At 42.5% G+C, this 144,179-nt stretch overlaps 1 protein-coding gene across 1 annotated transcript; it reads left to right on the top strand.

The window, feature by feature from the left end:
* Positions 1 to 41,758: 41,758 nt before the first annotated feature.
* lactb2 (lactamase, beta 2) lies at positions 41,759 to 142,443 on the top strand. Its single transcript, XM_084319814.1, has 7 exons — positions 41,759 to 41,970; positions 68,957 to 69,117; positions 75,836 to 75,959; positions 82,592 to 82,770; positions 121,030 to 121,181; positions 138,145 to 138,232; positions 140,229 to 142,443. Exons 1-7 carry the CDS (start codon positions 41,849 to 41,851, stop codon positions 140,270 to 140,272), a joined length of 870 nt encoding a protein of 289 aa, XP_084175940.1. The 5' UTR covers positions 41,759 to 41,848; the 3' UTR covers positions 140,273 to 142,443.
* The last annotated feature ends 1,736 nt before the right edge of the window (positions 142,444 to 144,179 follow it).

Here is a 144,179-nt window from a genome sequence, read left to right as displayed (position 1 = left end):
AAGAGAGGAAGGGAGAGAGGGTGTCTGGTAGGCAGTTAACTAGAATAGGGACAGTTGAGGCGTTAATACGACGGCTCATGTAGGATTCTACACTGTCTGGACGAGAAACCGTCAAATCAATTTGAAATTTGATGAGGTAGTGGTCTGAGAGAGCAGGAATATAGGGAGAAACTGTCAAATCTGACACAGTGAGACCGCGGGCTAGGACTAAGTCAAGGGTGTTCCCACCACTGTGAGTGGGTTGGTCAACGATTTGAATGAGACCGACAGAGTCAATGATGTCGGTAAAAGCCTTATTTAGGGGATCTAGAGTTTTGTTGGAATGAATGTTAAAATCACCAACAATTAAAATGTTATCTGAGCACGTAACAAGTTCAGAGATAAAAGTGGAAAACTCATCTAGGAAGAGGGTGTAAGGGCCTGGGGGCGGTAAAGGATAGCCATTACAAAGGATGCAGTGGAGGTAGGAATCAGACCGCCACACTTTCTGTTGGGGGGAGAGGGACGCAACAGGAGCACCTCAAACGAGGAAAACTTACAGTTTGCGTCGGATGTAAAGTTGTGCTTAGAGTCGTAAATTAGAGCAACTCCACCTCCTTTCTTGGAGGTGCGTGCGATATGGGAGCTACTAAAATTAGGGGGTGAAGCCTCGTTTAACACTGCAACACTGCAACACCCAAGTTTCAACACCGTTCATTTGTTTTTAGTCTAGCCTTATTAGTCATGCTATTCTTCTTCTTCTGGCGTGTGTCTTTAGACCTGCAGCTCCGTTGAGGCAAGCCAGGCCAACGTTTCATCGTCCAGTTCCATCAGACCGTGTTCTCCATATGGTGGCCGGTGTTTGGGGCAACTGGTGATTATATGTTCCACAGTCTGTGCAGGGGCTCCACACTTGCATGAGGCACTGTCCTTGAGGCCCCACCTCTTCATTGAGGCGCCGTAGCATCCAATGCAGGTCCTTAGGCGGCTGAGGGTTGTCCACTGCTTCCGGGGCAAGTCCTGACCAGGGACGTCCAGAGGGTCATTGATGTAGAGGTGCAGCCTGGATGGTTCTGCTGACCTCCACTGGTCCCTCCATCTCATCCTGACCCAGGAGGCCTTGGAAGTGTCAGATGGTGTTGTGTGGAGTAGCATGTAGGCTTGCACACGTTGTGGTGTCTCTGTGGTGGTATTGTGAAGGAGGTGGGATGCACTGATCTGTGCCTTGCGGGAAAGGGCCAGTGTGGCTGCTTCTCGTCTGATGGTAGCCGGGGCAATAACAGCGAGTACGGGCAGTTGGTTTACCGGTGTGGCTTGTAGGCAACCAGAGACTGTTCGCAGGACGCTGTTGAGAACAACATCCAGCTTCTTCACGTGGGTGCTACGGCACCAGACCGGGGCACAGTACTCGGTGGCAGAGAACACCAGGGCCAGTGAGGAGATGCGCAGTGTCTTTGTTGAGGCTCCCCATGTGGTGCCGGCTAGTCGTCGTATCAGCGCGGCACGGGCGGTTGTTTTTCCCCTGGCAGCTTCCAGGTGTTGTTTGAATGACAGTGTTCTGTCAAGCTTCACACCGAGGTATGTGGGGGTATGTTGGTACTGTAGCCGGACGTTATCCACCATGACGCTCATCTCACGGGTCGCTTCCCTGTTGTTGAGGTGGAACATTGTAGACATTGTCTTTCCCATGCTGAGCTTGAGACGCCAGTTCCTCAGGTATGAAGACAGGATGTTCATATCTTTTGGCTGCTTCCCAAGTTGGCTTGCTGAGTAGGATGGCCAGGTCATCTGCATAGCCATACTGCTTTGATTGAGTTGCAGGCAGGTCATATATGTAGATGTTAAACAGCATCTGTACCAGCACTGAGCCCTGTGGGACGCCATTCCTAAGTTTCCTCACTCTGCTGCATTGGCTGTTGCTGGTGTGTAGCCGGAAACTGCGGTTGCTCAGCATCTCCATGATGAAGCTCACCATGTGCTTGTCTGGGATGGTTTTCAGAAGCTTCATGTGGAGACCACGCAGCCATACAGTGTCGTATGCAGCTGTGATATCCAGGAATACAGCGCCAGCCTTCTCACCTGCCTGGAAGCTGTCCTCTATGTCTTGGCACAAGAGGGTCACCTGGTCTGCCATAGACCTACCACTTCGAAAGCCAGCTTGTTCTTTGGGCAGCTGGGGCTCGATCACTGGGTTGAGACGTGAGTGGAGGAGGCGTTCCAGGAGCTTTAAAGGGGACATGCACTGCTATTCCTAGCACTATTTGGGCAACTTTACACAATTCCTGTGAGTCTATGTAAGACATCTGTAAGGTTTATTTAAAAAATAATCATTGTTTTATATTTCTAATCAAGTACTCAAAACCAGCATTTTTCTGCCTCTGGATTTCAGGCTGTTATTGGCTTGGCTCCACCCATACTAGCAGAATGCTTTGAGTGACAGCCACCCACCCCGTCCTTCCAGGTGAATAGGAAACACTTTATACTATACAACATGGCTGTACCGGTACCGTATATTTGGGATCCAGAGAGCGACCCAGACTATGTTTCGGAAGAAGAAGTTGAGTAGCAACAGCGAGGCTTGCAAATCGTTTCCGAGTGGTAAGTTTATATTGTTTTTTTTTTTTTTTTGGTCTTTTTCCCCCTCCATTTTTCCGCCGATTTTCTCCCATCCCAATGTTAGTCGTATGCCAATTCCCAGTCCCTTCCTGGTCGCTGCGCACTTACCCCCCACAGTCAGATCATCTGGGAGAGTGGAGGCTACCACGTGCTTCCTCCGACACACGTCCAGCCAATCACCGCTTCTTTTCACCTGGCAGCGCGGATTCTCATTGAGAGGGCGTAGCGTGTGGGAGGACCACACTATCCCCCTCACGTCCAATCCGCGCTTAGCAGGCGCCCCGACCGAACTGTAGGAGTCGCTGTTTACAACGACCCGGACCCACCCCGCCAGCTTCTCCCACCCTCTGATACAGGTGACGAACGCAATCTCCGCTCGGCCACCTAACCGCCCTGGTAAGTTTATATTGTAACGTTAGTCTAATGGCTTGCCGAAAAGAGCCAGTAACGTTAGTACTTACTTCTGACCAGCTTGCTTCGATAGCTTGCTATAAGTAACGTTACCTTGTTTACCTCTGACTAGTTGTGTTTGTATTGAGCAGTTTTTACTTATGACTAGCTTGCTTCAATAGTTTGCTATAACGTTACTTTATAAAGAGCAGCATACCGTTATATGCAACAGTTCTGTATACGCGACCAGGTGTCCCATACTTTTGGTTGTACTGGACAGCCATTTGACCTAATGTCCCCCCGCAAATTTATATAGTAACGTTATTATAAAGGAAAGTTATTTGGGAACATGCATCCTAGGTCAATTGGCTGTGCAGTATAATCAAAAGTGGGACGTCATGTCACCCTAACTGTATGTCAATTGTAATAATGAATTGAAAATGGTGGACCCTGATGTAAACAAGATGAAAGTATTTTCCTGGGCCCCGTTCCCCGTACCTGGATAACTGAGTTAGCCGGATAATTTCCAGTCTAGTCTGACTTAAGCCGGACCTTTCCATTCCCCGACACTCGATTGTCCAAATCACCATGACAACAGATCAAAAAGTTTGAGCCTGGTCGAGAGCAGGGTTAACTTCAGTTAGCCGGATGAACCATGGCCACGCCCCCGCAAATAAATGACAGCTCGCTTCCTGAAACGATTCTCACAGTCTAGAGATCCCATTTATACCATTCTGAATTATGTTTCTGTGCTTCGTTTTCCTAGAGGGGGCTTTTGAAATGTGTAATAATAGAACTAAATGCTGATAATAAATCATATTGAGCCTATAGATTTACTTTGTCCTAAATAAAATAATGCACGTCATATACGGCGCTCGGAGTCGCGATACGCGCTGCATGTGGTTATTTTAATAACGGCGCATTGCAAATGTGAATCCCGCGGGGATATTTTTAATGAATGAAACGGCCGTTTGGCTCTGATTAGTTTCATATATTCTCCGCTGTAGATTTGCTTAACGGAGCGCCCGGATTGTGTTTCATTCAAGCATAAAATTGAAGTGTCTATGCGTGGATTGTGGTTTTTGTGTGATATTGTAACTGGGATTAAAATGTCTGATGAGATGCGCTGTTTGACGGATTTGAGAAATTGAATGAGCCGTTGACGTCACATTAATGCATTTGAGAATAAAGAGATAAAACTTCATTCAAAAGAAAAAATATTCTAAACACGGGTCTCTCGTCTATTAATGGATAAACAATGAGTATATCCCGTCTGGCACAGTGGCGCAGCGGTAGTGCTCAATCCTGGCAACCGGGCGACCGGTGTTCGAAACCCCCCGCGTTTCCAATATAATTTTTTGGAATATAATATTAATGATTATACGCAAAAGTAGCCTAGTTTTAAGTTAAAATATTATAAATCTACATGCATTGAGGATGTCATTCTTTATATAGCTCTCAACGTGCACCAAATTGAATTATTCCTACATTGCAAAAAGAAGGAAAAGACTAGGAGAAGTGGGATTCGAACCCGGGACGTCTGCGTGAAAGTCAAAACCACAAACCGTGACACCACAGTGCAGATAAGTAAAAGATCCACCATACATCAATCAATGGGTAAGAGAGCCGTATCCTTATTCTGTATAACAGTTTAACTAATTATTTTCGCTAGCAAGATCTCATTTGATTATTCAATCCATAAACCTACTGCCAGCAGGCAAGTTTAAAGAAATATAATCTGATTGATTGGGGTAATGAGGGACTTAAAATTTGCCTATAGATAACGCATTTAACTTGTCGGCGAGGCTATTGAGCCGTACTGCAATCTGTTAATAAAGTTTTAAATCAATTAATCAATCAATGCCGTTAGAAAATCAGGATCTCTGCTATCGATACGTGCTAGCTTTTCAACTGAAGCGGCCGCACGCACTTATCCTGGGTCTCAAGTCTGGTTCGAGTTAACGAGACTGAATCCACCTTCGAGGAACAGGAAAATCCCGGCTTCAAACATCAGGTTAATTGAATCTGGATAATGGGACTCTTGATCGACTTAGTTGAACCAGGTACGGGGAATAGGGCCCTGGTCTCCATCCTAGCATCCTCAAGCAGTTGTGTTCGTATTGAGCAGTACTTACTTGTTATGACTAGCTTCCTTCAATAGTTTGCTATAACGTTACTTTATAAAGAGCAGCATACCGTTATCGTTATATGCAACAGTTCTGTATACGCAACCAGGTGTCCCATACTTTTGGTTGTACTGGACAGCCATTTGACCGAATGTCCCCCCGCAGATTTATATAGTAACGTTATTATAAAGGAAAGTTATTTGGGAACATGCATCCTAGGTCAATTGGCTGTGCAGTATAATCAAAAGTGGGACGTCATGTCACCCTAACTGTATGTCAATTGTAATAATGAATTGAAAATGGGGGACCCTGATGTAAACAAGACGAAAGTATTTTCCTGGTCTCCATCCTAGCATCCTCAAGCAGTTGTGTTCGTATTGAGCAGTACTGTATTGTAGCCATTTTGATCATTGATAGATTGATTTCCTTCACCCTCAAATCAATCTACTAGGTGTACCTGTGGAAATTGTGGACGAATGCCGACAGAGGTGGAGAATGTGTGCTGCATTGAGGTTCCTCAGGTACAGTAGTAATGTCACACAACCTTGCATCTGGGTAGCACTGAAAACCATGCATATGGCTAACTATTTTATTTTCTATATATAGGTCAGGAGGAGAATAAATCAGGAGCCCGAGGGACTTCTGTGCATGGTTGTTCATCCTGGATTGCAACCAGTCTGCTTCAACCCATATACTATCCAAATGGCAACAAATATCTACAAGGCAGATTTTGGCCGGATACCAGCCCGCGGAATCAATAAGTAAATAATATTTATTACAGATTTATATTTTTTTTACAGGTGTTTCTCCATCTTGCATCTCTCAGACTATACTAATCTTTCTTGCAAACACGATCTAATCCTTATTGCACATCCCATATAATCAATGCTTGCTACTGTCCAATGACATGACATGACAAATAGTAATTTCACAGCGTTTTTTTTTATTTATTTTTGCATAAATATAATACTTCCTTCTTTTTCTTTAGCCGTTTCAGATATATCTCGTACCGGTGTTTTGTGGCCTGGTGTTGGGGGTTCTTAGGACGCAGAGTGAGGGTAGTAATCCCTTCCTGTGTAGTGCTAAGAATCCGCACTGAATTTCCGGATGCTGATGGTGTCTACACTGGCTTCAGGCCGGTACAAGATTGAAGCGTGACACATATGCAGCAACCGCTTCTTCCATGGAAGGCCTGTCAAACTGTGCGCACAGATGTTCTGGGATGGGAATCTGCTGCACCGCCTAGAGATATGGTTGGGGGTCACGAATGACGCAGTCAAACAGGAGCTGGTTCACATAGCCTGTAAATGACAAATTGTTATTTGTTTTGTCATGTTAAAAAAGTTATTATTTATTCAATTTATTGTTATTGTTGTTAATGCTGTTCCACTGTAAGTGGAAATATTTTTCTATTTATATAGGTCATGTGTGTGCAATAATAAATGTTGATATTTTCACTTACTGACTGTGGGAGCGGTTTTCCTTGGTTTTATACTGTGTCCACCCTTTTTGGCCTTGGGAAAGCTCATTCGGTAGGCAGGGGCTCCCGAAGCGTCCGAAGCTTGCTGGCGGTTGGCGTTTTCATTGAAATGCATTGCAGCTAGGTATAGTCTGAAAGGAACATTTCGATAAGCAATATATTTGTAGTTGATCTGAGGTTATCTAATGCAACATAATGAGTGATTCGACACATCAGGAGTCCATAATTAGTCATTTGTACACAATATAAAATACCTGCAAAGCATTCCAATGTATGAAAAGACAACGTTCTTCGGGGCAAAATGTAAAAGGACACTGTGATAGGACTCCAGTGAAGACGTTTGATGGTGTGGACTTAGTTTGGAGACATCTTTGATGATCCTCGTGTTTAGCAGCACCTTCTCGAGCTGGTGGGCCGGTTTTGAGTCTAAAGTAAAAAAGAAATTGCATTCAGATATTTCATTAGAGCAGGGGTTCCCAACCTTTTTTCCCCCAGGGACCCCCAAACATCTCTGATGAAATTCCTGGACCCCCCTCCTAATAAAATACCATAAAATACTTTTTTTTTGTCATTTTAATACTTTTTTTTGTCATTTTAATAACAAACTGCTTATACACAGGCATATGCATCATAATTAGACCCACTATGCTTCTTTGACTTGTGCCTTCAATCAACAAATCTCATCTTGCACCATATGTATTTCAAAATGTTGGCCAATATTCAAATCCTGTATTCATCCTCTCAAATCAGGCCCTAATGGTGAACGGTTTGCATTTATGTTGAATGAAGTAAGAATCCACTGCAGTAAAAATATCCTCACCTCGAGTGGTGGTAGTAAGGTTGACTGACATGTCCTGCTTCAGATCCTCATTTTCGATATACTGCACATAAACGATGAGCACAGCCTCGTCTGCGACAGTTGTAGTTTCATCAAGTTGTATGGCAAATGGACCCTTTCTAAGCTTTTCTGACAGCTGCTGCTCGCAATCACTTGACATCTTATCAATTCGGTCTTTCACTACATTGTTCGAGAGTGGTACTGATTTTAGTTTATCCGCCACCTGTGGGCCGCACAGTTTCTAAACCATTTTGATGCAGGCTGGTTTGATGAGCTGCTCGCCAATATTGTGCGGTTTCTTTGCTTTTGCAATTAAAAGCGAGCACTCAAAGGAGGCTTCGGTAGCCTTCTGTAAATCACTGCCACCCCTGCTCCACGCTACTCTAACATCAATGGGCTTGTTCGCCTTGAGAGACTGTTCTTTCCTCCGAAAAAAGTCCGGATCCTTCCCAACGGTTTCTGGGTGCTTAGACGCCTGATGTCTCTTCAGCTTGCTGGGCTTCAGGCTCGAGTTTGCCAACTTTTCTCCACAAATCACACACTCAGGTCGTTTGTCTGGTCCCTCAGTGAAGCCCATGGTGATGTAATTTTCGCGATTGCTGTAGGTCCTAACTTTTTTTGCAGATGAGCTGCTGTCATCTCCTTTTCGTTTGTCACACATTTTCGCCTCTGGCGGCTGACTGCAGACGAGCCGAGAAAGTTAACTAGCGTGCTAGGCTAGCTACGGAAAGTGATACAGTCAACTGATTCGCGTTTTAGCGGCTACCCGGTAGCCTACTGTTAACGTTCAAAAATCATGTCTAGATGTTTATTTATTTATCTTTATTTTTTATTGTAGTGGAGAGACTATTCATGCTTCTGATGATAAAAATATGCTAATTAAATATTTCTCTGAAAGAAAAAATTTATTTGAAAAAAAAAAAAAAAAAAAACTCAAATCATCTGTGGTCTGGCGGACCCCCTGCGCCCCCTGGCGGACCCTCAGGGGGTCCGCGGACCCCAGGTTGGGAATCACTGCATTAGAGTATATTACAGTAGATTAGAATTATTCAAGCAAGTATACATTTGTAAATCACACCAATCTAGAATGAGAACATAAATAAATATGTTGAGTATATAATCATGATGAAAGACGGACAGACATACCAGGTTTAACCCACTTGCTACTATCTCTCGACAAACGGTCATCATGAAGACAACGTGGATAGAGTGGTTCTTCGTCGTGTTCATGTACATTCATCAGGTGATTGAGGGATGACTTCCACTTGGCCACCCTCTCAGCCGGCGTCTTTGATGTGGCAGCAGTCCAGTAGAGGTGGTTCGATAAGTGTTGCCGCCATTTTTTTATCACCTTGCAGTCTTTATCTTGTGCCACCTTGTCCAGCTTCTTAGACAGGCCTTGAATTTGAATTAAGCAGAACATAACAGTCGTCAATCTAAACAGAACAGGATAACAACATCCTAAGAGATTGAATGTGTGTTGCCTTTCGACATAAGTGTCATACCTTTGGCCACGTGCCACACATCGTAGAAGTGTTTGATGCCCAGATCTCTCAGGTACTTTTGAATCTGCGGGTGACGATCTGTGACAATACAGTCCAAGGTCACATTTCTGTCCTTCAGAAGAGCGAGGCTTCTCTTCAATCCTTCCTTCTCCATATGGTAACTCCCGCCCACCTCATTGCTCTGTTGAGGTACAACAAGCAAGGCAAGAGAGACAGAGAAAAAAAAATTGCCTTTTCAAAATAGTCACCCGTGTTAAAAACACTACATCCCCCATCCCACAATTTCCATTTCCTAACCCCCGCCCACACACACAGCCAGACCACTTCACACCTACAGCGATTCAAGATTCAAGAGCGAGAGCTTTGTGAGATGTGTTTGAGCACAATGAAGGGTGCGGCGTCTTCAGACTTGTTAATTACCTGAATTAGTTGGACGTCTATGACATGATTGGTGGCGAGTTCCATCACAGAGTAACTACCGTACTTAGCACTGTGGCCTGTTGAAAATAATAACAATTTCAATCAATATAGTGCAATATTAAAAATGTATTCATAAAGTCGAAATCTGACATTGGGGAGCTGTTTTCTAACCTGGAGAGTCTGCGCGCATGTCACCTCCGATTATGACCTTCGTTTTCTGACTTAATCTGGCGAGGGTGACCTCTTGCTCCGTCTTCCACATACTTAGAACAGCCGGTTCCACGAACTTCTTGGCGTGTCCCCGAAACGCTCTGTACTTGATTGTCTTGACGCGTAACGCATTGAGAACCTAAAAGAATAAATTAATAACGCTTTGTTAATATGCATGTGTGAATCACAAACAAAAACATAATGTATATCTGACTTGTGCAATCAAATACCTTCTCCATTTGGGTGAAAGATGAGCCAGTGAAATAAACAGCAGCCGACAGCTGTATATTTCCGGCTGGTGTGCCCCTATCAGTGGCTGACTGGACCACTTTCTGCTATATTTACAACTCGGGCAGAGCTGGCTGACAGCCAAGAAGGTCCCTCGTGTAGTCTTCTTGATATGACATCCAGCATCGCACACCGGACACTGTTTGAATAAGTCTAGTAGACAGTCTTCGTAAACTATGTATTTCTGGACCTCATAGATTGGTTTTGACGGTTCCCTGCTCGCTCAAGGGAGAAAAACACAAATAAATAACACAGCACAGCACAACTGGCACATCTATACAGCTTTTCTATTTACCGGCCATGGAGATTTTTGTAACAACTTACGCTACAATCGAGGGCTCGCTCATCAATGAGTCAATGTTGAACGTGGAATCATGAGGCTCTGGAACGTCTATCGAGCTGTAGGTCACTTCATCCTCATCGGACTCCAGTCGTGGTCTTTTACTGGGTCTAAACGCCTTCACAGGTGTTGACGTGGAGGGTCCCTGTTGACTAGACCAGTAGCCAGTAGTTGTGGTCGCCACCCCGACAGATACAGACACGACTTTCGCCTGAACACCTATTTACAAAACATAGTTTAGTCAAACAAGGGAGACTATAGTTCAAACTGTACAGATTGCTATAGATACAAGATTGTTTATTGCCATGTGCAGTTAAACAGGCCGCAGTTAAAAATGTGCTTTAGTGGGCGGCTACGTGGCGTAGTGGGCAAGGCGCTCGCCACGAAATCTGGAGACGCTGGGCTCGCCTGTTCGAGCCCAGCGCTCCACATTTGCTTTCAGTTTAGCTGGTCGTCCACAGTAATACACATTGGCCGTATTACGGGGAGGGAAACTGAAGGGTGGGGATCGGGCGTTGTGGACAGCGACTCCTACAGGTCGGTTGGTGCGCCTGCGCAGTAGAATCAGGAAGTGTCGGGGGCAGCGTGAGCCTCCCACGCGTTACTCCTCGCCACTGAGAGATCGAGCTGCGCAGGTGAAAAGATGCGACTACTGTTACCTCAAGTACCGGAGGGGACTTGTGCTATGTATGACTTAGTCCACATTGCAGCCGGCTTGTGGGAGGCAAGAAACAGCGTTCGTGACAGGGGAGGGTTGAATTGGATGATACGAAATTGGGATGGGAGAAAATATAGAAAAGTAGGAGAAAAAGTGGATAAAAAAAAATTTGCTTTAGTGATTCAGAGTTGGGGGGGGGGTGTCAGATCAGAGAGCCTGGCAGGCACAAAACTGGGTGGGGGGGGGGGGGGGTATATGTAAAGGCTATTATATATAGCTGCCAAAACGACATGTGTGTTGGAATACATTAATTGCTAATTGATCAGAAATGTTACAAACCTCGACTCTTGACATGTGACCGTAGAGTGTTCTTAGACAGCTGTGTACCAACAGAACTCATATTTGGGGGGTCGGTCTGGCAACTGATGTCCCTGGAAGCTGGAGGCAGGCGAACATGGGCGCTGGAGCTTGTGGCCTAAGTAAGGCCAAATAGTAAAACAATTACATTATATAATCCAAGCCACAAATATAAATAAACAGAAATGATATACCCCACCATTGAACACACACACTAACGTTAGATTGTATTGATGATAACATACCTCACCCCACCCCCCACCCCCAAACAATGGTTCCCCCCCACACACACACACAGTGAACATAGCAACAGTTAGTTAGTTAGCTGACTAATTACGACATATCTACTTAGTACTTCTGTTGCGTCCCGAATAGTTGGTACAACTCCTTTCTTTAGAACAATCCAAGAAAACACCCCAGCATCAAAAAGAGATGGATTGGCAATGTCGTCGGTGCACAAATGTGCAGTACAGACCCGAGTATGACACATTGCGACAGCACTATTAATTATATACCCCACCGTCGAACACAGTAATGTTAGATTGTATTGATGATAACATACCTCACCCCACCCCCCCCCCCCCCCCCCAAACAATGGTTCCCCCCCACACACACACACAGTGAACGTAGCAACAGTTAGTTAGTTAGTTAGTTGACTAATTACGACATATCTACTTAGTACTTCTGTCGCGTCCCGAATAGTTGGTACAACTCCTTTCTTTAGAACAATCCAGGAAAACACCCCAGCATCAAAAAGAGATGGATTGGCAACGTCGTCGGTGCACAAATGTGCAGTACAGACCCGAGTATGACACGTTGCGACAGCACTATTAATTATATACACCACCGTCGAACACACACAGTAACGTTAGATTGTATTGATGATAACATACCTCACCCCCCCCCCCCCCCAAACAATGGTTCCCCCACACACACACACACAGTGAACATAGCAACAGTTAGTTAGTTAGCTGACTAATTACGACATATCTACTTACTACTTCTGTCGGGTCCCGAATAGTAGGTACAACTCCTTTGTTTAGAACAATCCAGGATGCCACCCCAGCATCAAAAAGACCTCGATTGGCAACGTCGTCGATGCAAAAATGTGCAGTACAGACCCGAGTATGAGACGTTGCGACAGAACTAGGAGGGTCTCCAAAAACGAACTTGGTCCATTGCTGGCGAAGTACGTCATCCACGGGAAAAACGTGCAAAGACGTATTAGTAGCTTTACAGCCAGGAACAGAACATGTCCTGCAGGGTTTGCTCATCGTGGAAGATAGGCAAGTTACTGCACTCCTGTTCTCCGGTATGTAGGAAGGTAGAGGTACTTCTCTAGTCTAGGTAGAATGGGGGCGGGCAATAGCTCCAACCACAGAGCCAATCGCATCACTGTGCGCTACCCAGAGCCCGAATGACGTGACTCAGGCCTTCAAATCAGGATGGCCTAATTTACTGGAGGAGGAAAGGGTCTGAGCTGAATCAGAGCAATCCGCCAATATGGTATTTAGACACTAAAACACATTGATACTAACTCCTATTACTATAATACAATGCTAGAGACTGAAAAATGACATTTATAATGCATGTCACCTTTAAAGGCACACATAGTAGTGAGATGGGCCGGTATCCCTTGGAGTCGTCGCTAGGCTTATTCGGCTTTGGCAGGGCGATCACCTTGGCTCGGCGACAGATCTTTGGCAGCCTCATGCAGCGTAAACACATGGAGAGGAAGGAGCACAGCCGGTTGCCTTCTTGCCTTGGTGTGTTAAGCTGTAGCCCTATTTTCAGAAATTTCGCCTAAAGGTACATGCCTAAGTAAATGGAAGATTGCTCCACTTCTACAAGGTCAATTTGCATGTTCTTGGTATCTAGGAACATCTAGGGACCTGGGGGTATGTATTCCCAGTGTCCGAAATATTGTGTCTGTTGCTAGCCTTGAGTAAATTGTAATGAAAAAAAGGAGAATATAAATGATGATATTTTTTTGCATCTGTGCCGGTGAATAACACTATGTTACAATTGTGAGCAAACCGAGCTTGCTCACTGAGCTCATTCACCACCTTATTGAGACCAAGTGTACAAAAAATCTAAGCAAATGAATAAAGGGAAGATGATTAAACAGAAGGATTTGTAGATACAGTAATAAATTATAATCGATTTGAATTATAAATTCATATTTGACCTTGAACTTGACCTTGACCTTATTATGGCCAAATCATACATCTATGGATAGGGAAAAGGCTCCTCTTTCCAATGGCAGGGTTAAATCTGGATTTAGTAATTTCCTCACGGTTTTACGATAAAAGAGATATAATTAGCATTTTTTCGATAAATTCGTATTTTCGGTAAATCTTATAAAACATTGTTAAAAATGAAAATATACACTTTGACTGATGTTTTGATAGGGTTATGGTCTTTACTCTTGGCAAAAAAAATTTTTAAATAAAAACATTACCTCACTTTGGATGCCACAGACGTGATAACACGTGTTATCAGCCCGACGCCTGAATGCCCAGCACGACAATTAGCGTTTTTTTTTTATTAGCGATCTGAATTCATATTTCATCATCCGAGTCTACCGTTGGGAAACCAGCCCCATCAGGAGCTCAGATTTGAAAAAAAACGCCCCCTATTGTCTCCCGGATGGTATTGCACCCATTGGAATAGAGTCAATGAAAATGCATGAGAAAAAAAAACTCCGGAATCCACATTTTACTTCTCACGCATGTAACCGGAGATTATCCCAGTCATTCTGGACCATCAGAACAACGTCTAATATGTGTTTACAGTATGTAGCGTTGGATCAATAAAAGGATTGATTTTTGGAATGGCGATCAGGAACTGGAATAATCTTTTTGGATACCATCTGATTTCAGGTAAGGAATCTATTTTACCAGTCTTAGGATAATCAGACCTGTTTTCACAGAGATATAAGCTTTTCCCCTATGTGTGATCTGGCTGTTTGGCTGTGCGAGCGATCAGGAACTAAGAGAATCAATTTTCAGCTTGCGGCCCCTGCGTGCACACGTACACATATACTATCGATAATCTAGCGTTTATTTGAAAACGATTCATAAATAGGCCGAAAAATTACAACGTTCTAGAATATTCCAGTACAGGGCGTTTATCACAGCATCTTTTTTATTTTCCTTGAAAACAAGGGCTTTTCAAAATGCTATAAAAGGGAAATGAACCGATAAAAAAACAATCCGCTTCGACAATGTTGACTGGAAAATGAGTCATTGATAAGCGACGGGCAGATTAGACACATAGCCATAATTTAAAACATAGATTAGGCGTTTTTAACGCTAACATTGAAGTGGGTGCTGGGTATTCAAGCACTGAAAGTGTTAACATCCAAGGGCCCACATGTGGGCCCTCATGAGGACGATTCGCGAGGCGCCACTTTGCTAACCTCTAGCGGCTCGGGTGTGCATAATAGATAGAATTATAGCCCTATTTGTTGCCTGTCAAATGGATAAAATCCGTTCAGCGGTTCTCGAGTTACATGCCGATATGTGAGGCATGCGCCAAAGTACACATTACTACTCCTTACCTCCGGGGGCTCTAGCTCCGTCAATCATTTGGCAATCTCGAAAGATTTTGGACAGGGTTGTAGCCAATGAGTGTGGCTTTCCAATGATACCCCATGATATGATAATTGGGGATCTATGCGTCACAATCCAGTAAAAATGGCGGAGCTATGGACATTACACAAAAGTAACTGTACTGAGGTATATTAAAAAATAACTGTTAAGCCTTAAGGTCCCCCTATAGGGGGACCCTGCTTTTCTTTATCATAAATCGATCAATAGATACCATATTAGATCCCCAATTATCATATCATGGGGTCATATCATTGGAAAGCCACACTCATTGGCTACAACCCTGTGCAAAGATTTTAGAGATTGCCAAATGATTGACGGAGCTAGAGCGCCGGGAGTCGGGGGTGGTAATGTGTACTTTTGCGTACTTTGGGGCACGCCTCACATATCGGCATGTAACTCGAGAACCGCTGAACGGATTTTGTCACCTGAAAGGGCAATCGACAGGCAAAGAAAAGAGGGCTTTAATTCTATCTATATATTGTATTAAAATAAATGCACACCCAAGCCACTAGAGGTCGGCAAAAGATTTTCCACATGTGGGCCCTTGGATGTTAAGAGGTCAATGTTTTTCAATATTTATTTTTTGTAGCCAAGAGTAAAGACCATAACCCTATCAAAAACAGTAGTCAAAGTGTATATTTTCATTTTTACCAATTTTTATCGGAAATACAAATTTATCGGAAAATGCTAATTATCGTAAAAACCACAAGAAATTACTAAATCCAGATTCAACCCTGCCATTGGAAAGAGGAGCATTTTCCGTATCCATAGATGTATGATTTGGCCATAATAAGGTCAAGGTCAAGTTCAAGGTCAAATATGAATTTATAATTAAAGTCGATTATCATTAATTACTGTATCTACAAATCTTTCTGTTTAATCATCTTCCCACGGTTCATTTGCTTAGATTTTTTGTACACATGATCTCAATAAGGTGGTGAATGAGCTCAGTGAGCATTTTCTCCTACCCGTATACATTTTTTATCAAAGATGCAAAAATCATAAATCATAATTTATATTCTCCTTTTCTTCATTACAATTTACTCAGCCTAGTAACAGACACAATATTTCTGACAGTGGAAATACATACCCCCAGGTCCCTAGATGTTCCTAGATACCAAGAACATGCAAATTGACCTTGCAGAAGTGGAGCAATCTTCCATTTACTTAGGCATGTACCTTTAGGCGAAAACGGTCTACAGATTGTAATATTAATAATATTAAAGGCTAGACGTTTAAGTGAAATTAGGTTAGTCTGTTTAACTAAGCTGAATTTTTTTAAGAAAACGAAGCTAACCTGTGAGGGTTCCCAGCCTGGACCCCTACGGAGTGTAAACAGTTGATTCTAAAGCCTTTCGTTAAGGCCCGTCGCATCACAGCAGCCTTTTATTACCAGAATTGAGCCAACATCTACAAATCCTGCTTCATTTAATAATAATAATAATAATAACTTTATTTGTATAGCACTTTTCATACAGAGGTTGCAGTTCAAAGTGCTTCACAACAGCAAAAAATACAGGCATAAGCGAGCATAAAAAGATAGACAGGTAGAATCACAGTGTTTCACATTAGGATCTAGCATCCCAATAGGTTCTCCGCTTACAGTTTTCAGTAACACAAATAGTAAAAATAGTTTAAAATGATTCAGTTTAAAAATAGTCAAAAAATTATAAAATAGAACGGACATAAAAAATACAGGCATGAGCGAGCATAGCAAGATATGGCAAATCACAGTGTTTCACATTAGGATCTAGCATCCTAATAGGCTCTCTATTCAGTAATACTCCTGTAATTCATGAACAAATAATCACAGTGTTTCACATTTGGATCTAGCAAATAATAAGAATAAAATGATTCAGTTTAAAAATAGTCATAAATAATCAGTGTTTCACATTTGGATCTAGCAAATAATAAGAATAGTTTAAAATGATTCAGTTTAAAAATAGTCATCAGTAAGAAGTAAAAAGTGCAATAACCGACACATGAATTTGATAGGCAGTGTAAAAGAGTAGGCAGGGTAAGAATAAATACAAGTTGTGTCAGGATATCCCTGATGTTTCCTCTTGCCACTAGGTGGTAGCAGATATCTATCAGTGAAATGCCTGAGCAAAGAGATAGGTTTTAAGCTGTCTTTTAAAGATGTCTAGCGAGTTGGCTTCCCTGATGTTTTGGGGTAGTTTGTTCCATAGTTTTGGGGCATAGTTGATAAAGGCTGCATTACCGATCCTCTTTTGACTGCTTCTGGGAGCCTCTAGTAGTCCAGCAGCTGATGATCGCAGTGTTCTTGCTGGTGTGTAATTTATTAGAGTGTTGGCGATGTAGCTAGGTCCCTGTCCATTTAGAGCTTTGTATGTAAGGAGAAGGACCTTAAAGTCAATTCTAAATGTTACAGGAAGCCAGTGTAAAGCGGCTAGAACTGGACTAATGTGCTCTCTCCTTTTGATTCTAGTTAGCAGTCGGGCTGCAGAGTTTTGGATTAGCTGAAGCCTCTCTGTGGTTTTCTTAGGGAGACCTGTGAAAAGTGCATTACAGTAGTCTAACCGGCTAGATATGAATGCATGAATTAGCTTCTCAGCATCGTTCTGATTAATAAATGGTCGTACTTTTGCTATATTTCTGAGATGGAAGAACGATGTTTTCGTCACTTTGCTAATATGAGAATTGAAGTTCAGTTCTGAATCTATGATAACCCCAAGACTAGTGACCTCAGATTTGATCCAAGGGGTTAGTCCCCCCAGGTTCTTTATTAATGTTTCTTTTTTAGTTTTGGAGCCGATAATTAGAATTTCAGTTTTGTTCTCGTTTAGTTTCAGGAAGTTCTTACTCATCCATTTATTTATTGCCAGTAAGCAGTCTGTAATGGAGCTAATCGCTGTATCATTTGGTTCAGCAGATATGTACAGTTGTGTATCATCCGCATAGCTATGGAAATCTACATTATGTTCTCTGATGATATCACCCAGCGGTAACATGTAAAGGGAGAAGAGTAAAGGACCTAAGCAACTCCCTTGTGCAACTCCATAGTTGTTGTCGTATATATCAGACATGTGATCTCCTAGTTTAACATAGAATTTCCTCCCTCTGATGTATGTTTTAAACCAGCCCAGCACATGGTCTGAGAAACCGACATGGTTTTCAAGACGATCGATTAGAATATCGTGATCGATTGTATCAAATGCTGCACTGAGATCTAACAGGATAAGGATGGAGATCTTATTCTCGTCAGAGTTTAGTCTGAGGTCACTGATTATTTTGGTGAGGGCAGTTTCAGTGCTATGATATTTTCTGAATCCTGACTGAAATTCTTCTAAGATGTTGTTTTCTTCAAGAAAGGAATTTATTTGAACTGAAACTATCTTTTCAAGTACTTTACTAATGAATGGTAGGTTGGATATTGGACGATAATTTGCCATTTCATTACTATCCAAGTTAGGTTTTTTTAGTAATGGCTTTACAACTGCTGTTTTAAAGGCATCCGGGAAAATACCAGTCCTAAGGGAAGTGTTTATGATATCTAGCACAGGGCTTGAAACACTATTAAATACCCGTTTGAAGAAAGCTGTAGGTATAGGGTCAATGTCTGAGGTGGAGGAGTTACATTCTGAGACAGTTTTGCAGAGTACATCTAATGTGATGCATGTGAAACTTCTCATGGTTACATTGCACGGTTTGCCGCAATCAACTTTATTTCCATCATGAGTAATGCTGGCCCTGATCAAGGTTATTTTGTTGTTAAAGAATAGTGCAAGTTCTTCACACTTAACCGTTGATGACTGAGGAGGTGTAGGGGCAGTGTTGAGTAGTACATTAATAGTGGAAAAGAGGATTCTGGAGTTTCCAGCATTTTCTGTAATGATTTTAGAGAAGTAATCTTTCCTTGCTAAGCGGATGGTTTTATTATAAGCAGTTAAAGCATCTTTGTATATATCACAGCATATGGTGGTTTTTGTTTTTCTCCATTTTCGCTCCGCTGCACGACATTTCCTTTTTTCTTCGTTGACCGTATTATAGTTTAACCAGGGCGAGGCTCTAGTTTTCTTCTTTTTCGTTTTTAATGGGGCGACAGAATTTAATATAGATGACATTGCATCATTGAGATTTTCTACCATTTCATTTAGAGAGCTGTCATGATTGTGTGGTTCATGTAGTCTGATAAGATCAATGAACTTTGATTCAGCTTTGTCGTTTAGGAGCCTCTTTTTAACTATGATTTCTTTTTTTGTTTTAGTAAGGGTTATTTGAGTATCAAAAAATATACAGTGATGGTCGGAGAGAGGTAATTCAGTTATTGAGATATTTGTTATGCTTAGCCCAGTTGTTGTTATAACTAAGTCTAGTGTATTCCCAAGCCGGTGAGTTGCATTTGTTATATGCTGTATTAGGTCAAAGCTATCCAGTAGATTTTTTAGTTCCATAGTTTTGGAGTCTGTTTTCTTATTAAAATGGATGTTCAGGTCTCCATTTAGGATCACCTTATCATATCCGGTAACACATAGTGAGATCAGTTCAGAGAGCTCCTGTATAAATATTGGTGAGTGTCTAGGCGGGCGGTATATTGTGACAATAATAGTTGATTCTGTTTTTAGTTCAATGGCAAGATATTCCATTGACATGAACTCGCCTAGTTCTGTGATTCTAAACAAGAGTTTTGAGGAGAAGATTGCTGCAACTCCTCCGCCCCTTTTATTTTTTCTGGGTATTTGAAAAAAGTTATAGTCTGGTGGACAAGCTTCTATCATTATTGATGTAGCTGTGTCATTATTTAGCCATGTCTCTACTAGGCAGATGCAATCTAAGTTATTTTCTTTAATCAGATAATTTACTAAGAATGTTTTATAATTCAGTGATCTGACATTTAGGAACGCTAATTTTATTTGTTGGACTTCTTTAGAGGAGGTCTGCTTTGGTTTGACCGTGATGGCCCTGAGGTTAATAGCAGGTAAACGCATTGGTGGCGTATATTTTTCACCATGCCATTGGCTAGTTATGATTACTTGTATGTTTTGAGAGATGGCATGGTAATTGTGCTATACTGTACCGTACTGACTGCACTGTGCTTTCGGGGACATTTGATCAGACGAGATGGCCTTGTGTGATACGGGGGGACGGGACGGGGACGGGACGGGGACGGGACGTCTTGTGCTGTACTTCGTGGTGAGATTGTGTCCTTCATGACTATCTCTCGTGCTGGTATGAGCTTAATATTCTTGGAGGCCATCAAGGCATGACGCATGTTTGCTGATAGGAGCTTTGAACCTAAGCGATTTGGGAAGAAGCCATTTCTTTGAAAACGTTCTGGGTTATTCCAGAAAACATTGAAGTTGTCAATGAATTTCAGGCCGTGTACGAGACATGCAGCCCCTAACCATGAATTAAAATTTAGGAGTCGACTGAATGCTTCCTGTCCTCTGCGAAAGCATGCAATTGGTCCACTGATGGACACATCAGTGTTTGTGTACACAGACTGATGTTTGTCTAGTGTGTTCATTAAACGTGTGAAATCGTCTTTCAAAGTCTCTGTGCCAGTCTTCTTTCGCAGGATGTCAAACGATCCAGAGTGAATGACAATTTTTGTTATTCCTGGTCTGATTAGTGTTGGAAGTTTTTCGGCTAGCTCTTTCACAGTTGTATTGTCTAGACAGATATTTTCTGTGTTTGCCATCTCCACATACCTTGTTATGGAATCTCCAATCAGTATGCAGTCTATTTTCTGTGTGAGGTTAGCATTTTTCTTTCCAACAGTTTTGGGGCCGTTTGTTTTTGGGCTAGGCCTAGTCTGCCGGTTCTTTCCACAGTCCTGTGGCCTTCGTGAAGCCTCGTTAGCCTTCTCAGTAGCCGGCATGTTAACGCTGGTCCCGTACCTTCGGCGTTGGCTACCGCGACGTTCTCGGCGCATGATAGTCTCTTCGCTGTTAGCCAGCCGTGTCGCTAGTGGCTCTGTTTTCCTCGTCGTCTCGTCGTTAGCGTGTGCTTCGCTAGCATTAGCGTGAGCTCCGGCATGCCAGCTGTTTGCTTCGCTAGTGTTAGCGTGAGCTCCGGTATTCTTGCTATTAGCGTCGTTAGCGTGAGCTCCGTTACGCTCGCTGTTTTCTTCGTTAGCGTTGTTAGCTACGCTTCTATGTCTCTTTGCCTTGGGTGTTGATATGCGTGTTTCCGAGAGTAGGTTGAAACTATTTCCTGGCGGTACCGGGGGTGAGGTCCTGGATCGTTTATTTCTCCTTTTATCCTTGACGGTGATCCACTGCTTTGGTCTAGCTCCTTGGTTGTGCCAAGGACCATCTTTTGGGTGGTGCTGTTCTGTAGTTACTAGCATAGGCCAGTTCTCAATCATGGTATTGTTGGCTATATTTGTAGTAGCTTCATAAATAGAGTCAATGAGTTGCTCATTTGGTACAGGGTAGAAACCCGAGCCTCCAGCTCTACAATCCTCTTTCTCATCTCCAAGCAATTAGTACATTCTGTGGGAGAGCCGAGTCCCGGCATCTTCCTTTATTTCTTTTCAGGTTAGGCTAAGCTGAAGCTAAGCTAGGTACTTAGCTGGTGGTGGTGGTGGTGATGATGATGATGATGGTGGTGGTGATGGTGGTGGTGGTGGTGGTGGTGATGGTGGTGATGGTGGTGGTGATGGTGGTGGTGGGTCACTCACTTCACAACCGGGGTCTTTATGAAATATCATACAAGAGAGCTGTCCGTCGCTCTCTCCTAAACGGGGCAGCTTCCGTCGCCCCGGATATGTCCGTTTCTCTCCCCTACACGGGGCAGTTCCGTTGCCCTGGAGCTGTGCTATTACTCACACTGTCGTCTTCCGTCTCGTTAAAACTCAAAATAACAAGGAAAACCTTGCTCGTCTTTCATAAATATCCTTGCCTTCCGACATAGTCCTTTGTGTGTAGCTGATAAGACGGCTCGCTATTCCTCCCACGGAGAATCTTGCTACTCGTCCTTTCGACTGTGGTAAAAAATCTGAATAGATAAGAAGATTCACAGTTCTGGAGAAGTACCATAGGAATTGGGAGTTAACGTACAGAGTAATTAAAGTTGAAAGGGCTGTAATAAATCATTATAATAGCGATAGGCAAAAGCAGCGGAGCGGAGCGACAGTAAAAGCAGCTTGCTTTGCTGAAGCAGGAAGTATGCATTTGGTGGTGAGTATGGTTTGTTTTGTCTGGCCGAGGCTGGATGTGGGGACCAGGGTGGTTCTAGGAAACTGGTCGTCATGACTGTAAACTTGATGAGGTGGTTTCTGAGGGCAAATGTGATTCTTCTTAGACTACCTTAAGGTAATGACTGGTTGGCTTCATGGCTGCAATGCTGTGGGCTGACTAGGTCATTGGCCATTGTAAGGGATGTAGGGGGAGTTGCAATTTGCCGGTTAAGTCTTCATTTTTTGTATCGAGGTCAGGTATTTGCCACAAGAATTTATAGTTTATTTTATGGTTGATTATGGTATTTAAAAAAATAGACAAACAATTGGAATGTCTGTGCCGATTAGCGGTAGTGAATCAAAGGGATAGGTAGTTAAGGATACACAGCTGTGGACACCAATCTACTTGAGGAGTTGTGTGTCCTGAACAAAAAAAGTCATGCTGTCAGTGCTAGTGGAAAATAGAAGCTAACAAACAAAACAGGACCAAATAAGGTTATCGTGTGGTGACTCACTTATCACGCACAATGGTACAGACATTGACTGGACTTTAGGAGCGGAGTGAGGGCTCCTTTAACTCTTTGGACGCCACGCAGTTGAGCATCGTTTGTACTTACCACGCTGAAGCTCTAAAATATAGGAATACGTGGCTGTGTTTGCAAGGCTATAACCAGGGCCGGACTGGGGAAATAATTCATACCGGGAGATATAACGCGAAATATAGCCCCAATCAGGCCACTTTTTAAGCGGGGGATCTGGGGGTCACCCACCAGGAAATGTTTTGTTACAAAGACTTAATTTCCTGCATTCTGGTGAATTTTAGTGCATGTGAATCACAAACGAATGAGCCAACAATTGCTTAGTACAATGTACTGTTATGAACCTCAAATAAAACTGTAGTGGCACTAGCAATGCTACTCTCTCCACCTTCAAAAAGAAAAAAGCAAGAGCACAACATATAATACAGTTATATTTCGTATTGGCATCGCGTCCCGCTCTTAAGCCATACCGAGATATACCTCATCTCATGTACCTATTGTACTCCATCAATGAATAAAACCAAAATACACCCACCACCTGCCAGGCCCCGCCCCTTTAGTGGCGTACTATAAAGTATTAGGCGTGGTCACAACTCACTCTTCCTCTATTTTCGTTTCCATCATAGCGGATGCAAGACGCCCTATGCAACTAGTTGTTATGAAAAGATTAGAGAAATTGCGTAATATTGAATGCTTACCGGAGGTTTGCTTACCACTGGAATCTTCGGGGCATGTTTCAACGACACGTCAGGCCTATTCTGATGTTTCCTCATCTTGTGGCAGCAGATCGAGGGGCAGCGTGCAAGGTTTGGCTATCGAGCCGGCTTGCACACAGGTAGGCCCTGTGTCATCAGGCATTGATGCTAGTGTTAGTAATGCTGTGAAGTGTGTGTCGGCGCCAGGGGTGGGATGGCTTGGTGAGCGTTCCCCTGAAGTGGACGGGTTCCGGGCGATCCTGGAGCATGCTGCTAACACTAATGCTACTGCTAATGCTAATGCTAATGCTGAAATGGGTCACTGTTCTAATGTTCCCCGCCGTGGGATGTTGCCGCTTTTCCCTCCCCTTAACCGGTTCATTAATGAAGGTCAGTCGGTAGCTAATGTGGGGGGTTTTGCTGAGTCCTATTTACCCTTTTTACGGGTAAATGGGTTGACAACAGGGTGCAGGCCGGGTGTACCGTGGCTAAGTAGCCAGGTAGCTTTTATCCTGTGCCCCGGCGGGGTTGAATGGTGTCCCACCCGGAAGCCGATGCTTGAGAGCGAATCGGCTCGGCGGGTGGCAGTATGGACGGATGAGAGCTATACTGCTGCAGGATGGTATTTAGCGGCGGTCAGTGTTATGGCTCAGCTGACTATTTTCCTGTCCACATTAGCGTCGGGTAGTGGGGCTACAGGACCAGCCGACGCTGAAAACATTTTGCATGTTTGTGGTGTTATAGATATCTTGACTCAGTCGCAAGCTATAACTGCGGGGAGGATTAGGATGCTATCAACGTTTGTTAATAGGCATATCTGGTTGGAGCAATCTCCTCTTGGGGAAGCAGGTTTTCTCTCCTCACAACTCCTTTTTCCACAGAAGGACTTTTTGGTCGTTCTGCAGAGGCGCAGGCGGTTGTTGATCTGGGTCCCACACCGCCTCACGCTATGCAGCCAGAGGTTGGAGCACGGCCTCGTCAGCGACTGTGGCGAGGCCCTCGACAGGCGGCCATGTTTCCCCCGCCAGTGGTACCCTGGGCAGAGAGTCAACAGGGGTCCACAAGGCCGACAGCCTTGGCGGCCGAGGGATCGGCCATTTTGGGTGTACTCGTCATTCTGCCGCGAACAGCCCGCTCCCCGTTCACTTTTCTCCCCGTTACCCACGGAAGCGGGGCTCTGATCGTTTTCCTTTGGCTGCGGCCCGCGAACCTTCTTTGAAGCGCATGCAGCCCCACTTTTCGCTTCTCATGGGGACAGGGGCTGACACCCAGTTGATGGCTGAGCTTGGGTCTGTCCGTGAGAATGTTGTGCTGTCGCGTGGCTCCTGCACCACACGTTGTGTGATGGGTGAGCCTGGTGTTACGGCTGCCACTATTTACAGTGGTCAGCAGGGGGACTCGAGGCCTCTTCGGTTGAATGCTCAGCAAGGGTTACCCCGGCCTCGCCTTCGCCAGGCGGGGTATCACGCTGATGCCTCCCACTCCCGTGAGAGCGGCAGTGATCTGCAAAGAAGAGGCGAGCGTGATTTGGGTGATAGCAATATCACTGCAGGGCTACGGCGTGTAGGAGCCCATGGGGTCCTCACGCCTTGCATGTCTAGCTGTAGAACAACTCCTCAGCATGCGCTAGAGGGGTGTTCAGGGGGGGAATGTGTGTCAACCAGTTTGACGGCAGCTTCTCCCGTATCAAACCGGCCCTTTCTGTCGGGGTCCCCCCTTGGGTGCGACGCACAGCGGGAGGGACCGGGCCACCTATCTACTGTTCCTTGCGGCCCAGCGTCAGTTGACGGCGGGTGCGCTGTGGGATTATTATCACATATGGCGACAAGAATGCCGTTTGGAGGGGTGGATAGAGAGAACGTTGAGGGAGGGGCTTGTTTTGCAGTTCGCACAACCCCACCCTCCGTTTTCAGGTTTGGTGCAGACCTTATTGTCAGGGTCAGAAGCAGTGACAGCCCTGGCCGACGAGATTCAATCTCTGTTGGCGAAGCAGGCTATAGTCGTGGTCCCGAGAGAGGACGCGATGTCAGGCGTCTACTCCCGTTATTTTCTGGTGCCCAAAAAAACGGGAGGGGTCAGACCTATACTGGATCTGTCCGCGTTCAATCGTCTGATTGTGGCGAGACCATTCAGGATGTTGACCGTCAAACTCCTGCTGCTTGCTGTCAGAAGGGGAGACTGGTTCACCTCCATAGACCTGAAGGATGTGTATTTTCACATCCCGATTTTCCCTCCTCACAAGAAGTTCAAGTTTCAAGTTTCAAGTTTCAAGTTTCTAGTTCCTACGGTTCCTGTTTCAGGGCGTAGCATACGAGTACCAAAGGTTGCCGTTCGGCTATTCTCTGGCTCCCCACACATTCACCAAGTGCGTAGCGACTGTGCTGGAGCCTCTACGTCGTCGGGAATACGGGTTCTATTCTATCTCGACGACATTCTACTCCGCAGCCGGTCGGAGGAGGTTGCCAGGTCTCATACCAGGCTGGTGGTGGAATTCCTCACCAGGCTGGGTTTTGCTGTGAACTGGAAGAAGAGTACGCCTCTTCCCAGTCAACAGGTGGAGTACTTGGGCTTGATGTTGAGGTCGAGGCCCATGATTGTAACCCTCTCGGAGCAACGGAGGGTGTCTATCCTACACTCGGGATAGACTTTCCGTCTTGGAAAAACCGTCACGGCGCTGCAAGTGATGCGCCTGCTCGGTATGATGGCATCTGCTCACACGGTGGTTCCTCTTGGCCTCCTCTTCATGAGGAGGATACAGAGGTGGTTCTTCAGTATGGGAATAGACTCGGTGAGGGACAAATGGAAACGGTTGACGGTTCCTTTGTCGATATGGGGAGATCTCGCCCATTGGAGGAGGCCTGGTATCCTCACCATTGGGGTCCCCATGGGCAGCAGGCGCTCACATGTCACGGTCTTCACCGATGCTTCTCTCACGGGTTGGGGAGGGACGTGTCGGACCAACGCAGTGGGGGGCAGCTGGACGGTCCATGCTGCCCGGTCTACCCTGCACATCAATGTGTTGGAATTGAGGGCGGTCCTCCTGGTCCTCAAACGGTTTGTCCACCTGGTGGTAGGCGAGCACGTTCTGGTCAGAACGGACAGTATGACGTCAGCGGCGTATATCAACAGGCAGGGTGGGACTCGATCCATCCGCCTGCACCGGGCGGCGGTCGAACTCTGGCTATGGGCATCTCGCAGGCTGCGCAGTCTGAGGGCGCTCCACATCCCTGGTATGGAGAATGTGGGGGCGGATATGATGTCTCGGGCGGTCCTCGTTGCGACGAGTGGGAACTGCGCCACGATATAGTCAGGCAGATCTGGGATCGCTTCGGGGAGGCTTCAGTGGATCTGTTTGCGAGCCGACGCTCTCACAAGTGCCCCTTGTGGTTCTCGGTCAGTCAGGCAGGAGCGCAGGACGGTGATCCTGGTCGCGCCGGACCGGGGCACGGCAGTGTGGTTCCCGGTCCTGATCCAGCTACTGGTAGCTCCGCCATGGCTTATTCCTTGGTCGGCGACAGCCCTCTCTCAAGCACACGGGTCGTTGTTTCAGTACCCGGTGTTGGGCCAACATCTGATGGTGTGGCTGGTGAGAGGGTAAATCTGGAGAGGATGGACCCTTCTGTGGTTGATACCATCCGGAATGCGCATGCTCCCTCCACTGTCATGCTTTACGCGGGCAGATGGCGTATGCTCCAAGAGTGGTGTAAGGCGGGGGGCAGGGACCCGGTGTCCTGCCCCCTGGATGCTGTCCTTGTTTACCTCCAGTCTCTCCTTGATAGACTGTCGGCTTCGACGGTGAGGGTATATGCAGCAGCTATATCCTCTTATCATGAGGGATTTGAGGGTGATGTTTTGTTCAGCCACCCTCTTGTGAAGCGTTTCCTGCTTGGCGCTCGACGCGTTAAGCTGGTAAAACGCTCTTTGGCTCCGAGTTGGGATCTTCAATTGGTCCTCGGTCGGTTGTCCTTGGCCCCGTTTGAGCCTCTTGAGCAAGCGCCGTTGGAACAGCTGTCATTCAAGACCGCCTTCTTGCTGGCCGTCACCTCCGCTAAATACGTGGGTGAGCTTTGTGCTCTCTCGGTACGACCAGAGTGTCTGTCTTTTCGTTCCGATTGCGGTGCCACTCTGCGGCCTAATCCTGCCTTCGTGCCTAAAAATATCCGGAGTTCCTTCCGCTCCAGGGATATTGTGGTTCAGGCGTTTCATCCACCTCCTCACGCTAGTGAGTTGGAGGCGGGCCTTCACCTGTCATGTCCGGTCCGGGCTTTGGGGATTTACCTCAGCCGTACTCAGGGCCTCAGGGCTACCGATCAGCTTTTTGTCTGTTACGGTGGTTCTCGTGCTGGCAACGTGCCCTTTGCTACACGTTAGCTGGCTCCCGCTGGGGGCGTCAGGGCGCACTCCACTCGTGGGGTGGCAGCCTCTGCCGCTCTGCTGGGTGGGGCCTCGGTGGAGGACATCTGTGCTGCAGCTTCATGGTCCTCCCCGGGTCCCTTCGTAAGGTTTTACCTCATGGACATGACCAGGGGTTATGTTTCCCAGGCGGTTCTGAGGTCTGTGGCTTCTCCTGCTTCCCGTCCTTTGGTGGGGTAGCAGGGGTGTGTGGGTATGGGCCACAGTGTGTTGTGTCACACGTGGTTCCGCCTGTGCTGTGTGTTCAAGGGGTTCTAGTTCCCTCTTGTTCGCACTCGGGTGGAGTTGACTGCGCCCCCTCTTCATTAGGAAGGATGGGGTGACGGGACTCCCCTCCCCCTTGATGTGGGCTTACGGGTCCTCAGGGGGTGCATCTGTCGGGCCTCGCGTCCGCTCTACCCCATATCTCGGTATGGCTTAAGAGCGGGACGCGATGCCAATACGAAATATAACGACAGGTTATGTATATCACCTAGTTATATGAGTACCAAAGCAGACTACAAAGAGTGACACGTTCAGCCGAACGCACAATTGGAGGGGGGCTCCCCACTCTCCAGAACATTTACAACAAGCGTTGCAAGGGGAAGGCTAAGAGAATTATTAAGGACTCGAGCCACCCGAACAACTGCCTCTTTGAACTGCTGCCGTCAGGCAAGCGACACAGGAGTCTCAAGGCGAGCACAGAAAGACTCAGAAGTAGCTTCTATCCCCAGGCCATCAGGCTGCTAAACGAACAATGAATGAACACTACACAACAACAACCACCAAACACACATAGCACACACATCCACACGCACACACTCACTTTAAACAAACACACTGTAGCACCCACTACACACACTTTATAGCACACACCCACTTTAAACAAACACACTGTAGCACCCACTCCCCACACTTTATATTTATGGATGAAGGATTGCACTACAACTCGTACACCTTACTGTAAATTGTACCTAAAATTGTACCTCATCCCATTTCTGCTTTGCACTAGATAGTACTGTACATTAGTACACTGCATAGTATTGTGTATTGTATATTATATGGTAACTCAGAACATTGTACATATGTCTATACCGAACAACTGTGACCTCATTCTTCTTCTAAATTCATGCTATATTATGTTATTATGTTATTTGATACTATCTTGTCTAGCACAGTCTCTGGAGCGTAACAGTAAGAAGCATTTTGTATGAAAGTATTCTGTACTTCTGTATGACAACTATTAAAGAACTTGAACTTGAACTTGAACTACTGGCTAAGCGTCCCGCTCTTAGCGTGCCCTGAGTTCCCTTGGGGAATCTTTTCTTGGAAACGATTTTTTCCGAGGAAGAGTGAGTGGTGACCACGCCTAGTACTTTATAGTATGCCACTAAAGGGGCGGGGCCTGGCAGGTGGTGGGTGTATTTTGGTTTTATTCGTTGATGGAGTACAATAGGTACATGAGATGAGGTATATCTCGGTATGGCTTAAGAGCGGGACGCTTAGCCAGTACTCATATAACTAGGTCGTTAACCACTCTCTCCACCTATTCAAACAGAGCAAGAGCACAATACCATATTCACTTTACTGATGCACTACCCATCAACAGTTAAAATAGCCCTTTACACAAACATTAAATAACAGACCTTTCATTACAATACTATAATAACAGTAGCCACTGCCAGAATAGTGACACATGCATCACGTGTGGTGAGCACACAGCACACACATGCATGCACAACAAAGACAGAAGATTGCGTTGTCTCAATCATTTTAACTATAAAATGAGCTCAAAGTATGAGCTCACTGACTGAAATTTCCAACAAAAAGCATCAATTGTCAAATAATATTGATCACATTAACACTTTGATTGCCTAAGGCTAAATTCATGATATACCATCCCTTGCCAGCTCTATTTGTCTATGGAAAAGTTCCCCTTCTTTGCAGGGCTATAACTTTTTAAATTCTATTGCTAAATTGCCATTATTAGGGCCCATTCAAGGTCCTATATGTATTGTTCATTGTGTAGCAACGTTAAACTTTTCCATTCACATATTCATAGTAAAATATGGTCTAAAGTATAAGTATGTTTTCATCTCTTTCTGCAGCTTTCTCCAGAACGTGATGTATAGCCCCAAATGCATTATATTGATGATGAAATACAGTTTGGTAGGAACCTGTGCGAGATCAAAAATTTCAATTGGACGTACTTCTAGAAGTTTCTACGTATCATCTGATGATGACCGGATGGGCGGGGGATCGTTTATAATTCCGTGGGCAGCGTTATATCATTCATCTAGTGTGGGTGATATAATCATCAGAGCAGTTTATATCGAACACGTTCAAAAATAACGCTGAATCTTACCGTATCTTCCTCCCGCCATTGGACGATGAGCGTGGAACTGAAATATTCCTATTATGGGATGTAGAAATACGCTATCTATTTCCAGGTTGTATAATAGTATATACGTCCAAATCATGTTGTTTATCGAGTTATTGGCAACGGATCGCTATGTATTGTGTCGAGATCGAGTCCCGGGACCTATAGAGAGTGCCCGGAAGTAATATGGGTGAATAGCACATCGTCCTAGTAACTTCCTCTTTGGCGATTGCGCCGATCGGCCACCAGATGGCGCTCTTGAACCGCTAGAGGTTTGAGAGGAGCTCAGAACTGTGTGTGAAGGCTGCGGATGGAAAATATGATTCCGATCACAGATTTTTGAAATATTGATATTAAAGACGAGTTACGGCGTCCTCGGCAACTTGAGCATGGCGGGGAAGGACGCCTAAACACGTTTTCGGCACTTAAAGTGTTAACTAGACTAGATGTTTTTGAGGAAGGGAACAACAACTTAACCCTTGTGTCTGATCAGATTCTTATTTTTTTGATAACTTTGCAGTGATTATGTTTGTAGCCAATATATGTGGCAAAGGTGTGTAATCTTTGAATTATCTTGGAATTATTTTGACTTTCTCTTTCATAAATTGTTTATTCAACTTCAGCCCCAATCATAACCACCACTGCCGCGGAGCTCTGTCGCGGCAGCATTATGTAGCAGTAATCCTCCCTCTTTTAAGATCTACAACTAGCTCAACTGGCAGCGCTGCATTGCTGTTGATTCTGCGGTCTGTTGTTAACAAGTTCGATTCCCATCAATTTTTTTTTTTTTAACATGCATTCTTTCGCCGGTTAAGTTTAGGCATGTTAACTTTAAGCATTGTTTCGGAGTTGGTTAAGGTTAGGCATAATTTCGGAGTTGCTTAGGGTTAGAAGGGTTAAGTTTAGGCGCTGTTAAGGAGCTGGTTAAGGTTAGAGTTTGTCTTAGAGAATGGCAATATTTTTTAACATGCATTCTTTCGCCGGTTAAGTTTAGGCATGTTAACTTTAAGCATTGTTTCGGAGTTGGTTAAGGTTAAGGTTAGGCATAGTTTCGGAGTTGCTTAGGGTTAGAAGGGTTAAGTTTAGGCGCTGTTAAGGAGCTGGTTAAGGTTAGAGTTTGTCTTAGAGAATGGCAATAGACAGCCTATTTCCGCGCTGCAGCGCGAGGCAATAGACAGCCTATTTCCGCGCTGCAGCTCTCTCGCGCTGCCGCTGTCACATGGGCGTAGTGACCAATCAGAGAAACGCTAAACACAAGTTGGTTGCCTAAAATATTCACGCGGCCAGGCCACCGGGAAAACTCCCGGTGCTCCCGATGGCCAGTCCGGGCCTGGCTATAACTATATTCTATATTATAGCTATGGATACAATACTATGGCCCATTTGACATCGACTATCTATCGTTCAATATGTGTTAAATCCATACATTGCCGTTTTATACCGTGGTGAATATGAGTATAGTTTTAGAGTAATCCTGTCTAATCCCAGAAAACGACGCTATGCAGCAATATGTGCAATTCACTAAAAACTTTTCTGTTTCTCGCCTGTACACGCTACAATTTCGAAATCAAATCTATATTATCAGTATTATGTTTCATCATGAATGCAGGGTGGGGGGGGTAGTTTTTTGATGCTTTGATCGTCACCAACGGCACACGTTGTGGAGTAACGTTACACACATATCTTGTGATTGAAGTGAAGTCATGGTTGGATCACAGCAGGATTGATACCATATAGGCCTTACCTTCACTAGGATGTACCCCAAAAAGAATATTCCAATTATCTGATCGCAAGTCCCAGTATTGGTGTCGATCGTGTCGCCAACATAATCCGCCACACATCATGCACCGGGAGCATTTCACGCTTCTCAATCCGATCGGGACAACCGCTCCCCTTGCCCGACAAATAAAAATCCGACCGGAGACTTTTGATCGACGCACAGGCCAAGATATAATGTTTCAAAGGGTGCTCGATACTGCCACCTGGGTGGATGTGGCCGGTATTGCACTTTGTCATTCTCAGGATGATTCCCCATTAACCCTGAGTCCGTGTGCCTGTAATGAATGGAAATATCGAATAAAAGAAATAACGATGAAAACCCGACTATACTCGGGTCTGGCGCTGAACGGTTGGCGAGTTAACCCGACTTTACTCGGGCCTGGTGCTGATTGAGTTAAGACTTGGGATTCTGGGAAACGGGGGTGTGTTTTATTGTTTACATATGTAAGCTGTCAGCTGTCAGCTGTCACTTCTACTTCTACGTCGAATGTCTCTGCACTCTATGCATGTATGTAAATGTATGTTGGGAAGTAAAGGGAAGAACTCGACCACCGTCTGCTGTCTCATCCTTCCTGCACTCCCACATTGGTGACCCGAAGTACGTGAGTTCGATTCTAATTTTAATGCAAAAAAAGTGTCCTCTGTTCTTTCATTTCACCATTGTCTATCGCAGAACACATTCCATTGTGGGCAGAGTGAATGCTTGGTTTCATTCCAGCCTTGCCTAAACACCAGCTGATGATTTCACTAATTGGCTCACCTCTTCAACTAACTCACCTGGTGCAATGTATAGTTACAATGAAAACTTGGCCCACGATGGAATGAGTTTGAGACGTCTATCCCTTTAAAAAAAAATTACTTTTACTTTTTAGTACTTAAGTACATTTAAAAGTAGGACTTTTTTACTTTTACTCAAGTGTGTTTTTAGCCAGATACTTTGACTTTTACTTGAGTCAGATTTTGAGACGGTACCCATACTTTCACTTAAGTATAATTTCTGGGTACTTTTTACACCCCTGGGTTTTTGCCTATTAGCCTACAAGCTTTCTCATTTTGTATCTTTAAAAAATGGGTATTTATTGTATGTTTTAGTTAATTGATTTGTTTTTTTATTTCTATCTATAACATCTGTGAAAGTAGCTTACTTGCTGTATACTAAATCCTTGTTTTTATCTTTTGTATCGATCTATGCATTAATTGTTTTATGTATTATGTTGTGTGGACCCCAGGAAGACTAGCTGGGAGCCACGGCACCAGCTAATGGGGATCCTTAATAAAAACAACAAAAAACAACAAACTCAAGAGGACAGTGAAAGTAAGAGAAAAAGTGGCCACACTCCTTTTTAGGATTCTTGTCCCTTTCCCCCGTACCAGACCAAATAATACAGGCCCAATACAGTACCCTGAACGTCACTCAACAGGTCAACCAGTTAATTGTCTTCTGTCTGCCTATAGAAAAGGGCCTAGCCATGAAACAGTAGTCCGACCAACCCAAAGTCAATTAAACCAGTCATATTGCCCCACAGCAGCAGCATATGTGAACGCTTTTCCTCCACTTCGAGGAGAACCTCTCTCACATAGCTCTCGTTATTTAAGATAGCGTTAGGTTTAAATTGCTTCAAAGAGCTGCGCTGTAGAATGAAATGAATGAATGAATGAAAACTTTATTTAACAGATTGCAGAATGGGTACAATACAGTACGGCTCAATACATACAATTGTTAAGGGGATGCAGACCTGAGAAAGACGTTTGTCTTGTTTCCATCAGGGTCCCCCATTTTCAATTCATATAGACATATATGACATACATGACATACAGATAGTCAGTACTGCTACATCTATACATTTATGACATACCAGATTTGCAAATACAGTACTTTTTGTGATACAGAAGGAGTCAAGAAAAGGGAGTATATACATTTGACGTAGAAACTGTACATTGGAGGAGGTTGGGTGGGGGGGGTTGGGTACATTGGGATATTTACATTTACATTTACATTTAGTCATTTAGCTGACGCTTTTATCCAAAGCGACTTACAAGTTCTGTACGACAAGCCATCAGGAAGGGCACAACTCTATCAGCTGAGCAACAATGTTCATCAAAGTGTTGAGTGCTACAGTGTAGGTTAGTTTATTAGGACAAGTGCATGACAGTACGGTTAGTTAGGGTTAGATTTTTTTTTTTTGTAGTTTTTTTTTTAATTCAGATAATGGTTGAAGAAGTGCGTCTTTAGTCGACGGCGAAAGATTGGACGTGATTCGGCTGTCCTAACTGGGGTGGGTAGTTCATTCCACCATTGTGGGGCAAGGACTGAGAATAGGCGACTTCTCTTTGATGACCCTCCCGGAGCTTGGATAGGAGTAGGTCTGAGGCGGCCAGAAGATGCAGAGCGTAGGGGTCTTGAGGGTGTGTAGTTAGAGACCATTGACCGGAGGTAGGCGGGAGCGGTTCCCTTTGCCGCCCGGTATGCTAGGTCGAGGGCCTTGTCGAGGGCCTTGAAGCGGATTCGTGCAGCAATGGGGAGCCAGTGCAGGTCCCTAAGAAGTGGGGTGACATGGGCCGACTTCGGTAGGTTTGAGATCAGGCGGGCCGCTGCGTTCTGAATGAGTTGAAGAGGCTTAGTGGCAGTGGCCGGGAGGCCAGCGAGCAGTGCATTGCAGTAGTCGAGGCGGGAGATGACAACCATACTGGGTAATTTACATTGGAGGTGGTTGGGGGGGGGGGGGGGGGGGGCGGGGGGCACACTGTATAAACAAGTAACACTGTACATTGAGGGGGGGGGGGAGGAGACACTGTACAAACAAACACAATTGTACATTGAACTATTGACAAAACCATACTAGGTAAATGACTGTACATTGGAGGGGGTTGGGTTAGGATATTTACAGGGGCCAGTGTTGAATTGCAGTCTCCCGTAGGTGTCCCTTGAGAGAGGTTTTGAAAGTGGGTAGTGATCCACATTCCTTTACAGCTTTGGGTAGGGCGTTCCACATTGATGTGGCATAATTGCGAAACGTGTTTAGTCCCTTATTTGAGCCGAATCTGGGTTTAACATGATTTGTGGAGCTCCCTCTGGTGTTGTGATCGTGGTATTCACTGACCTTTGGGAAGTATTTTGATATGTACATGGGTACCTTGGTCGTGTAGTGTATCTTGTAGACCAGGCCCATTGCAAGTTGTTGTACTCTGTCGTCTACTCTAAGCCATCCTAGGTTGTCAAAGTGGGCAGGGGTGAGGTGGGTTCTAGGAGTAAGGTCAAGCAGTAGTCTGACCAGTTTGTTTTGAGATGTTTGTAATTTTGTTTTTAGCGCCTTTGAGGTGCTTTGGTACCATGAGGTGCAAGCATAGTCGTAGTACCCCTGAATGAGTGCTCCTGCCAGAGTCTTCAGGGTGTTCTTGTTTACCAGAGAGGAGATCCGGTACAAGAATCGAGTTCGTTGGTTGACTTTTTTTATTACATTGGATGCCATTTTGTCACAGGAGAGATTAGCCTCTAGGATGGAACCCAGGTAGGTAATTTCATCTTTCCTTGTGACAATATTGTCACCCACTGTAACTGAGAAGCCGTCGGTCTTGCTGAGTTTGTTATTTGAACCGAAGAGAATGGACTCTGTTTTGCCCATGTGTAATGATAGTTTGTTATCAGCGAGCCATATGCAGATTCTGCCTAGTTCCGAGCTGAGGGTTTTTTCAACCTGTAACTTGTTCTTGTCAGAGACCAGCAGGGCTGAGTCGTCCGCAAACAGGAACAAGTTGCAGTCACAAGCTGACGACATGTCATTTGCATAAATTAGGAACAGTAGCGGTCCTAGTATGCTTCCTTGTGGAACACCACAGCTCACTGTGAGGGGGGGGGATAGAGTACCGTTTACCTCCACCATCTGTTCCCTCCCCTCAAGGTAGGATTGCATCCAGCTCACTGATAGACTATCAAAACCAATTGCTTTTAGCTTGTCAATCAGAATGGAGTGATTGACCGTGTCAAAGGCCTTTTGTAGGTCCAGCATGACCATGCCGCAGTATTTGCCTGCGTCCACCTCTTGTTTGATGTGGTCATTCAAATAGAGAAGGCATGTGTCAGTGGAGTGGGATGTTCTGAAGCCAGATTGGAATTCGTAGATTAGATTTTTTTCCCACAGACTTTCACTTGATCAGGTATGTAAATAAACTAGAGATTTTGGTATCACTCTCTCTCTCTCTCTCTCTCTCTCTCTCTCTCTCTCTCTCTCTCTCTCTCTCTCTCTCTCTCTCTCTCTCTCTCTCTCTCTCTCTCTCTCTCTGTCACTCTCTCTATCACAGTCATTTGCATTTATATTGAATTAGAGGACTGTGGAGAGAGAGTGGAGGTGTATTATTATGTGAGATTACAGGCAGACTGCACTGCCATTGTGTTGTGTAATTATGTAGAGAGGGAGGAGAGAGAGAGAGAATGGGCTCCCAGATGCTCAGATGGCAGGATCTGTTTAATTTAACTCTGTAAGGCCCAAATTAAATTGACATTATCAACTTCAGAGGCCAGAATGTGGGACCTATATAAACACATTTACCATCCAATAGCATTGTGAGGCTGAACAACAGGAACCCATTGACTATGTAAATGTGTTAAAAAAAAATTAAATTTAAGATTTTTTTTTTTAAATATCCAAAAGCTAAAAGTGATGTTGTAATTGTCTTACAGGGTTAAGGAAAAGGAAAAGGATTGATTGATTGATTGAAACTTTTAACAGATTGCAGAATGGGTACAATACAGTACGGCTCAATACACACAATTGTTAAGGGGATGCAGACCAGATCAGGGTCCCCCATTTTCAATTCATAATGAAATGTATGACATACATGACATACAGATAAACAGTATTGTTACATCCAGACATTTATGACATACAAGATATACAAATATACAGTACCGTTTAAGAAACAGAGTTTCTAAAAGAGAGTATTTGAGGGGGAATAAACTGTACATTGGAGCTGCCTCCCTTGCGCTCCATGTTCCTGTAAATATGATATAGTGTGGCGGCACCCCCCCCCCCCCCCCTTTGTTTAATAGGTCAGAATTTATTGGAGACAATATCACAACAAGGCATTATGCGCAATGTATGGCCCCCGTTGGGCAATTTACAACAGGCGTCTTTATCTGTTTTTATGGGTTAATTTGACTGTATTGATCGGGGTGTAACACACATGTAGGATTACTCATGATGTAGCACTGAGAGGGAGGAGTAATGGAATGAAAAAGCCTTGCAGCTCCATGAAAAGATCACGCCAGTCTGGACGGTCAGAGCACAATGCACCGTAGGCCCTGGAGGATGAATGGAAACTAAGCAACTAAGCACTAAGATGATTACATCACCTTTAAATTAGATCATCATTAGGCTTCCTGTAACATTTAGAATTGACTTTAAGGTCCTTCTCCTTACATACAAAGCTCTAAATGGACAGGGACCTAGCTACACGCCAGCAAGAACACTGCGATCATCAGCTGCTGGACTACTAGAGGCTCCCAGAAACAGTCAAAAGAGGATCGGTAATGCAGCCTTTATCAACTATGCCCCAAAACTGTGGAACCAACTACCCCAAAACATCAGGGAAACCAACTCGCTAGACATCTTCAAAAGACAGCTTAAAACCTATCTCTTTGCTCAGGCATTTCAATGAAACATCAGGGATATCCTGACACAAATTGTACTTACCTGCAATATTCTTACCCTGCCTACTTTTATACACTGCCTATCAAATTCATGTGTCGGTTCTATGCTAATTTTATCTCACTACCTCCTACTGTATGCACTGTAATTTAAGATAACTATTTTATCACACTTTTTACTTCTTACTGATGCACTGCTCTGTTGTATGTTAAATACCCTGTTGTACGTCCGTTCTATTTTATAATTTTTAGACTATTTTTAAACAATTTTTTATTATTTGTATTACTGAATGAAACTGTAAACAGAGAGCCTATTGGGATGCTAGATCCTAATGTGAAACACTGTGATTTACCATACCTTGCTACCTGTTTATCTTTTTTATGCTCGCTTATGCCTGTATTTTTTACTGTTGTGAAGCACTTTGAACTGCAACCTCTGTATGAAAAGTGCTATACAAATAAAGTTATTATTATTATTATCATGGGGAGAGAGGGGTTGGGGGGGGGGGGGCAATGCGTGCTGCTTAACACTCAAAGAGTCAACGTAATCTTTATCATTAGGTGTGTCACGTGATTGGGGTGGGACAGGCTATCATTGAGGTGTGGGTCGCAGCGGCCGAAATAGTCAAAACCACCATAAGCGGCTGAGCGGGGTTGGGATGTTGGTCCTGGGGAGTCCGGCGGTCCTGGGGGGGGGGGGGGGCTGGGGGGGGGGGTTGTCTTGTCTTTTGTGTTGTCCTGTTTAATTTAACTTTTTTATATTTTTATATCTTTATATTTTTCATGTTTTTATATCTTGTATTTTGTACTTATTATCATTTCTATTATTATTGTATTACTGTCCTGTTGTGTCTTATGTATTGTTGTTAAAACATTTAAAAAAATAAACATTAGGTGTCACAGGTGTGGCATATGAAGCTTGGCATGATGAGAAGTTTGATTGTTGAATAACAAGGTTGTCTTTTTCTATGAGCTACATATAATATATAACATATTTCTTAGAAGATAATACCATTATGACAATTATATAAGTTATCTAAGTTCACTTGGGCCTTAATACTTTCACTACCACTCTACCAAAGGGTTAACCCTTTCACTGCAACACTATAGAAAGATAACCCTTTCACTGCCACACGACAGATGGTTAACCCTCTCACTACCACACTACAGAAGGTTAACCCTTTCACTACCACACTACAGACGTTTAACCGTCTGTAGTGTGGTAGTGAAAGGTTATGAGTGATGTTACGTCAAGTGTCAACATTTTTGTTAGCTAGACTATATAGGTATCCATGGCGTCTCCCACAGGGGGAACAGATCTAGGAGGACCAAGGTTGTGTTGAACTTTAGGCGTTAGACAGGGAGATAACCAAAGGAGAGAGTGATAACAAATGGGCATATTAAGCCAGGGAGAGAGAATCTTGGTCTCTTTGGTATTCCTCCATGGAGGAGAGAGGGCTTATTTGGTAGCCCTCTTCTGTATTCAGATGGAGGAGAGAGTAGGTTATTCAGTATTCAGATGGAGGAGAGAGTAGGCTCTTCAGTATTCAGATGGAGGAGAGAGTAGGCTCTTCAGTATTCAGATGGAGGAAAGAGTATGTTCTTCAGTATTCAGATGGAGGAGAAAGTATGTTCTTCAGTATTCAGATGGAGGAGAGTAGGTTCTTCAGTATTCAGATGGAGGAGAGAGTAATATGCTCTTCAGTATTCAGATGGAGGAGAGTATGTTCTTCAGTATTCAGATGGAGGAGAGTATGTTATTCAGTATTCAGATGGACCAGCCTATTCGGTATGATAGCTCACCCAGAGAATGAGAGTCACACACAGAGAGGACCTGAGAGAAACCTAATCTATTTGTAAATATTTTGCTCTTTATGCCAATAAACCTGTGTTACACATAGTAGCATACTACAAGAACCTAGGGGTCCACAAAGACGACTTCAAACTGGAAATGGTAACAACAGATGAGGTACTCAAAAAACTGAGCGCCCTCCAAGGCCACTGGCCATGACAACATCCCCTCCAAATTCCTCAGAGACTCAGCAGCCACCATCACCCCAGTCATCTCACACATAATAAACCTCTCCATAAAACAGGGACACGTCCCCAAGGACTTCAAAATTGCGAGAGTGACCCCTCTGCACAAAAAAGGCAGTAAATTAGACCCAGGCAACTACCGCCCTGTTTCTATCCTTACCTCCATCTCGAAAGTCATGGAAAAAATTGTATACGAACAGGTCGAAAAATACCTTGCGGAAAAAAATCAAATCTATGAATTCCAATCTGGCTTCAGAACATCCCACTCCACTGACACATGCCTTCTCTATTTAAACTACCACATCAAACAAGAGGTGGACGCGGGCAAATACTGCGGCATGGTCATGCTGGACCTACAAAAGGCCTTCGACACTGTCAATCACACCATTCTGATTGACAAACTAAAAGCAATTGGTTTTGATAGTCTATCAGTGAGCTGGATGCAATCCTACCTGGAGGGGAGAGAGCAGATGGTGGAGGTAAACGGTACCCTATCCCCCCCCCCTCACAGTAAGCTGTGGTGTTCCACAAGGAAGCATACTAGGTCCGCTACTGTTCCTAATTTATGCAAATGACATGTCGTCAGCTTGTGACTGCAACTTGTTCCTGTTTGCGGTCGACTCAGCCCTGCTGGTCTCTGACAAGAACAAGTTACAGGTTGAAAAAACCCTCAGCTCAGAACTAGGCAAAATCTGCATATGGCTCGCTGATAACAAACTATCATTACACATGGGCAAAACAGAGTCCATTCTCTTCGGTTCAAATAACAAACTCAGCAAGACCGACGGCTTCTCAGTTACAGTGGGTGACAATATTGTCACAAGGAAAGAAGATATTACCTACCTGGGTTCCATCCTAGAGGCAAATCTTTCCTGTGACAAAATGGCATCCAATGTAATAAAAAAAGTCAACCAACGAACTCGATTCTTGTACAAGAATACCCTGAAGACTCTGGCAGGAGCACTCATTCAAGGGTACTACGACTATGCTTGCACCTCATGGTACCAAAGCACCTCAAAGGCGCTAAAAACTAAATTACAAACATCACAAAACAAACTGGTCAGACTACTGCTTGACCTTACTCCTAGAACCCACCTCACCCCTGCCCACTTTGACAACCTAGGATGGCTTAGAGTAGACGACAGAGTACAGCAACTTGCAATGGGCCTGGTCTACAAGATACACTACACGACCAAGGTACCCATGTACATGTCAAAATACTTCCCAAAGGTCAGTGAATACCACGATCACAACACCAGAGAGAGCTCCACAAATCATGTGAAACCCAGATTCGGCTCAAACAAGGGACTAAAAACGTTTTGCAATTATGCCACATCAATGTGGAACGCCCTACCCAAAGCTGTAAAGGAATGTGAATCACTACCCACTTTCAAAAACACTCTCAAAAAACACCTACGGGAGACTGCAATTCGAAACTGGCCCCTGTAAATGTCCTAACACAACCCCCTCCAATGTACAGTAAATTACCAAGTATGGTCTTGTCAATATTCCAATGTACAGTTTTGTTTGTACAGTTGTACAGTGTCCCCCACCCACCCCTCCTACCCAACCTCTCCCCCCCCCACTCCTACCCAACCCCCACCCACCCAACCACCTCCAGTGTACAGCCCCCCCCCCCCCCCACCTACCCAATCCAATGTACAGTTTCTACGTCAAATGTATATATATACTTTTTTTCTGGACTCTTTTTGTATCACAAACAGTACTGTATTTGCAAATCTGGTATGTCATAAATGTATAGATGTAGCAGTACTGTCTATCTGTATGCCATGTATGATATGTTACGATGAATTGAAAATGGGGGACCCTGATGTAAACAAGACGAAAGTCTTCCAGGTCTGCATCCCCTTAACAATTGTATGTATTGAGCTGTACTGTACTGTACTGTACCCATTCTGTTAATAAAGTTTTCAATCAATCAATCAATCAAGAAAAGACTACCGAGAGCCTGTGTCATATATTATTTCATTAGAGTGACTTTAATACAGCGCTATCCTGAAAGAATACAGGATAACTAACTTGAAAGTCAACGAAATCTAACAACAGCAAAGTTTGTCAGATGAGAGATGCACCAGTTATGATGTGTGACAATTGCTCCACCATGTGTCCAAATACAGCTACTACTATTTCCTCACTGTGGTATTATTATTATTATTTGAGGACTTTTATTGTGATAAAAAAGCTAAGCGTTGCATAAAAATAAATAGACTTCCACCGCCTTTATGATTGTCTTATGTTAAGACTTTTATTTTGAAGACCTACCCACACGTCGCACAGGAAGTAAATATTGTTTACGTCGGGCTCAAAGCTCATTCACAGCCAGTCACGCTGCTATTCAAACGACAAGCTAAGTATGATTATAACATCGTTCGTGTTGCAGTCATAGTGTCAAAGCCATGAGTGTCATCATTCCACGCATCGAGCAGTTGTCCTCCAGGGTTGTGCGGATATTGGGCTGCAATCCTGGACCAATGACTCTGCAAGGAACCAACACTTATTTAGTGGGAACTGGTCAAAGGTATATTGTTATGCACGCACCTCCCTAGTAGGCAGACACACTGTTGTTTATTATTAACATGCTAGCACTGCAGACTGTAATATGCACAGTTTCAGAATTCATACAACTTGTTTCTATGGTCTAAGACAGTAAAAAATATTAGTGAACACAAACAACTCAAATCAAAAAGCCAAACTGAAATGTGTCATCCGGTATAAAGTCTGAAGCCGAGTCAGTATACATTGGGAGAGATGCGAACGGTATGGTACGGTAATGGTTCGATTCCTGCTCTTCCTGGGCACTTGTCGAAGTGTTCTTGACACCTACCTACTGTAACCCCTAACCTAACTGCTCCCGATGAGCAGGTTGGCACCTTGCATGGTTGTCTCCGCTGTCACTGTGTGAGTGAATGGGTGAATGTTTTTTTTGTATATTTTTGTATGTTTGATTTTACAAAACAGGGGAAGTTCCCGATAAGCCTCTAGGCTTCTAACTTCTCCTTCACAATATGGTTATAACTTATTATGTATTGTTTTTACTTTTGTTTAACTGTGTGAATAAATAAATACAAATGTGAGGAACACATATTTTAAAGCGCTTTGGATAAAATCGCTATATATGCACCATTTACCATTTATGACACCCGCCATGTTCTGATTGTACAGATACACTGTTTCAGAACTGAAAACACTACTATATAGAATAAAGCTAATAATGCAGCAACATAATAATATACAGTACATGGTTTAAGAAAGAAAATTTGAGGTAATTAGGTAGGGCTATTGCATCTAGGTTTTGGCAGTAAAAAATAATGGTGTAACAGTCAGGACACAGGAATGAAGATGAGGAGACATCATTTTTTCCTGAACTGTATTCTTCGTCGAGCAGGATTTATTGCACAGGGTTAGGGTTGCAATATACAGTATTGTCAATGTCATCACTCAGTCTGGAATAACAATAATTATCATTAGGGACTGGTATATTAACAGCAGCATAAGTAAACTTCTGTGAAGCATGAATAAAATGGACTGTATTTTATATAAGATAAGTTCAAGTTTTGTTTTATTTGTCACGTATAAAGTGTACATTACAGTGAAATGCTTGGTTCTGTATGAGCCCCCTGAGAATGTGCTTCATACAGGAAAAAAAGGAAAAAGTCCAAACAACTATTCAGTCGTCCCTACTAACACAATTGGCAGTGTTAGCGGGTGGGAAGCCTATTGCTTATTAACAGCGAAGGAGTGCGCCGAATGGTTCCGCGTTTTCCCTGATTGGCTGCGACACGCCCCGCGGCAGAGCTTGCGGCATTATTTAGCCGTAAACCGCCATGATTCTCATTCGAAGCTTAGCTCACCTGGCAGCGCGGCGGTCCTGCGGTCCGTTGGTTTTAAGTTCGAATCCCATCTTTTTTTTTTTTTTTAACATGTATTCTTTCGCCGGTTAAGGTTAGGCATGGTTAAGGTTAAGGTTAGGCATTGTTTCGGAGTTGGTTAAGGTTAGAAAGGTTAAGTTTAGGCGCTGTTAAGGAGCTGGTTAAGGTTAGATTTTGTCTTAGAGAATGGCAATATTCTTTCTATGGTTAAGGTTAGGCATGGTTAAGGTTAAGGTTAAGGTTAGGCATTGTTTCGGAGTTGGTTAAGGTTAGAAAGGTTAAGTTTAGGCGCTGTTAAGGAGCTGGTTAAGGTTAGCGTTTGTCTTAGAGAATGGCAATAGACAGCCTATTTCCGCACTGCCGCTCTCTCGCGCTGCCGCGGTCACATGGTCACATTGTCACATTCTTGCACTCCTCCGCTGTTAAAAAGCAACACGCGGGTGGGAAGCCGGTGGGGTATGAGTCCTAGTAGTTTTAAACTGCGACGCCTACTGGCCGGCCTGTTCAGCAGGGAGGGGATCTGGGGGAAATCGCGAACCTCCGCACGTGTTACAGTCCCAGTGAAACTCCTCGCTGTCGGGTGAAAAGAAGCGGCTGGCGACTCCACATGTATCGGAGGTGGCATAATATGGCATATTATGGTAGTTCTACACCCTCCCCAGGCCGACAGTGGGGCAATGTGTGCAACGACATAACAACTCAATTGGGATGGGTGAAAAATACAGAAAGCCAAATAAATAAATAAAAGAAACGACTGATTACTAGACGACCGCTCTCCTGAGCCATTGTCACCCCAACTAAAGAAATGTCTATAGGCCTAGGCTATATATTGTGTATAGTAACAAATGCAAATCACCGTCCTAGACATATCCAAAACGTAAATATCCATAACATTACCATGCCCATTTGAACAGAAACGGTAACCTAGAGTTACATATCAATTTGAATATTACTCTTCAAAGACATAAACAAACTTCACATGATGTACCAGGTTACACAAAGTAAAATGGCAACCGCTTTTAGTGTAATTCTTCACAGCAACATAAATGATACTACTTTAACTTAAACATAGGAAGGATCACAATAGCTAACTTAATACTGTCTCCAGTCAATTACAACATCACAATATTGGAAATATCTTTGATCACTCTGAACTGTACGTTTAACCTTTTCACTACCACAAAAAGGATGACCCCAGGGGTTGCGAGTTTCTGAACCTACTGGACAGTTTTGGACTGATGCAACATGTTCACGAGGCCACCCACCAACATGGCAACACTCTGGACCTACTAATAACAACAGGGCTAAACATTGAGAATGTATCAGTAAAACAAATTTCAATTTCTGACCATTACTGTGTGTTCTACGATACAAGTCTAATATTACATAAAACCAGAAGCGAATTCCTAGTTCACAGAAGGCTTCTGGATGCTAGAGCTGAAGCAAAATTATCTAGTATGATGAAATCATATGACCAATGCAGTGAATCCTCCTTAAATCAGATAGTGCAAAACTTCCACAGCACCTTACTTACTTACTTACTTACTTGTCAACAGTGCTAGATACTGTCGCCCCTCTGAAGGTTAAAAAGGTAAAAACTGATAGAATCTCTCCATGGTTAAATAAAACCAATGTTAAAGATAACAAGAGAAAATGTAGGATAGCCGAGCGAAAATGGAGGAAATTCAAACTCACAGCTCACTTTAATTTATACAAAGACGCCATGGGCGCATACAATAAGGCAATACAACTTGCAAGAAAGGAATATTTTTCCAAAATGATCTCAGAAAATATGGGTAACTCCAGGGTACTTTTTTCCACCATCGACCGGCTCATTAACATGCCACCCCCCCATATACCGCAGCAATCAGCCACAAAATGTGAAGAGTTCGCAGTTTTCTTTAATGAAAAAATATCATTGATTAGAGCAAGCATTGCCTCTGATATAGATCTGGCTGTGAGTGGAAACCCACCTGAGATAACTATGGGAGAATTCACATGTATTACATTACCTGACCTCTGTAAGATTGTCTCTGAGTGTAATTCCGCCACCTCCTGCCTTGATCCTATACCAACAGCATTTCTCAAGCGGGTGTTCGATAGTGTCTCAAATCATGTCCTTGAAATCATAAATATGTCGCTTCAAACAGGCACTTTTCCAGATGCATTTAAAACGGCTGTAGTAAAACCACTACTAAAGAAAACAAACTTAGATGTAAACGAACTAAAAAGCTATAGGCCAATGGGTGGACGGTATGGTCTAAAATTTATATCACGGTATAATTTGAAGCATAGACGGTAACGGTATATATCACGGTATCATCGTTTTTGATTAAATTTTTTATTTTATTTTATATAATCTTTTTTTTATAAAATATATATATTATATAATTAGACTTGTACTTGTATTATCTGCGAGACATCGCCACCACGCAACAAGCTCCACTGTCTGTGTGTACTCTAGTAGCCTCCAGCTACGGCCAGGATTCTCCGGAGCTGCACCTGGACCTATACTCGAGTAGCCTCGAGCAGAGCTACGGCCAGGATTCTCCGGCGCTGCACCTGGACCCTATTGTATTGGTATAATGTTAGCAAGCCCTCAGCTCGAATACGCATCGAATCAGTGTTATAAGACATTGATATCAGGAGCTATCTGTAGCCGGATATATAACGTTAATACAACGCCTCAGTGAATTATTTAGTTCAATGGGACATTTCGTTTTGAACGGTGAACTAACTTGCGTTAACGTGAGCTAACAGGTAGCACACACGTCTCTAGTACTAGACTTTGTGGAGCGTTTGTTGATGTCAGGAGCTATCGGTAGCTGGCCGACTAGATACCGTTCGGTTAGACAATGCCCCATCATGTATTAAACTAAAAGTGAATAGTTGACTGGGTCATTTTGTAACGGTAGCTAAGCTAACGTTAGCTCAGGGAGATGCCGCCGTCCTCCCGACAGCTCCCGTGTCCCGTCCCACTAGACTACTAGACCCGTGTTTACATGCGTGCGGTAGGGGCTGGCACGCCCACTGCGCGAAGCCTCCTAAATAACTTTTTCCAGTTTGCACATATCTATTATCTATGACTAATTCTATCTATTTTTAGGGGCAAATGCGAGTGAAATAGTCGCGCTGTGGTTACATGACGTCATTGCTATTTTAGAGCTGCACTACCGGTTACACGGTATAGTCAAAATCCATACCGTAGAGCAAATTCATACCGTTTATACCGTATACCGTTTATACCGTCCACCCCTAGGCCAATATCGAACCTTCCATTTATCAGCAAGATATTAGAAAAGATAGTCTCAGTACAAATAAACTCCTTTCTCAAAGATAATAACATCATGGAGGAATTACAATCGGGTTTCAGAACAAATCACAGCACTGAAACTGCCCTTACTAAAATAGTTAGCGACCTCAGGCTAAACTCCGATGCTGGCAAAGTCTCAATTCTTGTCCTATTGGACCTTAGTGCAGCGTTCGATACGATTGACCATAATATCCTGATCAGTCGTCTTGAAAGACTGGTTGGCTTTTCCGATCATGTACTAAATTGGCTCATAACATACATTAAGGGGAGAAGGTTCTATGTTAAGCTTGGAGACAATGTATCCGAGAAACATGACAGCGACTTTGGAGTTGCACAAGGAAGCTGCCTTGGTCCATTACTCTTCTCACTATATATGCTGCCCCTCGGGGACATCATTCGAGACCACAATGTATGCTTCCATAGTTATGCTGATGATACACAACTATATATCTCAGCAGAACCAAATAACACTACAGCCATACAGTTAGAGCCATATGAAATCCGCGTTCACGGAATCGCGGACGGAATCGCGGAATTAACCAATAAAAATGGAATCAACTGCAAAACGTGGAATATTGCAGAATTTGGCCTAATCTGGACTGAAATTTCGTTTTTGGGTGGAACGTTTGGTGCACACGCGACCGGGGAGGCGGGGACTCTACAGCGTGTTACACACAACACAGCCGCGGTGCTCAACCGTCTGGCTGCTTCAGTGTTAACATCGTCAATAAGCTAAACAATTCCACAATAAGCCCTCAATTCAGAGCAGAACAGTATCCTAATGACTTTTATGCCTCCGGTGATAAGGTGTTTTGCTAATTCTGTCAACGTTCCGTGGACTGGACCCGCAAAAACACTTGCGACACTATTGTGATTAAATAGCTATAACGTTAGGACATGAATACATGATAGCTTCTAGCTAAATCTAGTGCACCCATCCATTTGTTTAATGCAAACGATTGTCATTATACACTGCCCTTTATAAACTAAATACACTTAAATAGCTATGTAACGTTATAGGACTATAGATGGAAATGATAGCTTCTAGAAGTTCTAGCTAAATCTGGTGCACCCATCCATTTGTTTAATGCAAACGATTGTCATTATACACTGCCCTTTATAATCTAAAACTTAAATAGCTATGAAACGTTACAGTACATAGGACTATAGATGGAAATGATAGCTTCTTGCTAAATCTAGTGGACCCATCCATTTGTTTAATGCAAACGATTGTCATTATACACTGCCCTTTATAATCTAAATAAACGTAAATAGCTATGAAACGTTACACAGTACATAGGACTATAGATGGAAATGATAGCTTCTTGCTAAATCTAGTGCACTCATCCATTTGTTTAATGCAAACGATTGTCATTATACACTGCCCTTTATAATCTAAATAAACTTAAATAGCTATGAAACGTTACAGTACATAGGACTATAGATGGAAATGATAGCTTCTTGCTAAATCTAGTGCACCCATCCATTTGTTTAATGCAAACGATTGCCATTATACACTGTCCTTTATAAACGAAATAAACTAAACTAAAGGTGCCTAAATTATGCATTACTATATTTCATCACAATATAATAGATATAGCTAGGTTACTGACATTGTCATTGTGATAATGTCAGTAGTAGCTAGCTGTATCTATTGTTTACACTTGAAATATGTATTTTTATTTTGTCACAATATTAATTGAAAAATATTGTGTAAAATTGAACTGTATTTCTGAGTTGCAGCACTTAAAAACATTAAATGGACTGTTATATCGTATTCAATTGTGGACATTTATTCATTCCCACTTATTAGACACTATTTCTGATGGTAAAATGAGCATAAAAAGCAAAATACAGAATTCTGAAATATTAAAACGGAAAAAATGGAATTTGGGAAAAAATAAAATGGAATTTGGAAAATAATAAAACGGATTTCATATGGCTCTACATACAGTCCATTACAAACTGTCTGTTAGCAATAAACAAGTGGATGAACAATAACTTCCTAAAATTAAACGAAAGCAAGACCGAAATCCTATTGATCGGCCCAAAAGCGAAAAGGGAAGTGCTGTGTGAAAACCTGGGGAGTCTGTCATCCTATGTAAAAACTGAGGTTACAAGCCTAGGTGTCATCTTGGACTCAGACCTGACCTTTAAGTCTCATATTAATAAGGCCATGAAAACGTCATTCTTCCACCTAAGAAACATAGCGAAAGTAAGACCTTTCGTAAATAAAAAGGATGCAGAGACACTGATTCATGCTTTTGTCTCAAGCCGGCTTGACTATTGTAATGCACTGTTCACTGGTCTTCCCAAAGCAACCATTGGGAAGCTTCAGCTTATCCAAAACTCTGCAGCTCGATTACTAACTCATACAAAGAGAAGAGAACTCCAGTCCTAGCCACTCTGCACTGGCTTCCAATAACTCATAGAATTGATTTTAAGGTCCTTTTCCTGACATATAAAGCTCTAAATGAGCAAGGCCCAAAATACATAGCAAATTCCCTAGTTAGTTATCTGCCCTCAAGAACGCTACGGTCATCCACTACAGGTTTACTAGACACACCCAGAAACCAAAAGAGGATAGGAAGTATGGCATTTGCCAACTATGCCCCAAAACTATGGAACACACTACCAACACACATCAGAAACGCCAGCTCCATACACATTTTTAAAGGAAAATTAAAAACGTACCTATACAGTCTAGCTTACAAATAGTGTACCATGCCTTAGGGAAAGCGAGTATCTTATTGAAATGTTTTTATTATTATGTTTATATTTTTTATGTATTGATCTTTTACTGAAATGTTATTTTACTGTACTTTGCCTATTGCCATACTTTTATTACTGTTGTCTTATTAATGTGATGCTTTATTTTTAGTACCCGGAGCTGCTAACTGGCTAACGTTATGAGAGCTAACGTTGCTACCTGCTGTACCCGGAGCTGACGTTATGAGAGCCAACGCTGCTATGTACTGTACAAGTGCATTGGTTTAGTGCACTTCCTACTTCCGGTTGCTGCTAAACATGTACAAGTGCATTGGTTTAGTGCACGTTATGAGAGCAATTTACGTTATTATTATTATTATTATTTTATTTTTTTAAACATTGATCTTAACTGATCACTGTGAATTTATTGCTTTTATCGTTATATATGCCTATGTTTGTGTACAGCACTTTGAGCTACATGACATGTATGAAAGGTGCTTTATAAATACTTACTTACTTACTTACTTACTTACACACTACCAAAGGGTTAACCCTTTCACTGCGACGATACAGAATGTTAAATCTTTCACTGCCACACGACAAAGGGTTAACCCTTTCACAACCACACTACAGAAGGTTAACCTTTCACTACCACACTACAGACGGTTAACCGTCTGTAGTGTGGTAGTGAAAGGGTTTGGATTAACCTTCTGTAGTGTGGTAGTGAAAGGGTTAAATTTGAATGGATATTGTACAGACATCTGTAGTGAAAGGTTAACCGTCTGTAGTGTGGTAGTGAAAGGGTTAATAACACATTTGTCTGTGGTGTGACAAACTAAAGAAGAACACATTTACTTTCACTTTCCCCCGACTTGGGGTGGTGGCATTCCCCTTTAACTCAAGGGAGGCCAAACCCTTGACTCGCCAGCGGTTGGGCGCCAGACCAGAGATTTCTCGGGTTTTGGTCGTTTATTCTTTTATTCTATATTTTCATTCATTATTCATCCAGGGACCTTGGTGTTAGGGCTGCACGATTTTGGGAAATAATCTAATTGCGATTTTTCTGACAGATATTGCGATTGCGATTACATTTGCGATTATAATTTTTTTTAAGCAGCCCCACAGAGGTTTATTGTAAAATGCGGCTTGCATCTGGCCTACGCAGTGGGTCTGTTCGGGACACCGAGTCTGAACATGTTTCTTTTTACCTGGAAATCGATACCGGTACGGTACCCAATGGTACCCTTTTTCTGTACTTTACTCTCCCTCTCTGAAGTAAACTTCACAACACACAATCTAAAACCCCTTACCTCCCTCTCCCAAACTGTTCCTACAAGTACAAAAAAAAATTTTATGTTGCATGATCATGTATATTTATTTTGTATTATAATTTCTTTTGTGTTTTAAATATCAACATTATCTGGCAATACTATCAAACTCCTCTGATGTCAGACCAGATATGAGACGCGTGCACACACACACACACACACACACACAGAAAAGGAGAATGGCTTAAATGATTTTAGAATACTTCAGCTAATGACGTTAAATGTTTATTATCATCAACTATCCAGTTCATTTTTATAGTGCAACGTTTTTCTACTTTTCTACATTAATTGAACCAGTAGAGAGAGAGATGCCCCCCCCCCCCCCCCCCCCCCGAGCCCCGCTCCCCCCACCCTTTCCTTACTCAGCTCAGATGTTTTCTCTGTCTTGAGCAGGGTTAGCTAGGAACAGCTTTCTCAAGCTTCGCACCTTGGGCATGGAATGGGCTACAGGACCATTATCCACTTAGACACCCCGGTCTCTCTTGGTGAATTTAAATCTGTATTACATAACTTCCTACAAGAAGAATGTTGCTGCTTTCTGTAGTCGGGTCCCAACTGCAATATTACTGTATTACCCTGTATTATACACTTTTACTATCATGTAGACTATTCTGCTTTGTGTTTTTGTGTTTACATGTGATGTATTGTATATTGTATACATGCACATTTATTATGTTCTTGTGTGATGTATCGCACATTTTATTGCTGTGTGATGTATTGCAAATGTTATTGCTGTAATCTTGGCCAGGTCTCCCTTGCAAAGGAGATCTTGTATCTCAATGGGACTTCCTAGTTAAAAAAAAAACATTATTTTTATTTTTTATTTTTTTAATTGCAGGCTTAGCGATTTGCCAAAGTGCAATACCGGCTGCATCCAGCTAGACGGCGGTATCGAGCACCCTTTGTGACCTTGTATCTTAGCCTGTGGAACGGCCAAATGTCTCCGGTTTCACTTTTCCTTGTCGGCCGAGTGGAGCGGTTCTCCCGGTTCCATTGAAGTGCGTCAAATATCCTCGATCCATATGTTGTGGTGGGTTATGCCGTGGACCAAATGGACATTGGATGTACCAGATGGCGATCAAACAATTGGAATATTATTTTTGGAATACTCCCGATCACAGGTAAGGACTATCTTATCAATTTTAGCTTGATCCTGCAATGCTTTTATACTGATCGGTCTGATAAGCGGTTTTATTGTTCAATACGAATGCCGTTACTGACAATCAAATAATCAGAAACGACCTCCCCCCCTTTCATGCATTCATGATGGAACATAATACCTATGATATAGATTTGATTTTGGAATAATAGCGTGTACAGGCAAGAAACGGCAACGTCTATAGTAGAATTGACGTATAAGGCTATAACTCTAAAACCATACTTATATTCACCACGGTATAACACGGGAAGGTATGGATGGAACATTTTATTCTTTTTCACATATTGAACGATAGATAGGTGATGTCAAATGGGCCATAGTCAGTGGTGGCCGCTGTGAACTACATTTGGGTGGGCGCAAGTTCATTCATACTACACTAGTACACGTATCATCATCAATCCAATAATGAACATATATATCTTGTCATTTTAAACAAGTTACCATTCATTCATTCAGCCATTATGCATCACGCGCTGCGAAATTAACACGCTGTGTTGAGAGCGAGAGAGAGCGAGAGAGAGATTGTTTGAGTTTGAGCATTCTGATTAAGCATTACATCACGCGCAGGAGTGGTTTGTGAACAATAAACCATGCCTAGGGGTGGTCGTTAGACCCCCCTAGGCATGGTTTATTTTTCACAAATCACGACTGCAAGTGGTATAATGCTTTTATACAACTGCCACATTCATCCAACATTATTGCTATACAATAAACACATTAATTGAAGATTTATTAAAAAAAAACATCCGCCAGAAAAAGTTGTCCCAAAAAAGAAAAAAAGAGAAGTTGCCTCCATGTGGAAGCAGCTCGGAAGTGCATTCAACTGTTCTCAGTAGGACATCCAACCAACTAACACATCCAACTGTCTTTCAACTAAGACATCCAACCAACTAACACATCCAACTGTCTTTCAACTAAGGCATCCAACCAACTAACACATCCAACTGCCTTTCAACTAAGACATCCAACCAATTAACACATCCAACTGTCTTTCAACTAAGGCATCCAACCAACTAACACATCCAACTGCCTTTCAACTAAGACATCCAACCAACTAACACATCCAACTTTTCTTTAGTTTTTAATTATGAAGTTAGTGGTTGTTATTGGAATGATTGATTGATTGATTGAAAATTGTATTACCAGATGCAGAATGGGTACAATACAGTACGGCTCAATACACACAATTGTTAAGGGGATGCAGACCTACTTTCTATAGAACTTCATTCTTAGATGCTTCTATTGAAAGTAGGTATTAAAAAAAAATTCAATCAATTCGCGCGATTTTTATTTTGTTCTACAATGACTCATGACCCATCAATTACATGAGTAATCAAAAATCATCCAACATTGTTTAAACAACTAAGACTGTGTGTGAGTGTGTGAGTGTGTGAGTGAGTGAGAAGCCAGACAGTGTGAGAGATTGAGCTCTGGCAAGGAAGGGGAAGGAAAAAAATTCCAAATTAATCAATCAATCAATTCGCGCGATTTTTATTTTGTTCTACAATGACTCATGACCCATCAATTACATCATCCAACATTGTTTAAGCAACTAAGACATTGTGTGTGTGTGTGGGTGTGTATGCGACCGAGTGAGTGTGTCTGGAAGCCAGACAGTGTGAGAGATTGAGCTCTGGCAAGGAAGGGGAAGAAAAAAAATTGCAAATCAATCAATTCACGTGATTTTTATTTTGTTCTACAATGACTCATGACCCATCAATTACATCATCCAACATTGTTTAAAGGACTAAGACATTCGCCGTGACAGAATCGCTTTATATTTAGTCGTTATGACGCTATCAACATATCCATTTGTTAAAGATTATTGTCCGCCATCTTGTTTTTCCGAAAAATACGCACGGCGGAGTGATGTGATTCGGTTGTGGGCGGGTCCTGGGACCAGGAGCGTGGATTGTGCCAGATACATACGTGTAAATGGACTGTTTCAGCCAATCAGAATCGAGAAATTTGCATGCCGTTGTATAATGTGCCATAGCCCATAGTTTACCAGACCAGGATTTTGTCAACACAGTTGGAACCTGGAAGCGATATAAAGAAACGAATTGCCAATAAATGTGAAGTTATCAACCTCTGTTGTCAAGCCTCCTCAATATACCCCCCCCCTTTCCTCACTAATGGAACTGGTATCGCGGAATCACGTTAGTTAGTTAGTTTAGCATTAGCTGAGTGGCTAACAGCGGCTAACTTTAGTTGAGTGGCTAAGAGAGAGAGAGAGAGAGAGAATTAACTCACTTTGTTTAATTGAAACGTGGTCCAGCCAGAGGGCTTGATAAAGTGTATGTCCACTGACTGTCCCACAGTCCCAGACTGTTGTCGATGTATATCCACTGCCCACTGTCCAGACTCCAGACTGCATCACAACACAACACACAGCATCAGGGTTCGAAATTAACGGGGGCTTGGGGCAAAATGCCCTCGAAAATTGACAAAATGCCCTCGAAAATCAGTTAAGGGGGGCAAGAAAAGCCCCCGACAGTTTACTAATTATATATATAATTATATTATGCTCTACAGTGCGAGCATTTCCCTCGTATTTGCCCCTAATAATATGTGTGTGTGCGAACCGGAAAAATCATTTACTTGCCATGTACGAGACGAGTGAAGATTACAAAACAGCTCCGCTGTTAATAGTTCAGAAACTGGACTGAAATTCAGTTTTTGGGTGGAATGTTGCAAGGAGGGAGGGAGGCGGGGCCCGCTGCGTGTTACAGTCTATCTGTATGTCATGTATGTCATATATGTCTATATGAATTGAAAATGGGGGACCCTGATGGAAACAAGACAAACGTCTTTCTCAGGTCTGCATCCCCTTAACAATTGTATGTATTGAGCCGTACTGTATTGTACCCATTCTGCAATCTGTTAAATAAAGTTTTCATTCATTCATTCATTCACAGGTACTTGAGAGGATGCGAACGCAGACAGACAGAGCGCTCTGCTTTCATCAAGCATAAGCATTACACTGCTATCTTAACGTTAGCAAGCTAAGCATCTGCATAGGGGGGAGCTCCAGTAGCTCACCGCGTACCTCGAACGCTATTTCGGCGTCTGGGACAACCGTGCGCGTCACGGATCTGGGGTACAAGAGTTCGACTCCCGGACTCGCCGTATTTTCTCAGAGTGTCTTTCCCCCGATCTATACCCCATTCAACCTGTTTCTGTCGGTCATGCTTGACCAGAAAAAGCGATAAACGCTAAAAGAACCAGCTGACTGGTCAAAGTTTAAAAAAAAAAAATCATCTGCATAGCGCGACCTGTGTAACGTTAAGTAACTTGTGTTCCGCGGGGAAAGACTGTTCCATTTGTAACACAACTCCAAAGAATAACATCCAAATCCGATCCCGATGCGCATTTCCTTCATTCCACAGCGCTGAGCGCGCAACATATTTCATTGATAGATCTGGCCAGAGCCTATACTCACAAACGTTCCAGTGCTGTCTTCGCAATGATTTTAATCCAAACGCCCATTCAAAACTTGTATTATGAAATAATTCTGGGATGTCTGACTATTTCCCTATGCATTGGTGCGAGTTCAGCTGACAGTCCATAGAGTCCATGACATAAGTTTCATGTATCAATTTGAAACAAGCCTCTTGACTGTTGGAATTGGGGATGTTAAAAATAAAATAGCTAATAATATTATTCAATATTAGACATTCATTGATCCAGAGGCAACCGGCTATTCGTCTGCTATTTGTAGATATATCAAGACAACAACACAACTTGCCCTCAGGGACAATCATATTTAATCTATTTAGATAGAGTACGTAATGTATGTATTATTTACAGATAATTGAAGGTACCTCAAAACATGAAACCAAGCCATGTCACACATTGTGTGTGTGTGTGTGTGTGTGTGTTGTCACTGTGCTCCTAAATTTCTTTGTGTGCTCCTAAATTTGTATTTAGATTTTATTTATTAACATTTTATTTAGGAGCACATGTGCTCCTTGGGAAAAAGGTTAGCGTAGAGCCCTATATATGGAGACATTAACATTACGTTATCAAACATAGGGACGAAGACTGTAAAAAAAAGTGTCAACAATGTTTTATAATCTTTATGTTAATTTTCATTATAAAAATGTTGTGCCCCCGAAATACAAAAAAAGCCCCCGAAAATCTATTAAGGGGGGCAAAAAAAGCCATTGAATTTTTTTTTTTTGTTCTAACCCTGCACAGCATCGAACATCCTGCAAACTACCTGGCGTTCTATCGCCCACTTCTAAGCCAAACCGAGAAATGCGGCTACGGAAAAGTACTGGCGTCGCCGTGTCGGCCAATCAGAGAGCGTCTCCGAGAAATGCGGCTACGGAAATTATAGATGCTGCTTGCTTAGATCGCTTTAAAACGCGCCCGGCTTCCATCATAATACATCATATTTCAACGCACAGCACGTTACGCACTGATTGGCTGCGACGGATACAGCGATGAAACCAGTGCACGGCGTGCACGCCCACTGTAAGCGCTATTGCGTCTAGCCCGAGAGAAATGCGGCTACGGCTAGCCCGAGAGAAATGCGGCTACGGAACGTATTCTCTATCAGACAGTCACTTCCTGTTCATGAAAACAATTATTTATATTTGATATATTAACGTTATATTGTGCATTGGAAACACAAACATACTTAAAATGAGTAAATATTATTCATTTTAAACATGTTTATATTATTTATAGGGCTATAAAAAAAATATATATATATATATTTCTTCTTCTTCTCTCTTTTAACACTTTAATCGCCATGGGTTAAATTCATAATTTACCATCCCTCGCCAGCTCTATTTGTCTATGGAGAAGTTCCCCTTCTTTGCAGGGCTATATCTTTTTAAATTCTATTGCTAAATTGCCATTATTATGGCCCATTCAATGTCCTATATGTATTGTTCAGGGTGTAGCAACGTTAAACTTTTTCATTCACATATTCATACTAAAATATGGTCTAAAGTATAAGTATGTTTTTATCGTTTTCTGCAGCTTTCTTCAGAACGTGATTTATAGCCCTGAATGCATTATATTGATGATCAAATACAGTTTGGTAGGAATCTGTGCGAGATAAAAAAATTTCAACTGGACGTGGTTCTAGAAGTTTCTACGCATCATCTGATGATGACCGGATGGGCGGGGGATCGTTTATAATTCCGTGGGCAGCGTTAGATGATTCATCCAGAGTGGGTCATATGTTCATCATAGCAGTTTATATAGAACACGTTAGAATATAACGCTGAATCTTACCGTGGCTTCCTCGCGCCGCTGGCAGATGAGCGTGGAACAGAATTCTTTCTATTATGGGATGGAGAAATGCCCGATCCATTTCCAGGTTGTATAATAGTATATACGTCCAAATCATGTTGTTGTTTCGAGTTATTTGCACCGATCGATGTTCACTGTGTCAATACGGAGTCTCTCTAACGATAGCGAGTGCCCGGACCACATATGGATGAGCACTACCGGTTCAAAGGTTAATTTCCGTTTGGCGATCGGCCACCAGATGGCGCTCTTCAACCGCTAGAGAGTTGAGTGGAGCTTTGCAGTGTGTCTCAGGGCTCCGGAAAGGAAATATGATTTCGATGACAGATTTTTTAAATATTGACATCAAAGACGAGTTACGGCGTCTTCGGCAGAATGAGCATGGCTAGGAATGACGTGTAATCTCGTTCCCGGCGATCATAGTGTTAACAGGGAGGGCGGCGTTCTAGCGCCCCCATTGACCAGCCGCCACTGGCCATAGTATTGTATCCATAGCTATAATATAGAATATAGTTATAGCTCTACAAACAAGGTGACACACTCCTATCTTTTTCCCCCTTTCTTTTTCCATCTGTCCCCCATCCCAATGTTAGTCGTTATGCCAATTCCCAATCCCCTACCTGGTCGTTGCGTGCTCTGCCCCCTACCGTCAGTCTGGGAGGGCGGAGACTACCACATGCTTCCTCCGACACATGTGTAGCCAATCCCCACTTCTTTTCACCTGGCAGTGCGGACTCTCACTAGGGGAGTGTAACGTGTGGAAGGAGCACACTACCTCTCCCAGGAGCCGACCTTGCTGTGCAGGCGCCCCGACCGATCTGTAGGAGTCGCTGTTTTACAATGACCAGGACCCACCCTCGCCGGCTTTCCCACCTGCTAACACTGCCAATTGTGTTAGTGTGGACCATAGCTGTCAACCCTCCCGTTTTTCCCGGGATTCTCCTGTTTTTTCAACCTTCTTCACGCCCTGTTCACGGTTCACGGAATTGGCACGTATTTTGTACTTATTAATTTTTACAAAATGGCTGCAATTCCCCTCCGTGACGACAGGTGGCAGCAGTGTAGATTAGAACGTTATCACAGGAAGTCAGACCGTTGCGACCCGAAGAAGAATAAGAACAGCGACCGGATGAAGCTCAGAGCTCAGGGGAGAGACTGATGCACCGATGGTGTCAAATCAACTTAGCCAGTGTCTCTTGATTGCCCACTCTGTGGCTTTTGTCTCTGGAACAAAAGGTTTGCAAATCTTCTGTGGATAAAACAATACAAAGTTACTGTATGTGATGCAGGAATGTGTAAATGTGTTGGTGAACAGCCGTTTGCTCTGCGCCTCCCCTGTCGTCCCCTAAGGTTCACGCGTCCCCTCCTCCCATTCCTCCACGGACGCCTTCACTGACCCAATTTCCTGAATGCGATTTATAAATATAAATTGATCCGTTTTAAAAGTTGTCGTGAATTGTGTTGTGGAATAAAAAGTCGTCATAAACCCTTGAAATGCATGAAATAAATATGGCTTTGGATACAGAGTCATTCAGTCAAAAGTGATTTATTTATCATATTCTGCAGAATACAAAATGGTGACAAGTCAAAGCAGAGCACACAAAATGCTCTACCCGAGTTGCACACTTGAATGAACATTTGAATACAGTTTATATAGGGTAAAAGTGGGCATGGTAACATGATAGTGTTTTGATCCAATCACATAGATGACAGCGGTCATCCAATCCAATACATGCACGTTAAAGAAGTCCCATCTAAGGGGAGCAGTGGTGTAATGTTTACACAGGGCCAATACAGGGGGGTACAAGTGTGTCATGTCATCTTGAGGTCATGATGACAAGGCCAGTGATAAATAGTGGTATGATTCTGAGGGGCAGACAGGGTTTATAGAAATGGCTTTGGGGACATGATAACACGAAGGTGGGGGCAGTCAGCAGTGTACGATTTGGGGCCAGTCAGCTTGTGCAAACAATGGCTTGTTTGCATAAGTGAACCTTTGCACTAGGTTTTGGGACAGACAGAGTGTTTATGGTCTGAAATGGAATATATCTAATTGTGAATTTTGTACATTATACATGAGATATCATACATAAATAATTTTCCCTCACAATTGTCATGGTATGACAAATACAGTTACTGGTAACTCGCAGGCATTGCAGAGATATTGAGGAAAAACACAAAATCGCATTGGCTTTTTTTCTATCTCACTTTTCTCTGTAGACACACACACTGTTCCAAAAATGATATTCCCACTGCTAAATTAATGACCATAGGTATTTTTTATAGCTTTAACGAGTTGTAGTATTAATATGTAGCCTACAGTGATGAAGGTATAAAGACACTATGGTAATACATTGATTGATTGCTAAATTTAACAGATTGCAGAATGGGTACAATACAGTATTGCGCAATACACAATTGTTATGGGGATGCAGACCAGAGAAGGACTTCCCCCATTTTCAATTCATAACATTTACAGTCAAATCAAATACATTTACAGATTACAACCTTTATTTAATGGTTAATATTTTGATCAAATGTAATTTACTGTATTTTTATAGCATTTACACTTTATAATATTTTATTTTCAGCTTTTATAGTTTCACAAACACACATCAAGACAAATCACAAACACAAAGAAAAAAGAAATAAAAAGAACACAAACAGTATGTTGCCAGACACTGTCACATCAATGAACAAACATACACCATGTCATATGCTATACACTAAGGACGCAAGGGGCTGATTCTCTGACATATATACACACATTACATATATACACATACACATATATATATATACACCAGCATAGACGCCTGCGCAATAGAGCACGCGGAGCGGGTGCTCTACGACTATTGAACATGGGGGGGCAAACGCTGGTTTTGCTCCCCCACTTTTTGATCATATGAAAAATATGATATACCCCCCCCCCCATATATAAATCTAACCATAACTAAGTAATTTCAATCAAATTAATAATACGCAATGACACTTAATAGCAAGTTTTTAAGTTTCCAAAGATTGTGTGACCCCCCACTTTAATGGTTTGATCCAGTGCCCACGGGCCACGGTTTGTCGGCATGACGTATACGACATGTTGGGGGAGGCGGCTTTTTCGAAAGCCCTTGAAAAATTCAGGCTGGATATTGGATAACATTGTGACTGGATTATTCTTCGGCGTTTACATCAAAATGGAGCAAATCATCATGTAAGTCGAACACTGTGACTGTATACTAAATGCGCAAACAGATTGAAACTGAATATTTCTCGTATGGTGAGCCTCGGCGCTGCTGCGCTGCACAGAGTGAATCCAGAGATACGGGATGGTGCGCAGGCGCTGTGATCACCCAACGGCGGAAATAATGCCGCTTTGAGCAGTTTATAAAAAAATATTAAAAATATTTATTAGCAACGCCGAGCTTTCAAACCATCCCGTATCTCTGTGCGAACCCCTCGTGCAACTGTGAGCACCTTTGTAATGTCTCTGTGATACTTGTATAACGAACGGTTCGGCCAGAACCAGTCCTTCATGGTAAATCTAGGTTGGTTTCCCATTGAGGAGCAAGTGACTGTGGATTCACTCGGTGCAGCACAGTCACGAAAGGGGACCCTGATGTAAACAAGACAAACGTCTTTCTCTGGTCTGCATCGCCTTAACAATTGTGTGTATTGAGCCGTACTGTATTGTACCCATTCTGCAATCTGTTAAATAAAGTTTTCATTCATTCATTCAGCCGCCGCGCTCACTGGGGCTATTGATAGCGTCAATTAGTTGTTGTTGTTGTTGGTACTGCGCTGCGGATGTGAACGGGGCCGGAGGGGCTTTGGGAGGATGGGAAAGTTATTATTATTATTATTATAATAGTAATTGGCTATCATACGTGCCTAGCTAGCGTTAGCTAAAAGAGCCCTCGCAGTGAAGTTATTATTATTATAGCTATCATACTGCAATATAAACTGAGTTTTATAGTGAAAAGAGCAGCTTTATTTTGGTCAAGATTGAAGGCTCTATATTGCAGGAAATTGCACATACAGGTGTTCATTAAATGTTAAAAAATCTGCCGTGGAGGGGGTCGTGCCGGACCCCCTCCAAACCACCCCTTGCACAAAAAAAAAACAAAAAAAAGAATACAAAAAAATCTTGCACCCCCACTTTCAACTATAACTAGGCGGCCATGTACACCAGTGCCGCCAATAGATAAAAAAAATTAACTAATCAATCTCACAATTTTCTGTAATCAATCTAGATTAATCTAGATTAAAAACAGCATTTTTCTACATAAAACCGAAGCTTGTAACAGATATTTACTGGAATTAATGTAAAATCAACACAAAGAAAGTATATTTAGATTCAAAGACTATTTTAATAGCTTTCTTTGAATACAGTTTCTCTCCTGTGAAATACAAATGTTCAACAAAACCATCATTTACATAGCATTTTACACTTAAAGTAGGAAAAGTTGGGGTTTTTCATGAACAATATTACATCGTCCGCATATAAACAAATTTTTTGTTGTGTGCCCTTGATTACGATAGGTTCTATGGATTGGGATTGTCTTATATATTGTGCTAAAGGCTCTAATGATAGATTGAACAGTCCGGGACTAAGAGGACAACCCTGTCTGGCAGAGCGTGATACCGGAAATATTTCAGAGATGATTGTGCCTGTTGTAATCATGGCCGATGGGTCTTTGTATAATACTTTAATCATATCGATGAATCCTTTTCCTAACCCCATCCTTTCTAGCACTGCCCACAGATACGACCATTCCAGCCTGTCAAAGGCCTTCATAGCATCCAGGGACAGCATCGCCTTAGGTATGGTGTCCTCCTTGTCGGCATCAAGTACGTGCAGTATACGTCTTATGTTCTCAGTGATCAGGCGGCCTCCTATGAAGCCAGTTTGGTCCGGGTGAACTAAAGACGTCATATGCTTTTGTAATCTGATGGCTAATACCTTAGAGTACAGTTTGATATCTGTTCCGAGGAGGCTTACAGGTCTATAACTACCGCACTCGTTGGGGTCTTTGTCTTTTTTAAGGAGGACTGTTATGAGTGCAATATTGTCAATTTTATGGAAGTTCCCCTCCTTGACTGAGTATAAGATCATATTTAGTAATAAGGGGCCAATTATGTCCCAACAAGAAAGGTACATTTCTGATGGGAAACTGTCTCTTCCTGGAGCCTTACCACTTTTCATTGCGGTTATGGCCTTCTTGAGTTCCTCTAGTGTGATCGGTATTTCTAACTGTTTAGCGTCATCCTCTGAAAGTTTAGGGAGAATAATTTGGTTAAGAAATGTGTCCATTTTGTTTTGATCGAAGGTCATTTCTGATTTATATAAATCGGAGTAGAATACTTTGAATGTATCGTTTATTTTTACAGGATCTGTTACAAGTACTTGTTGTGCTCTAATGGTAGTTATATCTGCAAATGTTGCATTAATTCTTAATCGCATGGCTAATAGGTGGCTGGGTTTGGAACCATGGGAGTACTGCTGTTGTCTTGTACTGCGTATTTGTATTTCCGATTGTTGTCTGTATATGTCATTGATCTCTATTTTTAGTACGTTAACTTGATTTTCTAGTCGAGTTGAGTTGTTGTATTTCAGAGAATTAAATAACGTTGAGTAAAGCGTTTCCAGCTCATCCAGTTTTGTGCTTTGATTCTTGCGCATTTTGGAGGAAAAGCTATCCGTGAAGTCTTTGATCATTCCCTTTACCGACATCCATATTATTCTGGGGTCTTGCACCGAGTTTGCATTCTCCCGTTGGAATACTATAAGAGCTTCTTTGAGTTGTGTAATGAATTCCTTGTTGTTAAGCAGCAACGAGTTAAATCGCCATCTTGGGGCTCGGGAGGATAGTATACCAAATGTACCTTTAAGGAGTAAATAACAGTGATCTGATAGTGCGTTGGGTATCATTTCCACTTCATAATTATCAAATAGTCTCTGTGATGCAAAGACATAATCTATTCTGGATAGTGTCTTATGTCTCGCAGATCGACAAGAGTACTTTCGGGTCGTGGGATTAAGTAACCGCCATAAGTCCTTTACACCTGTAATCTTTGACCAATCCTTTAATGCCTTCGATGAATTCTTTTGTTCGCTGGAAAAGGCGAGGTAAGATTTGTCTATCCTTGGGTTCCAGATGGCATTAAAATCTGCTCCTATTATAAATGAGTAATCGGGAATGTCTAACATTGCATTGGTTAGTGTAGTGAAGAAATCTTCTTCGTACAAATTTGGGGCGTATACCGCTATCAACGCTATTTTCCTGTTTTTATGTTCAATCTTAGCTATAGTTATCCGACCTTCTACATCAGACCATACTCCCTTTAGTACAATATTCAACTTACGTTTAACGACTATTGCTACACCCCGAGTTCTCGTACCAATAGAGGAGTGACTGATATTATGGTATATGTTGTCCGCTAATTTACCTATGTCTTTCCCTAGAATGTGTGTTTCACTTAGCAGAGCAATGTCCACATGTTCTTTTTTCATCAGTGTGAGCACGCTTTTGCGTTTGAGTTGGTTATTTATTCCCCCGGTGTTCCATATCATTATATTCAAACTAGCCATAGTCTATACATGTTGCATTGTAATTTTTGGTAATGCTTCTAGAGTGCGAGGCAATAATAGATATACATCCCACTAGTGAGGTCCCGTTGAGAGCCGAGCTTAAAAACATACATATATACAAATAAAAATCCCCTACCCTTCCCTCCCACCGAGAGTCATACAGGATTGTGTTCCATGAACACGACCTTTGCGTATGACTCTCTCCCTTGCACCACCGGATATCCCAGAATGATCCAATTATCCTTAACATTCCTATGTATACCATAGGATCTAACACTCTAAATTCTACCATAAGTAGAATGTCGACTGTGGCTTGGCCACTTACCCGTAAAAAATAAATGAATAAAAATTTAAATGAGATAAACTAAAAATAAAGACCAAAAATAAGCTTCAATTGTCATGCCTTAATCACTTACATTTTATATGAACTTGTAATTTATAGTAATTTATAGTAACCCATGAATAATATGAAGGTATTGAACTGAAGAGAGAGCCTCAATAAATCAGAGAGAGCGGATGAAAAAAAAAAAAAAAAAAAACAACAAGTAAAAAGGAAGAGAACATTAACTTAGATCTTAAAAGAGCATTGCTATGCTTAAACATCTAAAGTATTAATTGGAGAAGTAGTGAAATTATTTCCCATTAATAAAAAACAATTTTTAAATACGTATACGCAGCATTTCCCCCGACCGGGGTGGGCGATGATCGTTGTGTAGAGTGATCTTTCAGCCGGCCGGCTATGATGGCTCTGTGGTTCTGCATCTAGATAGCTGTTGATTATTCCCCCGAGGGGCTTCTGGTAGAATGAATGACCACGTATTGCTGATATTCCAGAATGCTCCATATATCAAAGAATGCTTCGATGTTCTAGATTAATCCAATATGTCATTTTTACATTGTCTGAATGTTCCAGTATGTTCTGGAGTGTTCCAATCTTAAATCCAATATGTCCGCAATAATATACACGTCGGGGAAAGCATTCAAAAACTCTGAGCACGTAGGTCTCTCTGTCCCAAATCCTCGGTTATTAAAGGTTGTACTATATGGTGACCTTGCATAACTGAGATTTAAAAGGCCATTTATACACTATTCTGCTCCTGTTCAGACAGGAATTTGGCTGCCTCTTCAGGCGAGTTGAGGAGAACCTTTGCTCCTTGTTTGTCGACGACGCGAAGTATTGCAGGGTATATTAGTAGGGGTCTGTATTTCCCCAAGTATAGTTGAGACATCACCGTCTTGAACTTGGCACGCAGTTCCACTACTTCACGACAATAATCTTCAAAGCAGTGTATTGGTACCTCCATGTGTTTCAGATTGCCTTTCATCCTGCGAGTTTCACGCATAATCATTTCTTTTATTCTGACTTGGCGCAGTATAACTAATATCACTCTGGGCTTAGCGTTATTGCCAATGGAGCGGGGACCCAATCTGAAGCACTCATCCACCTCCGGTATTTTAGGAAGGATTCCTGTTCCCAAGATTTTCTGTAATTCTGTGGCAAACTCTTCAGGGTTTTCACATCTCACTGATTCGTCCAGACCGACAATACGAATATTCAGCCTGCGTTTTTGATATTCCATCTCGAATATTTTGGCTTTCTGTTCTTTATTGATTCGCGTGAGCTCCACCGTTATTTCGCTGAGCTCCGTCTTGATTTCATTGTAGTTCCCCTTCATCTCAGCAGTTAGGTTAACTGTGTTAGCCTCTACTTCCTTGTAGATGTGAGTGAAATTGATTTCGTGGGCTTCCACTACTTTCTCCAGAGCCTCGGTGCGTTTATTCTGTGCGTCGGCGTCCGCTCTCAGCGCATCAATTTTGCCTTCAATAGATTCTTTAATAGCATCTACTTTTTGAGTTATTATCTTCTCCGATTGGAGGATCATTTCCTCCATTCTCTTCTCCATTGTCTTCCCCATTTCCTCCATTTTCCGGATGATATATTCGGTATCTGCGGAGGTCTTTGATGGGGTTGAACTTGAAGCGGCCTCTGTCAAGTCAATATTTTCTGCTGTCCGCTGTACGTATCCTGGGTCCCGCGGCGGGACCTCTTCGACTGGTTTTGGGTCTTTCTTTGGGTCTTTCTTTGGTGGCATCTCGATTCTTTTGGTCAATATAGTTAGTTGATAGTCTCAGTTGATATATGCGTCAAGTTTTAAACGCATTAATGGTATATAAATATGTTTTTAAAACGAAAAAAAAATAACGGGTGAGCAGCTGTGTCACATGCGACCTACTCCATTCTAAAGCTAAACCGGAAGTCCTCATCTGCTCAAGTTGATTGAGGACTTTAGTGATTTATCGGGATTTAAGATAAATTGGCCGAAGTCGGCTTTCCTTCCACTTAACACCCCTGCAAAAAAAGATACAACCCTCCCAGGACAGATACCGATGGTAAAACATTTCAGATGCTTGGGAGTGGAAATATTCCCTACCATAAGACAAACGGTGAAGCACAACTACACAAAAATCCAAAACAAAATCAAAGACGACCTTGATAGATGGGCAAAACTTAAGAACACAGTACAAGCACGGATATCAATAGTTAAGATGGATGTACTACCTAAAATCAACTTCTTCTGTTCAATGCTACCGTTACCCCCTCCAGAGGGTTACTGGAAAAGATTACACTCCTCCACATACAAATTTATTTGGAATAACAAACCACCACGTATAAAAAGATCCACCGCACAGAGAAATAAAGCAGATGGTGGCATGGCATTTCCAGATTTTTTCCTATATTTTAAGGCGTACTCATTAAGTCCATTGACAACATGGTTTGACTCCCAAGCATTAGCATCTTGGAGAAAAATAGAAGAAAACATAGTAGCCCCACATAGACTGAAGGACATAGCATACACTAAACTACCAATCAAGCACTGTGAACGAAAATTTGGCCCCATAATTACTCATGCGATCCGGATATGGCGTGAATCACAAAAAAAAAATCCTAACCCACAAGAATGGCACAATCATACTCCCTTATTCAATAACAATGCTCTCTTAATTGGAAAACGACCTATAAGATTCCCTATATGGGAAGAGCAAGGCATACACTCATTAGGGGATGTCTTTAACAAACAGGGTTTTTGTAGTGATAAAGAAATACGCAAAAAATTTAATCTCACCAAGTCCACATGGCTTTTTCACAAACAGTTAGAGCTATGTTTGAAGTCTCACGGTGTTCCATTAGACAGACCAATTGAACACCACAGATACCACAAATTCTTCTACTCAAGAGAGACATCGAGAGGTTTTGTTTCAGAATTTTATCATCAATTACTAACGTCCTCGTATGAAACCCTCCAACTTGACTCTGTCTGGAGGAGGGATATACCAGACCTGGAAAATGACTTTGATTGGCAAGGAGCCTTGGCAAATGTCCGACTTACATCAAGGAACCCGGATCATCAACAAATCAATCTTAACTATATTCACAGGACATACTTGACTCCTATAAGACTGTGCCGAATGGGGCTCAAACAAGATTCCAAATGCACCCAATGTACAAATGGGGACGAAGGGACATTTATGCACATGTATTGGGACTGCTCACCAGTTAAGGCATTCTGGAAAGATGTGACCCAACAAATATCAAAACTTGTATCTTGGAATATACCTGTACACCCCTCGGTATTGCTGTTGAATGATGTTTTTGAGTTTGCAGTGAATCCACAGCTAAAGAGATTGGTTTTATCGGGTATCACAGTAGCCAAAAAGCTGATCGCATCACGCTGGTTTCAACCGGAAAAAATGTGCCGTAAAGTTTGGTTTCTTACATATCTCGATGTAATTTACCATGAAATATCTACAGCAAGAATTCTGGGTCTCAATGAATCCAAAATGTCAATGTGGTTAGAAGTGGTGGAGAGAATAAAAGCTAGCTTATAATGGTAGTGTCTGGTTAGGTGCGAGGGATAGTGGAGGTACTTCTCAAGGTGGGGTCCGGGAGGGGGGGGTTCGAGCTGAGCATATGTATGTAGGTTTTTTTTTTTAGATAACAGGTATTATGGGTATATCTTATATAAAACAACTAACCAAAAGGTGATCACATTGGATGTGCCCTGACAATTAATGCTTGTATATCTTATCGTGTGTTGTCATGTTTGTTTATATGTTTGTTTAAAAAAGAATAAAAAAATAAAATACAAAAGTAGGAAAAGTTTACCCTACAACGAATGGCTGGGTACATACAGGTTTTGACCAGCAGATGGCAGTGACGAGGCAGCTCCATTGGGAGGGGGCGGGCCGGGTGGGACGGCGGGGCCGAGGGGGCGGGGAAGGGGCGGGGCTAAAATGTACACGTTTTGTCTCCTGCCAATGTTGACAGCTATGGTGTGGACTAGGGCTGACCTTCGATTTTTTTTGGAATTCGAAGCTTCGGGGCCGAGATTCGATTTTAATTCGAAGCTTCAAGATTTTTTTTTTATTAATATATATATATATATTTTTTTTTTAATATATTTTTTTATTTTATGTTGTGGGACTTGTACAGCACTTTGTTCAACTTTGTCAGTGCTGTAAAGTTTAAACCTTTTTAAATCTTAGACAAACTAAACACTTTGCTTCCATGAAAAATTGTAAGCAGTCATTTGAGGCTTTATAAAAGCAGCACAATGAACACAAATCTGTCAGTGCCGAGTCCGACCTCATCTTAAATAACAAACAGCATTGATTGTTGTAATTAACAAAGAGAGGCAGAGTTGATTTTGCAAAAAAAAAAAGTAAAAAACAATACAAAAATAGATATATATTTTTTTTACATAATCGAATTTTATTTTCATATTCGAATCCCATGCCCATCGAACGAAGCTTCGAAGTATTTAAGACAGCCCTAGTGTGGACGGTCGGCCAAGCCGGAGGCACCACAGCTGGATTCGATCCCACTGTCTCTGTGGTGGTAGACAGACGCTTAGTCCGCTGCGCTACCCGGCCGCCCACTCCTATCTTTTAAAGCATGGCCTTGCTATGACGGGCTCCGTCTAATAGCTGGCGCCGAATGAGTTAAGAAGAACATCCACAGGGGTGCCAGGGTGGCACACCACGTTACTGCACTGCAGACCTACGTGGTTGACCCGGGTTTGTCTCCCGAACCCTACGTACATTTGCCGCATGTCTTTCCCCCCATATCTTCAACTGTCCTTCCTCTCTCTGCTCTCCGTCGGCCATGTCTGACCTGAAAAAGCTGTAAAAATGCTAAAAATAAATCTGTAGAAAAAAAAGAAGAACATCCATATGACTTTGTGTCAATATTTTGTGACTTTCTGCAAAAACACAGGCGCGTGTTGATAGACACGGGGGAGCCTGCCGTGCCGGAGTATATCAGCAGTCTGCAACAAGCCCTGCGCCAGTTCAACACTGCTATCCAGGAGATCGTAGTGACACACTGGCACCAGGACCATACAGGCGGAGTGACAGACATCTGCAGGGACATCACCGGTGAGGGACATGCTTTGCTGCGTGACAAAAAAACCTGGACAATTTGTTTTTAACCCTTTCACTTCCACACTACAGAAGGTTAACCTTTCACTACCACACTACAGACGGTTTACAGTATAGTCAGGTTTTGGTCGTTATTTCTTTTATTCGCTATTTCCATTGATTATCCATCCAGGGAGCCTGATGTTATCATTGGGAATGGGTCTGTGATCGCAAACATCCAATACTGCCGCCTTGCGGCCGGTATTGCACATCCTTTTAAACTCTCTGGCTTGGGCTGTGCGTCGATCTAAAGTGTCTGGGCGGGGTTTTCCGAGGGAGGCGTCGGTGAAAAATGTGACGTGAGACGCTGTAGGCCTGCCGCGATAAGCAATAAATCGATTAATTGCTGCGATAATTAAAATGAATGCAATGATTTTGACGGGCGCGATTAATTGCTATTTGCGCGTTTGTTTTAATGAGGCGGAACCAGTGCCGCTTGTCAGTCACTGTCCGTGTTGGGAGGCGGGCCGCTGACGTTACTAGAGTACAGCACGGGAGCTCCGTGGGGCAACGCCACAGCTTAACTACATTTCTCAATAGTGTGGCTCCTTTTAACCAAGTAGCATTATTTGTAGTGTAACGTTAGCTATTTTTAGACCCAAGTAGTTACTCGCTACTGCCCGGAGAAACTGGACTGCTAAATAAAGATGAAAGATAGAGCTTTGATTCTCATTCCATGCTAACAACATTAGCTAAACAAACGAAATACAACGTATAGCATAGCTACAAGTACAACACAGAATAACGTTAATACAATTACATGCATCATTGTTTACAATGAACAGGTGGGGCTAGTCAAAGGACTGGACACGGGGACAAGTTAAAAATGAATTAATTTATTATAACACTCCGGTAGTTTCGAGTCGTGCTGCAGTGCTTACGCACCACAGCTATTCTATTATATACTGCTTTGACGCTTCCTCCTCATCGTTGATTGCCTGTAGTAGCTGCATCTAACGTTAGTAGCTAACGTTAAAACTAACCTAAAGTTAGTTGTTCACCAACAATCTCAACATTTGTTATTAGCTCAAAAACAACCGGACGAGACAAGTTGTCGGCTCATATGTTCTGCTTAGGATAATCACAACAATACTTCCGGTCCGGTCGGTGGGCTTCAAAATAAAAGTCTAAAACCGGAAAAGACGGAGCGGTGGGCTTCAGAATAAAAGTTTTGGGAAATAAATTTCTCAAAAAAAATTATCTAACCGGTCGCAATAATATCGCTTATCGCGATATTTTCGGGGGCAATTAATCGCCCAGCAAAATTTGTTATCGTGGCAGGCCTAGCCGTAACCGTCCTCGGACGGAACCTCCAGAGCGTGTCGACAACACGCCCTGAGAGGGATGCCCATAGCACTCCAACCGTTGACTGGGAAGAGGAGTACTCTACTTCCAGTCTACAGCAAACCCCAGGCTGGTAGGGACCTGCCTGGTACGAGACCCGACGATCCACCTTGACCGCAAAGGACCAGAACGTCGTCGGGGCAGAATACACTTCGTAACCCCTGACGACGCAGAGGCCCCAGTGCGGCCTCCACGCACTTGGTGAAGATGCGGGGAGCCAGGGAAAACCGAACGGCAGCCTCTGGTACTCATACGCTAACCCTGCAAGGAAGCGTAGGTAAGCCCTAGGATGGAAGATCGGAGATGCGAATACGCATCCTACAGGTCTATGGAGGAGAACCAGACCCCCACCTGACAGTGTTCAACAGGTAGGAGACGATCCAAAAAATGCTGAACCTTCCCATGGGACAGGTCCAGCATGGGTCTGACACCCCCCCTCCCGATTTCTCAGGCACCAGAGAACACCGGGAGGAGAACGCCACGACGATGGCTTGCTTTGTCCACAGAGATTGGATCTCGTTGACCAGAGCTGTCACTGCTGGTGACCCTGACAATAGGGTCTGTACCAAACCCGAAAACGGGTGGGGTTGTGTAAACACAAGTCCCCGCCTCAGCGTTCTCGCCATCCACCTCGACATATGGTACTGCCGTAGTCATATGTGATGACATTCCCAACGCACCCGCCGCCATGTGGCGCAGGTCCGCCAGGAACTGTAGATAGTCGGCCCGGTCCCACCCGCTGTGCGTAGCCAACCCTGGACCCTTGCGAGCAGAGCGTTCCGTGGAGTCGGGTCGGAACCCGACACTACCCACGAGGCAATCGCACCCAAGGGGGGACCCCGACAGAAAGGGCCGGTTTGATACGGGGGAAGCTGACATCAATCCAGGTGACAGAAACCCCCCCACTGAACACCCCACCAGAACATGCTGAGGAGTTGTTCTGCAGCCGGACATGCAAGGCGTGAGGACCCCATGGGTTCCTACACACCGTAGCCCTGCAGTGATATTACTACCACCTAAATCACGCGCACCTCTTCATTTCAGACCACTGCCGATCTCACGGGAGTGGGAGATACCAACATGATACCTGGCCTGGCGAAGGCGAGGCCGGGGAAGCCCGCACTGTGTGCCTCAAAAGGTTTCGAGCCCCCCTGCTGACAACACTTATAGTTGACAGACGTAACACCAGGTTCAACCAACACAGCTTATGGTGTGGGAGCCGCTTGACAGCACAACATTCTCACGGACAGACCCAGGCTCAGCCATCAACTGGGTGTCAGCCCCTGTCCCCATGAGAAGCGAAAAGTGGGGCCGCCCACGCTTCAACGAAGGCACGCGGCCCGCAGCCAAAGGAAACAATCAGAGCCCCCTTTTTCCGCTGGTGTTGGGGGAGGGAGTGATCGGCCGCCAAGGCTGTCGGCCTTGTGGACACCTCTGGCGGGGGGAAAACATGGCCGCCTGTCGAGGGCCTCGTCATCGCCGCTGACGAGGCCATGCTCTCTCTTCTTCTGGCTGCGCGGTGTGAGGCGGTGTGGGGCCTAGGACAATACCGCCCGCGCTCCAGCAGAAGACCAAAATCCCCTGCGGAGAGGGGAACCCTGAGCAGTTATAGCTTGCGGCTAGGTCAAAGCTAATAACGTCAACAACCTCACGCGATGTGTCGACGTCGGCTGGCCCTCAAGGCCCCGCCACCAGACACCATTTTTTTGATAGAACAAAACAGCAATTCGAACACAGTTCTAATTTCTGCCAATTCCATACCGTGGCGGTACAGGCTTTAGCAGCCCACCAGCCACTCGCCAGGCCGACCCACCCATGGCGTCGGCCGGGCGGGGCACTGTTTCAATATGTCAAAAGCAAAGGACTGATGTTAACACGGAGCACCATTGGTGGTTGCAAACAGCAACCTCCACTGTGGTGTGCACCATGAAGGGGTTAAATGAATAAAATAACTAACACCACAAAATACTGTACAATGAGCAAGCCCATATACACAACGTTAAGGGGAGGCGGACCAGAGAGAACCAGTCCCGCATTCATTCATAATATTCACAACAGCACACCAGCCCTAGGCCTTAGCCCATTTACCAAAAAAAAGGTAAACAAAGCCCCCCCCGCACTACTCCCCCAATAGACACCGATTGACCGTCAGCATGAATGGTTGAGAGGAGAGAAAGCTGTAGCATAGACACACATTCTCGTAGCAGAGAGACAGAACAAACAGTAACCCACTACACTATTATAGCATAGCGTTCAACGCTACTATGGACAGAAAACAGTCAGCTGAGCCACAACACGGGCCGCCGCTAAGTCCCATCCTGCAGTAGTATAGCTCTACTGCCACCCGCCGAGCCTCAAGCATCAGCTTCCAGGTGGAAACACCGTTCAAAACCCCGCCGGGGCACAGGATTAACGCTACCTGGCTAGGCTACCTAGCCAGGCCTACCCTGTTGTCAACCCATTTACCCGTAAAAAGGGTAAAATAGGACTCAGCAAAACCCCCACATTAGCTACCGACTGACCTTCATTGATGAACCGGGCAAGAGGAGGGAAAAGCGGCCACATCCCACGGCGGAGACATTAGAACAGCGTAGCAGTAGTGTTAGCATTTAGCATTAGCATGTAGCTTAGTTGTTTAGCAGGACGCTTCCAGGACTGCTCGGAACCCGTCCACTGCAGTGAAACGTTCACCAAACCATCCCGCCCCTGGCGCCGACACACAACATGGTTGTGTAACAAAACAAACCAGCATTACTAACACCAACATCGATGCCTGTTGACACAGGGCTCACCTGTGTACAAGCCGGCTCGATAGCCAACCTTGCACGCTGCTCCTCGACTTGCTGCCACCAGACGAGGAAACATCAGAATAGGCCCGACGTGTCGCTGAATCATGCCCCGAAGATTCCAGGGGTAAGCAAACCTCCGGTAAGCTTTCAACATTACGCAATTTCTCTAATCTTTTCATAACAACTAGTTACATAAGGCGCACTGCGACCGTTATGATGGAAACGAAATAGAGGAAGAGTGTTTGGTGACCATGCCTAGTGTCTTATAGGCTACGCCTCCATAGGGGCGGGACCCGGCAGGTGATGGGCGTATTTGTTTTTCGTTAGTGGAGTACAGTAGGTACATGAGATGAGGTATATCTCGATAGGCTTAAGAGCGGGACGCGATGGCCAAGTACGATAATATAACGGGAATGTATGGATGACATTTTTTTTCATTTTCACAAATTGAACGATAGATACTCGATGTAAAATGGGCAATAGTATTATATCCATAGCTATTATATATAATATAGCTTGAGCCCTGCAAACACCGCCACGTATTCGTATACTTTAAAGCGCTGGCCTTTCAACAGTAACAGTAAACAGCGCCATCTGGCGCTGAATGAGTTAAGGCTGAGACCACTTATGGATTTATCTGCATGAAATCGATAAGTGGCGTCACTTATCGATTTTTTGCATGTTAAATTTTTTTTATTTAAATACTTTTTTCTTTTTTTTTATCAAATTTTTCTCTCCTTTTTTTCCGTATTTTCTCCCATCCCAATTTAGTCGTTATGCCAATTCCCTTCCTGGTCGTTGTGCAAATTTCTTCCCCCACTTGCCAGCCTAGGGAGGGTGTAACTGAGGGGTACAATTCCCTGACTGTATTACTAGATATGATACTTACTACCACTACCTTTGTACTTAATATTCGGCCACCCAGTACACGGCATAAATATATTATGATTAACACTGTCACGTAGATGAAACGGATCCAACACAAATGTACGAATTAGAAATAGGTCTTTATTTCTACACAGCGATGGTGTGTAGAGCAAGCACTTAATCAAATCAATCACATTTATGAATGGAAATTAGTATGCACTTTTATGGCAAGAGTATTCGTCGGTATATCAATAGAGAATGTCCAATCTCTGAAGGCGCAGGTGGTACATATACGACCTGGAATAGTTTAAGGAATAACAGCAATGATACTTTAATGATTATATACTGGACACACTAGGGGGGGTTAATCCGGTCGCTTGTAAGCCGACAGGAGTAGGAGGGGGGGGGGGGGTAGAATCCGGCTGCCTCATCCGGCCAAGGGTATCCCAGGTGAACCCACTGTAGTGCCGTTCAATGCGCCGGCGATCCTTGGACCACAGATGAAAGCAGGTGGACTCTTTGTGGGCCGGCGTCATCCGGTCCACGGAGGAGAGACGTGAAGCGACCTCGTCTTGCAGAGCGTCTCCTCACCTTGCGTCCTCTCCAGGGGGGGGGGGGTTCCAACACACGGCAGTGTCGGGGGTCTTTATCCATGGAATAATCAAAGTATACAAAGCATAATCCGTGCCTGGGAAGGCGGGCTGTCGTCGGTAGAATAATCCGGTATACAGGTCCACTCGCTCGTCGGCTCTGGGGCTCCTCGGGTGCAGCTTCACGTGGGATCAACCACCCTGGATAAGCAGCCAGTTCTCTGCCCGAAACGATGGGGTACTGACTACGGTAGTATTCTCACCGCACGAAGCACTATATATTAACAGACTATTATTAGCTTAATAGACTACGTCCAACTCGACGATATAGTGCCAAATATGACTATTCAAATATTAATATACACGATGTCTCAATACCGATGGTAGGCGAACTTGGCCTTACTCCCACACGTGGCGTCGCGGGGAGGCTTTACGTCTGTGACTCTATTGGAGGGTAAGAAACTGGACTGAAAAAGAAAGTCCTACTTTAGTAGCGCAGTATATATACGCACTATGAACAAATAGTCCCATTAGTGGTGCGGTAGTCAGATTCCTACGCGGAACTAGGACTTGTTCGTACATGTGGAGCGGTACGTTTGAACTGGGTCTGAGGGGTATGGCAGCCTGGCACCAAGGTCTCGACCAATAGTAGAATGGAGACTATTATGGGATGTTCAGTAGGCTAGAATGGATATTCAATGCATATTGTACAAGGAATATACAAGGGATATCAGGGAATATTAGAGAATATACAAATACAATTAAATATATATATATAAATAAATATATATATTCGGTTTAATCTGGCCCTTCACAACAGAGGGTATTGGGGAAATTCTATAGCCTGGTATCAGCATCAATAACTATACCTTGTTTTAGCCTGATAGCCTGATATCTGATACTACTGTATACCAGTATCGATAACTATACCTTGTTTTAGCCTGGTATCAGACAGATATCTGATACCAGTATTGCTGTATCCCTATTAATTTGTATTTATTGCATCATAAACAATTATTGATATCCATATAATATTTTATAGATGTTTGCCTTAAAATGTTACCAAGCAAACCTTTTCTCACGCAGGTTCTCGGGTACAAGTCAGCAAACTCCCTCGTGCCGCCCCGGGCCAGGAGAGGTTCTGCACCGACAGAGTGTATACTTATCTAAAAGACGGAGACATCATCGAGACGGAGGGGGCCACCTTGAAGTGAGTCCGTCGCCTTTAACACTATGGCCACGAGTTAACTCGGGTTTCGGTGCCATGCATTGAGGACCAGAGCCACGAGTTAACTTGTGGCAAGTTGTTATTGTTTTATTTTCCATATTAATAACCGGATCGACATCGCCCACCGACTCTGCAGGTCTACCCGCCTCTGTGGATTCGCGAGCATGCAATACCGGCCAGATCCTCTTAGGGGCGCCATCGCTCCACTGCAGTATCATTGTGGGCGAGTGGATTTAAAAAATTTTACCGTCTATGGGCGTTTCATTTTAGCCTGATCCCAAACAAACAGCCTGCACCGTTGATCACGGTTCGAAGCGCAGATTTCAGCCTGGAATAATGGGATTTATGATCAGCCAATGGACATATCGATCTACCAGATGCCGATGAATAATGGGGAAATGCTGCCGGGGATCACATGGGCTGACCCTCTTCACCCAAATTATAGCCGGATTGGAGCTTGTTGTAAAACGCAAGCAATCGATCTGTGAATGTGGCTACTTGCATGGACACTCTTATTGGTAATCAATAATACTAATCGGCGTCCCCCGCCGCCCCCATTTCATTCATAGATGCCCTGGAATAGTCCGGATGATAAGCAGTTTGTTTTATTTCATTTGTATTTATACAACAGAAATGCCGTTCAATATAACGTTATTAGCCTTTAGCCCTGTAACTAGCTTTCCATAAAAAATATAAGACGAACTGCGATAAAGCTTATATTCACGACGCTATAAAATGACAACCAACCGATGGATTTTTATTTTCTTTAAGCCATTATGAAGGGACAGTGTATGCACTCAAGTGACAATGAGAATGGACAGATAGCAATACTATAAAGTATAGATATAGCTATACAAAGACACATCGGTTTGTTGACAAACCTCTGTCCTCCAGCACCATATTAGACGGCGACGAACGGTCGTCAAAGTGTTAATGCTTATGTAGGGAGAAGCCTCTCTCAGACAGGACTGGGACCAGGAACACTTTCCAATCCAATCCAACCCACTTTATTTATAGAGCACATTTAAAAACAACAAAGTTGACCAAAGTGCTGTACAAGTCCCACAACATAAGATAAAAGATAAAAGCACACAATAAAAACATATATAATATGTCACATAAAAAAGGCAGATCTCTCAAACTATTTAAAAACCAAAAGCCAAAGCAAATAAATGAGTTTTGAGGCGTGATTTACTTACTTTGAAAGTGCAGTAAATGTGCAGGATTTGTCTTGGTGACATTGGTACAGATGTGTTCACAGTACAGACTCTTGACAGTATGACCTCTCAGGACAGTACATACAGTACTCTGACAGTACGACCTCTCAGGACAGTACATACAGTACTCTGACAGTGCATACAGTACGGTACTCTGACAGTACATACAGTACAGTGGCGGCTGCTGACCAAATTTTTTGGTGAAGCACAAATTATTATATTATATTTATAAAACATCCCCCAATGTGTGTGTCAGTAGTGGCTGGTGAGTTAAAAAATTGGGGAGGACGGGATAGATAAAAAAAAATGTAATAAAGAAGTACAGACACAGTGTGGTTATGAAGACAGCAGACAGACACTACAGTTAAAGACAACAGGCACTAGTAATAAATACCTTGGAGTAACTCTTGACACACACCTCACTTACACACATCACAACAATAGCTTAGTCAAGAAGGCAAATCAAAAACGATTTGTTTACAGCAAGATCAGACCATTTCTCATCCTCACTGTTTCAAACACATCTACATGCAATTTCATGCAAAAGGAGCTTATAAAATGCATGATAAATGTCCATCCTGGACTCACCACTGTCACTCACACTTCCCTGCTACAACCTTTCAGAACTACACAAAAAATCTAGCCACTAAGTTCTATTTTATGCTCAGAAATAACACTTCCCCAACACTCACAGCTTTACTGCCAAGACACAAAAGTCAAGAAGTATCACCACATCAATCCCACATGCACTCATTCCAGTACCGGCTTACACAAATAATTATGGACTAAGATCATTCTTCCACACAAACAGCAAAATCTAGAACGAGATCCCATTCCACATCGGAGCAATAACCTCCATCTCACACTTCAAACAGGCCTACAAACTACATCTAATGCTAGAAAACTTCTGCACTCAGTGTCATTTAGCACACACACACACACACACACACACACACACACACACACACGCATATAATAAACACAACGGCCACAGCGGGCCAACAAATCACAGCAGCTATTTACAATGCAATACACAAATATACAAAATAATGCTCAAAATATGCACACTTCCTACCTTATTTGTACATGAAGTCAATCCTCCGATCATTCTTTGTGAATTCTGCGATGACTTTGTCATAAAAGCCTCTTGCAATAATAATCCTTTTCTCTTCAAAAGTCATAATTGCATGCTTGACTTACAATCACTTATGATTATAGGTCTGGAGTCACCCCCAGTCTTATCACACACACACACACACACACACACACACACACACACACACACACACACACACACACACACACACACACACACACACACACACACACACTGTTAGTATCACAAACAGTACTGTATTTGCAAATCTGGTATGTCATAAATGTATAGATGTAGCAGTACTGTCTATCTGTATGTTGTGTGTGTCATATGATGAATTGAAAATGGAGGACCCTGATGGAAACAAGACGAAAGTCTTTCTCAGGTCTGCATCCTCTTAACAATTGTATGTATTGAGCTGTACTGTACTGTACCCATTCTGCAATCTGTTAATAAACTTTTCAATCAATCAATCAATCACACACACACACACACACTGACCACCCAGACTAACTAAAGTAACTCAACAAAGCAACCCACAAGTCCAGGGATTCACACTGGCACTGCAGTGATGGTGCAGTGATCTTATTTATTGTTATTATTCGTTTTAAATCTAAACCGTTTGGGATTGTTTTCCCCTTTTCAAATTTGGACCAAGCCGTATTATCATGCAGAGCAGCGGATATAACAGCAGATCTGATCCGTAGCTCGCACGTTTATCCCTTGCATGTTTTCGTCACACCAGGCTCGTGAAACGGACCCTCCGCGCGCGACAGCTTGGGATTTGTTGTCATTTCGCCTGGATGTACAGAATGCATCACCAGATCAATCTCACATGCACATCACTCAGCACTATAGGAAATGAACGACACAGACACGCACGTGCACACACACCACAGCGGACCAAAACAAATCGCTCGTTACTCACACGCGCTGGTCTCCTCCGTCGTAAGTCTGGTCTCCGTAAACTGGATGCTTGCAGACTGCAGAGGGGAATCCCTCGCGTCACGCACTCGCATAAGCCCATATATGGACCAAGTTGCCAACTAAGAAATGTCCGCAGTAGCACTCACTCACCAAAGCTGTGTGCTGCTCACATGAAGAGGAAGGCAGCACAGCGGTTCTTCCTCTGGGCGAACGTTTCGATGACTTTGGGAACAAAAATTGAGAGACAGGACAGGAGCTTACTAAACTACTAGCTTGCTAAGCTAGTAGCTAGCTACAAGTTAGCTTACACAGTCCAAGACGGCGCGTTCACGTCAACTACAACTACACTACTTCAACTGAGATAAAAAATATATATATATCATCAAACGATGCAGTGCACAATAAGTTCATGAAGTTCAACAATTGAATAAAGATCTTAAAATATGAATTATTCTATGTCAGCTTTCAAGGCTGACATTGCACACAGTCAAAACAGTCCAGCTGCACTTCCGTAGGTTTAGCTGGGGCCAATCTCTGATTGGATTTGAAGGTTGTCAACACAATGTGGCACGGCGTGAACCAATCAATCAAGTGCGCTGCACCTCACTACCCGCCTTTTTTAAACTCAAATACCCTATTTTGATTGGATAATTATATTCTTAGAGAGCTCAGAGCTGTCACTTGGACATTTTTGAAGAAAAGAAAATGCACTGGCATTGTTTTTTTCACAGAGGAAAACATTTCTAATAAAAAAATAATAATAATAATAATCAAAAAAAAATATATATAGATTAATATTTTTTTTTAAATTCTTTCTGTATATTACTAGTGAAGCACTGCCTCACTAGTAGTCATGCAATAACCTCCACTGATACAGTACTCTGACAGTACGACCTCTCAGGACAGTACATACAGTACTCTGACAGTACATACAGTACTCTGACAGTACGACCTCTCAGGAAAGTGCATTAGGGGTGGACGGTATGGTCTAAAATGTATATCACGGTATAATTTGAAGCATAGACGGTAACAGTATATATCACGGTATCATCGTTTTTGATAAAAAAAAATTAATTTAATTTTATATAATTTTTTTTTTTTTATAAAATATATATATTATATAATTAGACTTGTACTTGTATTATCTGCGAGACATCGCCACCACGCAACAAGCTCCACTGTCTGTGTGTACTCTAGTAGCCTCCAGCTACAGCCAGGATTCACCGGAGCTGCACCTGGACCTATACTCGAGTAGCCTCGAGCAGAGCTACGGCCAGGATTCTCCGGCGCTGCACCTGGACCCTATTGGTATAACGTAACGTTACTTAACTGTGCTCAGCAAGCCCTCAGCTCGAATACGCATCGAATCAGTGTTATAAGACATTGATATCAGGAGCTATCTGTAGCTACTGCTAGCCGGATATATAACGTTAATACAACGCCTCAGTGAATTATTTAGTTCAATGGGACATTTCGTTTTGAACGGTGAACTAACTTGCGCTAACTTGAGCTAACAGCTAACAGGTAGCATACACGTCTCTACTAGACTTTGTGGAGCGTTTGTTGATGTCAGGAGCTATCGGTAGCTGGCCGACTAGATACCGTTCGGTTAGACAATGCCTCATCATGTATTAAACTAAAAGTGAATAGTTGACTGGGTCATTTTGTAACGGTAGCTAAGCTAACATTAGCTCAGGGAGACGCCGCCGTCCTCCCGTGTCCCGTCCCACTAGACTACTAGACCCGTGTTTACATGCGTGCGGTAGGGGCTGGCACGCCCACTGCGCGAAGCCTCCTAAATAACTTTTTCCAGTTCGCACATATCTATTATCTATGACTAATTCTATCTATTTTTAGGGGCAAATGCGAGTGAAATAGTCGCGCTGTGGTTACATGACGTCATTGCTATTTTAGAGATGCTCTACCGGTTACACGGTATAGTCAAAATCCATACCGTAGAGCAAATTCATACCGTTTATACCGTATACCGTTTATACCGTCCACCCCTACAGTGCATACAGTACTCTGACAGTGCATACAGTACTCTGACAGTACGACCTCTCAGGACAGTGCATACAGTACTCTGACAGTACATACAGTACTCTGACAGTGCATACAGTACTCTGACAGTATGACCTCTCAGGACAGTACATACAGTACTCTGACAGTGCATACAGTACTCTGGCAGTACATACAGTACTCTGACAGTATGACCTCTCAGGACAGTGCATACAGTACTCTGACAGTGCATACAGTACTCTGACAGTACGACCTCTCAGGACAGTGCATACAGTACTCTGACAGTGCATACAGTACTCTGACAGTACGACCTCTCAGGACAGTGCATACAGTACTCTGACAGTATGACCTCTCACATACATGGTACAAGCACATTACCTCGCAAGACACACTATATAGACGACGTACTTTTCGCACTATAAGCCGCACCTGACTATAAGCCGCAGCAGCTAAATTGAATGATGTGTACATATATAAGCCGCACTGGACTATAAGCCGCATGTGTTTTAATGTTTAATTACCATATGTAAGGAGTGGAGCCTGCGGCTTAATTTGACTCAACACGGGAAACCTCACACTGCCCGGACACGGAAAGGATTGACAGATTGATTGCTCTCTCTTGATTCTGTGAGTAGTGGTGCATGGCCGTTCTTATATTGAGCTTTAAGTTCCCACCTCTACAGAGAATGACTCCCATTGGGACACAATACTGTCGGACAAATAACATTAACTCATTTACAAGTTGTATTAAGTTTAGGGAACAGATAAATAACATATCAATGCAGTAAAAAAAGCAATATTTAGATTTTCGGGTTTTGTCCACATATAAGCCGCACCGTTATATAAGCCGCAGGGTCGAAAAATGGGGAAATAAGCCGTGGCTTATAGTCCGAAAAGTACGGTATATAGAAAGATATCACAACCCATATGAAAATTTACCTTAGTAAATCTATAGTATTTCTATGAACTTTTACACAAGGCTGTACAGTGTGACATGTTGCATGTGCTAAGAAATAATTGGTCTGTGTGATGAATGCACAACTGCAGTAGCACCTGTGAGGTAGCCTGTGTCTGTGAGCATTTTATTTATTTTGCCTGTGACGTGAGGGTTTGTGTGAAGTCAATCAATGCACTATTCACTATATGGTAGTTGTAGTCTATTTTGCAATTAAAAACCATGTCCCCATCTGCGTAGAGTCCATACATCCAACACCAAATCCCACAATTCCTAGCAAACAAGCCCCAAGCTCCTCAGCCAGTCGAGCGAGTTAACTATCCGGACTAAGAATTTCCTTTCTCAGGGACAAAGTAATAAAATGTATCAGAGCGTTCATTGAAATCCTTTAATTTCCCAGGGTCCTCTTCACCCCGGGCCACACGGACGACCACATGGCGCTGGTGCTCGAGGAGGAGAAAGCCATCTTCTCGGGAGACTGTATCCTGGGGGAGGGCACCGCCGTATTCGAGGACCTCCACGACTACATGAAGTCCCTGCAGATACTGCTGGACTCCAGCGCCGACCTCATCTACCCAGGTCAGGTTTACACTTATTACACGCACTTACTGTACACTTACTGTATATTTTTACTGTATATTTTATATTAGAATGTATATACATAACATAGGAAATGTAAATCCTGGACCGTATTTTATTATTATTATTTTATTATTAGGCTTATTTTATTCTTAGGCTTATTTTGTTATTCTTATTCATGACTAATTGTTTTGTCTACCTCAGTGGTTCTCAAACTGTGGTACGCGTACCACTAGTGGTACTTGGTGGTACTGCTGGTGGTACTTGAAATAAAGAAAAACAAAAAAATTATAAAATGTATTTATTTAAAAAAGAAAATGCAGTCAGGCCACTGAACTTAGAAGCAGGCCAGGCCAGTGTTTCTAGTTGTGGTGGCGCGATAGTTAGATAACCTAAGTGGGGAACAACCAGGAGATTAATGTGACAGAGAGTAATGCAGTCTAAACAGTCATAAATATTTTATTCAACTTCAGCCCTGATCATAACTATATTTATTTTTAGATTTTTTTGTAATGTCAGATAAAAAATTAAATACTCCCACTTTTCTGAAAAGAGTTGTTGTTAAATCTGACATTACAAAATGTTTAGTTGCTAATCATTGACACATGCCTAGCCTGTAATAATAATAATTTTACAATCATTTGTGATGCCATCACACAAACTGGCATTTAAAGGGTTACAATTGTGTTTTTTTCTTTTTTCTTTTTTTAACAATAATTTGTGATGCCCATCACAAACACTGGAATTTAAAGGGTAAACATTTAAAAAAAAATCCTGCACCAGAATGCAGGAAATTAAGTCTTTGTAACAAAATCATTCCTGGTGGGGGACCCCCAGTTAGAAAGTGACCTTCCTCCTATCCTATCCTGCTGGGGACCATGACCCGACATATCACTCACGCCGTGGGGACCGAGTCCTGGTCCCCACGAGCATTGCAATCAATAGAAAACAGCTTGCTGATATGTCTGGGTGATATGACAGGGTCCGTTTCCTGAATCTGTGTGTGTGTGCCCTTGTGGTTACACACGGTATTGCGGTGTGTGTGTGCGCTCTTGTGGTTACACACGGTATTGCGGTGTGTGTGTGTGCGCTCTTGTGGTTACACACGGTATTGCAGTGTGTGTGTGTGTAAGTGTGTAACATTTGGTCATTTGTGCACATAGTACCACTATAAAAACAATAGTCCTCATTTCATTGGACTGTAAATTAAATTACTGTATTCAAAGGATTGAAAATGTTATTAACAGATTGCATATTACACACTGGTGCTGTAGACATTGATTGATTGATTGATTGATTGATTGATTGATTGATTGATTGATTGATTGATTGATTGATTGATTGTACATTTTATTAACAGATTGCAGAATGGGTACAATACAGTACGGCTCAATACACACAATTGTTAAGGGGATGCAGACCAGAGAAAGACTTTCGTCTTGTTTACATCAGGGTCCCCCATTTTCAATTAATCACAACATACATTACATACATGACATACAGATAGACAGTACTGTTACATCCAGACATTTATGACATACCAGATCTACAAATATACAGTACTGTTTAAGAGTACAATGCCTGTCATAAATTGTAGACCCTGGAAACTCTGATTAATAGACAGTTTCTAAGAAGAGAGTACTGTTACATTATATACATTTGAGAGTATGTACATTTGAGGGGGAAGAAACTGTACATTGGAGGAGGTTGGGTAGGTGGGGTGGGGGGGGGGTGAGTAGGTGGGGTGGGAGGCGGGGACTCTGTCTGTAAATAAACAGTACTGTATATTTGTATATCTTGTATGTCATAAATGTTATGATGTCAGAAGGAGCTTCTATCCCCAGGCCATCAGGATGCTCAACGACAATAACACTATGTAACAAACCATCAAATACACTCACAGCACACACATCCACACGTACACACTCACTTTAAATAAACAACTCACTGTAGCACCCACTTTAGACACTTTAACACACTTTATATTTATTGGTAAAGAGATTTGCACTACAACTGATACCTCATTGCACCTTACCCTAAGTTGTACCTCATCCCACTTCTGCATTGTACTGTATATTGTATTGTAACTCAGTAACTTTTTCTCTACTCTGCATTGTATATTGTATATATGCATATTGAACACTTTTGTTTACACTTTCTATTTTATACTTATTTTATACTTATCTATTTTTATCTAGCACACTCTCAGGAGCAAAACCGAAATAAGCATTTCATATAAAAGTATTCTGTATTTTTGTATGACAACTAATAAAGAAACTTGATTAATTGAAAATGGGGGACCCTGATGTAAACAAGTCTTTCTCTGGTTTGCATCCCCTTAACAATTGTGTGTATTGAGCCGTACTGTATTGTACCCATTCTGCAATCTGTTAAATAAAATGTTCAATCAATCAATCAAACCATACAAGCTAGCTGTCTAGTTAGCTTGCATTAGCTCACTCTAATTAGCTCGCTAGCTAGATTGCTAGTTAGCTTGCTAGTAGGTATGATAAGCCAAAAGCTTATCATAAAAAAACACATATATTGACCGAATCATTGGTCCAAGTCATAACTGGTAGCTAGCTAATGCGATCTAGCTTGCTAGCATGAGCTATCTTACTAACTACATAGTTAGCACAAGCTAGCTTGCTAACTAGCTAGCGCAAGCTAGCTTGCTAAACAGGAAGCTGACTTGCTAACTAGCTAGCGCAAGCTAGCTTGCTAAACAGGAAGCTAACTTGCAAACTTGGTTGCAAGCTAGCGACCTAGCTATAACTTGTATGGTAGTAATACATAATGGTAGTAAGAATAGATTACAGTAATAGCTTGCTAGATATACTGTTCAGGCTAAATGATCATGCTAATCTGGCCAAAGGAACTAGCTATTTGCTAGACATGAATGAATGAATGAATGAATGAAAACTTTATTTAACAGATTGCAGAATGGGTACAATACAGTACGGCTCAATACATACAATTGTTAAGGGGATGCAGACCTGAGAAAGACGTTTGTCTTGTTTCCATCAGGGTCCCCCATTTTCAATTCATATAGACATTTATGACATACACAACATACATGACATTTATGGCATAGGGACATATAGGTATTTAGTACTGATACATTTGTGACATAAACGGTATTCAAATATACAGTACTGTTACCCCTAGATCCTGACAGAGTATATACATATGATGGGGAGGGGACTGTACATTAGGAGGGGGTGGGTGGGTGGGAGAGAAATATACATACGGCGGGGAGGGAATATATACATGCGGTGGGGAGGAGACTGTCTATTAGGAGGTGGTGGGGGTTTTGGGCATTTACGGTGGCCAGTTTCGAATTGCAGCCTCCCGTAGGTGCTCTTTAAGAGCGGTTTTGAATGTGGGCAGGGATTCACATTCCTTTACAGCTTTGGGTAGGGCGTTCCACATTGTTGTGGCATAATTGCGAAACGTGTTTAGTCCCTTGTTTGATCCGAATCTGGGTTTAACATGATTTGTTGAGCTTCCTCTGGTGTAGTGGTTGTGGTATTCACTGACCTTTGGGAAGTATTTTGACATGTACATGGGCACCCCGGTCGTATAGTGTATCTTGTAGACCAGGCCCATTGCAAGTTGCTGTACTCTGTCGTCTACTCTAAGCCATCCTAGGTTGTCAAAGTGGGCAGGGGTGAGGTGGGTTCTGGGGTTCAGGTCAAGTAGTAGTCTGACCAGTTTGTTTTGTGATGTTTGTAATTTTGTTTTAAGCGCCTTTGAGGTGCTTTGGTACCATGAGGTGCATGCATAGTCATAGTACCCTTGAATGAGTGCTCCTGCCAGAGTCTTCAGGGTATTCTTGTTTACCAGGGAGGAGATCCGGTACAAGAATCTAGTTCGTTGGTTGACTTTTTTTATTACATTGGATGCCATTTTGTCACAGGAAAGATTTGCCTTTAGGATGGAACCCAGGTAGGTAATTTCGTCTTTCCTTGTGACAATATTGTCACCCACTGTAACTGAGAAGCCGTCGGTCTTGCTGAGTTTGTTATTTGAACCGAAGAGAATGGACTCTGTTTTGCCCATGTGTAATGATAGTTTGTTATCAGCGAGCCATATGCAGATTTTGCCTAGTTCCGAGCTGAGGGTTTTTTATTATATTATCACTATATCACTAACCCTAACTCTAACCCTAACCCTAGGGTGAAAGGTGTAATACATTTATGCAGTTTGCTCAGTGGTGGCCAAAATTATTAGAACACTTGGAATATTTAAGAGTTTTCAGTTGTTGTTGTTGTTCTTCAATTGACCATTAAAATACCCATAAAACAAATGTAATATATACAAAGTCATCATTATACTCTATAAACCATAGAATAAAGCCATCATAAGGAGATTTACGATATTTTCACACAATCATGTTCCTTCAGTCCAATCACTGTAAAGTACACTTTAGACCGCCATGATGACACCAATTCATACCAAAACCCAAAAGGGGTTCACTGTGTTTACCTGCAGTAACTACTAAAGACTCCTCTTTACAGGTACAGTACATCTTGAATGTCCATGCAGGCTGTATAATGTAAAGCAGTGACATTTCACGGGGGGGTTGAAGAGGCAATATTGGTGTCATTGCTCTATTGATATGATTTATTCAATCATGATGTATTCGTTTGTAAACACCATGAGGATGAGTGAAGCTTTCCCCTCTGCATTTTGCTTATGCGTGTAATATTGTATTTCTACTTTTCCGGAGAGGTTGGTAAGACAGAAGAATATATATATCAATTTAGGTGTTTACAAAAATTTTCATTTTATTAATTGGAAAGGTTTCATCTAGTCTTGATTTAAAGATGCTACAAAGAGAATTTTCGTTAAATATTCTTTAACTTAAATCAGACATTAAGTACCCCCCACAGCCCAAATGGAATTATCCCAAAAAATAAATAAAAATGTATTACATAGTCGACACATTTTGGCCTATCAAAGTCGACTAAACAAATCCTTAGACAGACCTAAGGCACAGAAGGCTAAGTACCGTAACACTGTGGGAGAATCACTAGGCTACAAGACGTCCACCGTTTGATAAACACAAAGCCATCCTTTCGATCATGATAGTAACTCAGTTAGGTAAACACTTGTTTGTACAGCTCAATTCTTCCATACATATTCCATACAACATTCATTTCTTGGCTCAACGACATAAAACTGCAGGCTACATTTATCTCATCTTTCTCTCTCTCTCTTTCATTTTCCCAAGCTCAGTGCAACGGCGTGACCACACTGCCAATTAAAAAAAAATATATTATACAGTAACTACTAAAGACTCCTCTCTTTCACTGTGTTTACCTGCAGTAACTACCAGTGATGCCACAGATTACTTGTAAAAAATAATCTGATCACTGATTACTCCTTTAAAAAGTAATCTAGTTACTTTACTGATTACTTGATTATCGTTACTTTGAAAGTAACTAGGTTACGAAGTCATCGTCCCCCCTGCTGCTGCCACAAGAATGACAACAGTTTTTTTTTTAAATAATGCTTTATTGAAAGTGCATATGTCATAAATCATGATTGGCTGCTCAGACAGGTCATCATGAGACGTCATTAGCCATCAGGCCATACTCCGGTCTAGCTGACTGTACCCCTGGCTCTCTTATCATCAGCATTATGAGATAGTAACTAAATAGTAACTCACAGCCACTTGGAAAAGTAACTGTAATCAGATTACTGGCTTGTAACAAGTTAGATTACTATTTACTGAAAAAAGTAATCAGATTACAGTAGGCTAACTAGTTACTGGCATCACTGGTAACTACTAAAGACTCCTCTTTCACTGTGTTTACCTGCAGTAACTACTAAAGACTCCTCTCTTTCACTGTGTTGATCAGTTCTCGTGAGGTCTTTCTTTTGGTCCTTTATACTGAGAATTATGAGATGCTTCACTTATCTGAACGTTTATTTTTCCTACCTCTCTTACTTAACATGGTATAAAGTGTTGTGGACTGATGAGTCCAAGTTTGAACAGTTTGGCAACAAGCTATCTGCAACAGAGGGAATCTGTTGGAACATTGAAAATGATGGACTGGCCCCCTCAAAGTTTGGACCTTAACCCCATCGAGCAAATTTGGGGCGAGTTGGACGGATCTATTGTACATTCAAAGGAAAGCTGTAGCAGCCAATCAACTATCGATGTAGGCAAAGAACTTTATGCCTGTATTTTTTACTGTTGTGAAGCACTTTGAACTGCAATTTCTGTATGAAAAGTGCTATACAGGGGAGCTCCAGTAGCTCACCGCGTATCTCGGCGCTATTTCGGCGTCGCGGACAACCGTGCGCGTCACGGATCTGGGGTACACGAGTTCGACTCCCGGACTCGCCGTATTTTCTCAGTGTCTTTCCCCCGATCTATATCCTATTCAACCTGTTTCTGTCTGTCATGCTTGACCAGAAAAAGCGATAAACGCTAAAAAGAACCAGCTGACTGGTCAAAGTAAAAAAAAAAAAAAGTGCTATACAAATAAAATTATTATTATTATATTAATATGTAGCTCTCCACCTACACAAATCGTTTTTTTTGTCCATTGAGCACATTAACTGTACATTATCTCTCCAAACAAACAAGCACACGTCGTTCAAGAACATGTCCTGACTTTTGCACAAGCCCAGAGCTGCTTAAAAATATACTGAATTCTGTGGACCCCAGGTTTACCATCGCTCTACCCGCATTCGCCCATCCTCCACACAGGTGCAATTGACACACACCGGTCCCCATCAAGGCTATGCCCATCCCCCACTTAGCTTCACCTCGAGGCTGCAGTAACCTCGTTCCCAGCTTTATCGTGAGAAGGTGCTGTGAGCAGGTACTTTCAGTTCAGACTGGACTGAGAGGGCAGTAGCATGTACTCACAGAGACCGATATATCAAGATACATTATTGCTAAGGAATGCTAAGACAAGGTAAGCCAATAAAAAAAAAGCGAAGTATGTTGGGCCAGTATATTGGTTGAATTGATTGGTTCATGACTTCATGGTTAAACAACGATTAGCATGCTAAGCTAGTTTCTGTTTAGACTATACTGAATTCGGCCGAATACGTTAGTCATAACTGGTAGCTAGCTAATGCGATCTAGCTTGCTAGCATGAGCTATCTTACTAACTACATAGTTAGCACAAGCTAGCTTGCTAACTAGCTAGCGCGAGCTAGCTTGCTAAACAGGAAGCTGACTTGCTAACTAGCTAGCGCGAGCTAGCTTGCTAAACAGGAAGCTAACTTGCAAACTAGGTTGCAAGCTAGCGACATAGCTATAACTTGTATGGTAGTAATACATAATGGTAGTAAGACTAGATTACAGTAATAGCTTGCTAGATATACTGTTCAGGCTAAAGGATCATGCTAATCTGGCCAAAGGAACTAGCTATTTGCTAGACATCACAAGCATACTACTAACTATAGCTCTATGCAGTAACTAACTATACAAGCACATCAAGTCCTTTCAGACTATAGAAACCCTAACTAACCCTAACTCTAACCCTAGGGTGAAAGGTGTAATACATTTATGCAGTTTGCTCAGTGGTGGCCAACATTATTAGAACACTTGGCATATTTAAGAGTTTTCAGTTGTTGTTGTTGTTCTTCAATTGACCATTAAAATAGTATCACTGTTAGCTAGCCAAATTCGTTAGCTGACGTTAGCTTCTGCAGGGCAGTATTGTATCACTGGCAGTGTTAGGTATCCTAGCTAGCTAACTGTAAAGGACAGGAACACTCAATTATCATGTTTTTGTTTCATTTTGTGAAAAATACACGTTGTAATATATTTGCTTTTCAAAAGCTCATAAACACTGTTGGTGACTTGAGCATAATTATTAACTTAGCTACTGTAGCTGTTCTTGTCATTTTAAGCTATCATGAATGCAATGCTTTTTAGTATAATTATATAATTTTCTTATCTCTCCTAGGGTCATTATTGAAGTATTTTGGCACCCCACCTCCTGCCTATAATGTGCAAGAGGATATACCAGCCCAGGTGGATATTGACCAAGCTCAGGAGGACACACTAGCCAAGGTACATGATCCCTTTCAAAGTGCTCATATTCATAACTGTTCTTAAAGTTTTACATTTAATAATCACAATTTTGGGCCTTAAAAAGTCAGATAGGTCTTAAATGGTATTGGATTAGGAAATGACTTCTATGTTGCGATAACTTCTCTCTATCATGTTTAAATGTGTTTGGGGGGGAAATGTCGGGGCTGCCTGAATACTTTAGACAACAAATGTTTGTTTTCGCGTCTCTGATTGGCCAGGTCATTTCTGGTCATGTGACATGTACGCCCAATCGTGGGACCGCAAGTGTCTAAACTGGTTAAGCTCAGGCGCTCTTTCGAAGTTGGTTAAGGTTAGAGTTTGTCTTAGAGCATGGCGATAGAACGGTAGTTTGCAGGCTGTTAGACCCGGAAATAGGCGCAGAACTTGCTGTCCCACGATTGGCGCACACGTCGCATGACCTGGCCAATCAGAGCACAAAACTCGCACGCGGAAACAAACATTTGTTGTCGAAAGTATTCACGCGTCCGGGCTGCAGAGTAAGCAGTATGGTAATAGCCTATCAGGCCAATACATATGGAATTACTTCTTACTCATTTTCCTTAATAGTTCTTTAGATATTTATTAGATTCCATTGAAAGTGGTCTTAAAAAGGTCTTAAAAATTCTTAAATGTAACCTGATGAAACTCGCAGGAACCCTGTCCGTTACCTTCAGTGAGACCATAACACCTGCCCATCATGAAGATGACGTGTCACCCACCTCTGCAAGCAGCAGTATCACCATCACCACTAAAGGTTTGACCTCACAAGACCCTGCACTATGGCCAAGTGTCATAGGCCATACCCAACAATGTGACCAATAGGGAGGTGTAGTCTGACGTCACTGGTTGTTCCACCCGTATAGGGATTTATCATTGGGAAAATGGATTATCAGCTATTGTAACAATTCTGCCGCATGAACATTGGCAAGTTTTCCATTTTGCACAAAATGAGTTCCCTTCTACCACTAACATGATTGTTTAAGCATTTTTGGTTGAAAAAAAGGTAGTTATAAGGTTTTTAATTTGTCCTAAAAAAAGAACTACACTTACCACTAGGCAGCCTGTTGTTCAGTACACAGCCGCTATTGGTCTGTTAGGCTGTCGCCTTATCCCCGTCACAGGTCATAGTACCAAGCTAGCTAGCTAACGTTAACGTTAGTATTATGTCTACTGTCGTGAACCATTTTAAATCGGGGCATGTAGAGGAGTTTCGGGAACGAGTAAAGTGTGCAGGTCCTCTTCTCAGACCTGTGGGGCAAAGCACTGCACGCATCATGCCGGCTAGCAAGCTAGCTAGCTACACGGCCCGTTGATAGCACGATAGTAGCCCCTTTCGTGACTGTGATGCACTCGATGCATCACAATCATGAAAGGGGCTACCACGATAGCTAACTAACGTTAACGTTACAAGCTCAAACACCTTATAACTACTACTACTGTCGTGTCCATAAGTTCCCTGGCAGAATACTTTGTTTGTGAGGACAAAGGTATACAAAGAGGAGAGAACCATTTTAAATCGGGGCATGTTAGGAGTTTCGAGAATGCCGGCTAGCAAGCTAGCTACCTACTAACGTTATAAACTATACACAATATGTACAACGACACTGATTTACATGAGTATTTACAGTGATTTAATATGCAACGTAATAACGTTATACGATTTAAATTATAAATACAAATATGGTAACGTGGTTGTGGCTTTTATAAATAGTGGTTAGCTTTAGAGATAAATGGCTATGATCACAGAGCACTAGTGTTGGGTGAAACAGATACTAGCCACAAATTCAGGGTCAGTTATTTTCCCATTGTACGAATTGTTAAGCTTGTGGAATGTAAGGGAAATCTGATCCTAGGTCTGTGACTAGTAGGCAGGAGGCTACGCTGTGGTGACGTCTGTTAGCAGCGCCAAATAGCAGTGTAGTTTCCCAGCGAACGAAAACAAACGTTGTTATTTTGCTACCTTTACGATTAATTGCGAATATTTTCATCTTGAGCTATAGATTGTGGATAAATACGCACAGAAAGGTACACCATGCCAACGTTAATGCTTTATTGATCTAAAACGAGATGATTTAGAAATGGTCAATGGGGAAATACATTGCATTCCACAGAGGGTGGAACAGGAAAAAAACGAAAATGACGTAACCACTACACCTCCCTATAGGCCTACAGGTCAAAGATATTGTTTCCTCCCCAAAATACAGCGAACATGGCTTCTGTATTCGGTTAGCACAGACTCAGTCTTCTGTTTGATATTATAAAAAATATAAATGATGAATAAATGCCTCGTAGTTAAAAAAAGCTTGAATTTCTGACTTCTTTATTACATTTATTTTTTTATCTCTCCCGTCCTCCCCAATTTTTTAACTAACCAGCCACCACTGACACACAGTGGGGGATGTTTTAAAAATATAATTGTCTACTGTCTAACTGTATCCATGCATGTTTGACTGTGCCTGCAGGTGAGAACTCATCAAGAAGGTGTGTCTCAAGTGTACCTACACAATCTACAGATGGACGACAGCACAGTCTGCAGCACGTGAGCCCACAAAGGCAGCATTTATTGACCCAGAGACCTCAGACAGCCACAGCTGAGTCTGAGAGCCCAATAGCAGAGGCCACTGGAGGCCAGAGCAACCATGATCGTTCACCAGGTCAGAGCCGGTATCAAAGAGTCAATTATAGGCACAACTCCCAATATTATACGTGTACAAACACTGTGGGCTAGATCCACAAAGAATGGATTGCATGGTGCTAATTGCACCATTACTTACAATTCATCATGAATTGAAAATGGAGGACCCTGATGTAAACAAGACGAAAGTCTTTCTCTGGTCTGCATCCCCTTAACAATTGTGTGTATTGATCCGTACTGTATTGTACCCATTCTGCAATCTGTTAATAAAATTTCCAATCAATCACAGCGCAGGTGATTGATTGAATGAAAATGTTATTAACAGATTGCAGAATGGGTACAATACAGTACGGATCAATACACACAATTCATTCTTTGTGGATCTAGCTAACTTTACAGTGTTTAATGCGAGATGGTAGATTCAATACACCAAGCTAACTTACTGTAGCCTACACAGTTGAGTGTTTAATGAGATATAGTGGATTCTATACACCAAGCTAACTGTAACAGTGTTTAATGAGAGATGGTAGATTCAATACACCAAGCTAACATACTGTACACAGTTGAGTGTTTAATGAGAGATAGTGGATCCAATACACCAAGCTAACTGTAACACAGTGTTTAATGAGAGATGGTAGATTCAATACACCAAGCTAACATACTGTACACAGTTGAGTGTTTAATGAGAGATAGTGGATTCAATACACCAAGCTAACTTTACAGTGTCTAATGAGAGATGGTAGATTCAATACACCAAGCTAACTTTACACAGTGTTTAATGAGAGATGGTAGATTCAATACACCAAGCTAACTTTAAACAGTGTTTAATGCGAGATGGTAGATTGAAACACCAAGCTAACTGTGACAGTGTTTAATGAGAGATGGTAGATTCAATACACCAAGCTAACTTTACACAGTGTTTAATGAGAGATGGTAGATGGAAATTACTTCTATGTTGCGATGACTTCTCTGGATCATGTTTAAATGTGTTTGGGGGGGAAATGTCCAGGCTGCAAAGTAAGCAGTATGGTAATGGCCAATACATGGAATTACTTCTTAGTAATTGTCCTTAATAGTTCTTTGCTGGTATGGCAACATATTAGATTATATTGAAAGTGGTCTTAAAAGGTCTTAAATGTAACCTAAACCCTGTCCGTCAACATCCACCTTCAGTGAGACCATAACACCTGCCCATCATGAAGATGACGTGTCACCCACCTCTACAAGCAGCAGTATCACCACCACCACCACCACTAAAGGTTTGACCTCACAAGACCCTGCACTATGGCCAAGTAGGCCATACCAAACAATGTGGTATCAAGGGGACCAATACAGGTCAAAGATATTGTTTTCCCCCAAAATCCAGCAAACATGGCTTCTGTATTCGGTGTACTCCGTCTTCTGTTTGATATTATAAAAAAAAATTACATGATGAATAAATGCCTTGTAGTTAAAAAAAGCTTGAATTTCGGACTTCTTTATTACTTTTAATCTCTCCCGTCCTCCCCAATTTTTTAACGCACCAGCCACCAATGACACAAACATTGTGGGATGTTTTAAAAATAAAATGTTTGCTTCACCAAAAAATTTGGTCAGCAGCCGCCACTGCACATCACATATACCATTTACCATTTATATACATAACGGACGCATAAACATGCAAGGGTGCCTTTTTGCTGAGTGTAGGTTAATTATAGTCCCTTTTGAGCCATGTCTTCAGGCTGGACTTGAAGGCTGGACTCTAACAGCATTGACTACTGTAACTGAGGGGTACAATTCCCTGACTGTATTGAGAGTATGGTATCATTAAACCACTACTTAGTTATGTACTTTAATTACTGGCCATACAGTACACGGTATATCTGGTGAACACCCACACAAGAATACGGCTTAACAAAGAAAGTTATAATTAGAAGTATTTATTATTAGAGCAGCAACAATAGGTTACAAATTGAGAATTATGAATTGCGCTTATATAGCGAAGAACACTTAAGTAGGTCAAGAGCGTAAGTCCATGAGCATCATAAGATGGGTATAACTGACACCACCTGTAGCATAAGAATTACATAAGGCACACTCGTAGTCAGCTGGAGATACTAAGGGGGTTCCCTCCGGTTGTAAGCCAGCAGGGGAGAGGAATGGTCGGGAGCAAAGTCTGGATCAACGAGGAATAAAGAGACTCCAGATACAGGAGACAGTGCAATAATCCTTTGGTCCGTAGACAAAGCAACAGCTATACTCCGGTATGCAAGACAGCATGGATGAAAGCTAGCCAGCCTCTGTGGGTCCTAGAGGCGGGCTCGACGGTGCTCCTCACAGGGTAGATCCCACACAGCAGTGGGGTAGACGGTTCTCTGCTCCAGCAGCCACAGTACCAAAGCAATATAATCCAGCCGGAAAAGGCTCTGCATTCGCCGGTGTAGGTTCTCCGGTGTACATATCCAACGGTTCTCGTCTAGGACTCCTCGGATGGCGGCACGAGTTTAGGCCGCCTAGCCTGGATAAGTGCACTAGCTAGAGTACGACGAACCGGTGGTAATGCTGGTCACTGTAGAACGGTAGCCGCACGATACACTATAAATAATAGACTATTACTTTACAATAGAATAAGTCGAACTCGACCATACAGCGTTAAACTCGGACACTTTAGCTATCCATTCGCACGCGGTTCTCAAGGCTCTATTTAGGGGCAAAAGGGGCCCACTTCACGGCACGTTGTATCGTGGTGAAGGCTTCAACGTTTTGGGTCAACTCACTTTTAGGCTAAGTGCTGCTGTATCCACCTGCGACGTATTTATACGTAAGGTGAATAATCTAGTGTCAACCTCAGTTCTGTCTCGTATTACTGCGCAAACCTGGACATGTTGAGACATGTCTTAGCGGTAGCTTTGAACTTGCCATTGGGGGTATGGCCGTTGGCGCCTAGGGGTCGCTGTCCAATAGGAGAACGAATATTATGGTCTGGCCTGTACCTAGGTAAAGGGATATTCCGTGTATATATACAAAGAATATACAAGGGATATCAGACGATATACAAATATTATACAATATATCTCAAGTAATAAATATATATATTCGGTTTAATCTGACCCTTTGTAACAACTACGATTTTCAGGTCACTGGGCAGACCGTTCCAAAAGACAGCTGCAGAATACAAAAATTACTCCTTCCCCATACAACTCCTGTATCTGACTGGCACAAAGTCAGTTGAGCTACGCCTAGTTGGGTATGCATGGGTGTCCCTGATTCGGTTGAAGTAGTTGTTGAAGTACACTGGCACTACCCTGTGTATGATTCTGTGAACTAGGCACATCCCTATTTGGTTGACTCTGTCTTCCACCTTTAGCCATCTCATGTTCTCAAAGTGTGATGGGTCAAGGTGGGTTCAGGCAGGTAGCCTTAGTATTAGCTTGTTTTTTGATGTCTGTAGTTTTATTTTCTGACTTTTGGGGTCGCTGTTGTACCAGGAGCCACACGCATAGTCATAGTGACACTGTATGAGTGCTCCAGCAAGAATTTTCATCGCTGACTGATAAAAAAAAGGGAGATTCTGGCTAGGTATCTAGTCCTGTTATTGATCTTTGTAAGTACTTGTTGAGCCATGCTTTCCCCTGATAAGCTGTTTTCCAGGACGCAACCAAGATATTTCACAGATGTTTTGTCGGTGAGAACAGTATCTCAAAGCCTGACCTTTGACCCGAATAGGATGGACTCAGTCTTCCCCACATGGAGGGACAGCTTGTTGTAGCCTAGCCAGTCACCAACCTTCTCTAGTTCTGCACTCAATATCTGCTCAACCACTTGTTTGTCTTTATGAGACACTAGTAAGACCTCGGTTTACTGTATTACATGGTCAACAATTGTGGTTATAATTTCATTTGAGACAGATGTTCTTCTGCCTCCTTGGCCACGACCCCGTCCATGACCCTGTCCTTCGTTGTGCACCCTCAGCTGCACCAACTTGCTCCATGTTGCTCCTTTCTTCAGGTTTATAAGCAGCTTTTTATGTAGTGGTGAAGATATTATCAATTGTATTGCAATGCTACTCACCTGGGCAAGGCTGTTGAAGGTAATGAGACATTAGTACAAACACCTGTTGGAATTGATTTAGTGATCTGCCTGTGTAGCAATACGCAATTGAACATTGATGTAGTATTAGGTGGCTGTATTCTGAAACTGGAGCATATGATTTAGAGTTTTGCACTTTGTATTAACAGTTTTGCACTTTATATGTAAGCATAGCATTTAGTATCTTAGAGTATGCATTTTTAAAGTCAGTTTAGCAATTAGCATTTTGAGTTTTGCACATTGAAACTCTGATGTGCAAAATGCGTCAAAGCAGTCGTAAAAAAACTGTAACAAGAGCCCCAAACAATGGAAGGTAGTGTATTGTTTTTAATTGATTGTATGTTATGTGCAGTGCCTAACAGTGGTGTTGATAGTATGCCAATGAACATAACATAGATCATTTTGTTTGGCCCCCCCTCTTCCACCAAAACACTCTCCAACAGCCTAGGACAACTCTCCACCCACCTCAAACCCCACGTCAAGAGCCTGGGTGTAATCTTTGACCCAGAGCTCAATTCGACCGGCAGGTAAATGCCGTAGTCAAGTCATGCTTCTTCCAACTCCGCAACACCAGTAAAATAAAAACAATCCTTTCACCCGTCAACCTGGAAACAGTAGTCAATGCATTCATCACATCACGCCTTGACTACTGCAATGCCCTCTACACCGGCATCAGTCAGGCAGCCATGTCCCGCCTCAAAATGGTCCAGCACTCTGCAGCTAGGTTCCTTACTGGCACCAGAAAGAGAGAGCACATCACACCACTCCTAGCCTCCCTACACTGGCTCCCAGTCCCACTTAGAATAGATTTCAAAATCCTCCTCCTCACCTTCAAGGCACTATCGGGTGCAGCACCCCTATACATCACCGAGCTCATCACCCCCTACGTAGCACCCAGGTCACTAAGATCCTCCAACCAGGCTCGGCCATGGGGGGAGGGATTTCAGGTTTCTTTTTCTTTTGAGAGTTGGGAAAATGTCAAGTGGTTTTTGTGTTAACAAAAAATTCAAATGATTTTAGCAGTTAAAATCATGTCTCTAGACCCTTTAGAAAGGCTGTATCCCATCAGGCTGTATACAGTCATGTGGTCCCCATGAGGTAGTATAAACCCGTAGATATCAGATATTTTTTTTGGAGAGTTTTGAAAATGTCAAGTGGTTTTTGTGTTAACAAAAAAATTTAATGATTTTAGCAGTTAAAATCATGTCTCTAGACCCTTTAGAAAGGCTGGATCCCATCAGGCTGTATACAATCATTGGTCCCCCCGATGTAGCATAAACGTGTGTGTGTGTGTGTGTGTGTGTGTGTGTGTGTGTGTGTGTGTGTGTGTGTGTGTGTGTGTGTGTGTGTGTGTGTGTGTGTGTGTGTGTGTGTGTGTGTGTGTGTGTGTGTGTGTGTGTGTGTGTGTGTGTGTGTGTGTGTGTGTGTGTGTGTGTGTGTGTGTGTGTGTGTGTGTGTGTGTGTGTGTGTGTGTGTGTGTGTGTGTGTGTGTGTGTGTGTGTGTGTGTGTGTGTGTGTGTGTGTGTGTGTGTGTGTGTGTGTGTGTGTGTGTGTGTGTGTGTGTGTGTGTGTGTGTGTGTGTGTGTGTGTTTTTGTTTGTTTGTTTGTTTGTTTGTTTTTCTATCCTGCTGGGGACCATGACCTGACATATCACTCACGCCGTGGGGACCCATTTTTCCCGTGGGGACCGAGTCCTGGTCCCCACGGGCATGAGCATTGCAATCAATAGAAAACAGCTTGCTGATATGCTATTTTTTTGGTTGAAAAAAAAAAGGTCCCCTGGAAGTACATTTTCAAGACTTTGTGTGTGCCCTTGTGGTTACACACGGTATTGCTGTGTGTGAGTTTGCTTGGCGGGGTCCGGTTCCTGAATCTGTGTGTGTGTGTGTGCCCTTGTGGTTACACACGGTATTGCATGTGTGCGCTCTTGTGGTTACACACGGTATTGCGGTGTGTGTGTGCGCTCTTGTGGTTACACACAGTATTGCTGTGTGTGTAAGTGTGTAACATTTGGTCATTTGTGCACATAGTACCACTATAAAAACAATAGTCCTCATTTCATTGGACTGTAAATTTAATTACTGTATTCAAAGGATTGAAAATGTTATTAACAGATTGCACATTACACACTGGTGCTGTAGAGACATCACATTACACACTGTGTAGTGCTGTAGACATTGATTGATTGATTGATTGATTGATTGATTGATTGATTGATTGATTGTACATTTTATTAACAGATTGCAGAATGGGTACAATACAGTACGGCTCAATACACACAATTGTTAAGGGGATGCAGACCAGAGAAAGACTTTCGTCTTGTTTACATCAGGGTCCCCCATTTTCAATTCATCATAACATACATTACATACATGACATACAGATAGACAGTACTGTTACATCCAGACATTTATGACATACCATATCTACAAATATACAGTACTGTTTAAGAGTACAATGCCTGTCATATATTGTAGACCCTGGCGATGGAACCTCTGATTAATAGACAGTTTCTAAGAAGAGAGTACTGTTACATTATATACATTTGAGAGTATATACATTTGAGGGGGAAGAAACTGTACATTGGAGGAGGTTGGGTAGGTGGGGTGGGGGGGGGGGGGTGAGTAGGTGGGGTGGAAGGTGGGGACTCTGTCTGTAAATAAACAGTACTGTATATTTGTATATCTTGTATGTCATAAATGTTATGATTTGACTGCCTCTTTGAACTGCTCAGGCAAGCGATACCGGAGTCTCAGGGAAAGCACAGAGATACTCAGAAGGAGCTTCTATCCCCAGGCCATCAGGATGCTCAACGACAATAACACTATGTACTGTAACAAACCATCAAATACACTCACAGCACACACATCCACACGTACACACTCACTTTAAATAAACAACTCACTGTAGCACCCACTTTAGACACTTTAACACACTTTATATTTATTGGTAAAGAGATTTGCACTACAACTGATACGTCATTGCACCTTACCCTAAGTTGTACCTCATCCCACTTCTGCATTGTACTGTATATTGTATTGTAACTCAGTAACTTTTTCTCTACTCTGCATTGTATATTGTATATATCATGCATATTGATCACTTTTGTTTACACTTTCTATTTTATACTTATTTTATACTTATCTATTTTTATCTAGCACACTCTCAGGAGCAAAACAGAAAGAAGCATTTCATATAAAAGTATTCTGTATTTTTGTATGACAACTAATAAAGAAACTTGATTAATTGAAAATGGGGGACCCTGATGTAAACAAGTCTTTCTCTGGTTTGCATCCCCTTAACAATTGTGTGTATTGAGCCGTACTGTATTGTACCCATTCTGCAATCTGTTAAATAAAATGTTCAATCAATCAATCAAACCATACAAGCTAGCTGTCTAGTTAGCTTGCATTAGCTCACTCTAATTAGCTCGCTAGCTAGATTGCTAGTTAGTATGATAAGCCAAAAGCTTATCATAAAAAAACACATATATTGACAGAATCATTGGTCCAAGTCATAACTGGTAGCTAGCTAATGCGATCTAGCTTGCTAGCATGAGCTATCTTACTAACTACATAGTTAGCACAAGCTAGCTTGCTAACTAGCTAGCGCAAGCTAGCTTGCTAAACAGGAAGCTGACTTGCTAACTAGCTAGCGCGAGCTAGCTTGCTAAATGGGTACAATACAGTACGGCTCAATACACACAATTGTTAAGGGGATGCAGACCAGAGAAAGACTTTCGTCTTGTTTACATCAGGGTCCCCCATTTTCAATTCATCATAACATACATTACATGCATGACATACAGATAGACAGTACTGTTACATCCAGACATTTATGACATACCAGATCTACAAATATACAGTACAGTACTGTTTAAGAGTACAATGCCTGTCATATATTGTAGACACTGGCGTTGGAAACTCTGATTAATAGACAGTTTCTAAGAAGAGAGTACTGTTACATTATATACATTTGAGAGTATATACATTTGAGGGGGAAGAAACTGTACAACTGTACAAACAAAACTGTACATTGAAATATTGACAAGACCATACTTGGTAATTTACTGTACATTGGAGGGGGTTGTGTTAGGACAATTACAGGGGCCAGTTTCGAATTGCAGTCTCCCGGATCTATTGTACATTCAAAGGAAAGCTGTAGCAGCCAATCAACTATAGATGTAGGCAAAGAAGTTTATGCCTGTATTTTTTTACTGTTGTGAAGCACTTTGAACTGCAATTTCTGTATGAAAAGTGCTATACAAATAAAATTATTATTATTATATTATTATATTAATATGTATTAATATGTAATATGTACCTACACAAATAATTGTTTTTGTCCATTGAGCACATTAACTGTACGTTATCTCTCCAAACAAACAAGCACACGTCGTCAAGAACATGTCCTGACTTTTGCCCAAGCCCAGAGCTGCTTAAAAATATACTGAATTCTGTGGACCCCACGTTTACCAACGCTCTAACCGCATTCGCCCATCCCCCACCCAGGTGCAATTCACACACACCGGTCCCCATCATGGCTATGCCCATCCCCCCACTTAGCTTCACCTCGAGGCTGCAGTAACCTCGTTCCCAGCTTTATCGTGAGAAGGTGCTGTGAGCAGGTACTTTCAGTTCAGACTGGACTGAGAGGGCAGTAGCATGTACTCACAGAGACCGATATATGAAGATACATTATTGCTAAGGAATGCTAAGACGAGGTAAGCCAATTAAAAAAAAGCTAAATATGTTGGGCCAGTATATTGGTTGAATTGATTGGTTCATGACTTCATGGTTAAACAACGATTAGCATGCTAAGCTAGTTTCTGTTTAGACTATACTGAATTCGGCCGAATACGTTAGTCATAACTGGTAGCTAGCTAATGCGATCTAGCTTGCTAGCATGAGCTATCTTACTAACTACATAGTTAGCACAAGCTAGCTTGCTAACTAGCTAGCGCGAGCTAGCTTGCTAAATAGGAAGCTGACTTGCTAACTAGCTAGCGCGAGCTAGCTTGCTAAACAGGAAGCTAACTTGCAAACTAGGTTGCAAGCTAGCGACATAGCTATAACTTGTATGGTACAATGGTAGTAATACATAATGGTAGTAAGACTAGATTACAGTAATAGCTTGCTAGATATACTGTTCAGGCTAAAGGATCATGCTAATCTGGCCAAAGGAACTAGCTATTTGCTAGACATCACAAGCTATAGCTCTATGCAGTAACTAACTATACAAGCACATCAAGTCCTTTCAGACTATAGAAACCCTAACTCTAACTCTAACCCTAACCCTAGGGTGAAAGGTGTAATACATTTATGCAGTTTGCTCAGTGGTGGCCTAAATTATTAGAACACTTGGCATATTTAAGAGTTTTCAGTTGTTGTTGTTGTTCTTCAATTGACCATTAAAATAGTATCACTGTTAGCTAGCCAAATTCGTTAGCTGATGTTAGCTTCTGCAGGGCAGTATTGTATCACTGGCAGTGTTAGGTATCCTAGCTAGCTAACTGTAAAGGACAGGAACAGTCAATTATCATGTTTTTGTTTCATTTTGTGAAAAATGCACTTTGTAATATATTTGCTTTTCAAAAGCTCATAAACACTGTTGGTGACTTGAGCATAATTATTAACTTAGCTACTGTAGCTGTTCTTGTCATTTTAAGCTATCATGAATGCAATGCTTTTTACTATAATTATATAATTTTCTTATCTCTCCTAGGGTCATTATTGAAGTATTTTGGCACCCCACCTCCTGCCTATAATGTGCAAGAGGATATACCAGCCCAGGTGGATATTGACCAAGCTCAGGAGGACACACTAGCCAAGGTACATGATCCCTTTCAAAGTGCTCATATTCATAACTGTTTTTTTTTTTTTTAAACTTACATTTTTTATTAACATTTATTTAGACAGACAGCACTTACAAAAAATAAATAATAAAAAATGAAGAGACTAGTATCACATTAAAAACAAAAAGAAAAAACAGTGCACATAAATATTTACATGGGTATCACATGGTTAGTTGTCTGGTTCCCCTACTGTTGTTTTCTAGGTATTTGATACAAAGGCTGATTGTGTATCTCCCTTAAACAGGCATAAACAGGTAATTCCTACTCAAAGACAATAAATGCTGACTAAGGTTTGTATGTGTGATCTGGGTCCAGAGACCCTCCTTGAGTTTCTTACTTCCCTTCTCCTTCGTCCTTTCTTTTTTTTTCTCTTGTTTATTAACTTTCACTTTGCCTTTTGTTTCACCCATACACAAACCACATCATCCCTGAATATTTAATATCACACCGTTAAACAGACATAAATAATAAGGTATAAAAGCCTTCAGCACTTGTAATATCCCAAAAACAAAATAGATAATATTAACTAAAGTACAGGTGTGTGACATGGGTTCATAGACCCTGCTTGAACATCTTTCCTCCTTTACCCTTCGCTCTCTTGTGTTGCATTTGGTTCTTCCTCTGTGATGTCGTTCTCGTTCCTTTTATAATCCTCCCACTTTCCCCATCTTTCCCCAAATTTCTCTTCCTGTAACCTCAGCATGTGTGTTATCCTTTCCATATCCTGTATTTCTTCCACTATTCCTACCCATTTTGCTATTGTCGGTGGGTCTTCCTTATACCACAGTCTCGTTATTGCTTTTCTGGCCGCTATCAACATTATCTTTATTAAATATTTGTCCCCCCCTTGTATTCCCTCGTGTGTCAGGTCTCCTAAGTAAAGCACCAGTCCTGTTTGTGGTATCCCGTATCCTAATATTCTGATCATTGCTTCCCCTATCTCCTCCCAATACCCCTTCAGCTTCTGACATCCCCAGAATATGTGCGTGTGATTTGCCCCCTCCTTCCCACACATCCTCCAGCATGCTTTTTGTGTTGGTGCATATTTTCCCTTCAGCTCTGGGGTTATAAAGAATCTGATTATGTTTTTCCATCCAAATTCTTTCCATATTCTCGATCCTGTTGTTGAGTGTTGTACCTCGCATATGTTCCCCCATTCCTTCCCTGTTATTTCTATCTCTAGCTCTCTCTCCCATTTCTCCCTTATGTAATCGGTCGTGTGTCCCTTGCTGGTCATTATAGCCCGGTATATTGCTGATATTACTCTTCCTTGTCCCCCTTCGTATGCCCATACTATCATCTTTATTATTCCATTCTGTTCCTCGTCTTTGGCCCCCCTTATTTCTTTGTTGTAGTAGTCTCTAACCTGTAGATATCTGAAGTGGTCCCTGTTTTCTAGTCCAAATTTCTCCTTTAATTTTTGTAGTGTCTGCATTTCTCCCTTCTCTATCATTTTGCATATTGCTGTTGCCCCCCCCCTCTCCCACCTTCTGAATCCGTGGTCTAACCTCCCTGGTTTGAATCTCTTGTCATGTGCTACCCATCTCAGGACCCCTGACTGCTTCTCCAATTTGTGTGTTTTTACTACTCTGTTCCATATGGTCAAGGTGTATTTGGTGATTGGATCTAATAGTCCCTCTTTTTCTTTAAATAGTTCCCTATCCCCCACCAGAGCTTGTACCTTGTATCCCTCCCCTTCTTTTTCCATGTCTTTCCATCTTGCCGTCGTTACACCAGCACGTCACTGCTCTCAGTTGTGCTGCATAGTAATAATCTTGTAGGCTGGGTACTGCCATCCCTCCCTCTTCCTTTGGTAGTTGTAGTGTTTTATATCTGACCCGTGGTCTTCTCCCCGCCCATATGAACCTCGATATCAGTCTGTCCCACTCCCTGAATTGATTCTGTGGTATTTGTATGGGTAATGACTGGAATAGGTACAGTAACCTTGATAGTATGTTCATTTTAATGACCTCTATTCTTGAATTGAAGTCCAAGGGCATTACTGTCCATCTCTCTAGGTCTCTCTTTATGTTCTGATTTATCTGTGTATAATTCGCCTCAAACAGTTTCTCCACTCCTCTCGTGATGTTCACCCCTAAGTATTTAATCTTGTCCATGTCCCATCTTATCCCGTACTGTTCTCTAATTTCCGTCGTTGGAGAATAGTTCCATGCTAAGGTCTGTGTCTTTGTCACGTTTAGTTTGTATCCTGAGTAGTGGCCATATTCCTTCAGTAGATCCATCAGTGCCGGGAAGCTCTTTTCTGGTTGCCTCATGTATACTATCACGTCGTCTGCAAATAGGCCTAGTTTATATTCCGTTCCCTTTATCCTTACTCCCTTGATGTCCTCGGTCTGTCTGATCAGTTGTGCCAGTGGTTCTATGAAAACGGCGAAGAGCGTCGGTGAGAGACAACATCCCTGTCTGGTAGCCCTCTCTAATCTGATTCTATCCGTCAAGCTGCCATTCACCTTAACCCTCGCTGTCGGTTCTTGATATAGTGCCTTGATCATCTTCATCGCCCTCTCGTTCAGTCCGAACCTCATCAATGTTTTATATAAAAATGTCCAGCTCACACTGTCGAACGCTTTTTCTGCATCTAGGCTAATCAGTACCGCGCTACCCCCTTGTTTTTGTATCTCCTCTACTATGTGTAATGTCTTTCTCACGTTGTCCTGTGTCTGTCTCCCTTTAATAAATCCAGTTTGATCTTCATCTATAATGTCTGGCATAAACATCTCAAATCTTTTTGATATTATCGATGTATACATCTTGTAATCTACGTTGAGTATGGACACAGGTCTGAAACTACTACATAATTCCCTATCCTTCCCTTCCTTCGGTATCGTGGTGATTATGGCTTCCTTCCACGAGGGGGGCATTTTTCCCTCTTCCATCGTGTGTCTGAACGCCGCCCCTAACATGGGTGCTAATTCAGTTCTAAATGTCTTGTAGAATTCCGATGGGAATCCGTCGCTCCCCGGAGACTTGTTGTTTTTAGCTCTACTAATTGCATCTTCCAGTTCTTGTTCCGTAATTATTTTATTTAATTCTTCATTCTGTTCTTTCCCTATCGATGGTAACTCTAGCTTCTCCAGATATGTTTCTATTTCCTCTTCTCCCGCTGCTTTTGGCTGTGTGTATAATTTCTCATAGTATTCTCTAAATGTCCTCTCTATTTCAGCTGGGTCCCTCAATATTTCATTAGTCTTTGTATCCCTTATTGTGTGTATCGTGTTCAACTTCTGTTGCGTTCTAATTCTCCTAGCCAACAGTCTGGTCGCTTTTGGTCCCCCTTCATAGTACGTTTGTTTCATGAACCTCGCTTTCTTTTCTATTTCCGTCAATAATTCCCTATTTATCCTGGCCTTTACTTCTTTGATTTCTCCGAGCGTTTCCTGTTCTTTTGATATCTGGTGTCTCCCCTCTAGCTTCTTTAGCTTCCCTATCAGATTGTGATATGTCTCCGTTCTGGCCTTCTTCAGCATTGCTGTTTTTTCCATCAATTTCCCCCTTATCACTACCTTCAGTGTGTCCCATAGAATGTTCGGGTCTACCGCCCCGTTGTCATTTTCTTCCTTATATCTGGCTATCTCCTCCTTGATCTGACTCACCACCCCTTTGTTATTTAATATTCCTACATTTAGTCTCCAAATCGTGTTCCTCCGTCTCCCTTCTAGATCTACTGTCAGATATATGGCACTGTGATCCGATATGTCCGCTACTCCTATACTGCTCTCCCGTGCCCTGTAACTGTCCCCTGTCGTCATCAAAAAGTAGTCTATTCTCGCATATGTCACGTGTGGGTGTGAGTAATGTGTGTATTCCCTGTCCATGGCGTGCATCTCCCTCCAAACGTCTGTAATTCCCATTTCCGTCATCTGAATATTCATATATCTACTGATGGGCGCCCGTCCTTTTCTAGTACTCGTGGTGTCTAGGTCGTGATTCAGTACTACGTTAAAATCTTCCGTACATATCAATATCCCTTCTAGTTCCAACACTATCATGTCAAAAATGGTCTCATATAAATCCCTCTCACTCTCTGGGGGTGCATAAACATTTACTAACGTAACCATTTGGCCCTCCATTTTCCCCTTCACCAGAACAAACCTTCCCTCCTTGTCTCTTACTTCCTTGATCAATTCAAATTTGACTGTGTTTTTGATTAACGTGATTACTCCTCTCCTCGGGTTTTGTTCAAAGGAACTATAGTATGCATTTTCATATCCGAATCTCTTCAGTTTCTCATGACCCTGTGCTACCAAATGTGTCTCCTGCAGAAAAATCACTTCCATCTCACTTTTTTTACATTTCAACATCACTTTGCCCCTTTTTATCGCATTATTCATTCCATTAACGTTTAACGACATCATTTTTATACCTTTAACCCTTGTCATCTTTCTTCTTCTTTCGCCTGTCCCCCCCATGTCACACTCATTCCCCCCTCCGGTTGGAGCCTCCGCTCTCTTCACCGAATACATATAGTGATTAACATAAATAAAAAACATAAACTTTACATAAAGTGCTCCCAAGGCGTTCGGGGAGTCCCTGTGTCCCCCCCTGTCCCCTGCTGGTGGGTGAGGGGTAATTGCCCTCCTAACGAGGGGCCCCCTCCTGACGGCTTGGGGGTTTGAAACCCTTGCCCCCAATCGCTCGTCATATTTGTCCAGCTTTCTTACTGTTTTTTTTTTGCTTTCGAGCTCCTGGTCAAAAAGCGCTCTGTCCTTCCTTTTGATCAAAGACCCTCTTTTCTTGGTCCCTCTCAATGTGACTCATATGTTTCATTGTCCCTCCTTCCTCCCATATCCGTGTGCGGTGCCTCCCGTGTACCCCTTATTATTTTCTTTTCCTCTCCTCTATTTTCTATGTGATGTCCATTTATCCCCTTAATCCCTCCCAACTGTGTTACTCACAGCATGTGTCTATATATCTGTTTCAGTATGTTCTGTGTCTCGCCTATCAAACCTAGTTATATTTCCATTTATTTCCTCCATCAGCTTGTGTATTATGTGTCCATGTATACGTTACGTTCATTTCTATATCCTGCCTCTACCTGGGAATGTGTGTTTATGTATATGTTATTTCAGTTTCTATACTTTGTCTCTATTTGAATAGTTTTTTCAATCTCTTGTGTGTGTACTCATCCGTTCGCCTCCTCCCGCCTCCTCTCCGTCTGGCCTCCTCATCCGTCTCAGTCCTCGCTCCGTCACGTTTCACCTCCGCCTCCTCCTCTCTCCTCCCTCCTGTTTCGGTCTCCGGCTCTGATCCACCTGCGTGCTCCCTCCAATCTCTGGTGCAGGCTCCGCGTCTGTTCCTCCCGCCTCCTTCCTTCTCCGTCCTCCGACATCCTCATCCCTCGCCGTCTCATCTCTCGCTCCGCTTCTCGTGCCGTCGCGTACGTCACCGTCCCTTCCTCCCAGTGAATCCTTAGCGAGGTCATGGGTGACTGGAATCTCATTCCGTTTTCTTTCAGGGTTTTCTTCAGTCCCGCGTAGGACCTGCGTGTTATCACTACCGCTGTCGAGTAGTTGTGATCAAATGATAGTCTTTTCCCTTCGATTTCAATCTTCTTGGTCCACGCGGTTCTGAGTACCAATTCCTTAACCTCGAATCTCAGAAAGTTAATAATCGCCGCCCTCGGAGGTCTGTCCGGTTGTGGTCTCGGAGCCAACGCCCTGTGGGCCCTCTGTATCTCCATTTTTTCCAGTCCCGTTTCCTTCATTTGTTCTTTGATACGTTTTTCCACATATAGGGTCACCGATTCCCCTTCGACTCCTTCTTTCAGTCCCCATATTCTGATGTTATTTCTCCGAGACCTCCCCTCCATGTCCGACATCTTTGTCTCCATCTGTTCTTGTTTCTGAATCACACATGTTAATACCTCGTGTATCTCCGTGTTCCATTCCTCCGCGTGAGCAGTCCTAGTCTGTAACTCGGTCACGTTTCTGTTCTGTTCCGCCATCTTCTCCTCCACCCTTTTGATTTCTGTATTCATTTCACCTCTGAAGTCCTCCTGTTCCTTCCTCAATTCCTCCCGTAGCTTCCCAATATCATTCCTTATCGTGTCCGTGTTCAGTTTTATCGCCGCTGTTATGTTCTCCAGTATCCCGGCCTGCATGACCACGGCCCATCCTGGCATTCCCGTGTCTGCCTCAGCGGTACCTCCCCCTTCTTTCGTCTGGCTTTTCTCGGCTTCGCTCCGGGGATTCTGTTTCTTCGGATTCTCTCCTTCTCGTATGTTCTCCATTTCTATTTCCTTCACAATCGTTGTCTCTTCCTTACTTCTCGTGAGCATTTTCCTTTTTAATTACTTTTCGGGTCTTTTTTTATCCGTTTTTTCACTCATTTGACCAGGAGCTCTTTCGCACGTGTGTTTACCCGTCTGCTCTCATACCGGAAGTCTCATAACTGTTCTTAAAGTTTTACATTTAATAATCACAATTTTGGGCCTTAAAAAGTCAGTCTTAAATGGTATTGATTAGGAAATGACTTCTATGTTGCGATAACTTCTCTCTATCATGTTTAAATGTGTTTGGGGGGGAAATGTCGGGGCTGCCTGAATACTTTAGACAACAAATGTTTGTTTCCGCGTCTCTGATTGGCCAGGTCATTTCTGGTCATGTGACATGTACGCCCAATCGTGGGACCGTAAGTGTCTACACTGGTTAAGCTCAGGTGCTCTTTCGGAGTTGGTTAAGGTTAGAGTTTGTCTTAGAGCATGGCGATAGAACACCTGCCCTTCTTTCGACGGTTAAGCTTAGCCACTCTTTCGAAGTTGGTTAAGGTTAGAGTTTGTCTTAGAGCATGGCGATAGAACGCCAGGTAGTTTGCAGGCTGTTAGACCCGGAAATAGGCGCAGAACTTGCTGTCCCACGATTGGCGCACATGTCACATGACCTGGCCAATCAGAGCGCAAAACTCGCACGCGGAAACAAACATTTGTTGTTGAAAGTATTCACCCGTCCGGGCTGCAGAGTAACAGCCTATCAGGCCAATACATATGGAATTACTTCTTAGTCATTTTCCTTAATAGTTCTTTAGATATTTATTAGATTCCATTGAAAGGGGTCTTAAAAAGGTCTTAAAAATTCTTAAATGTAACCTGTTGAAACTTGCAGGAACCCTGTCCGTTACCTTCAGTGAGACCATAACACCTGCCCATCATGAAGATGACGTGTCACCCACCTCTGCAAGCAGCAGTATCACCATCACCACTAAAGGTTTGACCTCACAAGACCCTGCACTATGGCCAAGTAGGCCATACCCAACAATGTTGTATCAAGGGGACCAATACAGGTCAAAGATATTGTTTTTCCCCAAAATCCAGCGAACATGGCTTCTGTATTCGGTGTAGTCAGTCTTCTGTTTGATATTATAAAAAAAAAATATATGATGAATAAATGCCTTGTAGTTAAAGAAAGCTTGAATTTCGGACTTCTTTATTACTTTTAATCTCTCCCGTCCTCCACAATTTTTTAACGCACCAGCCACCAATGACACACACATTGTGGGATGTTTTAAAAATAAAATGTTTGCTTCACCAAACAATTTGGTCAGCAGCCGCCACTGCACATCACATATACCATTTACCATTTACCATATAGTCCCTTTTGAGCCATGTATTCAGGCTGGACTTGAATCTAACAGCATTGACTACGATTTGCAGGTCACTGGGCAGACAGCTGCAGAATACAAAAATGACTCCTTCCCCATACAACTCCTGTATCTGACTGGCACAACCAAGATATTTCACAGATGTTTTGTCGGTGAGAACAGTATCTCCTATTCTAATGTTAAAACCTGGTGATTTTCTGAGCCTGACCTTTGACCCGAATAGGATGGACTCAGTCTTCCCCACATGGAGGGACAGCTTGTTGTAGCCTAGCCAGTCACTAACCATCTCTAGTTCTGCACTCAATATCTGCTCAACCACTTGTTTGTCTTTATGAGACACTAGTAAGACCTCAGTTTACTGTATTACATGGTCAACAATTGTGGTTATAATTTCATTTGAGACAGATGTTCTTCTGCCTCCTTGGCCACGACCCCGTCCATGACCCTGTCCTTCGTTGTGCACCCTCAGCTGCACCAACTTGCTCCATGTTGCTCCTTTCTTCAGGTTTATAAGCAGCTTTTTATGTAGTGGTGAAGATATTATCAATTGTATTGCAATGCTACTCACCTGGGCAAGGCTGTTGAAGGTAATGAGACATTAGTACAAACACCTGTTGGAATTGATTTAGTGATCTGCCTGTGTAGCAATAAGCAATTGAACATTGATGTAGTATTAGGTGGCTGTATTCTGAGACTGGAGCATATGATTTAGAGTTTTGCACTTTGTATTAACAGTTTTTGCACTTGATATGTAAGCATAGCATTTAGTATCTTAGAGTATGCATTTTTAAAGTCAGTTTAGCAATTAGCATTTTGAGTTTTGCACATTGAAACTCTGATGTGCAAAATGCGTCAAAGCAGTCGTAAAAAACTGTAACGAGCCCCAAACAATGGAAGGTAGTGTGTTGTTTTGAATTGATTGTATGTTATGTGCAGTGCCTAACAGTGGTGTTGATAGTATGCCAATAAACATAACAGAGATCATTTTGTTTGGCCCCCCCTTTTCCACCCAAACACTCTCCAACAGCCTAGGACAACTCTCCACCCACCTCAAACCCCACGTCAAGAGCCTGGGTGTAATCTTTGACCCAGAGCTCAAATTCGACCGGCAGGTAAATGCAAGCCGTAGTCAAGTCATGCTTCTTCCAACTCCGCAACATCAGTAAAATAAAAACAACCTTTCACCCGTCAACCTGGAAACAGTAGTCAATGCATTCATCACATCACGCCTTGACTACTGCAATGCCCTCTACACCGGCATCAGTCAGGCAGCCATGTCCCGCCTCAAAATGGTCCAGCACTCTGCAGCTAGGTTCCTTACCGGCACCAGAAAGAGAGAGCACATCACACCACTCCTAGCCTCCCTACACTGGCTCCCAGTCCCACTTAGAATAGATTTCAAAATCCTCCTCCTCACCTTCAAGGCACTATCGGGTGCAGCACCCCTATACATCACCGAGCTCATCACCCCCTACGTAGCACCCAGGTCACTAAGATCCTCCAACCAGGCTCGGCTGCCCCCCGAGCACCAGACTAAAAAAGAGAGGCGATCTCTCCTTCAAGGCCGTAGCCCCCAAACTATGGAACCAGCTTCCCCTGGAGATTCGATCTGCCCCTACGCTGGAGACATTTAAGGCCCGTTTAAAAACCCACTTTTATTCCCTAGCCTTCGATTAATCCTGATTCTCGGATACCCTAACCCACACACTCCCATGCAATTTTATCCTGCCCCCTCCCTCTTGTATCTCTTCTTGTGCTCCTCTGTCCCCGGTGTGCTATACTGTACTTTGTGCTCCCCTATCCGCTTGTCCTTTTGTACTGTCCTGTCCTGTTGTGCCTTTTTATATTTGTGTATTTTATAGGACATTGATTTTATGCTTTGACTGTACTGTACAGCACTTTGGTTGGTTCTCAAGCTTTTAAATGTGCTCTATAAATAAATGACTTGACTTGACTATAACCTGTATACAGCCTGATGGGATCCAGCCTTTCTAAAGGGTCTAGAGACATGATTTTAACTGCTAAAATCATTATATTTGTTTGTTAACACACAAAAAAAAGAAACCTGAAATCCCTCCCCCCCATGGGGACCGGTCCCCATGGGGGGAGGGATTTCAGGTTTCTTTTTTTTTAAGAGTTGGGAAAATGTCAAGTGGTTTTTGTGTTAACAAAAAATTCAAATGATTTTAGCAGTTAAAATCATGTCTCTAGACCCTTTAGAAAGGCTGGATCCCATCAGGCTGTATACAGTCATGTGGTCCCCATGAGGTAGTATAAACCCGTAGATATCAGATTTTTTTTTTTGGAGAGTTGAAAATGTCAAGTGGTTTTTGTGTTAACAAAAAAATATAATGATTTTAGCAGTTAAAATCATGTCTCTAGACCCTTTAGAAAGGCTGGATCCCATCAGGCTGTATACAGTCATTGGTCCCCACGATGTAGCATAAACCCGTGTGTGTGTGTGTGTGTGTGTGTGTGTGTGTGTGTGTGTGTGTGTGTGTGTGTGTGTGTGTGTGTGTGTGTGTGTGTGTGTGTGTGTGTGTGTGTGTGTGTGTGTGTGTGTGTGTGTGTGTGTGTGTGTGTGTGTGTGTGTGTGTGTGTGTGTGTGTGTGTGTGTGTGTGGACAATTGCTTGCTGTGTGTGAGAGAGAATTAAGTACCTACATTTGCTGAAATAAAGTTGTTCTTAATTTTCTCACTTGCTATGTGAGAATGTTAGTTATTATGTTCTCAATGCCCCTTGCATTGTATGAGTTGTGTGGAAGAGTTTGCTAGTTCTAGTGCTACCCCTTTGTACATTGTGGCTGTGTCTGACAAAAGTTAACAATAAATAATGGTATTAGGAATACATTTGCCTCCTGTGTGAACTGTGCATAGCTGAATAGACTGTATTTTAACGTCGGCCATATGGTGGTACTTGGAGAGCCAGCTACGTTCTCAGGTGGTACTTGGTGTAAAAAGTTTGAGAACCACTGGTCTACCTAAATGTTTACTGTGAGCGATTTGTAGTGACAAATTTCCCTCGGGATGATTAAAGTATTTCTATTCTATTCTATTCATCCTATCTCCAGGATCCCTTAGCTCTTATCTCACTGGATATCTAATACCTCTAGAGTCACTCTGCTCAATGGGTAGAGCATCACACTACACTGCCAGAGTTAGGGGCTCCATGGCACTAAGACTGCCAGGGTTATGGGTTATATTTAGGGATGTCCCGATCACGTTTTTTTGCTCCCGATCCGATCCCGATCATGTGATTTTGAGTATCTACCGATACCGATCTTTCCCGATCCGATCAATTATTATTATTTTTTTCATGCTTTTTTTTATTTTTTTATTTTTTTATTTTTTATTCAACAAACATGACCATGTTCACGTCTTAAACTCATACTGAGGCCTTAGTTTTGGTTTTAAATTGCATATCATTCATTTATTTATTGTCACACAGAGCAGAAGAATTTTGCCAAAACAAACCAATAGTATTAATTATACATCAAATGATTTATGTCAAGGATTGCAATGCCTCGCTTTAATGAAGTTAACTTTTCACCTGGATAACGTCAACATTCAGGGTGAATGTAATGTGAGAAATTGGGATAAAAAAATTAAAAATTAAAAAAAAAAGTGGTCCGAGATCGTGGCTGGTCTGCCGTTCTGCAGCTGGATACTATTGGTTTGTTTTGGCAAAATTCTAATGCTCTGTGACAATAAATAAATGAATGATGATATGCAATTTAAAACCAAAACTAAGGCCTCAGTATGAGTTTAAGATGTGAACATGGTCATGTTTGTTGAATAAAAAAAGAAAAAAGAAAATTGCATTTTTTTTTTTTTTTTTTTTTTTTTTTTTTATCCCGATCTTCGGAAAATCACGTGATCGGATCGGGACATCCCTAGTTATATTCCCCTGTAGGTCAATGGCTAGAACATGGCACTAAAGGCCAATACAGACTGACCGGTGTCACAGGTGTTTTGTTGCCGGTGGTTGACAGCTAGGTAGGCACGCATGCATAGCAAGTTTGGATAGTGGGAACATTGGGACAACTAGAGGAGTGATCCGAGCTTGCTGTAATTACATTGTTGTCCTCATTGTAATCCATGACCTAGTGTTTATTATTATTTTTTATATACAGTATATATTATTATTCAAATATACAAGTTGCAAATACAATATACAGTGAATCAAATTTTAAATGGTTTCTCCCTCCCACCCTCCCGCCCCCCCTAAAACATGTCTGTAAGTATGCTTGGAGCATAAGCATTCAGCCCCTACATCAGAGAGAAAAAGAAGACAAAGTCAAATGTAACTGACCCCCCCATTACTGCCATCATCAGAGCTAGGTACATGAATCATAACACAAAGTACAACACATATCATATGCAGTCGTATCTGTATACATCAGTCAAAAGTTAAAGAATAATATAAAATATATTTAGAAAATAAAAATAACAATAAAAATAGTGTTTGAGGGAGTCACTCACAAGTAAACATAGTAGGCTATGGTCGGTGTGTGCAGCTGTCAGGGTTGTCAGATGCAGATTCTATTTTCAGCTACTCAGGGCGTACAATAGTCTCAATGGATCATTAGGCTAACCCTAGAGCTACATTGATAATCTCACAGTCTTACATGGACATGAGCATTTGACTGTAAAGGTTTTAATTAGTGGGAAGTGTTTTCAAAGTAAGTAATAAACGGCTGCCCGTATTGGATACACTTTTTTGTAGATCCTCTAAGCGTAAACTTAATATTTTCCAACTTTAAAAAGAGCATAATATCCGTAAACCACATAGATATTTTATTAGGAGCAGGAGATTTCCATCTCAGAAAAATTCTACGCCTTTCTAGCAGTGTGGTACACGCTATTGTGACAGAACTAGGAGTGTTTAACTGTCCAATATTTTGTGGAACTCCAAAAATATCCGTCTGGGGCAAAGGTCTCAAGGCGGTTGAAGCTGCAGCTCTCCATCAACGCTGCACATCGGGATCAGTTCTGTCAGGTTGAAGCAGCAGCTATCATCAACGCTGCACATCGGGATCAGTTCTGTCAGGTTGAAGCAGCAGCTATCATCAACGCTGCACATCGGGATCAGTTCTGTCAGGTTGAAGCAGCAGCTATCATCAACGCTGCACATCAGGATCAGTTCTGTCAGGTTGAAGCAGCAGCTATCTATCAACGCTGCACATCAGTATCAGTTCTGTCAGGCTTTGCGACAAAGCAGTACAATTCAAAAATGCATTCCAAAGCAACTCATAATAACATTAATGTCTTGATAAAGAAAAATAATCCTTGTAGTTGGAGCTTGAATTTACAACTCTGACAGTGTTCTTAACGCCTCATGTGTACAGTGTAATAATGTTGATTCTACAGACATATTCTGAATTAAATAATTATAATAATACTGTAATAAATACAACAAAATATGGCATTCAACCAATGTATTGGTTGAGGGACAATAACAGAGCGACGCAGACAGATTGCAGACGGGCTGTCGAACGTTCATTTGGGATACATACATTTCAGCATTCCAAAGAAAATCGCCGTCATTGTTACTCATCACTTAAAACTATCTGTACCATCCCATTTCAATAAGAAAATGCATTCCAAAGCAACTCATAATAACACAAACAAATCGATCTGTTTATTAATGTTTCACGAGTTGCACACAAAGCGGGCTTTCAGAACATTTCGAGACTTTGCGCCTCCTGGTGGCATATAACAGAACAGCAACCAACCTCTAAATCAACCAGTCGGCACCACGGTCGAATGATAACCATTCCTAATGGCTGTAATTAGGGTGACCAAATCCGTATGATGCAAATGCAGGACAGCTTGTCGATTTTGCGGGACATTTGTTGAAATTGCGGGACAGTAATGAATATGTATCAGAGCATGTGAGCGGAGCGCGAGCGGAGCGGGTGGATTTTGAAGTGAGCGCGGAGTGGGCTTTAAAATGGGTCAGAGTGACTCCTCTCCGAGCCGCACACGATCACACAGTCAATCAATCAATCAATCAGATTTATTTATATAGCACATTTCACATGACGCGTGTCAACCAAAGTGCTGTACAGAGGGTAGATACATATTGACAACAATCACACTCCGTTTTATGGGAGGGCACACAGGCAAACGCATGAAACACAGGAAAACAGGGCATGAGTCAGTGAACGGGAAAGGCTAGTAGGTAGAAGTGGGTTTTGAGCCTCGATTTGAAGGCATCTATCGAGGGGGCGAGCCTAATGGAGGTGGGAATGCTGTTCCACAGTTCAGGGGCTGCGATAGCAAAGGCACGGCCCCCCTTGAGCTTGAGGTTAGACCTCCGGACTGTCAGGAGCCTCTGATCGGCTGACCTGAAGGACCTGGTGTTGGAATAGGGGGATAGGAGGTCTGAGATATAGGAGGGGGGGTGACCATTAAGGGCTTTAAAAACAAATAGGAGAACCTTAAAATCTGTCCTGTAGCGTACTGGGAGCCAATGAAGGGAGGCAAGGACAGGGGTGATGTGGTCTCTCTTGCGGGTTCCGGTCAACAGTCTGGCAGCAGCGTTTTGTACCAGTTGTAAGCGGGACAGGGAAGACTGGTTAATGCCTATATAGAGGGAGTTGCAGTAGTCTAATCTAGATGAAATGAAAGCATGGATGACTCTCTGAAGGTCTGCAGGGGAGAGAAGGGCTTTGAGTTTGGCAATGGTGCGTAGTTGGAAAAAACATGCCTTTACCACTGAGTTCACTTGTCTGTGGTTTAAACTGATGTAATATACATGTAGTACAATGCCAAAGCAATAGGTGGCGATGTAGTTCAAACATGAAGGCCATTTTCAACCAATCAGAAGGGTGAACGCGTCACTAGTCACTACACATCCTGCTAAGTCAAAACATAAATCTGCCATCTTTAAATCACCTCGGGAAGTATTTAGCATCATTTATTTTCAGCAAGAAACAAACAAAGTGCAATAAAAAAAAGGATACATTCACTGTGTTCTGCCTCATTTATTGATGTAAAACGAAACCAACATCAACACAATGTACCACCAAGAGCGGAGAGTTTAGTCTCACAAAAAGAGCGCTGATGTTGTTAGCTTACATGCTAATGTGAATGGGATCTGCCAGTATAAACACTTAGCATTGCGGCTAGGCTAGCGAACATTAGCATAGTAAAGCTAGTAGAATGGTTGAAAACGTTATAACCGATTGCAGAATGGGTACAATACAATACGGCTCAATACAAACAATTGTTAAGGGGCCCAGGGGGTGCAGACTGTTGTAGTTTGGTCAAATCAAGCTAATTTACATCATTCTCCAAATTTTAAATTTTTTTTTCTGCTGAGCGGGCTGGAGCGCCGGAGCGCTTGATGCGCAAATGAAGTTGAGCGCTGAGCGGCTTGGGGGGGGGGGGGGGGGGGCAACATGAGCGAATGAGAGCGGAACTAAGCCGTCCAGAGCGAAGAGCGGATTTCTCACATGCTCTGATATGTATGCAAGAATCATGTTTACATAATGTGTTCATAATTTTTTATCAAAATATAAGCATTTAATGTATTAAAAACACAATATTGGTGCGTCTTAATTTCTTATTATACTCATAATTATGTAGAAGACCATACCATGCAATCCAACATGCTGTTAGATAACCTACCGACAGAGACAGTAATGACTCCTAGAGGTTCCGAGTCATATGGATATTGTCTATGGGGAACAGTAGGCTAAATGTAACTAGAAATGTGCCTTCGCGTTGTGCCTCCGAAGGTTTCAGCACCATGGAGAGCACCATAGTGCACATACAGGTAGTTGCTTGAGGAATCCTATATTATTACTGGCCCGGGCCGTGCAGCTTCAATTAGAGCCTTTTTTTTTTTTTTTTTTTTTTTTCCTCCATTTTCCTCCGATTTTCTCCCATCCCAATGTTAGTCGTATGCCAATTCCCAGTCCCTTCCTGATCGCTGCGCACTTACCCCCCACAGTCGGATCATCTGGGAGAGTGGAGGCTACCACGTGCTTCCTCCGACACACGTCCAGCCAATCACCGCTTCTTTTCACCTGGCAGCGCGGATTCTCATTGAGAGGGCGTAGCGTGTGGGAGGACCACACTATCCCCCTCACGTCCAATCCGCGCTTAGCAGGCGCCCCGACCGAACTGTAGGAGTCGCTGTTTACAACGACCCGGACCCACCCCGCCAGCTTCTCCCACCCTCTGATACAGCCAATTGTATCAGTGCAGACGGCCAGCCAAGCTGGTGACAACCCCGGAGCTGTGAGCTGGATTCGAACAGGCGAATCGAGCTCACAGCTCCGGGGCTGGTGACGAACGCAATCTCCGCTCGGCCACCTAACCGCCCTTCAATTAGAGCCTTCTGACCAAGAGCATATTTATAAAAATCTTGACATGATAGAGAGAAATTTGCTTTGACTTGAATTTCACTCTTCAGTTACCTCAATGGCGACATTCAGCCTGTTGCCTGCATGATGCACGCAGTTGGGAATGATGTGGGCAAGACAGTTTGCCTTCACAATGCTGTCGTGGTCGTTGTGAAGCTTTCTGTACACTTTTCCATAGTTAACACTAGCATTATCCGCAACATATGCGGATATGCGGTCTAAGCCCAGACCATTTTGACGAAGCCTGCTCGTGATCTGGCTGTGGATTGCGTCTGCCGTTTCATTAGTCCAAGCTCAGGAGTCCAATAGCGCACGGCGAGTGGGAAGAGTTTGGTCGTCCCGTGATTAGACGCATCAGATGCGATGAAATAGAATGGCACTGGTAGGCCTAGGCATAACATAAACAGCTTGCGCCAGGTGCTATGTATAATATATGTGCTCGCGCTGGTTAGACTAGGCTATGTAACGTACATTACTTGCGGTGCATTAGTGCATGGTTGGAGATTAATGAGAGGACAAAAGCAATAATGATTAATATATTAAAATTGTTTATTGAAATACGGGACACTTATTGAAATGCAGGACATTTTTCTTCTGTTGCGGGACAAAGGGCTAACGAACGGGATTGTCCCGCACTAATCGGGACGTTTGGTCACTCTAGCTGTAACTGTACTATCAGGTGCAGAAGGCAAGTAGATGTGGAGCATCTCTTCAGTGAGTGTAATGCCCTCACAGGGCTATTTACATTAAGCCTTGAAATGTAAGTGATCCCTCGAAAGTATTTTTCCCCAAATGAAAAAGACAGCGAGAGAAAACGTTCAAAATGTTTCCAGTTAACGCCACCGCCATACGTATTCTACTCTGTGCTCTAGGGGTGGCTCCTGGGGGTGGCTCTAGGGAGTGGCTCTTGGGGTGGCTCCTGGGGGTGGCTCTTGGGGGTGACTCCTGGGGGGTGGCTCTAGGGGGTGGCAATGGAGAAGCTGGTGGAGAGTGTGTTTTCTCACTGTACACTGGACAGCTGTGCCCCTAATATCATTGTTTATGTCGAATCCATCTATCTATCTATGGTATCTATCTATCTACCTATATTTCTGTCTGTCTACCGTACTTTTCGCACTATAAGCCGCACCTGACTATAAGCCGCAGCAGCTAAATTGAACGATGTGTACATATATAAGCCGCACTGGACTATAAGCCGCAGGTGTTTTAATGTTTAATTACCATATGTAATTAGCATTGGGACACAATACTGTCGGACAAATAACAAGAATTAACTCATTTACAAGTTGTATTAAGTTTAGCAAATAAGGGAACAGATAAATAACATTTCAATGCAGTCAAAAAAGCAATATTTAGATTTTTACATTTTCGGGTTTGGTCACGTCGAGTCACATATAAGCCGCACCGTTATATAAGCCGCAGGGTCGAAAAATGGGGGAAAAAGCCGCGGCTTATAGTCCGAAAAGTACGGTATATATTTGGCTGATGGAAAATAATAATAATAATAATAATAATAATAATAATAATAATAATAATAATAATAATAATAATAATAATAATAATAATAATAATAATAATAAAATAATAATAATAATAATAATAATAATAATAATAATAATAATAAATAAAAACTTGTTTGATGACAGGTCACGGGCCCGTGGTGCAGAATGCTGCCTCTAAGATCCAAGAGTACATCAGTCACCGGGACCTGAGGGAACAGCAGATCCTCTCGCTCCTCCAGGAGGCCGGGGGAGACCGGAGCTTCTCCTCCATGGAGCTGGTCAGGGTCGTCTACAAGGTATCGACAGAACCCCACTGCTCTTAACCCTTTCACTACCACACTACAGACGGTTAACCTTTCACTACCACATACCACACTACAGACCAGGGGCGTCCATTTGGTATGGCAAGGTATGGCACTCGCCATACCTTGGCAAATAAAAATGTAAAAAAAAAATACAATTTTTTATGTTGATTTAGATTTCGAATGTCAACATTATGAACGAAGCTTCGAACTATTCGGTACAGCCCTAGCATGTTTTGATATAGTCAATTATCTCACTTTTACTAGGTGACTTTTGCTGTGACTAACTGAAATATGCCCAAAGAAAAAGGTAAATGGACATAGGGACGTTTTTTTATCAATGAGCAGCAGAGACAAGTGATACAGGGACACAGGTAAGGTCTGGCTTAGTGATTATAATAGTGCAGTTCAGCATTCAGTAACCCATACTTTTTGTGAATGTGTTTTTGATACTACATTCTGTTGAACACACACCTCAAAACCGTACCTAAGGAAAATTGGCTCAATTGCAAGAAAAGTAATAGACAGTTATGATATTACATTCTGCATAATTCGTATGCAAAATATTGTGGTTCCCTGCTTTAGTCTGTTGACACATTTCTATACTAAAAATGCTTGTGTAGTCCTGTGTCATACCTAAATGTCATATAACTGAATTGTATAGAAACAACTCACCAAAAGTGACTATTGCACCCCCCCCCCCTCCTCGCTATACCTTGCCTTTTAGTGAAAGGACGCCACTGCTACAGACGGTTAACAGTCTGTAGTGTGGTAGTGAAAGGGTTAACCTTCTGTAGTGTGGTAGTGAAAGGGTTAACCTTCTGTAGTGTGGCAATGAAAGGTTTAACATTTTGTATTGTCGCAGTGAAAGGGTTAACCCTTTGTCGTGACAGCGAAAGGGTTAACCCTTTGGTAGTGTGGCCGTGAAAGCCTTAACTTTCTGTATTGTCGCAGTGAAAGGGTTAACCCTATGGTAGTGTGGTAGTGAAAGGGTTAACCTTCTGTAATGTGGTAGTGAACGAGTTAACCCTTTGTCGTGTGGCAGTGAAAGGGGTTAACCTTCTGTATTGTCACAGTGAAAGGGTTAACCCTTTGTATTGTTGCAGTGAAAGGGTTAACCCTTTGGTAGTGTGGTAGTGAAAGGGTTAACCTTTCTGTATTGTCACAGTGAAAGGGTTAACCTCTGGGTCTTGATACTGACCCATAGAACAGAAGAGCATTGAGCACACAAACCGACCAAACAAGCAACAAACTTCGACCAATCAGAAGAACAAGAACATAACCACTTTGACGTTTGTGTCATTCCAGGTCATTCTCATTTGTTCTATGAATAAAACATTGAAACGTGAAAACTACAGTGTTTAAAAACAAACGAGTCAGATAAGTTAAGATATTCCTTTATTGATCCCCTTGGGGATATTCAGGCATCATAGCAGCATGTGATGTACAGGTAGTAGAAGACATGGTACAGGTCATAGAATTATAGTACAGTGGAGAAGTAAATATTTATTTGATTGACAAGTCATGATATTATTTACACTGATTATCTTATTGTAACTATTCTTATGATTTGAAACTATGTGTACTTTCCCTTTTAAAGAGACCTACCTGAGCTATTCACCTGTGTGGTTCACCTTGATAAGGGGTGGCGGCTTGCGTGGGAGACATGGACCGGGAAAGCAAACAGTTTTTGTACCGCACGCAACGCACACAACGCACGCATGTATTAGATATACGAGTTTTGTTTGTTTTGCTTATTGGAAATAAATGATTGATTCATTGTGACAGCCAAACGGATGGATCAGAATCTTTATTATGTGCGCGTAGACTAAAGCTATCCCCAAAGTGGAAGTGGCAAATACGAAATACAAAATTGTTTGTAAATAGCCACTATACTAAGTACAAAAACTCATGCTGATATTAAAGTCTTTCGCCTGAAAGAAGAGGATTCCAACAAGGACACGTTCGCTTCACCCAGGACCCAGTGAGAAAGAGGATTCCAACAACAACAAGCCTAATTCTACAAGATACTACGTGGTTGTGAGTAACGTTGCATTGCGCAACACATGGGAATCCCGCGGGGATATTATAAGCTTGAATGAATTAATCTTGGATCCGACGTCATTGTGGAAGGGCTACCAGGGAGGTGGCTCTGATTCAGTTATTCTCCGCTGTGGATACATTTGTTTGACCATAGCGCACGGACTGTGTTTCATTGTGTTTCACAAGCATAATAATAAACACCGAAGCGACTTTACGCATGGACTGTGGATGACATTTGCGAGAATTCTGAATCTGTGAAACTGTTGACATTGCATTGCTGACGCTGTCACACATTATTGTGATATTTCAACTATAATTAAAAATAATGTCTGAAGCGGAAAATGCCCAAGAGGCTGAGAGAGAGCTGGTGAAATTGATTGGCTCTCGCAGGGCGAAGCTGGGTGTATTGAATAGGCGCAAGAGGGAGTTGGATGCGCTGTTCGACGGACTTGATGACGTAGACGTGGAAAAAGTGAATGAACATTTGCAAGCCTTTGATGTTTTAATGAATGAATTTGAGAAAATGCACCAATCTGTCCAAGCACTGTTATATGAAGATGAGAGAGGGTGATGAATACGACTGGTATAAACCAAAGGTTCAACAATTCTATTCATTTACGAATGATGTTCGAAACAGAATAGAACCTGGTTATAAAGAACATGATCAAGTTCGACCTGAGGACAGCATCAGCAGCACATCTAAGAAGACCACTAAATCAACAACCTCAACTCTGCGTATAACACTAGAAACGGAGAGAGCTGCTCTCATTGCAAAATCAGCAGCCATGGAGGAAAAGTGGAAATTAGAGGAAGAAGAGGATAAACTGAAAAAGATGACAAAGGACCTACATGCAAAAAAGGAACAACTTGAAATGCAAATGGCATTTGCTGAATCTGATGCTAAACTGAAAGTCCTCGATAAATACGACAAAATAAAGGAATCCCAGGCTGAGGTCAAATCATGTGAATCCCAGGCAAAGACTCCTACAGATGCCATGAATGAGTATCATGACCAAATGCAAGCCAAGCAGGATCAACCCCGATTGACAATGGACATTTTTGATCCGGGAAGCTCACCCCCCCGCCTGACGATGACAGACAACAGTCCCCCCAGCTAGGAGCTAGGTCAAGGATCCCACCTGACCACTCCATGGAAACTATATACAGTCAACCCCTGTCACAGGCAGGTCCATATCTGTCGAGGCCATCACATGTTGCCCATTTCTCAGTTGGACCACTAGGGGGAGGCATTCAGCCAGGATCAGCAACTTACCTGTCCAGGCCATCACACATTACCAATGTCCCAGTTGGTCCACTAGGGGGAGGTATTCAACCAGGTGCACCATCAGGGCACGATCACCAAAGTCACCAGAACACATTAGCTACTGTCATGCACAGGCAGAGTCAAATGACAGAACTTCTTGTGCACCAACAAAAGCTGTCATTGCTACCCGCCAGGGAAAACAACATTTGGCGGAGACCTAATGGAATATCAATCGTTCATAAGTGCTTTTGAACATGGTATCGAGTCCAACACGGACATCAGTAGGGACAGATTATATTATCTGGAGCAATATACCACTGGCCAACCAAGAGAGCTGGTACGCAGCTGCCAGCACATGGATCCTGCAAGAGGATATGCTGAAGCAAGGCGACTGCTGGAACTGCACTTCGGTGATAAAATAAAAATCACAAAAGCGCCTATATACAGAAGGCACTGGATTGGGCTGCTATCAAACCTGAGGATGGGGCAGCACTACAGGCCTATTCATTCTTCCTCCGTGTGTGCTGCAATGCTATGCAGGCCCTAGAGTACATGCATGAACTGGACAATCCATCCAACATGAGAACGGTCATTTCTAAGTTACCCTACAGGCTCAGAGATGCATGGAGATCTGTAGCATGCAGCTATTATGAACGAACCCTGCAAAGAGCAAGATTCACAAACCTGGTTGACTTTGTGGAACGGCAAGTGAGAGTTATTCTAGACCCAGTATTTGGGAATATTCAAGAGTCTACTCCAAAGGTACAAGGCCTTAAAACAAAGATGGGTAACCCCCAGCATCAATCCAAGTCATCAGGAAGCAAAGGCAGGAGCAGTTTTGCTACATCAGTGACACCAGTGGAAACGGAGAAGCAAAAGTCGGATGGCAAAGTCAGTTCAAATGCATTTTGTAAGCCATGCTTATTTTGTACTGGAGAACACGCCATGGAGTGTTGTAAGAAAATGATTCTGACACCTCATACGGAGAAGATTGAATTTCTCAGGACAAAGGGAATCTGCTTTGCATGTCTAAACAGAGGACACATGAGCAAGTTGTGTAGGAATCGCCTGACTTGTCGCTCTTGTCAGCTCAAACACCCAACTCTCCTGCACATAAATAGAACAGACAACCCCAGGAAGGAAGAGAGCACCACCACAGCTACAGCTAAAGGTGAGGAAGTTTCCAGCGCCCTGGTCTCACTGCAGGCTTGCGGGCTTACTGGGGCCAGAGGAAAGGAATGTGCTCTAGCCATTCTGCCTATCCAGGTTAAGATGGCTAAAGGAAGCAAAGTAATCTGAACATATGTGTTCCTGGATCATGGAAGCTCTTTTTGGAATATTTCGATTCCTACATATATATATATATATATGTTCAGGCTCCTGTTAACATATTTGCATAGAATAATTGTCCCACTTTAGAATAATGGACAATTAGAGGCCGGGATGTAGGAGCCATTCTTGAGTTATTTAATCTTTGGGTTTGTATCATGCAATTATTTGAATTATGAAACTGCTTTATGGATTACGAAATATGAAAACGAAAACTGATAATTTGATTGACAAGTCATGATATTATTTACACTGATTATCTTATTGTAACTATTCTTATGATTTGAAACTATGTGTACTTTCCCTTTAAAGAGACCTACCTGAGCTATTCACCTGTGTGGTTTACCTTGATAAGGGGTGGTGGCTTGCGTGGGAGACATGGACCGGGAAAGCAAACAGTTTTTGTACCGCACGCAACGCACGCATGTATTAGATATACACGTTTTGTTTGTTTTGCTTATTGGAAATAAATGATTGATTCATTGTGACAGCCAAACGGATGGATCAGAATCTTTATTATGTGCGCGTAGACTAAAGCTATCCCCGGAGTGGAAGTGGCAAATACGAAATACAAAATTGTTTGTAAATAGCCACTATAATTGGCATTAATAAATCAGATGTCATGCTAATATGTCATGTTCTACAGTAGGACTTAAAACATACCCATTAAAACAAGTCATTCGAATAATAGAAGCCTACTTTGCTGGAACGATTCATTTCAAACGTATACAGCGTGTGTGTGCGTGTATTCTTTTGTGTGTGCGCTCGCGCGCTGACTCGCTACTACTCGTCTTCACAGCCTAGAATATAACACGCCCACTGATGATGTCACGGTTCGCGAGGAAAAACCAACTATTTTCCGGTGCCAGCTGAGCACCGATTTGTCACGTTCTGAACCAATTAATCCCGGTCTGAACGCGCCAGCCGGTACGAGATTACGTTCGGGAACCGGCTCCAGCACGGAGCCTGGCCGGTGTAAAAGGGATATCAGTGATGGAGGTTCCTAGTAGTTGGATGTCTGGCAGCAGTCCCTGCCCACTGTTGCGGAGCCTGATGGCCGCTGGCATGAAGGACTGGCCGAGGCGGTTAGTTGAGTGTCGGGGGGTATATAAGACTGAACGTGCTTCTACTTGACTAGCTCATCGTAGAGGGGGTGGGAGGGATTCTCCCGGATAGCAGCCAGCTTCCTTCTCATCCCCCTCTCTGCCACCACCTCTAGTTTGACCAGCTCGACTCCCACCACAGAGCTAGCCTTCCTCACCAGCTTGTTCAGTTTGTTGGTGTCCCTCGAGTTGATGAGATAATCACGAGTATAATAATTCCAGTAGTGTATTATTCAGTCTGTCGCTTTGACTATTTCGGTTTTGTAACATCATCCTCTCAGCTCCACAGCGAATTCGCTCGCGACTGGGCTTGAAATGCCAAGACATGCTTTATCTTTTATATTTATTACGGATCCCCATTAGTCATCACCGCAGCAACAACTAGTCTTCCTGGGGTCCACACACAACAAAACATACATACATACATACATACATACATACATACATACATATACGTACTAAATACCTATGTCCCTATGCCATAAATGTCATGTATGTTGTGTATGTCATAAATGTCTATATGAATTGAAAATGGGGGACCCTGATGTAAACAAGACAAACGTCTTTCTCAGGTCTGCATCCCCTTAACAATTGTGTGTATTGAGCCGTACTGTATTGTACCCATTCTGCAATCTGTTAAATAAAGTTTTCATTCATTCATACATACATACATACATACATACATACATACATACATACATACATATACATACATACATACATACATACATACATACATACATACATACATACATACATACATACATACATACATACATAACATTATAGTAGCATACATTTAAAAATATATTCCAATAGCATTACATTACACAAACAGTATCAGATCACAGAAAATACAATAAACGGGATTAAACTCTAAGATGTACTGGCAGTTTGTTCCAATATGACATGGCTCTATATAACACTGTTTTCTCTGCTGCATTGGTTTTTGGTAGTAGCAGTGTGACTGTGAACGTTTCCCTACAGGCGTGTGTAGTATTATACTTGTGTCGATCATGTGTACATGATAGCTGTGAATAAAAAACAGAGGTTATATTTCATTGGCTACGCTTTTCTGCTTCGCCTATGGGATACACTCAGCGCCTGTGCGCGTCCAATGAAAACTTCTCACATGCACCTCCCATCTGTCCGACCACGCCCACCTCCGGCCACTCAAAGCCCAGGGCCCTCATTCATCAACGTGACGTAGAAAATGTTCTATTTCCATACTTAAGCACAGAATTTAGAATATGTGCATGCACAAAAAAAACAGGATTTATCATGGTCCTACGCACACCTGTCTTGATAAATATGACTTTGATCCTACGTTTGAGCTCGTGCACTGTTTTAAGTATTTGCATACCAGAACCGCCCCGATGAACCATATACGGTAATGGAATACCCCCATGAAATGTGGAAAAATGGACTAAGCCGAGGGAAGCGTGTTATGTGACAGGCTGACAGATGTGTACACGTACGGTGATGTCGGATATGATATCTATTAACCATTGCTGCCTGGGCAGCGCAAACACTAATAAAGACCGTGCTGGAATATGACTGCCTTTTCCCGTTTTGTTTGATTAATACCCAGGGATTAAAGTTCTCCTAAATTTTTTCCAAATCGCGACGGATTTTCCGTCAATTTTCTACCTGCTGCATATGATTTCTAGAGGCATACAATCTATTTTGATGTCAGTATTGGGTAGCCTATATAAACAATAATACGAGAGCATATACAAGAACAATGAATCTCACTGCCATGTATGATGTAGCCTGCCTTTCAATACATGAACTTGAATTCCATCATGTTTGTGTGCGGGACTCACAAGGCTGTTGTCACAATGGGTGGTACTGGTACAGTAATAACAGTCCATGGACCATGTAGCCTATGTTCTATTATGACATGATCTGTGACGACAAATGTTCTAGAATGTTTGATTAAGATATCATACTCTTGACAGCATGCCTATGATCAACAAAAACGCGAACTTGAATCCCATCATCATATTTACATAGTCTGTCCACTATCTTTATTACTTTGTTATCCCCCCCCCCCCCCCCATCTATGTAAAGCGACCTTGCATGGGTCTCTCTTGAAAGGCGCTATGTAAAATGAAGCTATTATTATTATTATTGTTGTTGTTATTATTATCATGTCTGTGTGCTGAGCTCAGTGAAGTTTCAACGGAGCGAGGTAATCTATTCTAATCAACAAAGTAGAAAGCATTCCGTTGTGGCCAATCTTATTTGGAAACATGACACAAAATAATAGTATGTCGCTTTTTATTTGAAACAATATTTAATGGCGTTTGGAGGTGGGTGTTCTGCTTCTGCCCCCCGTGCCAAACAAGCAAGCCAACCTCTTGTTCCCGCATGAGCCCGTTATAATTACACTACTGTCGCTATTTTACAATGAACTATAATGAATTACGGGTCATACAGAAGTTGAACACGCCAGTGTTGGAAGTAATGCACGGAAGCTTATTTCCGCGTTGAAACTAATGCAGAACTGAGGAGCGCTTATGCCGTAGTAACGATGTTCTACCACTGGGCGTCAGCTACGCATGCTCCGAGCTGTGCGTAAATATAAGCACAAAGTCAAGTTCAAGTTGAAATTGATGAATCCCACACTTTGCTTAGAAATGGTTGTACGCACAGGTTAAGCACATATCTGTGCGTAAGTCACGTTGATGAATGAGGGCCCAGGTGTGGCAGTCTACTTCTCCCTTCCTCATTGTTTCAGCAAAACGAGTGTGCTCACAGGCCTTCTGCAGTTGTAACAGAAGTTGGTTAGTTAGTTAGGTGAGAGATGTAAGGGTATTCCACAACGTCCTTTTTTCAGGACTTCCCCAGCACTTTCGGAAAAGGAAGTGCTTGGGACCGCGGCTCGTTGTGGAGTTTTTCTGGCAGACCGACAATTTCCTCGTTGAGGAGACTGCTGGTATGCTGTGGCGCGGTCGGTGGAAGGCTTCGAGCCCTTTTTACCCCTGCACGGAGGGTTAATTGCAGGCTTGACGTGGCGAAGCGGCTGCCTCGGAGCTTCCGGTGTGGGAATGGGTGGGGAGGGCTTGCCGTCAGCCCTCTGTGGCTCATCGGTCAAGTGCGTGCACACTCCCTCTCTCGGCTCGATGGGAAGCACGGTGACCCTGGGGGGGGGGGGGGGGGGGGGGTAGGGCGCTGTCGTAAATCCGGGTGAGGACTTTTAGTCCTCATCGGAACCTTCGGGGGGGTTCTGTCTCGCGGCCATGGCCGGGGGCTCCGCCTCTGTAAAGGAGAAGTGCGGCTCTTGGAGCTGGAACCCCTTCTGCATCCCGCGGCTGGCGGGGTGCATGGTGAGGTAGACAGTGGTTTGATCTACTCACCTTGTGCGTTTTGGGGTAACTGCGCCCCACTGCGTATGATTGGTGTCCTTCTCTCCGTTCCTCGTTAGGAGGCGCGAGGGGGCCGGACCCCACCCCATGTTTTTCTGATGGTCATGAAGGGGACCTCGGGGTGCATTTGTCGGGGCTACGCGCCCTGCTTCGCCCGTTGTCCCATAGGCGAAGCAGAAAAGCGTAACCAATGAAATATAACGAAGGTTATCCTATAACCCTAGTTATATGATTGCCGTAGCTTTTCTGCTTTAATCGCAGCCCTAAGGACCCTTGGCTGTGTTTCGCTGAAATTCAGACTCTGAAGGGAGAAGTAGACTGCCACACCTGGGCTTTGAGTGGCCGGAGGTGGGCGTGGTTGGACAGATAGGAGGTGCATGTGAGAAGTTTTCATTGGACGCACACAGGCGCCGAGTGTATCCCATAGGCGAAGCAGAAAAGCTACGCCAATCATATAACTAGGGTTATAGGATAACCTTCGTTCTCTTGTGATATAGATATTCCTCATAAACAAGATCAGGCTGCAATCCAGTCTGTCTTCCACCTTCAACCACGACAGCTTGGTATGCATCCCCTCCACAGTACAGGCATAATGGGTACCGTAGTAGGTACCATGGAAACAAGTAGGGCTGTACCGAATAGTTCGAAGCTTCGAAGCTTCATTCATAACATTGACATTCGAATTCTAAATTTATATATTTTTTTATAATTCTCTTTTTAAATGTTTATATGTGTCTATTCATTCTGTTTAAACCAATGGGGTTTTTCTTCACAGTTGCAGATAAAGATTAGGCTACACTAATATTATAGTATGATACTATTGTAGTATATGACTCGTCATAAACATTTTAATAAAACATTTATCATAAATGATGTAGCCTATCTGCATCCGCTCGGCGCTCCATCAAGACGTCACCATCACTTTCGTACCAACCGTGCCCTTATTGGATTATTTATGTTGACGAAACTGACTAGTTATATTCATTAAATAAAGTTGATTAAAAAAAGAAAAAGAGAACTTTTTCACTTTATTCAAATTGAAGATTTAGTTTGAGGATAATTTTTTCTTATAAAGAAAATTTAAGATGGGTTTCCTGTTCCGGTCGGATCAGATGGCTGCTTGATTTTTTCGAGCTCCGTGACCACTCAACATTAACACTTTGAGTGCCAGCGACGTGTAAGGTCGTCTTTTCATGCCCCCCGTTGAGTGCCGACGACGCTAATTGTCGTTTGATTTTTTTATTAGCGATCTGAATTCATATTTCATCAACTGAGTCTCCCGTTGGTACAGCAGACCCTCTAGGAGCTCAGATGGGAAAATACCGCCCCCTATCGTCTATCCCTGTGTAACTGCAGGCCATTCGATTATACTGGTGGATCTGTGTGGGGGGAGCCAACTGGCTCCATTATGCTGGCGAGGGATCTGATGAACATGGAAGTGATCGCGAGTTGGAAAGCAGCCTGGAATATATATTTACAGCAGCCAATAATCAATCGATAAACGCGATCGATATTTGGAATGGCGATCAGGGATTGGAATAATCTTTTTGGAGAACATCTGATCTAAGGTAAGGAGTCTTATGTCACCAGTTTTAGGATAATCAGAGCTGTATTCACTGAGATAACAGCGTGTCCCGTATGTGTGTGCGTGTGTGTGTGATGTTGAGGAAATGAGGTAATCGATTTCTCAGCGCGCTTCTATAGCGTGCATAAGTACACATATACTATCGATAATCTAGCATTTATTTGAAAACGATTCATAAATAGGCAGACAAATGACAACGTGTCTAGTGTATTCGAGAATATTCCAATAAATGCCGTTTATGAGGGAATCTTTCTATTTTCCGAAAATTTTCGAGAAAACTATAGCCTTTCGAAATGCTATAAAAAGTCATTTAAAACATAGATTATGCGTTTTTAACGCTAACATTGAAGTGAATGATGGCATTCAAGGGGGTAAAAAGGAAAACACGGCCGGCACTGAAAGTGTTAATATTGATAACGACATTAATTTCACGGCATACGCTCACAGTAATACATCGTAATTATGACTAAACAAATACCGAAATACGGTCTCCTCGGAGCCGATCTAAAGCTATATGCCAAGGTTCTAGCCACCCGACTTCAAAAGCATATGACATTTCTAGTTCACCCTGATCAGACCGGCTTTATAAGAGGCCGCCTGGTTACTGACAACATCAGACGGTTACTGCACGTGATTGATGCCAGCAAGGATGTTGCAGTCCCTACAGTGGTCATGTCCTTGGACGCAATGAAGGCCTTTGACAGATTGGAGTGGTCTTATTTGTGGGCAGTTCTTAGAAGGATGGGGTTGGGTGAGGGTTTCATTCATATGATCAAAGTTCTCTACACAGGGCCTTCGGCCATGATCTTAACGGGAAAGTTCTGCTCGCCACTCTTCTCTGTCTCACGCTCTTCTAGACAAGGTTGTCCTCTTACTCCCAGACTTTTCGCCTTATCCCTCGAACCTCTAGCTCAGGGGTCGGCAACCTACGGCTCCGGAGCCGCATGTGGCTCTTTAGCCAATCAGCTACGGCTCCCTGGGCAAAATCTTTTTTTCTTAATTTCTTTTTAACTTTTTATTTTTTTTTCTTATTTTGGAGATCGATGTCATACTGTGACAATATTTCATCAACTAAAATATTTAGTCAACTAAAATATTTCATCAACTAAAATATTACGTCACACCCTGCGCCTCTCCCTGCCGTCTGCAAGTGGCTAAAACCTAATAGTTTCTGACCCCCCTGTAAGCTAACCATGGATAAATCCAAAAAAAGGAAAGTCTGAGGAAAATAGAGGGTTTAATTCAGCGTGGACAGATTTATTTGCTTTCACGACTAACGATGCAGGCTTACCTGTATACCTGATATGTGGTGAGAAATTTGCGAACAAAAAATTTACTTTTTATTTTATAGATTTTCCACAAATAAGGGAAGGACTCAAATAGAGCTGCATAGTTCAGGGTTTTATTTCAAAGTAGGTCTACACATGGTAGTATTTTTTCAAAGTGGACTACTGTATCCACCTGAGAGCACCACAGTCCATTGAGGCTTTTAACACTTTAATCGCCAAGGACGCCGTAACTCGTCATTCCCCGCCATGCTAATTCTGCCAATGACGCCGTAACACGTCATTGAGATCAATATTTCAAAAATCTGTGATCGCAATCATATTTCTCCCGCGGAGACTTGAGATCTACTGTTGATCCCCTCTCAACTCTCCAACGGTTCAAGAGCGCCATCTGGTGGCCGATCGGCGGATCGCCCAAACCGGAAACCGGAAACTGGTGCTCATCCAAATTCGGTCCGACCACAATAGGTCCCGGGACTCGAGCTCAACACAATGGATAGCGATCCGTTACCAATAACTCGATAAACAACATGATTTGGACGTATATACTATTATACAACCTGGAGATGGATCGCATATTTCAACATCCCATAATAGGAATCTTTTTGCTCCACGCACATCGCCCAACGGCCCGAGGAGACTGGGGTAAGTTTCAGCATTTATGTTTACCGTGTTCGATACAAACTGCTCTAATGATCATATCACCCACACTACATGAATCATCTAACGTTGGCCACGGAATTATAAACAACCCCCCCCCCCCCCCCCATCCGGTCAACATCAGATGATAAGTAGTAACTTCTAGAAGCACGTCCATTTGACATTTTTTATCTGGCGCCGATCGCTATCAAACTGTATTTGATCATCAATATAATGCATTTAGGGCTATAAATCACGTTCTGCAGAATGCTGCAGAAAACGATAAAAACATATTTATACTTTAGACCGTATTTTAGTATGAATATGTGAATGAAAAAGTATAACGTTCCTACATCCTGAACGATAGATAATTGACGTTGAATGGGCCATAGTAATGTCAATTTAGCAATACAATTTAAAAAGTTATAGCCCTGCAAAGAAGGGGAACTTCTCCATAGACAAATAGAGCTGGCAGAGGATGGTATAAGGATGTACATAAGCGTGGCAGAGAAAGTGTTAAAATGGGCCTAAAAACATTTATTTTTAACCAGGCTTTTGCCTGAATTATTCTTTTACTTTTATTTTTACTTCTATTCATTTTTTTTTTTTTTTTTTTTTTTTTTTATGTTCTTCCATTTCATTGGTTGTTTTATTCATTTAACTTTTTATCTTTATCTCCTGTAGCACTTTGAGAATTTCACAAATATAAAGTGCGATACAAATTGAATTTATTATTATTATTATTATTATTACTTTTTATTTGATAAATGTTCCACAAATAAGGGAAAGACTCAAATATACCTGCATAGTTCAGGGTTTTATTTCAAAGTCGGTCTACAGACACCAGTGTTTTGTCTCCTCTTCTGTTTTATTTTAAAAATAGGTCTACACAGCCAGTCTTTTTTCTCCTCTTCATAAGAGTTTGAGGTTTTCCTTTGTTATAACAGGTAAAAACAGCAATAAGTAAAAAAAATATTATTTTTGTTGCTTTATAATTCCATTAATGCAACAAACTGTGCTATAAGTATAAAGTATAATAAATCGCAAATTACTTTGGGTATGCAATTGTCAGCCATTTTATGCTAAATGTGGGGTATGCTTGGGGAGAACTATATAAAATGTTATACACTGTGTTACCTTCATTTTAAGGGTAAATTTGTTTTGCGGCTCCAGAGGCATTTTATTTTGTGGGAGGGGGGAAAATGGCTCTTTTGATAGTAAAGGTTGCTGACCCCTCCTCTAGCTCAATACATAAGACAATCCCAAATTATATCTCCTGTTTCAATTCAGGGCACACATCACCATATCAGCTTATGGTGATAGGTGATGTACTCCTATTTATGCAGAATCCCGCCGTCTCCCTACCTCGTCTTCTCAGAGTGATAGATGAGTTTGGCAGCCTATCCGGCTTTAAGATCAACTGGCCAAAATCTGCTTTTCTTCCACTTAATGAGCCTGCGAAGGCTACCATCCTACCTGCAAATATACTTATGGTAGAACACTTTAAATGTCTTGGGATTGAAATATTCCCCACTATTAGCCAGATGGTAAAGCATAATTACTCCAGCTTGGGTGACAGGATTACGAATGACTTCAACAGATGGTCCAGATTAAAATATTCATTACAGGCCTGTGCGTCAATAATTAAAATGAATATTTTACCCAGAATTAACTTTTATCAGCTCCATGCTCCCGTTACCTCCTCCTGTTGGTTACTGGCAGAAATTGCACTCTGCCTCATATAGATTTGTCTGGAACAACAAACGACCGCGCTTAAAGAGATCCACTGCCCAGAGGAGTAAACTCGATGGGGGCATAGCATTTCCAGACTTTAAATATTATTTTCAAGCTTTCTCTTTGAGACCTCTGATCACTTGGTTTGACGCTCAAGCAGCCGTGTCCTGGCGACCATTGGAGGAGAAGATTGTGTCCCCATATAGACTTCAGGATATTGTGTATACCATTATTTCAATTAAGCAATGCAAATTACGATTTGGCCCTCTTATCACTCATGTGATCCAGACTTGGCGTGACACCCAGAAAGTGTGTACTAACCACCATCAATGGCACACACATTCCCCTCTATTTAATAACAATTTACTCCTTATTGGACAACAACCTATTAGGTACCCTAGATGGGAAAAGAAAGGCATCCACACGTTTGGGGATATCTTCGATAAATCTGGTCTCCGTTCTTTCCAGGATCTATCCAACGGATATGATCTCCCCGGAACCTCCTTTTTCTTTTATTTACAAATAAGAGCAGCTCTGAAGGCTCATGGCGTTCCATGGGACATTCCACTAGAGCACTGTTTCTCAAAGTGGGGGGCGCGCCCCCCAGGGGGGGGTGCAGAGGCATGACAGGGGGGGCCTTGAGATTTATTAAAAAAAAATATATATATATATCTTTTTTGGATTACAGAAAATTACCACTAAAGTGCTATCTGTTGCAGCTGCACTGTTCTCCATGAAAATACCATTTCTCAAAATCTGAAAATCATTATTTAATAAAACACAGAAAAGGATCACCAAGTTACTCTGGATAAAAAAAACCTTTACAGACAACATTGAGACAAAGCTTCCTGACACATCTCCATCCAAACTCTTGGAAGAACTCTTTGAAATCTCATCTGATACCACCTGGAGAGCTAGTTTCAGAGTGTGGTGCTGAGTACCAAGTATCTCATCTCATGGCCCACCAAGTATCTCATGATGCAGCAGTTAAGGTGTTGATACCATTCAGCACCACATACAGTATCTGTGTGAAGCTGGCTTTTCATCCATGACAGCTCTGAAAACAAAATATAGGGCCAATTTGAAAGATCACGATATTGGTGTTATTTCAATCAATTTAAACATGGCCCATTTCATGACTATTTTGTTGGGGCGAGGGCGGGGGTGGGGGCCCAAAATATTTTGGTCCGCCAAAGGGGGGCCTGACAGAAAAAGTTTGAGAAGCACTGCACTAGAGCATCACCATTTTCACAAATTATTTTATGACAATCGAGAGGCTTCGTTTCTGACTTATCGCCATTTACTTATGTCCTCGTATAAAGACCTCCCCCTGGATACGATTTGGAGAAAGGATGTCCCGGAGTTGGATGTAGATTTTGATTGGGATGCAGTCTGGGAAAATGTTCGGCTATCCTCACGCAACCCAGATCACCAACATATTCATCTAAATTTTGTTCACAGGACTTATTTGACCCCTAGGCGATTTAATCTAATGGGTCTCAGACCTGACTCTCGATGTACCTTATGTCCAAACGATGCCACCGGAACATTTATGCATATGTACTGGGAATGCCCTCCTGTTGAGCTCTTTTGGGAAAATGTTACCTCTCAGCTCTCAGATATTTTCTCTCTGACCATACCTGTTTCTCCTTCTGTATTGTTATTGAATGATGTTTCTCAATTACCGACCTCTACACATGTGGAAAGACTCATTTTAGCCGGCCTCACAGCCGCCAAAAAATGTATTGCCTCACGTTGGATTCACCCAGATAAACTCTGCCCGAAGGTGTGGATTTTCACTTATCTTGATGTGATCTATCTGGAGATATCCACTGCACGTGTTATAGGGGTTAATGAGTAATATCGCGATCTGGTTGGCTGCTGTTACAAAGCTAAAAGAGTGCATATAAATCTCGATTGCTGAATAATACATTATGTATGTAACTCACGTTGAGGTCCTTGTGTTTTTTGTATATTTAATTATGTAAATGTTTTGGGCCCCTTTGGCTGTGGGTCTGATGGTCGCGGGCTCGGAATGGGGGGGGGGGGGGGCCTGGTTCGGGGTCTCGGCGAGTCGTGGTGTTAAAGGGGCATGATGCTTTGACTCGCTGGGGCGAGTTCGGGGTCCTCGAGGGTTGGGGATCGTGGCTGCTGTGTATGGTGATGGAGGGGGCTCAAGATGGTCACTATACACTACAGTCTGTCTCTATTATTGTCTTGTCATTATTGTAATAAGTTACTGTCCTGTGATGTCTTTTTATGTATTATTATTATTATTATTATTGTATTGTGTAGTGTCTTGTTTCATGTGGGAACATTTTTTATTAAAAGATTTGATCAAAAAATATAAAATAAATTAAGATTATGATTACGTCATAAAATATGACGACAGACATTCAAAGCTTCATTCGAAAACTTCAATAGAAGCTTCGAATGTCAAAACATGACATTCGGTACATCCCTAGAAACAAGTAAATATTCGAAGTGGCACCTAACTCCATACACTTTAAACCACAGTACTACGCTACTGACACTGACTGTACTATCAGATTGATTATTGATTATTGAGTATTGCATCTTCCACCTTTTGTTCTTCCTTCCAGGAGACACCTGCACACCTACACAGAGCAGCAGAGGTGAACCTCGTCCACCACCTGAAGAAACTGGAGAGAGACGGCAAGATAAGCCTGGGTAGGAAACTGTTATGTCACCTCAGAGCAAAGACAATAGGGAGGTGTAGTATGACGTCACTTTTAGTTTCCCGCACGGTCCACCCGTATAGGGATTTGTCATTAGGAAAATGGATTATCGGCTATTGTAACAATTCTGCCTCATGAACATTGGCAAGCTTTCCATTTTTGCACAAAATTAGTTCCCTTCTATCACTAACATTATTGTTTAAGCATTTTTGGTTGCAATAAAGGTAGTTATAAGGTTTTTAATTTGTCGTTAAAAAAGAACTACACTTACCAGTGTCGTTCAGTGCTGTCACTGTAGTTCCTCAGTGAACGAAAACATAAACGTTGTTATTTTGTTACCTTTACGATTAATTGCGAATTTTTTCATGTTGAGCTATACTGTAGATTGTGGATGAATACACACAGAAAGGTACACCATGCCAATGTTCATGCTTTATTCGTTTTAAACGAGACTATTTAGAAATGGGTCCATTGGAAATACATGGCGATTTCAAGAGGGGTGGGCCGTGCGGGAAACAGCAATGACGTAACCACTACACCTCCCTATAATCTTTTACACTGTGAAACTGTATATAAATAGCTTACAATCAATCCAAAACATTTGTATTACTCAAACTGTTCATTTATGTAAATGTTTCTGGATGACGAGCAAACAGTGTTTCATACAGTATCTCTCGTCCTCAGATAGCAGAGCAAACTGGCTACGTAGCATATCACCTTCAAGTTCACGTTTCTTTATTAGTCGTATGTAGGTCAACGGTACAATGAAATGTGTTGGAGGAGAGAAACAGGTCAGCTCAGCAGTAAGAGCACTAGACGTATTAGAGCACTAGTCATATAAAGATAAAAAAGGGAAATGGAAATGAGGATTTGTAAAAGTGATGGGTGTATACAACAATGTAACAATGTAATATTGCACTCATGGAATGGGGTATGAGAGAATGGAATGGGATGAATAAAATATATACATACAGTATATGACAATGACATATGTATATAATGATTGAATGATTGGTATGTAGCAGTCCAGATTCAATAGCAGCCGTCATGGTTGATGGTCATGGTTTTATGCAAAACTACTATTATTACGAAAACGCCAGTGGTATTACTACTACTGCTGTTACTACTTCTACTATTACTAATACTACTACTACTACTACTACTACTACTACTACTACTACTACTACTACTACTACTACTACTACTATTATTACTATTACTATTAATACTACTACTACTAACTACTATTACTACTACTACTACTCCTGCTACTACTGCTAATATTGCTGCAACTACTACTACCACCTGTGATACTACTACTGCTATTACTACTACCCACTATTACTACTACTCAAGCTGCTGCTGCTGCTACTACTACTATTATTGCTGCAGCTACTACTACCATTGCTGCTGATACTACTATTATTACTACTGCTGCTTCTGCTACTACTACTATTGCAGCTACTACTACAACGACTATTACTAGTCCTGGTGCTGCTGATATTACTTCTACTACTATTGCTGCAGCTACTACTACTACTATTACTACTAACTACTATTACTACCACTATTACTACAACTCAGCTGCTGCTGCTGCTACTACCATTACTACTGCTGCTGCTACTACTACCAATGCTGCAGCTACTACTACTACTACAACTACTATTACTAGCCCTGCTGCTGCTTCTACTACGTCTACTGCTATTGCTGCAGCTACTACTACTACCATTATTACTAATACTACTACTACTACTACTACTACTACTGCTGCTACTATTCATACTACTATTATTACTACTACTACTACTACTACTACTACTACTATTCTATTACTACTGATGATAAAAAGTTATAAGAATACATGTAAATAAAGTAATCCCTTCATAAAGGGAACTTACTCAAATAATAATAATAGAAAATGTGTGATTATCCATAAGACCACTGTAATGCAGTCCAGTCTCGGTGAACTCTCATGTTTGTCTTTTCAGTCGATGACTCCACGCATTTCAACAAATGGAAGAGTAACTTGTGATGTTCGCTGAAGGTCTGCAACACGCTGTGACGTCTATCCAGACGAATATCTGTCAGAATGTCATGTTTTTTAGTACTTCAGTATCTAAGCTGAATGCATGAAGAATTTCCTCGTGGATTTGAAAATATAAAAGGGGTGAAGATGGTGGTTTGCAGCTACTACTACACTAGTACACTGTACGGGTGCTGGAAATCCTTGAAAATGCTTGTATTTCAATGTGGTGTTTTCAAGGTTTGAAAAGTGCTTGAATTGTGTATAAAGTGCTGGAAAGTTATTGAAATTGTAATTGCACTGTATATACTTTAATAATAAATCGCTATCTGACTGAATAGTTAGGTTTTTAGATAAAGAAATACAATTTCGGAGATTGCCTTTCATGCAAAATGAAGAGGAATCCTCTCTCGAGCCTCGCCACTTGCATGCCCGCCCCGCCAACGGCACCCCCTGCCCCTCCTGAAAAGCTTGCTTTAATCCCAGTAACGTTAGCGAGCTAACGTGAGCAAGCTTCTTATTAAATGTTTTAAGACGTTAGCAAGCTAGTGAGCTAGCGTTGCCACAGACGGCTATGTTTATTGTTCATGTTGACAACGACAAGCGACACCGTATATTAACACATTGTGCACCATAAACGGCGTAAGTCGTTATTGCCCGCCATGCATTGAACAACAACAACGGCGTAAATCGTTTTTGGGATCAATATTTCATTTTGTCGCCATGGCATTCATAATTCATCCAGCCTCCCTCCGGACTGCAGCGGCACCCTGTCTGAGATTGCAACGCCTCAATACCGCCGCCTGGTGGATGGTCGGGCGAGTTACACTCACGTCAAACCGGAAGTGGCGGTCGGTACATCGAGGAAATCCCTCCGGCAGTCATATCTTGTTACGGGACTCCAGACAAACACTCGAGTGCATTTGGATCGCTTTCGAAACGCAATAATCGATATGATTTCGGCGTTTATTGCGCCATATAAACCGGAAATGGATCTAGGAGATCGGCGTCAAATAATTGGGATCTTTTTCCTCCAGTCTCATCGGCGAACGGTAAGAGGACACTAACGTTATTTTCAGCCCGATTGCCTTGTTTGCAATCAGGCTGATCAATATATCAACCCATACTAAATAAAGCCGTTACTGACGATCAAGGAATTATAAACAACCCCCCCCCCCCTTTCCTTCACGCATGATGAAGCATAATGTATACCGATCATATACATTTGAATTTTTTAATATAGCGTGTATAGGAAAGAAACTCCAATCGATAATCTATCATATGCGTCAGGGCCTATAACTAGCGTTTTTGGAATTACAGCAGAAAAGCTTAAAAACATACTTATATTCTCGAAGGTATTAACACATGAATTAACTAAATATAACGTTCCCACATCCGGAACGATAGATAATCGATGTTGAATGAGCCATAGTAATGTCAATATAGCAATACAATTTAAAAAGGTATAGCCCTGCAAAGAAGGTAAACATCTCCATAGGGTTACAGTGCTGGTAGACTGGGTATAATAATGGGCACAATGCCCGGCGCCCAATGTGTTAAGGTGAGTTAATAAATTCACTGCTCCGCTCTGATAAACTGACTCTTCGGTCAGAGTGTCCAGTCTGCACAACTTGAGTGCGCTCACTCTGACACACTGAAAGCCAATTTACCTTCAAACAAGTTTTGTTTAGCTAACGCCATTATGCATCGGAGCTGTGGTTTCGCTGTGATCAACATGGCTAACAAGCAAATCAATTCTTTCTATTTTAAGGAATGTTCTGTAGGATATGTCAGCAACATAAGAAGCCAGCCAGCTACTAAATATTTGATTGAAATTGAAGTTTTATCTGGTGATTATTTGAGTGATTGTTTCATATTGGCTCAGCCCAGGTTATATAGGATGCCAAGTCTACATCATGTTGGTTGTTTATAGCACAATAACATCTGATTTAATGTGATGGAAGAAGTAAAATGATCATTTTGAGTAAATATTTAATTTACCAGCCGCATAAGATGCTGGAAAAGCTTGAAAATGCACCTTGAAAAAGCTTGAAATGTGCTTGAATTTTGCTTTGGAAAAGGTGTAAGAGCGGAAGCGGCTAAGTGGCGCAGTGGGCAAGGCGCTCGCCACTAATGGAGGAGATGCTGGGTTCGAGCCCAGCTCTCGGCATTGCTACCAGCTTGGCTGGTCGTTCATACTAATACAATTGGCAGTATTAGGGGGTGGGAAGCTGGTGGGTGGGGATCGGAAGTTGTGGACAGCGACTCCTACAGGTCGGTTGGTGCGCCTGCACAGCAGAATCAGAAAGCAACGAGGGCGGGGTGTCCCTCCCACGCAGACCCTTGCCGCTGAGAGATCGCGCTGTGCAGGTGAAAAGATGCGACGGCTGCCTCCTCGTGTACCGGAGGGGACACGTGATGCAAGGCTTCGTCCACATTGCAGCCGACCTGTGGGAGGCATGGCCTAACAGCGTTCGAGACAGGGGAGGGTAGAATTGGACAATACGAAATTGGGAGGGGAGAAAAATAGAAAATGGGAGAAAAAGTAGATATAAAAAAAAATAAAAGGTGTAAGAACCCTGTGGACTAGTTGAAGAAACATGGCTTGGTTTCAAAACCAAATTCTCAACAATACTAAACGACATGGCCCCCCTATAGAGTAAAAAATCGCGCTGAGCCGTGGATGCACTCCGAAATATTGACCTATGAAAACCAGAGACAAAAAATGCTCTGAGTTTCATAAAAGTCAGTCAAAGCTTACCAAAAGCTTGAGCAGTGAACGCCAAGCCCACGTGACTGAACTCAAACTGCAAAGAAACAGACTAAGAAATGACATAAACTCCATGATCAAAACTGCAAAAAAGAATTTCATCAATGACCAAACTGAGGAAAACTCAAATAAACCCTGTGAACTTTGGAAATTACTCAATAATCAACTAGGCTGCAGTAAAAAACTTAAAACCAGATTTTCAAACATAAACATAAAGACGGTCAACACGCTCATCACAGACGAGCTGGATGTGGCGAATTACTTAAACATTTTCTTCACAAACATAGCCACAACACTGGTAAATAAACTACCCTCCCACTCAGGGCATTTTGGGGTAGAACCAGGGAACAAAATTTACTTTTTGACTTACCAGCCATTTTGCTGGTAGATTTTAAAAACTACCAGCCAGGCAGATTTTCTACCAGCCAAAAATTATAAATAGCTTTTTAGTATATCGCCATGTGTTATTATTACTATATAATACTCTTATATGCTATTTTCAATTAATATCATAAACAACATAATGAATATTAGCATAATTATGAGTGGACTGAAGGAATGAGTCAGCGTTAATAGTTTTAAATGCAAATAATTTATTGAAACATAGAAGTGGGGTCGGGACACACACACACACACTGTTTCAACTCACCACCCCCGCATCATATTGTAGTCTAGTCGGTCTTCAAACTTCCACTCCTCTCGAAACTTTTTTATATTTGAATATCAACATTATCTGTCCATCCTCAGTAATCCTCAGTTTACTATAATATACTCCTGTCCTGAGTCCTGACTAGTGACTACATCGTCTTTCCAAACGCACGCACACACACAGAGAAAGGGAGAGTGCCCCCCCATTTCCCTTTCCCCAGTCCACACTTTTTGCTGCCTCTGATCAGGATTAGCTTGTTAGTTTACACTAACGTAACGTTAATTTCGGGCGATGTGGGCATAAAGGAATGGCGACGATGCAAAGCATGTTAGATGCATTTGACCCGTTGTGAGAGAAAAAAACACCACAGACTTATTTCGGGTCGCAAAATAGGCGCACTGCTGTGTAGCCCTGCTCCTCTGCTTAATGCAGACAGCACGGACTGGGCGGATATGACTCGTCGAGTTGCCACAGGGTTTTTCAAAATAAGAGTATCG

This window comes from Notolepis coatsorum (assembly GCF_963971535.1).
Source record: "Notolepis coatsorum genome assembly, chromosome: 8".
Classification (NCBI taxonomy): domain Eukaryota; kingdom Metazoa; phylum Chordata; class Actinopteri; order Aulopiformes; family Paralepididae; genus Notolepis; species Notolepis coatsorum.
The sequence above is the reverse complement of the archived record's forward strand: the minus strand, read 5'-3'. Positions and strand labels throughout refer to the sequence as shown.

What these genes read in the sequence shown, in the direction of transcription:
- lactb2 (XM_084319814.1), top strand. Translation starts at nt 41,849, where the DNA reads ATGAGTGTCATCATTCCACGCATCGAGCAGTTGTCCTCCAGGGTTGTG. An exon ending in ACGGAGGGGGCCACCTTGAA is followed by an intron (nt 75,960 to 82,591) that starts GTGAGTCCGTCG and finishes TTAATTTCCCAG; the next exon opens with GGTCCTCTTCACCCCGGGCC. An exon ending in CGCCGACCTCATCTACCCAG is followed by an intron (nt 82,771 to 121,029) that starts GTCAGGTTTACA and finishes GTTTGATGACAG; the next exon opens with GTCACGGGCCCGTGGTGCAG.